This window comes from Callorhinus ursinus, unplaced genomic scaffold, assembly GCF_003265705.2.
Source record: "Callorhinus ursinus isolate GAN/ISIS: 27379988/994484 unplaced genomic scaffold, GSC_fseal_2.0 scaffold2, whole genome shotgun sequence".
NCBI classification, from domain to species: Eukaryota; Metazoa; Chordata; class Mammalia; order Carnivora; family Otariidae; genus Callorhinus; species Callorhinus ursinus.
The window spans coordinates 45345206-45489384 of record NW_027397064.1 but is presented as its reverse complement, the minus strand read 5'-3'; the positions used below and the strand labels follow the sequence as shown (position 1 = coordinate 45489384).

Here is a 144179-nt window from a genome sequence, read left to right as displayed (position 1 = left end):
AATAATCAAAATGCCATCTAATTTCAGTGGAAAACTATCACATTTTGATATTGATCAGCAAGTAGCCCAAGTATTAGAAGACAAAAAGAACTTTGGCTAAAGAGAGAAAAAAAAAAATCATAGTTTGTTTTGTGAGTATTCCCTTTTGTCTTTCTCCCTACCTGACAAAGAGAAAATGTGCCCTGAAGCTGCCTCTCGCTATCCAAGCCCTCCATGAAAGTGCTTCAATAACATGGGCCAGGCACTGTGTTTCAGATGTTCTTTACTTTCCCTGTACATCTTGCTCCCTCCAATAAAAATGAATGGCAGAAACTTGTAACCAGAAAACACAATCAATGTTAATATGTTAATAGATTAATATGTCTGAGCACGATAATATCACCTTTTGCTCAGTTAAAATCCAAGTTCCCAGAAAGTCCCTTGGGAGTGACTCATGGGGGAAATTTTGATGGCATCAGACTCAGGGGTTGAAATACGTTTAAGCAGTTGAGTCTTTCTCTCCTTACCCTTCAAGTAACAATGTGTAGGGAGCTTCCTGGATCGACTTTGGGCAGGGTTGATCCTAAAGGAGAAATAACTAGTTACTGCCAGCAAAACAGCCTACGAACCTAAGAGTGCAAAAAGTTCTGTGCAAATGAAAAGTTGTTTCCTGCCATAGACACCCTCAACAAAGCGAAAAGACAAAAGATAGAAACAGCAATCATGGGTACCTGGGTGGCTCAGCTGGTTAAGCATCCAACTCGATCTCAGTTCAGGTCTTGACCTCGGGGTTGTGAGTTCAAGCGCCATGTTGGGTTCCACATTGGGCTCCATGCTGGGCTCCATGTTGGACTCCACACTGGGCTTCACGCTGGGCATGGAACCTACTTAAAAAAAAAAAAGAAATAGCTATCAAAGGATTTCTATGTAGTATCCAGACTATATAAAGTATTTCTTTTTTTTTTTTAAGATTTTTATTTATTTATTTAACAGAGATAGAGAAAGAGCACAAGTAGGCAGAGTGGCAGGCGGAGGGAGAGGGAGAAGCAGGCTCTCTGCTGAGCAGGGAGCCCAACGTGGGGCTCGACCCCAGGACCCTGGGATCATGACCTGAGCCGAAGGCAGTTGCTTAACCAACTGAGCCACCCAGGCGCCCCTATATAAAGTATTTCTATAAATTGAGAAAACATGAACAACCCAACAGAAAAGCAAGCAAAAGTTATTAACAGGAAATTCATAGAAAATTAAGTGCAAATGACCCAGAAAACATTTGAAAGGATGGTCAACTTCATTAGTAACCAGGAAAATGCACACTGAAAGAACAATGTAATACAATTTCATCTGCCAGATTAGCAAATATCTAAAAGTCTGATTTTATCAAAATTTGGACGAGAAGTATGGAAATTTTTACTTTTCTCTACCACTAATGAGAGTGAAAAGTAAAGCAGTAATGCCGTCTGTGAGATTCAACATTAAAATGTGCCCTCTTTGGGGCTCCTGGGTGGCTCAGTCGGTTAAGCAGCTGCCTTTGGCTCAGGTCATGATTCCAGGGTTCTGGGATCGAGCCCCACATCGGGCTCCCTGCTCAGTGGAGAGTCTGCTTCTCCCTCTCCCTCTGCCTGCCTCTCTGCCTACTTGTGCTCTCTCTCTATCTCTCTGTCAAAGAAATAAATACAATCTTATAAAATAACATAAAATGAAATGAAATAAAATAAAATAAAATAAAATGTGCCCTCTTTGGAATACTGTATCTCCCTAATCATCCTAGGAAATACTTCACACATGTAGAATGAGACATCTACAAGGGTGCTCATTGCAGTATCATTTGCATAACAAAATATGAAATGGTGTTTCTCTGTTGTCTTACTCCCCGACCTGAAATCAATAGGTCCTAACCCCCTCACATCCTAAAGAGATCCACTAATGATCCCTCAAATTCATTTCCTAAAGATACCTGAAACCGAAGCTGCCGATACTGGGTCCATGATGGAAAACAGCCTAAGAAGACTAACAAGAAGAGACAGAATCTAGGTGTTTCAGGATATCATTAAGCCAGTGGCACTAAACTTTGGAGCAGTTCTACCTGGGAATTTCTTGTTTTGGGGTAGTCAATCTCTCTTGTAGAAGGCATTTTTAGTTGGGCTTTCTAACCTTCCTTACCCAATTATCCACTTATCTCTAATACCTGATATTTTCTTCATTGACTTTAGTGCTCAATTCATAGTCTTCCTCGTCACCTTAAGCCATGTCATCCTCCCAAGGATAGACACTGATGTATGCTTCATGACAGTGTAGGAAGGCAACACTAAATATTAATAAAAACTATACTTTGAACCCTTATTAGGTGTCAGATGTGAGACACTTCATATATATTATCCCATTTAGTCCTCACAACAATTCTAAAAGTTGGACACTAATATGACCCCCGTTTTCCAATGAGAAAACAGATGTGGAAAGGCTTATGACTTCCATGGGGTCACCTAACTAGAGAGTAGGTCAGGCTGGGGCCTGGAGCCAGGCCGCTCTCACTGACCTACTGGATCATATTCTTACACTGCCTTTCCTCACTGCTTTCTGGACTTCCTAAAGCAGAGTCCCACTCCACAGGGCCTCCCTGGACTTCATTTTACTTGTTGTTGCTCTGCTTCTAAGATCTTAAACCCTGAAAATCCACATTCTAACCTTAACTTCAGGTCCTTCCATTTCTTCATGTTCTTAACTTGTTTTTAATCCTAATGGTATCCATGTGTGTCCTGAACTCTCTCTTTTCTTCAATTTATCCTCTCTTTTCTGTGTTCACTTGTTGTGTCAATAATATACCAAGCCGTGTCAGGAATATACTGTTAGCCTCCACATGGTGTCCTTGCCATTTTTATCTTCTCATTCCTGCCTCAGCCTTATCACAATTAACATCATGCAAAACAAGCTTTCTCTGCTCAAACTCCCTGGACACGAAACATTTCTAGGGAAAGTCAGTAGGTTGGGTCTACAGCAATTTAATGTATCTAATTTCAACTAAGCTCTCATTGCTGCCCAGAAATTATTACATTCAGCTACAGTCAACTCTCCACAGCAGCTCTTCCATATGGTTCCCCTTGTCCCTCAGCTCCCACCTCATTCTTGGCAATCTCTCAGAATATACTAGTCACTTTCTCATTTACCAGTAAAATCCAGGATATCTGGTGTAGACCTCATGCAATTCCATTTGCTATATCTCAGTATTACTTGGCAATTTTAATCTGCCCACTCCTTTCTTTACTCTTGCCTCCAAGAAAGATGTATCTGCCTTTATAAAGCTCTGTTCCCATTCTTCCCTGTTTCCTTTAGGATCTTATTTCGTCAAGGACCTCTCTTGTTGGTGTTTTCAGTTACTTTCCCTGTTTGAATTCCCACATATATTCTCCCTTCTTATAAAGATCTTTCCCTTGACTTTACTACTGCCTAGGTTGCTACCCTGTTTTTTTCCTTCTCTTCTTTCCCAAACATCTTTCAAAAGAGGCTACCATTATAGCTTCCATCTTTCCTACTACCCACTCACTCTTCAGTCCCTTGGAATTTGGATTCCACCCTTGATTCTCTTTCTAAAACTGTTCTCTCAACATCGCCAATTACCCCATAATTAGCAAATCCTACAGTTTTTCTCAAGCTTTTATGAACCATTTAGCAGTCTTGGACACCCCTCTCTTTGTGTAATTTTCTCCTTCCTTGGGATTGTAACTAGTAGCATTCTACTTTTGGATCATTACTCTTTCCTTATATGTCTTTTTCTGGCTTTTCTTCTTCCTCCTATGTGCTATAAGCACACACCTAGTGAGGATTAACAGCCCTCCATTCTTCCTGTATTCCCTCTGGATTCTCCCTATATTCCCTCTGGGTATTACCTCTATGCATATTATTCTAAAATTCACACCTTAAGCTCAAACACCCCTGAATTCCTAGTGCACAGAGTAAATTGTCCTCTAGATATATTCAATATATATATTTAAAATATCTATCTACCTAATTTTGTAAGTAAGATAGGTATTGAGAAAATTCTTTAAAGAACCCACATTTAAAGGAGAGATGATACTCAGGTATCTATCTAATGCAATTATAGTAGTAGTAGTAGTAGTAGTAGTAGTAGTAGTAGTAGTAGTAGAATTATAATAATGATAGCTAATACGTAGAGTCTTGACTGTATGACAGCTATTGTGCTGAATGCTTTACATTCAAGAACTTATTAAATCTTCACAACAATTCTGGGAGCTACTAGTACTGTCATCTTGAGAAGTTCTAGGTATAGATCATTAAATTTTTACAAATATAGTTGTAGTTACTTATCCCCATTTTGAAGATGATCAAACCAAGGTTTAAAGAGGCTAAATGATCGCACAGCTGGTAAATGACAGGCCCGTATTTGAACCTGACTGTGAGGATGATGACGATAGTGAGACCTATCATTTCTTAGCAACCTTCCCATTCCAGGACCTGTGCAAGGTAAATCCATGTGTTATTGTCTCTTACTTCCAGAAGTCTATGAGGTTTTCCTTTTGACATATTAAGAGACTAAGGCTGAGAAAGTTTTAAAAGCCCTAGGTTACAGAGCTAATAAATTGCAGAATTGGTGCAATTGATTAAAAGTGGCAACAAATCCTTTGTACTTCCTGCCATAAAGAGGTGATGTCTATTTTCCTACCACTTGAAGGGTAGAATGGAGCCAGAAGTGACCAGAGTAATTCACTTGAATGTTCCTGTGGCATCTCAAACTCAATATCCAAGTCTGAACTAATTGTTTTATCCCTCTAATATAAATCTTTGTTATATGCTTGATTTTGATAAACCAAGGCTTAGAGTCAAATAGGGAATAATCTCCACCCCAATTACTCCCATTCTTCAACCTTGGAATTTAATCTGCCTTGTGTATCATTGCCTGATTAACCTTCATTAAATGCACCTCTAAAGTTAGTGTCCCATTGAAAAACTGTCCATGGGTTTCCACTATATGGCCCGTACATGCCCAGCCTCTTCTCCTATTTCCTTACTTATGCTCTAAATTTCAGCCAGAATAAACTATTTGTTGTTTCTCCACAGATATCTCCTCACCACCCTCCCTCTCCTGACACACACACTCATGATTTTCTGCCTTCATGGCATTGCTGTTTGCTTAAAATTCTCTACTCTTCCCCAATGCAGTCTGGCAAAGTAATAACCACACTAAATACTATCTCTTCCTTTTTCTTTTTTGATGTCTCCAGATGGAAGTGATTTCTCCCTCCTTTGAATTGCCCATAAAATTTGTTTTTATTATTTTAAGTATTAATCTTGTGTTACAGTTATTTAAAAAAAGTTGTCATTCCTTTTACTAGATTCCAAGTTCCCTAAGGAAGAGAAAGTATCTTAATCATCAATGTATCATCTACAGTAAGCTCCTAGAACCTTACACATGATAGGTTTTGAGAATTTGGGGATCCAGTAAATAATGTTTTATTCTCTCTCTGAGTCAAAACCACCTGAGAAAAAGACATTAAAGTCATATTGGTGGAGAAATATCAGCTTCATTATTGATAAAAACTAGATTAGAAAATATGACCAAATGACATGATATTGTATCTCTAAAATAGTAGGCTTATCATGGAAGAGCTAGATAAGTTCAAATCTTCCCCATAAGACCAAGCCTGAGTGGTGGAGAGCCAGACCAGAATGTACCAATTCAGCACATGACAGATGCATGGACCACACAGCCTAGGTCCTTCTCCCAAACCCTCCTGGGAGAGAAATGAATGACAAGGCAGAGACTTGAGATATTTGAGAATTCCCTCCACTTAGTAACTTGAGGATTGGCCTTGATGAAGATGACGAAATCTAAAAGGATAGTCTATCTTCAACTAATACCCAATCAGATTCATGAAACAAGGAATAGAAGAAAAGTGATCTACACAGAGGAGTTTAGAGATGTATGTGAATGTAATAATAATGATAGTACTCGTGGCAATATACACTGAATTTTACAATGAGTTAGGGCATTGTTCCAAGATTTTTCATTGTATTAATTCAATTATCATCCCAATAACTCTGTGAAACATGAACTAATATTATCTCCACTTTATTTTTTTTAAAGATTTTCATTTATTTATTTGACAGAGACACAGCGAGAGAGGGAACACAAGTAGGGGGAGTGGGAGAGGGAGAGGCAGGCTTCCCGCTGAGCAGGGAGCCTGATGTGGGGCTCGATCCCAGGACCCTGGGATCATGACCTGAGCTGATGGCAGACGCTTAATGACTGAGCCACCCAGACGCTCCTTATCTCCACTTTATAAAGAAACTGGGATACAGAGAATTTTAAAAATTCATCCAAACTCACACAACTAGTATGTAGTAGAGCTAGAATTCACACACAGCCTCCCTCTAGTACCCAACTGTTCATAAGCTGAAAAATATTAATGGTCCTTTTCATATTGCTTTGCTATTGAAACCCTCCCAACTCATACTCTACTCTCCCATCCCTAGCAATTTCAACAACTCAGGGTTTCTCTTTGTCACAAATAGGTTATTATCGGTTTGGTAGCCTGCAAATGAAAACTATCTTATTTATTGTGTGATCAAACCATTATATGGTTGCATCAATAATGAAATCCCAGATTACTTTCCAGAATCTAGATGGCCTTCCGGAAGTGGCAAAGAGCATCCTTCAGTTGTTTTATTTTTCATTGACTTGATTTCCATTGTAAAATATGTATTTAAGTGATAGTCTCTTGTCTAGAGATGCCTCTTTTCCCTCACTCCTATTTCCCCAACCCAGGAATGTGTTGTATTTTCTTTCAAAATTTCAGTTTACTACTAAGACACTTTGCTTAGCTAAGGAAACATGATAGAGGCTGTGTGACATGCAGGCATTCGTGTGGAAATAAAAAATTCCTTGCTGCTTAAATGCAGGCCTGGCAGAATAAACTGATGGTCTCTTGGGACATGCTGAGTTAACATGAATCAAGAGCAATGCAATATGAGAAGAAGTAGGTATATACAACACTCAGTTATTGAGGACAGTTGCCTCCATTGCTGCTACCCGTACGAAGCTCCAGAAGTACACCCCCACACAAGCCTAATACCAGGCAACAAACTCCACCCAGCATTACTGCAAGCAGAGATGTAGTGCACCCACTTTAGAATTCCCAGAATACCCTGGGATGCATGACTAGGTTAGGGGAGATTAGTGAGGGGAAGCAAGATACGGTAAAGAAAGCAACACGGGGACTGATTTTTATAATGTCACGTTCAGTTAGTTGCTTTTTGATGGCTGCTTTAATGAAAATCAAGGTTTAAATTATCTTTGGAACATGGACAAAATCTGGGTGGATTGTGATATGCTCTAACGCACTTGAACAGTCCCTCCTCAGCCACAACCAAGCCCGGGACACCCCTTAGGAAGAGTCAGCAATTTCAGTTAGATGCTCCATGAATGTCGCTGTATCTGTCCCTGATCCTCCATGCCTTATCCCACTTGTTTTGTTTTGGCAAATCCAGTCTCATTTTATTCAATAATATTTACTGAGCAAAGGGCCCTACAAAAAATAAACACATTCTGTACCCTCATTAAACCTGTACCCTAGAATAGAGAATATACATTCTTGTGTGAAGCACTTAGATAGTTCTTAATTTATAATTATATAGAATCATACAGCTACTATTATTAATATATTATGTATGATATTATTAGTAGTAGTGGTAGTATTCATCTTACTTCCTATTGCCCCTTGCTTGGATTCATCCTCTCTGTTTATTTCTTTTAGAGATTCTTATTTTGGTCAGACTTTGATTTTGCTTCTTAGCACTTTCTTATCTCACCCTGAACTCCACGTTCCCCAGATAATTGATCAATTTTGATCATTCTCTGTCCCTGTCTCTCTGTCTCTATCTTTCTATCTCTCAAACACCCCCAGCCCCGGACACCCCATAGCCAGGATCAGAGCTCAGGTTCAAATGCCCCAGATTTAAGTAAGTGTTTCAACCTTTAAATTGACTAATTGACCTTTAAATTGACTGACACCTTAGTTACAATTGAAAGGGAAAAAAGTTCATTTTCCTGCTCTAGAAAAATTGTCCATGTTCGGAAGAAAAGTAGCATGGGCCTAATTGCTAAAAATCCAATTGGTAAATGATCCAAATTAATTACTTGAAGTTTTGTTTCCATTTTAAATTGTAACTGTTGAATGAGCAATTGCTCTGTGGAGGGATTGTATACATCTTTCCAGTCAGCAGGATTTTGTTCAAAATGTGTTTCCAAGGAACATGAGTTACGATGATTTCACACTTGCCAAAAATAATTATAATTCCTGTTTTGAAGCCAACAGAAGCTCAAATGCTTCTGACTGTGTCAGATCTGACTGGAAAGAGAACCCTTAAGTCAACGAATCATTGAACAAAATCATGTATTGATACTGACATTACCTAGGGCACTGGGTAGACCCCAGCCTTCTAGAAGCTTGCAGTGAGAGAGGGAGACAAAGCTGTTGGTGAGAAACAGTGGCATCACCATGAAAAAATGGCCTGAATTACATGCCAGTGAGTAGGACAACCCTGCTAAGCATCTCTAAACTCGAGTGTTAAACAATTACTGGTACCCTTTAACTCTTAAGGGAATTTCATACCTAATGCGAAAACAAGGGTATGTTTTCTCAGGATTCCCACTATATACAATACAGTAGCACTTAACCAATGCCTATGACACATGGCAATGGGTAGTATGGGAAACATTTTTTCTGGCTGCCCAGCAAGCATCTATTTACCCTACTTCTGGTGACCACCCACAAATTATGTTTAGTTAGGGATTGACCCCCTCCCCGTTCTCAGTGCATGTGGTTACCATGCAGTTAATTCCACTTTCAGCTCTGGAGTGTGTCATGTGACCCAGACTTGGCCAGAGCATTATTTTATATGGTGCCCATTACTAATTCACAAGCATGTCAGTCATGCTGAGACTCCCAGACTTGTTGGAGCTGTCAAGTTGGCAGTCTTATTTCATGCTGGACTCTAACCAGAAATGTTGTGAGGCTGGGGCTACTGCAACTCTCTTGTCACCACTAGGAGCCTTAGAATGAAGCATGAGTATGTCACATATGGATCTTCATATGCAGATTAGAGAGAGAGAAATCAAGAGCTTCTGGGGCACCTCGGTGGCTTAGTCAGTTAAGTGTCTGCCTCTGGTTCATGCCATGATCCCGGGGTCCATGGATGGAGCTCCATGTCAGGCTCCCTGTTCAGCAGGGAGTCTGCTTCTCCCTCTCCCACTGCCCCTCCCCCCAGCTCGTGTTCTCTCCCTCTCTCTCTCTCAAATAAATAAATAAAACCTTAACAACAACAACAACAACAAAGAATTTCTTACCCCTGGATTTTTCAGTTATGTGCACCAGTGAATTCCTTTCTTCAACTAGTTTGTGTTTGAAAGTTTTATGTGTTTTTTTTTGCCTACCACAACTTGCAAGTGCAGTATATTTTATCTTAGCCAAACAATGGCTGATTCAGGAGCCAGTCCTTAAGGAAATTCCCTTTCTCTTCAATCCATTGAGTCAGTGCCGTTTTTTCTCCGGAACCCATGACTCACGTGGTTACAGCCAGGGTTTTTGCTCCCTCTATGAGGAAATTTTTAAGTCAGATTTTCTCTACCTTCCACTTAACCCTGGAAGTTCCCCAAGAGCCATTAGGCGTGGGACTCCATCACCCTCTCCGTCCTTCCCACCTCATAGTACTGCCACTTCCTGGCTGTGGGACTTGGGGAAACCCTCTCCTGCCTTCTCACTGTCCCCTCCGCTACTGTCCTTTCTCTCAGCAGTTCTCTTGTGCAGCCACTGTTGAGAAGGGTCTTGCCTACCCATGGAAAGTGTGAGCGTCATCTCCTACCATTCTGTTTCTTGACCAAGTAAGAATTGTTAACATATGCTGAATGCAAGTGAGGAGACAATTACTGCTAAGAGCTTTACCTGGATTACCTCCTATAATTCCTTCAACAATCTGATATGTGGGTTTATTATTCCCACTCTACAGATCAGGAAACAGAGGCATAGATCAGTTAAAATAAATTTTCCAAGATCATACAGCCAGTAAGTAGCACTAATGGAAGATGGGAAGGAATATTACATCCTCCCGTGAATCTTGGCAGTGCTGCTTTGGACTCCAGTCAGGTAATGTTAATTTATCTATGTCACAAGACTGGGGCTGGGTAGGAGAGAATAGCCCGGGGTCTGGCAGAGACTAGGTGATTCAAATAGAGATAAAGTAAAAGAATACACGTAAGATCTATCTTTTGGTAGAAAAGAACAGAATAATGTATAATTACAAGGAAACTGGCATCTTCCAATTTGCAATTGCTTATAGCAAAGATTATTCTGGAACAATGTGATGCCTTGCAAATTCATGTATCTTTGATCTTCGAAAGGCACTGTTCCAGACCTTGTCATTATGCGTTCTATCAGCATTCTTTTCCTATCACTCTGTCTTCTACGTATTCATTTCATTAATTCAGCAGATGCCTTTTTTTGGATTTGTGTGTGTGTGTTTGTTTGTTTGTTTGTTTGTTTGCTTTTTTATTATGTACCAAGCACTACTCTCGGCATGGGGACATTATCACTGGCAAAAAAGTTCAGTGTGCCCGCTTTAATGAAGCTTATGCCATCGATCTACACGTTACACAAATAAGTGCTAACTCAGGGTTGAGATAACTATTTCAAAAGAGAGATGATGGTCGCCCCCTCGAGAGTCTACAATGAGACAAGTGGCCGGTGAGGGAGGCTAAGCAAAAGAGAAAGAAAAAGAAAGGATATATTTTTGGAGCACATTCGTTCAGACCCTCAATCTCAGCATTTGTTCCAGTTGAGACCCTTCCCTTTATTCCTTCCTTTCTCATTCTTAACTCCTCAACACTTTTACGAACGCCCATACCCTGCCCAACATACTGCCTAAGCCGGCCTGCCCTCCCTTGCCCTTTTCCCAAGCTCTGGCTCATTCTCCAATCCTAGGTTCTAATCAACATGTATATGCCTTTATGTCTCTGTCTCATTCCACAAGCTGTTTCTGTTTTAGAATCATATAGTTGTGGGGCGCCTGGGTGGCTCAGTCGTTAAGCGTCTGTCTTCGGCTCAGGTCATGATCGTAGGGTCCTGGGTCGAGTCCCACATCGGGCTCCCTGCTCCGCGGGAAGCCTGCTTCTCCCTCTCCCACTCCCCCTGCTTGTGTTCCCTCTCTCTATAAAAATAAATAAATAAAATCTTTAAAAAATAAATAAAATAAAATCATATAGTTGTGATCATACTGTGTAGATGCGGCAAAGACAGCCAACTGCCTAGCTGATATCTATGGTCCTTTCTTCCACAGCAACAGAATCTTGATTTTATTTGATTTATTAATGCACTTGGCTGAAAATACTGTGTTTCTCCATCTCCTTTGAAGCTAGGTGTGGCCGTATGACTAAGCTCTAACAAATGAGAGATAAGCAGAAAGGTTATATGGGAGTTCCAGAAAACTTCCTGAAAAGGCATGTCGTGTGAGCTGTTTGCCTCTTATTCTTTCATATCTCTTTGTCTTTTCCGCTGGCTAGATTATAGATACGGTATGTAAAGAAAGAAACACTCCTGTCACTCTTTCTGTGTCTGCTCTCAGTACTCTACCCCCGCTCAGAACACTCCACCTCAAAACACTTCTGACACCAGACGTGTGGGTTTCCCAAATACCAAGCGATTCTGCAACACCGGCTGGGTGTCCTATAATTTAACTCAACTCCGAGACTATCTACCTAGAGATAGTGCCAGACCCCACAGGTTAAGGGCTCAGTCCCCCAAGACTGCCCCCCAGCCCACCCACTTTAGATGGCAGTTGAAAGCTCAGGTTGTCACCTGTGCTTCTGACAGATGGCTATAAATCAGAGGTTCACAAAACACACTCCTTGGGCTTGATTAACTTGCTAGAGTGGCTCAAAGAACTCAGGAAAATAGTGTACTTACTAGATTAGCAGTTTATTATAAAAGGATATAACTCAGGAACAGCCAAATGGAAGAGATGCATAGGGCAAGGTATGGGGGAAGGGGTGTAGACCTTCCATGTTTTCTCTCGGCAGCTACTCTTCCAGCACCTAATTATGGTTGGTTCCTCTGCCAATAAGCCCCTATCTTTATGAGTTTTCAAAAAGTACCTCATTACGTAAACTCTGGTGTAGTTGAAAAGTGTTTGTTAAGAATAACAAAAGACACTTATATGGATCACCTGATCACTTAGGTACTTCCAAGGGTTTTAGGAGTTCTGTCCTAGAAACCATGAAGACCAAATATATATTTCTTAATACAAGTCACAATATCACATGGTGGCTGGAGCTAGAGCAGCTATTTTGATCCATGAGGTGATCCTGGAATGGCAGTCACCAAGAGATATCCAACAAGACAGAAGGAGCCTGAGTTCCTTAGGGTGTTTTGGAGCAGAGGTGCCATATCGACCCTAGGCTGCCAAACTCCTCAAGGAAATAAACTTTGACTATACTTAAGCCACTGTTGTTCTGAGCATCTGTTACTTTCTGCCCAATTTCATTCTAACTAAAACAGTGAGACTTCTGGGAACACCCATTCAAAAGAGGACATGCCATTAGCATGAACTTTTTTTGCTCTTCTTTTTTTCTGCTTTCTGCCTGTAGCATGGATACAAGGGCCAGAGCATGGGCAACTATTTTAGCCAACTTTGAAGATTATAGAAAGAGATGGGGTGCCTGATGACTACGGAACTGCTTTGCCATAGATTTATTTTGTGTGAGAGAATTGCAACTTCTCTCTTGCTTAAGGACTGGCATTTTAGTTCTTTAGTATTAGCAGCTGAACACAATTTCTAACAGATAAAATCTATAATTCTGTAAAGAATCTCCTTATTTGGGGCGCCTGGGTGGCTCAGTCGGTTAAGCGTCTGCCTTTGGCTCAGGTCATGATCTCAGGGTCCTGGGATCGAGTCCCACATCAGGCTCCTTGCACAGCAGGAAGCCTGCTTCTCCCTCTGCCTGCTGTATCCCCTGCGTGTGCTCTGTCTCTCGCTCTCTCTGTCAAATAAATAAATAAAATCTTAAAAAAAAACTTAAAAAAAAGAATCTCCTTTATCCATTTGACATAGCAAAGCTTATTCTATGCCAGTCTTAGAACTTTAATTGACAATCAGCTGTTGGCTCTCATCTACATTAACTGTCAGTAGATTTTTGACAGTGGTGAGAGGTACATAGGTATCCAGCTATATAGCTTTCTGTGTGCACCTTCATCGTCATTACACGTCTGGAAAACTGCATTTGGACATGGCATGCAACAGTCTTTATTCCTCTAGCCCAGATAGCTTTGATGAGCCTTGGTGTCAAAGGGTACCTCTGAAGATGGGTACCCCATCTTCATGGCAAATTTCTGGATCTTTTTGAGTGCCCACGGGGCACGCCTCTCTCTCTCTCTCTCTTTTTAAGATTTTATTTATTTATTTGACACAGAGAGAGAGAAATAGGGAGAGAGGGAACCCAAGCAGGGGGAGTGGGAGAGGGAGAAGCAGGCTTCCCGCCGAGCAGGGAGCCCGATGCGGGGCTCGATCCTGGCACTCCGGGATCACGACCCGAGCCGAAGGAAGACACTTGACCGACTGAGCCACCCAGGCGCCCCGGGGCACATCTCCTGAAACCCACTTCTTGATGTGCTTGTGGGTGTTGATGGTAGATTCTCCAGTCACTACCTCCTTGATGGCAGAATGGTCTTCTTTTCTCTCCACGCTTCTTTTTCTGAGCCGTTCATCAGGGCTCCGGTTGGAAAGGAAGAACTTGAGCTATTGTGGGAGACGGAAAGCAGCATCGACCAAGAGCATTTTTAGGTTATTAAAACTCTTTGTGATTATATTGTTAATGCCACCATTGTATTCTATTGCCTAGGTGAGCGGTTTTCAGATGTTTACAACCTTGATTTCATTTAATTGCCATTCTAAGTCATACTTAGAAAGTATTCCACACTCAAGTATGATTATGATACATTTCGTTTTCTACCAAGACTCACACTTTTCAGGTTTCTGTTTTCCTCATATCAGGCTATTTTATGAAGAATGTTCAATGGGGTCCGAATAAACTCAATGCTCTTCGAGGTGCCCCCTGTTCTCCCCAAGAGGAGGGCCTAGGTAGCCTTCTCTTCTAATAGCAGTGCAACCTAGCCCTTCATGATCCACCGCCTGTGTGCAATTTCAAACCCTCCGCGCTGACATTCTGGATTTCAGGCTTTCACCGGATGCCTGCATTTTGTCTATGTGTTAACTTTCTCCTGAATGACACCTCAGCGGTACTCTCGGCCTGGATTCTCGTTTTCTTTAGACCCCGTATCTCTGCTGCATTTCCTGTAGCCTGCGTGCCAGACCCAGCCCACTCCTGTGTCCAACCTGGGTCATTCCAGGTATAACGTAGAGTAATCTCCCTGAGGGCTTATGTGGTATGTTTTACTTATTTGGATGAATTTTGCTTGGGTATCTCAGGTGCTTGAAGTTTCCTTGCCCCCAGGCCTCTAACTCTGGTTATGATCTTCTGTGGGGCGTTTCACTGCTTTCCTATTGGCTGGCGATCCATATTTCACTTGTCCTGGTTGATCAGAACTACTTTTCAGAGGCTGGCCAATTTTCACATTCTACTTTGCCTTGTTTCTAGATGAAATTCCTGGAATATTGGGGCTATAGGACACTAATTTATGCTACACTTTGAAAGCTTCTTCCCATGCCTCCGTAATATGACCCTACTTTGATTTTGGATTTTCGATAACGAGCCTTCAGTGGACTAAATTTGCAATATCCAAATTTAGCTTCTGGTACTTGGCCCTTTATCCTGGCCACTGAAAAACTGTCCTAGTTTACCACTAATCTTACTAGCCTTTTACTAATCCCCCTCCCTCCGTTAGTGTTAGTTTTCTTACTCTCAACTCTCCACCTTTACGGGGAGAGATACACTGGTAGATCCCAACCCGTCTGGTCTCTCTCGTTGGCTCGGAGCCAACCATGACAACCAAAGATGCTACTGCATCTAGCAGAGAGAGAACCACCAAGGTAATCCGGTGGATGGCAGTAGACCTATCAAAGTGTTGATCTCATCAGGTGTCAACAGTCATGCCAGAGATCAGTCCCAGGTAAGACCTGATGATACCAGCAACAGCATTCAGCCACTAAAGGCTTATATTTATTATGCAGTTACCTATGTACCTGGCACATCCCTAAGCACTTTAATCCTCATCTCATTTAATTTTTACCGAAACCATGCAGGGTACGTGCCATCATTATCCCTATATCTCATACACAGATATCCGGGTTTCAAGAGGTGAGAACACCGTTCTGGTGTTATGGAGGACTAAATAAGAAGAGCCCTCTCTACCAACACCGTAAGACAAAGTAAAATAAATTATTTTTTAAATACTCAGGTAACCTTGTAAAAAAGAATGGGAAACCACCAGGCATTAAGACGAAACTAAAACTTGGTGTGGTAAAGTGAGCTGACACTATGTCTGCACTGAGGTTCTAAGTTTTCAAATGGGTCTTACAGGCTAGAGATTTGGACCTCACCATTCAACAGAAACAAGAGACAAGGTAGAGATTTGAAACGCAGATTTCTATATGCACCAAGACCCACCAAGGTTTCCATCCTTGATGAAAGGAGAACGAGAAAAATTATGTCAGTAGCCCTCAAAAGGAAACTTATCTCGGCCTAACGATTTGGTTCTGGACCAATGATGGTCAGTGATGTCTGGTAGAAACAAATGAAACAGCATTTTGAGGAGCACTTCCAGAAATAAAGCCACGGGGATTTCCCTAGCAAAAGCCACCCCTGATGAATTCTAGTATATGTGGGAAAATAATTTGTCATGAGTGCGGGTGAGCAGATACTTTAATTGGGGAGGTGAGCACCTCCACGAACCTGAGAAAACAGAATAATAAGCAATAGGCTATGAAATAAGTTTCTGGGAAAACAGTAAACAGATGGAGGAGAAACATAAGGAAAAAAATTACAAGGAAAAAAGGATAGGTGGATTTGAAAAATGACCAGATAGAACAACTAGAAAAGAAAAATAGTCGTGGAGAGGTTAAATAACTTGCCTGAGGTCACTCAGCTAGAAAGTGACAAAACTGGACCTTAAAACCCAGCTTTATGTGTCCCACACTGTGCTCTAAACATCAGACCGCCCTAGCTTCCTACAGGTCAAAATCTAAGCTGTTGAATTCCATAGAAAAACCTCACTCTGATGGCAAAACCTCTTTAGAGTAAGCTTATTACTAAAAATCACATGCAGGAGCTTGAGGTAAAACAAAACTAAACCCTTGCCTTTCTACAGGGATTTAACAAGTTACAACAAAAAAGGTTTTGAACTTAGTAAGGTCCACGGGAAGATTTTTATAAATCACTAAGTGACGAGATTCATCAGTGGCTTTAACCATGAATGACACAACCCATTCACTTTAGGTTTCTGAACTGCTTGTCATTTGTCCTATGTGGTTGTTTCAGTGAGTGGGAGAGGAGTCTGGGGGAGACTGCTGCGTGGAAGTGATACATAGCCAAGCTTGAGGCTATTTACTGTTTTGAAAAATACAGATTCTGCTCCAGTGAGCTCTCTTCTCCTCCCTAACTATTCCACTAATCCGGACAAACAGGCAATTTACAGACGTTTACTCCAAACTGAACAACAATGGCAACTGAGGGTTTGCTGAGGTTGATTGCTCTAGAGGCCTGGCAATAACCCAGTTACTTCGGAAACACTGTTACTGTGTCATATCCAGGTCACGGAGCTACAGTTCTTAGAGCCAACTTTTCTTAGGAGGTTTGTTGCATAGGACATTTAACAAATCCTTCACTGTTTTCAAGTAAGATAGTTTCCAGTGCCAGGACCCATAAAGGTTATGTTTAATGAAAAAGTCATTGCTTTGCCCTTCTTGTCAGATTAGCATTATTTTACAGGTATTTATCTCTGTGTTCCCAGGATCTCAATGTAGTTAAGTCTCATTCTGTTCTTTCCACATTTTCCATGATGTCTGGTGAAAGCCATCTCACACATAAAGTGCTCAAAATATTAGTGAACACAAAGAACAATAGAATGGGAGAATTATGTGGTTGATGCCAAGTGGCAAACTGTAATGACATAAATGTAATGTGTCCCTTTTTCTAACTAATGCCTGATTATAGGGTAGAGTGTGTCTCTTCTCCTCCAAGTATGCTACGACTTTCAAAAAGGTGTGTATTGAAAGTTGAATCGTACAACTAGGGGGTTATGATCTCATACAGCTAACAAGGACTGGTCTTGTGTTTTCTGCCTTTTTGCATTTTCAGGTTGTAATTTGATTTTAGCTTTTGTCAGGCAACCAGAATCCGGCAGATTTAAGGGCACTGACTAAAATTAGGCCATCGAATCCAGAACATGGTCAGCAACTCGCTGAGCTGATCATGCACATAAGCAGCTCTGGAAAAGTGTCTCTCTGCAGTTAGTCATTCAAAAAGAGAAGGCAGTTTGGTCATCCTTTCAGGCGATAATTACATTCTGTCCCGGTGACCAGTGGTAATTAATTGTACTTTGTGCCCAACGTAAAAATAAACAAACACAGGGAAAAGGGCAGTGTCTGGTAAACGCGGCTGGCATTCTCGGAATTTAGGCGAGTTTCTCTGAACGGTGTAAAAAGAGAAAGCCTCACTTCCTCTCAGAATAATACCGGGTTGTAACAGGCAGCCAACCTGTAAGAGCACCCTCCTCTCATCTCCAAATGAGCCTTGAAATCTAGTCATTTTTGATAAAAATGGAGGCTTGACAAAATTAAGCATCAACGTTGTCTATATCCTCTCAAAAAACGTAAGTTATTTATAGAGATCTACACAGAGATCCATTAGATAAGCACTTTGGAAGGGTTAACCTTAAAAAGAAAACAGTTATTTTACCAGCAAAAATGGTCTTATTTGGGAATAGCATGGAATTGCAATTTGGGACATAAAAGCTATGGCAAAACCATAAGGAAGTCCCACAAACAAAGGAGAGGACTGTCAGGGAGAAGGAAGAAGTTGGGAGGGGTTGTTTTGAATGAAAGTCCGTTGGCGGCTTCTCATTAGCTGAGTTGCTGAAGTAGTGGATTTCTTGTAGAAGATTCAATGTACATCTTTGCCTGTTTGCCTGTAACTGGTGATTCTTTCCTGTCAATGACTCTTTCCTTAGAGTCTGTAACTTGACAATTCTTCCTGTAATTGACCGTGGAGTGGAAGAGTTCCCCCTTTCTCCTCTCCCTTTAGTGAGGTTTCCCTTTATTACTTTTTACAGAATAGGGGTGCGTGGGTGGCTCAGTCGGTTAAGCGTCTGCCTTCAGCTCAGTCATGATCCCGGGGTCCTGGGATCAAGTCCTGCATCGGCATCCGGCTCCAGGCTCAGCAGGGAGCTTGCTTCTCCCTCTCCCTCCGCCTGCCTGTCTGCCTACTTTGTGATCTCTCTGTGTCAAATAAATAAATAAAATCTTAAAAAAAAATTTTTTTCACAGAATAAAGGCAAGTATCTCTGCAGATTACTGAAACTACATTGACTGCAGCATCACAGATTAAAAAGCTGGAAGACAATTTTACCATATGTGTTAACTAACTGAAATTTAAATAAAAACTTAATTTTTAAAAAAAAAAGTCTAGAAGAAATAATTTAATTTGGGCCTTTATTTCTCGATGGAGAAACTGAATTCAAGGAGGTATTAGGACCTGCCTAAGTTTAGTGGCAGAGCTTAGACCCAACCTGTAGCCTCTGAACATGAGTCAAAAGCTCTTTCTACAATACAATACAGCCTTAGAGCACAGAATGAGAGAGGAATAATGAATTTTTCCATGGCTTAGAACCCTAAGGTCTAGCGACTAGGGGAATTCAAAAGCAGTTAACATTCTGTCTTCTTTAGGGCTAGGAATTAACAAACATTTTCATGCAGCTAGCGGAAATAAGACTGCAGAATCTATTTGTTTTTGTTTTTGTTCTTTTCTTATTTTGTTTAAGTATTCCAGACTTCAGCAGTTGAAGGACGAATGATGTGATTTTTAACAGATCTACATATCCACTCTATTATGTACTTTAAGAAAAAAGGTATTTAAGTTTTATTATAAGAGCATATACAGTCCTGCCATAAATGGAAAACAAAACAAAAGAAAAACATAATCACTTGTCATAAATGGAAGGTAGCCTTAGAATGACTATAAAATAATGTTACTAAATTTTCAATAGATACTATCACCTACTAAGTATCCCTACTCCAAGGCCCCACCCTTCTTGGTTAAAAAGGAAGAATAGCGGGGCCCCTGGTGGCTCAGTGGACTAAGCATCTGACTTTGGCTCAGGTCTTCATCTTGGAGTCCTGAGATGGAGTCCCTGCCTGGGGTTCTGTGCTCAGCGGGGAGTCTGCTTCCCCCTCACCCTCGCTCTCTGCCCCTCCCCCTGCTTGTGTTCTCTCTCACTCTCTCAAATAAATAAAGTCTTAAAAAAGAAAAAAAGGAAGATTAGCAAATGTGAGTGGGGATGTTAATACAAATTAGCACCAATCGGAGACTTGATTTTTGTTATACTCAGAAAAACTGAAAGAAAATCAAAAAGGAAATAAAATTATTACTGTGATTCACTTATATAACACTTCTAATAACCTCTTTAACTACTGGTTCAGTTTGGAGAAAACTACTACAGTTACTGCATTTATTAGCATCAGTACTTAAAGTCCTTGAGGACCCTGTTATTCCCTGAAAGAACTGTAAGAGGTAGTATGACATAGCAGAGGCCCTGGATATATTCAAATATATGGTAGCTAAACTACTCAGGGTTTCTCCTCTAACTTGATTTTTTTTTTTTTTTTTTTTTGGATTCATATCCTGGCTTTACTGCCAATCATCTGTGTGACTTTGAGCAAGTAACCATTCTCTTAGTTTCGGTTTCTTCATTATCTATCTATCTATCTATTTATTTGTCCCCTCCCCATAGGCTTATGGTTTTTCCCCCTCCTTTTTATTTAATTTCCAGCTATAGTTAACACACAGTGCAATATTAGTTTCAGGTATAGAAATTAGTGATTCATCAATTACATACAGTACCCCATGCTCATCCTTAATACCCAGCACCTATTGAACCCATCCCCTCACCTCCCCTCCAGTAACCATCAGTTTGTTCTCTATAGTTGAGTCTGTTTTATGGTTTGCCTCTTTCCCCCTCTGTTCATTTGTTTCTTAAATTCCACATATGAGTGAAATCTTATGGTATTTGTCTTTCTCTGACTGATTTACACCCTGTAGTTCCATCCACGTCATTGCAAATGGCAAGATTTCACTCTTTTTTAAGGTTGAGTAATATTGCATTGTGTATATATACCCCCTCTTTATCCATTCATCAGTTGATGGACATTTGGGCTCTTTCCATAATTTGGCTATTGGTGATAATGCTGCTATAAACATCAGGTTGCATGTATTCCTGCAAATCAGTATTTTTGTATCCTTTGGGTAAACACCTAGTAGCACAATTGCTGGATCATAGGGTAGTTCTACTTTTAACTTTTTGAGGAACCTCCATACTGTTTTCCACGGTGGCTGCACTAGTTTGCATTCCCAACAACAGTGCAAGTGGAGGGTTCCCCTTTCTCCACATCCTTGCCAACCCCTGTTGTTTCCTGTGTTGTTCATTTTCGCCATTCTGACAGGTGTGAGGTGATATCTCACTGTAGTTTTGATTTGTATTTCCCTGATGATGAGTGATGTTGAGCATCTTTTCATGTGTCTGTTGGCCATCTGTTTGTCTTCTTTGGAAAAATATCTATTCATGTCTTCTGCTCATTTTTTAACTGGATTATTTGTTTTTTGGGTGTTTAGTTTTACCAGTTATTTATATATTTGTGGATACTAACCCTTTATCAGATGTGGCATTTGCAAATATCTTCTTCTATCCCATAGGTTGCCTTTGAGTTTTGTTGATTTTTTTCCCCCACTGTGCAGAAGCCTTTTATTTTGATGAAGTCCCAATAGTTCGTTTTTGCTTTTGTTTCCTTTGCCTCAGGAGACATATCTAGAAAGAAGTTGCTACAGCCAATGTCAAAGAGGTTACTGCCTATGTTCTCCTCTAGGATTTTGATGGTTTCCTGTCTCACAGTTAGGTCACTCATCCATTTCGAATTTATTTTTGTGTGTGGCATAAGAAAGTGGTCCAGTTTCATTCTTTTGCATGTTGTCCAGTTTTCCCCACAGCATTTGTTGGAGAGATATTTTTTTCCCCCACTGGATATTCTTTCCTGTTTTGTCAAAGATTAATTGCCTATACAGTTGTGTGTTCATTTCTGGGCTCTCTATTCTGTTCTATTGATCTATGTTTCTGTTTTTGTGCCAGTACCATATTGTCTTGATGACTACAGCTTTGTAATATAACTTGAAGTCCAGAGTTGTGATACCTTCAGGTTTGTGTTTCTTTTTCAAGATTTCTTTGGATATTTGGGGTCTTTTGTGGTTCCATATCTATTTATTTATTTAAAGTAGGCTCCATGCCCAACATGGGGCTTAAACTCACAACCCTGAGATCAAAAGTCAGTCCCTGGCTGAGCCATCAAGGCGCCTCTTCAATTTCTTCATCTTTAAAATCATAGTAGCAACAGTACTTGGGGTTGTTACAAAGATTTAAAGACCCAATGCAGGGGCTCAGTCAGTTAAGTGTCCGACTTTTGATTTTGGTCATGATCTCAGGGTTGTGAAATGGAGTAGGCTCTGCACTGGGAATGGAGCCTGCTTAAGATTCTCTCTCCCTCTCCCTCTGCAATCTCCACCTCCCCCTCTCAAAAAAAAAAAGGCCTAATTCATATAAAAACACAATGTGCTTCATATATATTAGCTCAGTTACTATTTTGTTGTATTGTACACTGCTATACTATAGGCCAAGTTTTAAGAAAATGTGTATAAGTCTCTCATGACAGGAAGAATAAACTACCATTATTCAGAACAAAAATATTTTTAGGTGGCTACTTTGTATGAGGACAGATCAGATTAACTTCTTCCTCATGGGAGACTTCTGTTGCCTAAGAGCTGCTCTCCTAGGTTCTCTGAAAGGGCACATTAAGAAGAAAACCCACAGTTAACTGTTTGCAGAACAATTTGCCACCCACCCCCTAATGGTCTTGTTGTGCCTCTTCTGAGCCAACAGTTCATGTTGGCAGCCTTTCAACCGGCTGCTCGGGCCACCCAGGGTCAGGGACATGTGTGAGCCTCTCAAGGTTGTTTCCCAGGGCATGATAACTTCCGGGGCTGGTGAGGGAGGCTGGTAAAGTGAAAAGTCTAGTCACAGACTCTAGAATGTTCAGACACAAGGTAGGAAATTGAGTAGAGAAGTGATGGAGGGTGTAGGTTAGGCATGAACACAAGAAAAAAATAATGCATGAGGAATGACATGGACAAAAATCCTCAAACAGGATAAAGTAAAAAAAACCCAAAAACCAAAAAACAAAAACCTGTGGGATAAGACTCCAGTGTAAAGTACAGGAAACCCCAAAAGCATTCCTCAAGCTAGCAATACTGCAGAAAAGATTGTCATTTAAGGGAAGATGGGATAAAAAATGGATGACACTAACATGACAAAACTAGAAGATAAAAGAGGGAGGTATTTGGCTAAGAAGCCTTTTATAATAATTTCCCACAGCTAACTTTATGTTAGCACCTAGTTTGTGTAAATATGTGTTATATACATGCTACATTATTTTTTAAGATTTTATTTATTCATTCAAGACACAGAGATACAGAGAGAGAGAGAGAGAGAGCATGAGCAGGGGGAGAGGGAGAAGCAGGCTCCCTGCTGAGCCAGGAGCCAGATGTGGGGCTCTATCCCAGGACCCTGGGATCATGACCTGAGCAGAAGGCAGACGCTTAACCATCTGAGCCATCCAGGCACCCCTACATGCTACATTTTTATCAGCAACTTTGAAGGCACATTTTTATTTTTGTTGCCATGTCTTTATGTAAAAAACAACAAGAATGTAAAGATTTGATTTTCTTCCTTAAGTCACATTCCTTGATTCTAGCCAAGCCTCACGAAGAGTAACAGATGATAAATTCCAGTGTTTTCCAAGCCAGCCTGACTCTGAGGTGGTGGCTGTTTGGTTTTTATTAGAAATATTAAGAGAAATAAATTATTTTAGACTCACAGAAAAATGTGTGTTACAGACATAAAATTTCCAAATTTGGAAGATATTTAGTGATCTAACAGTTAATAAAATCTATTGCTTTTCTTAATGGCTTAGAAAGCACAACTCTAAGTGGACGCATTGAAAAGACAGTGGTGGCAATTCTTCGCATTTCAGTTTCTCAAGATTACAGTTAATGGGTAATAACCACCATGCCGATTTTTTTTTGAAAGGCTTCGCTTCCCAGGCAAGTGATAGTAAACATTAACCTGCGCAAAGTGGATTCATCAAAGACAGTGGTTCTCAACTTTAACTGGATGCTGGAGGAAACTGAGGAGCTTTTAAAAATACGGACTCCTGGCTCCCACCTCTAGCAATTTGGATTTAACTTGGATGTGATGCAGTTTGGGCATCAGGTCATGATCTCAGGGTCCTGGGGTCAAGCCCCGCATCAGGTTCTCTGCTCAGCGGGAAGCCTGCTTCACCCTCTCCCACTCCCCCTGCTTGTCTTCCCTCTCTCGCTGTGTATCTCTCTGTCAAATAAATAAATAAAATCTTTAAAGAAAAAAAAAAGAGTTTTCAAAGCTCCCCTGGGGGATTTGAATATGCAGCCAAATTTGAGAAACACTGAAAACCTTGCTACTGAAAAGGGTGGTCCATGGACCAGCATCATTACTATCAGCTGGGAGCCTGTTAGGAAAGCAGAATCTCAGGCCCCACCTCCGGATGCTGAATTAGAATCTCAATTTTGCCAAGATCCCAATGTGTGTTATATGCACATTCAAGTCTGAGAATCACTCCTCTACAGCATTCTTGTCTTTGATAACTTTTTCTTTCTTGATGTTAGGCAGTAATTACATGAAAGAAAAAATAGCTCAACTTTTGTTCTCTAAAACTTAGGAAACAGACTTTCATTTCTATGACATTCTGCAAAGTAATAAATGGTGAGATTCATATATTCAGGGTGAGATTCATATATTCAGGGTTGCCAGATAAAATATAGGATGCCTAGTTAAATGTGAATTTGAGGTAGGTGATGTTTTTGGTGTGTGTGTGTGTGTGTGTGTGTGTGTGTGTGTGTGTGTGTGTTTAAGTAAAAGTGGGTCAGAAATATTGCATGGAACGTATGTATATTAAAAGTAGTATTCATTGTCTGAAATCCAAATTTAACAGGCATTCTGTATTTTTATTTGCGAAATCTGGTAACCCTGTTTATATTCCCAGGAGTGTCTCTTTGCTCTCTGGGCTGTTCCAGAAAAAAGAGGAAATGATACCATAAATGGCCAAGTGGCTGCCCCCTAAGCTGTCTAGACTGATTGATTGACTGTAATGTTTCTCATCCCACCCAGACAGCCAGGCCTCTGTGACTTTCCTAAACTGGGCTGGTGACTCACCCAACTGGGAGCGTAATGGGAAATTTACTTGCTGACTCAGGAAGACATAAACCTTGGCAAACTGTTCCTTCAGTCTAAACCAAAAGAAAAAAAATTCCAAAGCAAATGTTAGATACAGGACAATATATAAAACACTTCAACTTGAGGCTGCAGGCAAAGGCAAGTGCTTGTAATCACATGTTTTCTATTAGTTGATTAAAAGACATTTTCATGGTTTGTTCCACTATTGCGCTCAGAGGCTAGTATTTTTCTTAAGAATCACTTGCTATTTAAGCCCCTCAGAGGCCACTTTCCAAGAATACATTTTAGATCTGTTTTCTCAATACTGCATATAATTGGCAAATAAAGTAGCACATTTTTGAGCAGAGATGCGGGTGTGGATTTGATGTCCACCCTCCCTTTGTCACTGACTCACAACAGGCTTGGTAACTACAGACAATCTGGTATCGCAGTCCTTTCTCCTAGAATGATTTAATTTTAAATTCTTGCACCTAACTTGTCAGGTTGGCTTCGATCCTTCACTCTGTCCTACAATTTTTCCATTTTTAAATAAGACCTCTTGCTGTTATCAAAAGCACTAAAGCATAAAGCTATATAGTAAAAGAAGAAACTAACTATATTAGCCAGTTCTGAAATTTTTAATTTAGAAAATTTTTATCAGAAAAACCTGAATAAAATAGTTATGAAAATTTTGCAATTCTGTATATTAATGACTTTCCTTAAATAATTCCATAGTTGATTTTGAATAGCTTGAAATTGGAAATCTACATACCAACTCTTTTTCTGAGCTGCTACATTTTTTCTGCCGAGGTTGGACCCTTACATTTAATGAGTCATGATACTGGCAATCCTGGTTTCCGGACCTGAAAACAAACCAACTTGTTTCTAGCAAATACAGGCTGAAACTTCCTTTTTTTATTTTTTACATTTCCTTTTTTCAAAAAATTTATTTTATTTAAATTCAACTAATTAACATATAGTATACTATTAGTTTCAGAGGTAGAGTTCAGGGATTCATCAGTTGCATATAACACCCAGTGCTCATTATGTCACGTGCCCTCCTTAATGCCTATCACCCAGTTAGCTCATCCCCCACCTCCCTTTCCTCCAGCCACCCTCAGTTTGTTTCCTATGGCTAAGGGTCTCTTACGGTTTGTCTCCCTCTCTGATTTCATCTTGTTTTATTTTTCTCTCCCTTCCTCTATGCTCATCTGTTTTGCTTCTTAAATTCCACATATGAGTGAGGTCATATGATAATTGTCTTTCTCTGATTGACTTACTTCACTTAGCATAATACCCTCTAGTTCCATTCACAACGTTGCAAATGGCAAGATTTCATTTTTTTGAGGGCTGAGTAATATTCCATTGTATATATATACCACATCTTCTTTATCCATTCATCTGTCAGTGGACATCTGGGCTCTTTCCAGAGTTTGGCTATTGTGGACATTGCTGCTATAAACATTGGGGTGCAAATGCCCCTTCGGATCACTACATTTTATCTTTGGAGTAAATACCTACTAGTGCAATTGCTGGGTTAGGCTAGCTCTATTTTTAACTTTTTGAGGAACCTCCATACTGTTTTCCAGAAAATTCCATTTAAAAGCAAAGCCCACAAGGGGCATTTGCCTGGCTCAGTTGGTAGAGCATGTGAGTCTTGATCTTGGGGTCATGAGTTCAAGCCCCATGTTGAGCATAAAAAAAAAAAAGCAAAGTCCACAAATCCCATATTCTGGGAGTTTCAGAACCACTTCAATCCCTGCAGCCATGAAGGCTAAAAGTATTAAGTACCTAATACAAACTTAGTAATATTTTACGGTGTGTTGAGGACTACAGCCACAAATGCTTCATCACTATCAAGAAGTGGAGTCTGTTTCCCATACTTTGAACCTCGTCTGGCCTTGTAACTTGCTACTGACCAATAGAACGTGGGAGAAATGATGTTTTATACAGGGCAGATTTCCTTCAGCACAGAGCCCGCCTAAGTCAGGTGGCCACATAATTGTGCGTTGCACCTACCAGCAGGTTGCTCCTGGTTTTGTGCACTGCACGTTTGCATCACCATATTCAGTGTCCAGGTACAGACAGAATTTTTTTTTAAATGTTGTATGAGAAGAGAGAGCCATATATAGATGATTAGTTTTATTCCTCTTCATTTGCCTAATATGGATTCATTGGTGTGGGGTAGTAGTAACAGTCCTCCTCGGGGAACAAAGATTTAGTGGGAGATTTTCAGTGAAAGTGATATGGGCTAGAGTCTTGAAGTAAGAGGTCAGGTATAAGAAATGCAGCAAAGTTGAGATAGAAGCAGGAAAAGGGTGTGCAGATTTTCTTGAACATCATGAAAGGAGGAGACAGGACAATGGGGAAGGCCGACGCCTGGGGAAGTTTATTGGAGTGGAGAGCAGTATGAACTGTAGGTGAATCTTCTGTAGTCATGACAGAAAGGTGAAGGTGAATCTGCTTGAGAGAAACAACTCAGGCTTTTACTCTTGTGTCCACCTTCCTCATATCCACACGGTAGGGGCGTCATAAAACTAACCTGGTTTGAGGGCGTCATGGCACGGCTCTCAGTTGTGCCGTGTCATGATCCTTGAAGTGTCTGGGTCCTGCTTTTATCTGTCCTGTTTCTGTGAATTAACATGCCATTGGGAGAGAAGGTTCCATTGCCAAGAAACATTTGAATAAGAGGAAGTTAAAGCTTGAAGGAGATGTTACTTAGTTTCAGATTGTGGGACTTTATTTGGGGAAGTAAAGAATACGGAAAACAATCATAGGTATGTCCAGAGAGTTGCTATAGAAGACCCTATAAGCTGGCGTTTATGGGTTTGAAGACTCTCTGACACCCACGGAGTTAGGAATTTTTTCTCTTCTCTGAGGGAAAAAAAAAGTGGAATTAACTCACTGTTAGGGAAATCATGCAAATGTATGTGTGTTTATGCCTAGAATATAAATCATGCATATTGTAATAAGAGAAAAGTTACAACATTTACAGAATTATTGTGAGAATCTTTTTGCTTACAAATTATGATTACTTGCAGTCACATCGGTATTTGTCAGGATTACCTAGGATATATGACAGTATCAAATTAACTCAAAAACCTCAGTATCTTAACCCAACAAAAGCTTGTATTTCACTTTCTTGCATGTGAGACACATTTAGTAAAAATATGTGATGCAAACAACAGGTTTTTTTTCTTTCTTTCTATATACCGTGACAGCATGAGTAGAAAAATAACACAAATTATGCTTTCTAGCCAGTAAAATTCCTATAAAAATAGTAAGTTTTTCTGTCAAGGCTAAAATAAGTTGTCTCTAAATATAGTAGCAACCAAAGTATGGCTAAACCAAGAAACAATTTTCAAACCATGGCAGCTACAAAACCAGAGTTAACTGAGGAAATGGCTTGTTATATTTGACATAGTTTCCACAATATCTAAAGATAAATTTATCATGTATCATCCAGAGAAAAAGTGTTAAGCCAACATTGCATTTTGACCACAAAAATATTATGCTAATGATCAGATAATTTTCACACTTAGTTTATAACTAACAAAAACAGATTTACATAATAGTAACAAGGACTGAGGGGAGATTTAAATGTTTTATAATCTAGATAACTGATTAATATTGGAATTAAAAGTTTTGGGCACAGGGGTGCCTGGGTGGCTCAGTCACTTAAGTGTCAAACTCCTGATTTCAGGTTGGGTCATGATCTCTGGTCGTGAGATCAAGCCCCGGGGGGCGGGGGGGGCTCCATGCTGTGTGTGGAGACTGCTTGGGATTCTCTCTAACCCTCTCCCTTTGCCCATCCCCCCCAACCTCCCACTCCCACTCGCATATGCTCTCTCTTGCTTTCTCTAAAAAGAAAAAACCAAACGTGTGCCTTCATCCCTTTCTTTGCAGAACCACCCTTGCTCCATCCTGAATAGTTAAGAACATCCTATTTGCCACAGTGCTGTGCCACACCCTTGCCACAGGAGTGATCACCTGACCACGGCATAGCCAACCATAATATCTTACTCCTCTGAACACAGTAATTGGTTCAATGGTGAGTAAGTATTATAAAGAGAGCCAGCAATTACTCTAAAGAGAGCCTGGAGTCAATACACTTACTTGAGAGGAAGACAGCTTTTCCAGCTAGGATGGGATTGCTCAGCTGTGACACAGAACCTAAGATTGCAGGTAACCATCTGCAATCTAGCCTAAAGCACTAAGAGAGGATAAGACTGAAACAAAGAAAGAAACAGAGCTGGAAAAGAGGGGAAGATGAGGCAGGGCATGGGGACTGCATTCCTTGGGAATTATGCTGTGTTTGAAGCCAGAAGCAACCCGGAGTTTCCTGGTTATGTGAACCAACCGATTCTCTTTTTGCTTTAGCTAATGTGAGTTGGGTTATGGGCACTTGCAACTGAAAGAATCTTAACAGTCACTTCATTCTTGAAAGCCCTGAAGGATCTGCCACAGTGCCATGGTATCTTACCGGTAGTACCGTCTCAGGAAAGGTGTACACTCAGTGAAAGCATATGTGAATCTATTTTACGGAATCATTGAAAGGTAGCGTAGGTGACATGGCATAATGGTGTCAAAATTATTATTAATCCCTAGTTGCTTGTGTAAGTCAACTTGAAGAAAAAAAATAATTTCCTTTCCTTTTAAAGCTCCATTTTCTCTATTTAACATTGCATCCTCACAGTATGGCTGAATTCTTATGTTATTTATTTTTTAAAAATTTATGTATGTATGTATGTATGTATGTATGTATGTATTTATGTAGGGTCTATGCCCTGTGTGGAGCCCAATACGGGGCTTGAACTCACGAGCCTGAGATCAAGACCTACGCTGAGATCAAGAATCAGACACTTAACTGACTGAGCCACCTGGCACCCCTCGAACACGTTTTAAATTCATACAGTTTTCATTTTTATATGATTTGTTTTCCAAATATTTGTCATGCTATTTTCAAATGCTCATGAAATATTTCCTGTTGAAGACAATATTGAAGTAGTTTGTAAAATTCTCAGACATGTCCACGAAATCTTACGTAGCCCACATTGGTTATGGCTATGATATAATGGAAACATAAATGCTCTTGAAGAGCCCTGCCTTACAGTCCCCATAACACCTTTTATTAATTTTATGACAAGTCTTCTCTGAAACTACTTTAGAGTAATATATAGTTATATGAAAGAGAGAAAAATTTATTTTAAAATCTGAAACCAGAATATTTTTTCGGGTAAGAAGATATTTTTTACTTGAAAAATTAAGTCTGACAATATAAAGTCCCAAACATGGTTTGAAAAATTGGGCAAAACAAAGAAGCCTGAATTGCTGAGAATATAAAAATGAGAAAGATTTAGACACAGCCTTGGCCCAGAGGGAAGTAATCGGGGCCTGAGAGTGAGGAGAAAAGAGTGTCTGGTAGAGGTGGGTGCAAACAACATGGTGGGAGGTCAGGAGTCTGAGAAGGAGACACACGCAGGAGGGGTTCCCATGGAGGGAATGCTGAGGGCTTTAAAGGACAGGTCTATCTAATATTCACCTGCAACATACCCTATCCACCATCACCCTCAAACTTTCTACAGAATTCTGTTGCATGTGACCAACTTGCTTTTAGGTTGCTTTGTGGAATCAGTGTGAAAGGGACCATGTTCCATGTTTCGGTTGAGCAAGGGTATGTGCAGGTTGAGGGAACAGACCAGACGCAGAAACGAGGTGCAAGTAAGACTGAGAACTCCATGTCAGCTGAAGCTCCTTCGAGAATCCTGGGAAACGTTGCAAAGGATGATGGCAAGAGTGGGAATTCCAGCCCACCAGGAGCATATCTCAGATGTGCAAATCATATCACCTTATTTACTTTAAAATCAACTTGAATCTGAGTCAGAACCCTTAGTGCTCTGCCATGAACCCATCAATTCCTGTGGCTTTGCTCTATCTGAGCACAGATATCTCTGGTGAATCTGGAAATTCCAGCATTTAGGTACGGTCTCCACGGCCTGCCAGCTAGTCATCATATTTGAAGATGAGAAAGGTGTCCCAGAAAGGCAGGGTGAATGAAGGCGGTAAGAAGGAAAATCAGGAAGGTTAGAAATGTTAATGCCAGAGCAGATTTTGTTTTTTTCCACCACACTTGGCACACTGTAGTTCTGTGATGACTAAATTAATGAATTATTTAATTCCAGATATTAGAAACAGGGAAAATTTGGTGCAGAATAAAGACATGGGGAAGAAATAAAATTTAACCACTCGTTTTTGTAGCTGTGGTAGTATAAAGTTGAAAGAGACTTGAGAATCCAACAGACCCCATTCTTTCACCTCTGTGTGAATACACCTAGCCAGATAGAATTTGAAATTTAGTTTCTCAGTCATGCTAGCCACTTTTCAAGTGCTCCATAGCTACATATAGGCTAATATAGATACAGAATATTTCCATCACTGCAGAAAGTTCTATTAGATAAGACAGATCTATTACATCTCTATCAAGTCATCTCTATCATTCAACTTTAGTTTAAATTATTTTTAATGAATGTCATTCACCACTGCATTTTGGTTCAGACATAATTGTTAGGTTGTCCTTGAAGCTTTCTTCTATATCCTTAACCTGGATTTTTTTAGATGTATGAAAAGATTTATTCTCTATAGGGAGCATATTATTACAGTAACATTTTTTTAAGATATATATATATATATTTTAAAAATTTTATTTATTTGTTTGCCAGAGAGAGAGAGGGAGAGTACAAGCAGGGGGAGCGGCAGGCAGAGGGAGAAGGAGGCTCCTTGCTAAGCAAGGAGCCCAATGGGGGACTTGATCCCAGGACCCTGAGATCATGACCTGAGCCGAAGGCAGACGCTTAACCATCTGAGCCACACAGGTGCCCCTTATATATACATATATATATTATTATTATTTATTTGACAGAGAGAGACACAGTGAGAGAGGGAACACAAGCAGGGGGAGTGGGAGAGGGAGAGGCAGGCTTCCCGCTGAGCAGGAAGCCTGATGGGGGCTCGATCCCAGGACCCTGGGATCATGACCTGAGCCGAAGGCAGACGCTTAACGACTGAGCCACCCAGGTGCCCTAAGATATATTTTTAAAGATTTATTTTTAGAGAAAGAGATAGAGCAGCGGGGAGGGTCAGAGAGGGAAGGAGAGTCTTAAGCAGGCTCCGAGCTGAGCACAGAGCCCGACATGGGGCTTGATCCCAGGATCCCGAGATCAGGGCCTGGGCCAAAACCAAGGGTTGTATGCTTAACCAACTGTGCCTCCCAGGCACCCCTACAGTAACTGTTTAAAAATTTTGTTAATAATAAAGGAATTCTAAACTGAAATAGATCAACTGACCTCAAATAGAATAAAAAACTTAGCCCAGTTTCTTAAAGAATCTCATTTATGCCTAGAGTAGCATTAATGTAACCATCCCCATAATAGTAATTATTTTTTCTAAAACTCAAAAGGAAAAAAAAAAAACTAACTGTAGAAATACCTTTAGGCTTCACAACAGTGCTGAACATGCACCAAGCCTTTTATTTAATTCTTTTATGTTTCTATGAGCTAGACCTAATGCAATTATGTGATTACGAGTTCTGTATCTAACTTCTTAGTGAATGTAATCATTTCCTATTAAATCAAAATATTTAACATTTCATGAAAATCCCCTGGCACATTTCCATAATGACTGAAAAGTGGAAATCCTTAATTAGTGTTCAAGTTTTCAGAGGAAGTAAGAGTGGAGAGTTTAGAAAACCCCCCAAATGAATCATTTAGAAGGAACAAAATTGGTGAAGGTACCAGCTGATCTAGGAGTATTGCTCATAAGAACTTAACTCATATTTGTTTTATTAAAAGCAACAACTGAAAGAGCTTTCATAGAGCATATAAACCTCTATTAGGCACTAAAAAGTGAACTGATTTGTATCATCAAGAAAACTGTTGGGGCACCTGGGTGGCTCAGTGGGTTGAGCATCCAACTCTGGATTTTGGCTCAGGTCATGATCTCAGGGTCATGAGATCGAGGCCCATCATGTGGGGCTCCACACTGATCGTGGAGGCTGCTTAGGATTCTCTCTCTCCCTCTTCCTCTGTCCCTCTATATCTCCCACCCCCATACCCCCACCCCCACCCCCACTCATTCATGCGCACTCTCTCTAAAAAAGAAAAGAAAACTGACAATGATTCTGTTTTAGCTACTTGAAAAAGGAGGAAGAGTGGTCAATGTATCTAGAATCATTAGGGTAAAAATACAGATATTTGGTCCTCAAAATTTAAATCTATTCTTTGAGGAATTAAGGTGGATATATCAGTTAGGAATAGGTTAGTCAAGGTGTAACTGAAAACACCAGAAATATCTGCTTAAACAAAGATAGAGGTATATTTTTCTCTCATAGAATATAATCCTCACGTTTATTATCCAAGACACGAATGATGGGTTCATGGCTCTCAGAAACCCAGACTTTCTGCTCTGTAATTCTTACACCATGACCTCTTTTGCCATGTATGCCTTCTTATGTTGTCATAGAGGCTACTGCAGCTCCAGCCATCACATCCATGTCCCAGGCATCAACTGTAAAGAAATTGCAGAGGAAAAAGGGCTTCTGATAGTTAAGCTAGCCCTCTTCTAAGAGGCTAGTAGCTCTACTGAACAACTTTTTTTTTTAAGATTTATTTATGTATTCTAAAGAGTGGGGGAGGGGCAGAGGGAGAGAATCTCCAAGCAGACTCCCTGCTGAGCGCAGAGCCCAATGACGACATGGGGCTCCATCCCACAACCCATGAGATCATGACCGGAGCCAAACCAAGAGTTGGACACTCAACCAACTGAGCCACCGAGGTGCCCCTCTACCTAATGACTTCTACTGACATCTTCTGGTCATCTAGAAGGGTGCTGGGAAATGCAGGGGTTTGGGGGTTTGTTTTTTGTTTTTTCCAGCTAGACACATTATTGCCACCACACAATATAAGAATTTTATTACCAAACAAGAAGTGAATCTTGGATAGGTAGCTAGCAGTCTCTGCAGGGCAGATGGATCATCCTTTCCCTGTACTTTACTTCTGGTGTTGGACTGGTCACATTGTATATACTTAATAGTAAAGAGCATAGGCTTTAATAAGTGTGATCCAAGGGCGCCTGGGTGGCTCAGATGGTTGGGTGTCTGCCTTCGGCTGGGGTCGTGATCCTGGGGTTCTGGGATGGAGTCCCACGTCAGGTTCCCTGCTCCTTGGGAGCCTGCTTCAATCTCTCTCTCTGTCTCTCTCTGTCTCTCATGAATAAATAAATAAAATCTTAAAAAAAAAAAGAGTGATCCAACCCCCCAGTTTCCCCTGGATAGTTCCAGGACATAGCTGTTTCACCATATAATTATAATCAGTATCCTTGTTACTCTCTACAGTGTCCCTGTTGGACAATAAATTATATGGTCACTTTAGCTATATAGACTATCTGGGACATCTTTAACACATTCTAATTCTGTGACCCTAACGACAAATGGCATAATTTCTCTAAACTCATTGTGTTAGTTATCTGTTACCCAGTAACAAATTATCCCCAAAATATATTGGCTCAAAGCAACAAATATTGATTATTTCACAGTTTCTGTGCATCATTAATTAAAGAACAGTTTAGATGGATAATGTCTAGCTCAGGATCTCTCTTGAGTTTAAACGTTGTCAGGGGATGCCATCATTTGAAGGCCAGACAGGGAAGAAGAATCTACTTTGAAGTTAAGTCACTCAAGTGGCTGTTGCGAGGAGGCCTCAGGTTCTCACCATGTCGGCCCCTCCCTAGGTAGCTTGTATGTTCTTACCAGATGGCATCTAGCTTCCCAACTGAGAGAGAGGGCCGAAGGAAGTCATGTGCCTTTTACGACCTAGTCAACAAAAATGCAGCCACTCCTTTATCCTAGTCATTAAAAGCAATTCATGAAATCCAGCCCACACTCAAGAGGTGGGGAGTTCTGTTCCACATCTTGAAGGGAGCATATTTTATTTTATTTTAGTTTAGTTTTAAGATTTTATTTATTTATTTATTTATTTATTTATTTATTTATTTATTTACTTACTTACTTACTTACTTACTTATTTGAGAGAGAGAGAGAGAGAAAGAGTACAGAGGAAGTGTGGGCGCAGAGGGAGAGAGAGAATCCCAAGCAGGCTCCATACCAGTGCACGACCCTGAGATCATGACCTGAGCTCAAATTAAGAGTTAGATGCTTAACCGACTGAGCCACCCAGACACCCTGAAGGGAGCATATTTTAAATATTTTTTTTAAAAGTAGGCTCCATACCCAAAGTGGGGTTTGAACTCATGATCCTGAGATCTACAGTTGTATGCTCTACCAACTGAGCCAGCCAGGTACTCCCAAAGGGAGCATATTTTAACATCACCACACTTAACTGTTCTCATCTGTAAAATGGGATAAAATTACCCACATGCAGTAATTATATTTTATGAAGAGGCATAATCCATATACAGAATTTTAATAGAGCACTTGGCTCATAGTAAAATATGTCCCTTAATAAATTGAAGCTAGTATTATTTACTTGAGTATTTGTCTAATTAAACTGTAAGTTCCTGGCAGGTGTCATATCTAATTTGTCTTCGTAATTCAAGCTCTAATTGCAGTGTTGAGGTTATAGGGGACACTTAATAATAAATATCCAATGAATAAATGAATGAGTAACATATTATTTAATAAGACCAGTATAAACGGAGTGAGTCAAAAGAAAAATAATGCAATAGTCATGTGAATAAATTTACGTTGTGTGTTAAAAATCAGATTTACATAGCTCTTTATATAATAGGGCATGAAAAAGTGAATACCAATGTAATGGAACTAAGTTACATAACATCAATAATATTCACTCGTATATGATACCACAATAGTATTACATAGTATCATACTTTAATAGTATTATACAGATATAAAAATATCACCTTGTTATGTTCTTTTTTTTTAAAGATTTTATTTATTTATTTGACAGAGAGAGACACAGCGAGAGAGGGAACACAAGCTGGGGGAGTGGGAGAGGGAGAAGCAGGCTTCCCGCGGAGCAGGGAGCCGGATGTGGGGCTTGATCCCAGGACCCCGGGATCATGACCTGAGCTGAAGGCAGACGCTTAACGACTGAGCCACCCAGGCACCCCTGTTACGTTCTTGATATTAAAATTTCTCCTGAAAAATCTGTTTTGTAGACATGTGTCTAGCTATGTCTTTTTGAGATATGGAGTTTATTTTTACTTACTAAAAAAAATTTCAATGATCATTTAGATGACATACTACCAAACAATAGTAGGATTAAAGCATGTATCTGAGGAAAAGAATTTCAGGATCTATGTACATATAATAGACATACATACATATACAGTAGAAAAATGTTGTGTTTTGTCATTAATGACGTTTTCTTGCCATTTTTTTCCCAAGGAAAAAAGAAATATATGTAAAACTTTGTAGACTATGGTTCTTAAAGATCTTCTGATTATGGCTGTTTATATTTATCATTCATCTGAAGGAAAAAAGAATTAAAAGTTTGGGGTTATAATCTCTCGTAACAGCAAGGCTACATTTATACAAAATGATTAGTAGGAGGAAGGTATTAGCAATCATTTATCAAGTGCCAGAGATATTTTAAATTATACCATGATTCCTTTTATGACTCATAATATAAATAAAACATAGTGTTCTTTTGAAACTGTTTTCTCAATGTATTATTTTTAAAAATGTGTTTGCTAATTCTGGACATACCACAAACACTTTGTTTCTATATCTAAGCCGGTATCTGAGCCTCTTGAATTTTCAGTGATAGAAGAGTAATTTAGACAGCATTACCCTTTTTCAAACATGGATTTTTTTGTATTACAAGTGCTGTACTGAGAAATGTGGTTGATGCCTTAGCACACATCAACACTGCAAGCCTTTAAAACAAATTAAATCTGGGTGCCTGGGTGGCTCAGTTGGTTAAGCGACTGCCTTCGGCTCAGGTCATGATCCTAGAGTCCTGGGATCGAGTCCCGCATCGGGCTCCCTGCTCGGCAGGAAGTCTGCTTCTCCCTCTGACCCTCCCCCCTCTCATGTGTCCTCTCTCTCTCATTCTTTCTCTCAAATAAATAAATAAATAAATCTTAAAAAAAATAAAACAAATTAAATCCTTTTAAGTAGTTATAATATAAATGGATGCTATAATCTTTAATTAGTTTAAATAAAATAATATACACAATTTTCCATTTACATTTTTACATCATGTTGATTATTTGAAGGGAAATTCGGAAAACCACCAAACATGTCCTTGAAGTAAAGAATGCCTAGGGGTACTTGGTTGGCTCAGTTGGAAGAGCATGAGACTCTTAATCTTGGGGTTGTGAGTTTGAACCCCACATTGGGTGTAGAGATTACTTAAATAAATAAACTTAAAAAAAGTGCCTATCTTGAGAGCACAGTGGTTTTTTACAAGGAGATGCAGAGAACTCCAGGAATGCAGAGGACATTTCTTGCCATTTGTGATTAATTTTTATCTCCTTCATAAGCCCCAAGCCCTAATCCCAAAATGCAACCAGGAATGAAAAACAGCTACAAATTTTGAAACACTATTCTAGATAAAGTTAGTAGTTTAATCCCATTTCTTGGCTTGTTATAAAAGGAACTTACTATATATTCTTGGACTTTGCTACTTCTTGAAAAAATATATTCATTCATTCATTCATATAAGAATATTTATTTAGTTATTGCCTTCCTGTGTTCAATTTATAAAGTTGAAATTGCTATTTTATTCTTACATTTGTTTATTTATCCTTCAGCAAGTACTTCTTCGTTTCTTGCAATTCAGTAGGAACTGTGCTGGGCACTGAACATTTAATGATAGGTAAGATCAACATGTTTAATACTATTTTATTTGTCAGTCATGCCTCAGTAAAGCTGTGGGGGAGATCAACATGTTTGCTTCTCTCATGGAATTTTACAGACAATTCTTCAACAAGTTCTTTGTGATTTTTTGAAATATAAATTCAGCACTGTATTCAATGTTATGGAAGAATATATAAACTAAGAAAACAGCTTAAAAAAAGATTTTAAGGAACTGATAATTTTACGAGGAAAAAAATACTAGATGCCTGATTACATCAAGAATTAATTAAATAGAATTTTATTCAAATACTGTCAAAAACACCAGGAAATAAGTACAAGAATAATTAAATGCTAAGTTGTGAGTGGGTGAGATTTGGAAATACAAGTCATTTTATTTTTTTTAAAGATTTTTAAATTTATTTATTTGAGAGAGAGAGAGAGCGTGAGAGGGAGCACAAGACAGGGTAGGGTCAGGGGGAGAAGCAGACTCCCGCCTGAGCCGGGAGCTTAATGCGGGACTCCAGGATCATGAACCAAGCCAAAGGCAGTTGCTTAACCAACTGAGCCACCCAGGCGCCCTTGGAAATAAAAGTCATTTTTAAAGAGAAGGGAAAGCTTCTCAGGAACAGAGGAAGTGGTGAATATGGCATATTTGGAAGACTTGAGGAGACCTGCACAGGTACTTACCCTTACCAAAGCTTCCTGCCCACCATGCTCGGTTCCCTTCCGGCACAGAATTCCAAGTGCTTGTTTTCCTGTTTACAGGTATTATAGTTACTTTGTGTTGTGACTTCTGATTCTGTGCTTTGAATCTCAGTTTTCTACTATCTTCTATCATAGGTTATTCAAACCCTGAAAGATTGTTTGAAAAAGGACTTTAATGCATGAACAGATCTCACTCATATGTGGAATTTAAGAAACAAAACAGAGGATCCTCGAGGAAGGGAGAGAAAAATAAAACAAGATGAAATCAGAGAGGGAGACAAACCATAAGAGACTTTTAATCATGGGAAGCAAACTGAGGGTTGCTGGAGGGGATAAAGGGTAGGGAGATGGGGTAACTGGGTGATGGGCATTAAGGAAGGCACGAGTTGTAATGAGCCCTGATATTATATAAGACTGATGAATCACTGACCTCTACCTCTGAAACTAATAATACACTATATGTTAATTAATTGAATTTAAATTGAAAAAAAAAAAGGACTCTTATGGCAATAGGACCACAAGAAAGGTGCTCAATAATTGTACCTCCCCAGGAGGAAATATGGCTGGATATTTAAAATGTAAGTTTGACTCTAGTGGAAACAATATGTTTTATGTATAATTTCTTAATCCACTCACTAACTTTCTCTTTGCACTTGAGCTTATTTAGTGATATCATTATTAATTTTTAATATTTGCACTTATACATGTTACCTTCTTAGGATTTTTATTTTTTATTTATTTTTTTTAAAGATTTTATTTATTTATTTGAGAGAGAGAATGAGAGACAGAGAGAGAGCATGAGGGGGGGAGGGTCAGAGGGAGAAGCAGACGCCCCGCTGAGCAGGGAGCCCGATGCGGGACTCGATCCCGGGACTCCAGGATCATGACCTGAGCCGAAGGCAGTCGCTTGACCAACTGAGCCACCCAGGCGCCCTTCTTAGGATTTTTATACAAAAGTTATTTTTGTCTCCCTCTTTCAACAGGAGAACTAAGATTTTTCCACATTTTCCTCAGCATTTATCTGACCTTATGTTTGTAACTTTTGCTAGTATATGGAAGGAGTGTCTAATCTAAAGGCAACAAATGACTGATTTCTCGCTGTTATGAACATGTTATGATGAGGATTAGATCTATAAATGAGGGTGAGAATGATTTCCCCTTTTCATTTCTAACTGTGAGCCAGTTTATCCTCAGTGGGCATCTTTATTCTGTTTCCTGTAGGGGAAAGATACATGAATGAGCTCAAATGACTTCATTTCATGGGGGTTATGAACAACCACCCTAGTTGGCCTGGGAGGTCACTGAAGGTCCAGGTTCTCAGGCATGGGGAAGACCTTGGAGATCATCACTAACTCCCTTCCTTGCCCACAAGGATATGTGATGTTGGAAAAATTATTCAAATCCTAGAGAATCAGTTTCTTCATCTTTATATTTGGGCTACTAATAGAACCTATCTGATAGGATTTTATGACTAATAAGTGATTTAATATATATCAAAATGCTTAGCACAGTGCCCAGCACATAATGAGAAAACTTAATAGAATTGTTAGTTATTATTAAGTCTTTCGACAGTAGAATTAATTCCATTGTTGGGCTCAGTGTTGAATGCAAGGGATACAAAAACAGTTAAGTCATGGTTCTTTCTAGGCTTCCTAGAGAACATGATGTGGCCTGATACACATCTTGAAAGAAGAGGAGGAAATAGCTAGATAGAGGACCTTGTGTAAATCTGTATGTGGCAGAAGGAAGAAGGTTGGGGGAAGTAGTTGAAGAGGAGGGTCAATTTTTTCTGGGAAGAAAGAGCCCTGTGAACCAAGATGTCACTCTGGGGAAACTGGCAGTAATTAATTTAATATGGCTAAGGCTACTTTGTGAGGTGGGGTGTGGTAAGAGTGGGTGATGAATAAGATCCTGCAGGGAATGCGTAGAACAAGAAATGCAGTGAACCAAGACAAAGACTTGGATAATCCTAACATGGTGGGGGTAGATTAGGAAGCAAAAACTCAAAAGGAAACAAGTTTTCTGCTTTCCTTCCCTTCCCTTCCCAACCACCCAAGGAGCACCCAGTGCTGGCTGAGAATCTTTTCTTATCTTTTCAGATAGGAAAAGGCTGCACTGGGGGTGGGAGTGGAGATGAAGCCCGCAAGGCCAAGTAAATCTCCCTCATTAATAGCTGAAAGAGGAGAGGCAGGAGAGAGTCAGACAAAAAAAGCAATGGCAACACTGTAGGGTTTAGTGGATTAAAGCCCAAAGAGTAACAGAGAGTAGGAAAAAGGGGTTTGCAGAAGGGTTTGCATGAGTTATGACCAGAATCCACCTTGATGTTGAGAGATAAAAGTTTGAAATTTCTCTTACATTATTTTGGAGTAACAAGACTGTGCTTCTGTGTGAGCAGAGACAAAGCCAAGTAGAGTCCTAGTTGGATAATGGTTATTGAAGGAACTGTAGGATAGGTACTAGGAGAACTAAGAGAGTGTCACACATTAGTGTCACACAAATGTACTATTACTACTGTACTAAACTAATAGTAGTAAAAGTATTGATGGCAACAAGTACTGTTCAGTTCTATGGGTAGGTGCTATTGTCCTTCCCATTTTATAGATAAGAAAACAGAGGCACACAATATGCCCAGGGTCACAGAACTAGTACTGAATGAATTCAGGAATTGAACTCAGGCATTTGAATTTACAGAAACCAATGGAATCAAGCTTCTAATGAAAGGACAGCACTGGTAGAGGATAAAATTCAAAGTCAAAATTCTTTTATACTGTCTAATATTTCATTTCGTCTATAAGAAAGTGATTATATTTAATGCAGTTCTTTTAAGTTGGGGAATTGTTATGTCGTTAAAGAGCAGTGTCATTGGACTGGGTAGGGGAGGGAGAGCTTTTCTTCCATAGAATAAAATATGCTTCTCCCTCTCCCATGCACGCAGTACCTTGGCACATTGTTGATCGGGCATAAGTGCTGGCTGAATTGATATACACTGTAATAAATTCCCTCACTTTGCAAGGTGCTAGGTAGCTGACTGCTCAAGCATGACTACTCTGGTAAAAAAAAAAAAAAGCTTGCATTTATTTATTTATTTATTTATTCATTTTTTTACTTTTATTTATTTATTTGAGAGAGAGCGCGTGCAGGGGTGCATGCTTTCGAGAGGGAGGAAGGGGTAAAGGGAGAGGGAGAAGCAGACTCCCTGCTGAGCAGGGAGCCCAATGAGGGGCTCTATCCCAGGACTCTGAGAACATGACCTGAGCTGAAGACAGTCACCCAACTGACTGAGCCACCCAGGTGTCCCAAGATGCCTGCATTTATAACCCAGAGTACTTTTTTAAAAGTATTTTTAAAAGATTTTATTTATTTGACAGAGCGCTAGAGAGCACAGGTAGGCAGGGGGAGAGGGAGAAGCCGACTCTCTGCTGAGCAGGGAGATCAATCCCAGGACCCTGAAATCATGACCTGAGCCGAAGGCAGACGCTTAATGACTGAGCCACCCAGGCGCCCCTGTAACCCAGAGTGCCTTAAGCACTGAGTTAGTCTGGTTCATTGTCTCCTAATAGAAATGAGGTCCAGAGTTCACTCAATTTCGGTGTTGCCGAAATACACATAGATGTTGCTATTGCTTTGGATTCTTCCTTTTCCTGTTTTTCTTCCTCCCTTCTTCTGGTCTGTTGGATCTCTGTCCTGAATCAGAAGTTGGGGATTGGAGTGGGCCCCTGGGTGGCTCAGTCGTTAAGCGTCTGCCTTCCGCTCAGGTCATGATCCCAGGGTCCTGGGATAGAGTCCACATTGGGCTCTCTGCTGGGCAGGAAGCCCGCTTCTCCCTCTCCCACTCCCCCCTGCTTGTGTTCCTGCTCTCCCTATCTCTGTCAAATAAATAAATAAAATCTTAAAAAAAAAAAAAAAGGAGTTGGGGAGTGGGAGGGCTTACTAAAACTAAACTTTCTGCCAAGTTTAAACCTCCACACTCTTCTGCCCTTCTTGTCTGGATGGATTTCCAAGGGGATTGGTTATCAGGCTTTTAAGAAATAAAAGCCCCTTTGAGCTTATGCCTCTTAGGTGCATCTGGAACACAGTGAGGGGAAAGGTACATTAGTATTTTTGTGTTTTTGTGTAGGATCATCTGTCTCACATGGTAATTTCCTTTTAGACAAGTGCTAGTCCATGGTTTGTGAAACATGGGCAAGGTTTTGCTGCATATTTTTTTAGACAAATTTAAGAATCAAAATATATAATGCAATTAAGTACTATAAATTCAAAGTAGACATTTCATTTCTCCTTATATACATATTCCTTCACAGGATTAATTAAAAGCTATGAGATGAATGTGCATTGTGATTGATTTTTAATAGCTACTTTGGGAAAATAATCCAAAATTACTGTTCTAGTACTTGTAAGTTGTTAAGGTCTATGCAATGCATTTATACTCTCAGTCTTGTTCACCAAATTCTTCAGCACATGATACATAATATAGGATAGTCACGTCCCTGGGCAAAGTTTACTCATCATTTCAACTCCTTTCAACATTTTATTGATGGCTCACTCTGCCTGGCAAGGTGGTAGGACTACAGAATATAAAGAAAGAGGTCAGGGATCCTGCTCTCGAGTCTCTCAGTTGAACTGTCAGGAGCCTGGACGCCATGAAACACACCAAAAGCAACATGTCCAGAGCGGCCTTACTTCACTGGTGCACATTCCTTCTTCCAACTCTAAAATGATACTTCTACCCAAATGTCTTTAATCAGTGATAGTTATTCGAAATCACACAACGTCAGCTAATAAACTATAATAAGGTTCGACTAGTTTGCCTTGATTTAAAACTATTACTGCCAATTCTTTGCTTTGCCGATCCTTCAAGTTCAGCTTTAACACAACTCGCCTCGAAGAGGCTGTGCTAACATTCTTGAAGTTTATAATTAAGTTCAGTGTGTGTGGGAGAGTGGGGGAGGCAAACGACCATTAATTATAGAGTTTCGTTTGTGAGAGCCTGCCAGGGTTTTAAGGAGCAGAAACCGAGAGGCGAATAAAGCTTTCCTCACTTCTAAACAAAAGTCGCACGCGAGTTCCCGGCGGGACCGGGGAGCGTGGGGTGCCCTTGGACGTGAGCGGGTTGGGATGCTCGGCCACCCCTTCGTCCATCACTAGCCCTCCGGAGCTGGGTCTGAGGCCCTCGTCCGACAGCGCGGCCGCTGCCGGGGACTCTGAGGGACGGCGGCCTTGGCACAGGCACCTCGCTCCCGGGACAGGAGGCGACACCGCGCACGGAAGTGCGCTCAGCTCTCCCCAGTCGCAGGGCGACTCTCCTCCTTCACTTCCTCCTGCGCGGCGGCCCGGCCTCCCGGGCCGGCCCCTCCCCCTTCACCGCCTCCTCCCGCCGCCAGCCGCCGCACTCAGGCGGGGGCGGGGGGGGGGGTGCGGCGCTCACCCGCGCAGTCCCCAGCCGGAGCCCAGGCGCTGAGCGGCCGAGCTGGAGCGAGGCAAGGGGCCGCCAGCGCTGCTGTCCCCGCCCCGCGCGCCCTGCGCCCCACTTCCCGGGCGGCCGCTCGGCAGCTCAGCCCTCCTGCCTCCTCCGGCGCTGTCCGGGACTCGCCGTGAAGCGAGTGACGGGCAAGTTTCGGCGTGCGAAGACGGCGGCGGCGGGCCGCGGACACCGTGCGCTCCGGGAGGGGTGGCCGCGGCTCCGGCCTCGGCGCGCCGCGCGCACTTCGGCGATGTCTTCTCCGCCGCGGCGGCGGCTACGCCTTCGCCCTCGCCGCCTCCTGTTCCTTCTTCCCGGATTCCTGCTGCCTCTTTGCGGCGCCTTCAACCTCGACGTGGACAGTCCTGCCGAATACTCCGGCCCCGAAGGAAGTTACTTCGGCTTCGCGGTGGATTTCTTCGTGCCCAGCGCGTCTTCGTAAGTGGCCGCACTTGGAAGGGGAATCAGCCCCCTCCCCCACCGCGCGCACCCACCCTCCGTTTCCCGAGGGAGAGTCTCCGGGAGGAATCCCGGCGTTTGTCTGTCTGTGCCCTCCCACCCCCACCGGGGGGTTTAGGTTCTGGGTGGATGAAATATCTGGGGAAGTGAACCCCCGCGGCCCCCACCACCTCCCCTCAGTTCCCCCTCTCTCCTATCCTCAAGAGAAACAGCTTTGAGGCAGACTTGTGCTTAAAATTCGGGGGAAGTGGGAAAGCAACAAAGGCGGGTCCCGCCGGACTCCGCGCCGTCCCCGCTGGTGTCCCGGACTTGGACCGTCTCATTTCCGAACTTCTTTTTCTCGGGTACCAGTTCGCCTTCCCCGTAGCCTGTCTGCTTCACAGACTTAGACACCAGTCCCTTTCGCTCTCCCTGCACGAGCCCTCCCCCACACTTTCCGCCTCTCTGATTCTGTTTCTCATTTACTCCTTTTACAGACTTTCTGATGACTAAAGTGACCAGACGGTCGTAGTGAATTCATTGTGTCTTATCTCTGGTACTGACAGACCTTTGCACATGTGAGGGTGAACAGATGAATTGAGTGTGTCATGTGTTCTTTTTATAGTGATTCATTATTTAGGTCATTGTTCAGAAAGAACAAGGGTGTTTGCTGAGTTTTCATTCACTCCAGGTCATTTGAATACTGCACTATTTAAGAATTCAGTTACGTTTTCAAATTGCCAGCGTTTCACGTTGCAAAAGGCCGTCAGGATTTGTAACAGAGTTAATGTCATTATTGGATTCAAAGTTGTCTCTGACTTTAACGAACGCTGACCTCATTGTCACCACCTCACCCCCATATTAGCGTTAGAAATACTGATTTAATAAATGTTCACTAGATGTCTTCTGATGTTTAAATCTTGTTTTCAAGAGGCAAAACTTTTCTTAGGGCTCTTTACAAGCTCTTAGAAATTGTAACTTTTTTCCCCCTTCTACATTTCTCTATATTGAGGGGGGAAAGGGAGGCCAATTTTGATGGCCAGTACTTGGATAAGACCATTCTTTCAACTCATTCGTTCCTAATTTGAGGATGATCTAAATATTATTTCATGACTGTTAGAAGGTTCAGCAGGATTTATTCTTATTGTGCAAGTATTGATTACCATTCATTTTGGTGACAACCTTTGCAACAGTAAATTGGTTGGAAGCAGTTAGTGAAAACTAGACAATTGTCTTATGTAGTGAACTCAGTTTTGTTGTCTCCAGTTTCAGTGCTTTCTGTTGAGCATAAATTTTCCAGAATGATAAAAAAATAATTGTTCAGCCATCAAAAGGAATGAGATCTGACGTGGCTGGAACTGGAGGGTGTTATGCTGAGTGAAATAAGTCAATCAGAGAAAGACATGTATCATATGATCTCACTGATATGAGGAATTCTTAATCTCAGGAAACAGTGTTGCTGGAGTGGTGGGGGTTGGGGGGGATGGGGTGGCTGGGTGATAGACATTGGGTAGGGTATGTGCTATGGTGAGCGCTGTGAATTGTGCAAGACTGTTGAATCACAGATCTGTACTTCTGAAACAAATAATGCAACATACGTTAAGAAAAAAGAAAAAGAAGAAGATAGCAGGAGGGGAAGAATGAAGTGGAGTAAGTCAGAGGGGGAGAAGAACTATGAGAGACCATGGACTCTGAAAAACAAACTGAGGGTTCTAGAGGGGAGGAGGGTGGGGGGATGGGTTAGCCTGGTGATGGGTATTAAAGAGGGCACATTCTGCGCGGAGCACTGGGTGTTATGCACAAACAATGAATCATGGAACACTACATCAAGAACTAATGATGTAATGTATGGTGATTAACATAACAATAAAAAATTAAAAAGATATTAGGGAATCAAAACTGAATATTAGAGAATTGAGCTCAGACCCTTGAGTTCCACTGTAGGATGAGCAGTAACTGTTACCAGAGCAGACAGTACAATGAAAGCAACTTTCTGGTAATTAGTGGAGCTTGCAATAGAGTCTATTGTTCCTTTACCTTGTGCCCACCGGGTCAAAAGCAAAAAAAAAAAAAAATGTTAACTTGGGCAACATTTTCTACCTTGTCTTTTGACTTAATCATTTTGTCAGCCTTATCTGTTATTTAAAATGTTTTTTGTTTCCAGATTTTTTTTTTTTTTAGATTTTATTTATTTATTTGACAGAGAGAGACACAGCGGGAGAGGGAACACAAGCAGGGGGAGTGGGAGAGGGAGAAGCAGGCTCCCTGCTAACCTAAGCTGGATCCCAGGACCCTGGGGTCATGACCTGAGCCAAAGGCAGATGCTTAACGATTGAGCCACCCAGGTGCCCCTGTTTCCAGATATTTTGAAGTGTGTGCCTTTATGGTACAGATTTTAGTTCTCAGGGGTGCTCTTTTAGATTTAATTAATTTAAGAAATTCTAATAGTTTTAAAAATATGTATTGTCCTTTGTCAAGAGTTGGTACTTAAATTAGCAAGAGTTAACACTTAAATACTTCATAGTTGATGGAATGTTTTGCAAATGGTGGGAGTAATTTTGTGGCAGTCCTCTGAGTTTAGTAGTATAAAGATAACGACAAGATGATAAACTGTAAGTGTTGTTACTGTGGAAAATGCAGTAATATCGAACGGTTGGCATGAGATGTTGACTAGTTTTGATTACAAGGCTGGATGGCTAATCTTTGACTAATCATTACAGTCATTGAATATATTATGAACCCACAGGTTACATGACCTCTCATGTGGGCCTTCCATGGTAAGGTAAAATTGAGTTGGGTCTGGTTCCATATAGTATTTTGAAATGTTCATCGGTGACTTTGTTACTGATGGACAAGTGAGCTCTAGATGTAGCCTACCTTAAAAATATACATCAATTTTGAGACTTTAAAAAAAAAACAAAATACATAGAAACAGATTTCTAGTTACTGAACTTTTCAGATTTAACAAAGATTAATGTAAAATTATGCTTAATTTTGTAAAGGATGCCTTTAAATTTAACAAGCATTGGAATCCAAGGTATATAAGGATGCCATTTATATTAGCAGCTGCATTTATTGTTGTTGTTATTTGGTGTGATTATAAACTTCTAAAAGAAAAAGAAGAAAATGTTTGCTAATTAAAGATTCCTTTCTCCTGAAGGAAGAATGCCTGGATTAATGAGGAAGCAACAGTAATGAAGTCTTCTCCTGTCTCTTCTGGTTTCTTTTGGTGTCGAAATACCCACAGCAGGGGGGCGCCTGGGTGGCTCAGTCAGTTGAGCGCCCAAACTGATCCCAGGGTCCTGAGATTGAGCTGCGTTGGGCTCTGAGCTCAGCATAGGAGTCTGCTTGGGATTCGGTCTCTCCCTCTCCCCCTGCTCCTTTGCATGCTCTTTCTCTCTCTCTCTCTAAAATAAATAAAAATCAAATTAAATTAAAAAATAAATAAGTACCCAGAACAATTATTTTAGATCTCACTTTGTTGTTATTAAAAATTGGTATTGAATTATTTCCATATTGTTGTGAAAAGTAATGAATCACTGTTTATTAAAGAAAAAGAGAAATAAATTAACTAAGGAAAAATATTAAGGTGAGTCCTCAAGAAAATCCCTCCAGTAATGAGTCCTAGGTTTAAAGTGAAAAGTCACAAAAATTGTGATTTAAAATATGGAAAAAAAAGTTAGCATTCCATAACTTTTTGTCTTGTATGTGTTAATTTACAGTGACTATATTGCCAAACTTACATAAAATTTAAAGATCATATATAGGCCATGAAGTAGAGTCACATTTGTCTTATGGGGAATAATTGGAAAAATTAAAAATTGTACCCCGGGTTTAATTATAATAATGATATCTTATGTTGGTTAGCCTGTTTTATAAATTACAAAGCACTTTTACTTATGTACTTATGATATCTCACTTCACTCTATAGCACAAACCACCAGGGGAAGTAGGGAAGCGGATAAACTCATTCTTATGGATGAGGACACTGAGGCCGGAAGGGTTTTCAGTCTTTTTTTTTTTTTTTAAGATTTTTAAAATTTACTTGAGAGAGAGTGTGGCAGAGGGAGAAGAAAACTCCCTGCTCAGCATGTGGGGCTCGATTTCAGGACCCTGGGATCATGACCTGAGCCGAATGCAGATGCTTAACTGGCTGAGTGACCCAGGCGCCTTGGGTTTTCAATCTCTGTTTGTTTGGGTGGATTGATGTGGGATAGGGGGCAAGGTGGGATCAAAAGACAGGCTATGAAATTTAAATTCCATTTAATTTTCCTGTTCAAATTTTAATTTTTAAGAAGAAAGTAATTGGATGATTTTCTTAACTTATTCTTCAAATATAAGTTATACGGTTCTCATTTTACCTCTGTGTTTATTTTTAAATAATGCTATAATGAGCAACACTGGATTAGAATTCTCGCCTTTTTCCCTGTTAAACACTAATGAATCCTGGGGCCCTTGGGTGGCTCAGTTAAGCATCAGCCTCTTGATTCCAGGTCATGATCTCAGAGTGGAGAGATCGAGGCCCCAGTTGGGCTTCCAGCTCAGAGGGGAGTCTGCTTCTCACCTCCCTCTCCCTCTGCCCCTCCGTGCACTCGCTCTGTCTCTCTCAAATAAATTAAAAAAATCTTTTAAAAAAATAAACACTAATGAAGACTTATTTACAGTTCATGTTCCTATGACCCCAAGGACAAAGTGAGGGTGAGTGTGCCCTTGTCACAGAAGGTCTTGCAGAACATTCGGTAGTTCTCCATCCTAACTTCCTGTTTGCAGCACCTGGAGAGCTTTTAAAATAAAACTGCTTCCCTGGCAGCATCTTGGATTTAAAAATAGAGCTCCAACTTCATATTCCAGCAGCTTATGGGTCATTTCTCCTTGACTAGCCCATCTTACCTCAACGAAAAATGAGATCTTTTTCACCAAGTGGGGTCAGTTGCACCTTTGTTTCTATTAATGGTGCCATCATTTTCTCTCTTGCCCTGGAAATAATTTCATATTCCTCCCTCTCATTTTCTATTTTTCTTTGTCTCTCCTCCTGTACTCCGCTAATATTAGTCAGTGATTAGTCACCAGACAGAAGGTCCTAGAAATTCTTGGTTGTTAATGTTTCTTGCATTCATCTCTGCTTTCCATTTCGACTTCAGCCTCCTTATTTCAGCACGGTCCTGAGAGTGGTCTGTGGCACTCAGATCCTCATCACTTTGCCCATCATTTGGCTCTTAGATCTTAAGTGTTCCTAATAGTTTTATCTTTCTGAAGCATCTTTTTGATCTGGTATTCTACTAAAATTTCCTCAGCAGTGCTCCCGTGGCTAGAGAGAAACTCCAGACTGCTTTCCTTGAATGAAGACCATTTCAATCTGTCACAATCCACATGTCCTTTTCAATGTTCATGCACCATTTCTCCCCCTCACCATTGTTAACCATCTTCATAACCCTTTATAAAGGTGATGCCAGCTCATTTTTGTGAACTTAGTGTGGATCTGGCTATATTGGTTCTTTATTCTTATCATAAATAATATACATATATAGACTACAGGCTTATTATTTAAAAAGCAAACTCTGTTGATTTCTCCTGATTAAGACCCAGGGTTTATAAGATCTTATAAAAGAAAACAGAAAATGTATAGAATTTACAGTTACTGTGCCTGTTTTACATCATATATATGTTGACTCTAACATTTTTTTTTTTTTTTATGAAAAGTAAATCTGAGCCTGGAATTACAGCTCTGAAAAAACATTCATGCCGTGCTATTTTATACTCATTTTTCATATATGTATGATAATTTTTCAAAAGTTGCTTTTGATGAAGTCTCATTCATTGGTCCACCCAGAGTCAGCCAACTATATTAAACATGCTCTATCTTGGAGAAGTCCGTGCTGAAAGCAGCCAAGTAACTTAGTTCATCTGGAGGGTTTAAAAAAAGGACTTGTCATTGTTTGGCTGGTTGCCTCTCCGTGGTACTGAAGGTCACATTCCCTGAAGCAACTGCTCTTAAAGTACACTTTGGGTAGGAAGTGCATCCGAAGGGCATCCTCCTGGTTGGTTTCTCTGATCTCTTGTCTCTCTCACTTCCTCTTCCTTCTCCCTTCTCATCTCCCCTTTATCTTTTCCCACTTCTCCTCTGCCTCGCTTCCCTCTTCTTCTTTTCCATCCTCTGCCCCCCAGCCTTCTCCCTGACTTTCTCCCCACGCCCTCTGCCTCTTTCTTCTACTCCTCCTTCCTCCCCCAGCACACACTCTGCCCTTTATCTTTTAGAATTTATTGGCATAATGTTAATTAATAGTGTGCTCATGTATGTAAACCTTGATGTTGAAATCACATAATGGAAATTTCTCAAGTCATTTGAGAAGAATGGTGAGGATGAGCATCCTGATACTGTTCGTGGGTAGACTTTTTGGAGGGAGATGGAGTCTAGCAGGAGAAGGCTGTAGGCATATGAAACTCAGCTTCAGATTTTTGCGGCCAAGCAGTGAAGTCTCTTGTCAGCCTCAAGTAACCCTGTGTATGTTCCCTAGTTCTTCACTGTTGTCAGGAAATATTGCAAGTACCCTGTTTGGTACTCTTCTTCCTTTTTTTCCTCTTGAGATCTTGCATTTAAGTTAATTAATGGTCCTTTGAGGAAACGGGGAAAAAAAGCCCTTTGAAAACAGATTTTGGCTATTAAATTTCCTACTTTTTAATTCCAGTGCCGTCATCTTGTATTTTTATGATGCTTTCAGATTTTTCTGTTGTCTACTATCCACATTCAGAAATTTTTGAAAGTAATTATAGTGGACATTGTTATATAGAAGAGGAAAGCGAGGCTCAGAGATTCAGAAGTGACTTTCTGAATTAATTTATATCGCGTGATTGTAACCTATAGTATCAGACTGTCTGTTAGTGTTGCTTATATTGCAGAATTTCTTCAGCGCTGTAACTTGTCTTATCCTAACTAAGCTGTTGTAGACATTAATTCTTAGATGAACTTAGAGTAATAATTACTTAATTTTTATAAAACATTTCATTAACAGACCATTCTATTATTGTGGCAGAAAGAAACATGACATAGAATTCACCTTCCAAATACACATCAACAGGCTTTTGTTTTCTGTAATATGTGTTGCTTTTATATTCATTAATTTTCTCAAATATCCTCTTTTATCATCCTATACCCTATTCTCTACAAATATTTAATTTTTCCTCTATACAACTCCCTCTTAGGACTTAACATTTATCTAAGGTAGTTTACCTTTTCCGTCTTTCCATTTTTCTCTTTTATAAACTTTCTGTAATACTGTAAGTAACTTAATATCATGTTGACACTTCGGACAAAGCGCTTTTATTCCTCAGCTTCCCCCCCCCCCATTAACCTAGCATTTACAAATTGACAATGCTCACACATTCCTTTTATATTATTCGACCTTTTCTGTGGCATTTCACCAATGTGCAAGACTGTACATGAAGGTACGCTTAGGAAAACATGATGAACACCCATATTAGTACATCTAATTACTATCATTTCATGCCTACAATGTGAAAATGGTCTGATGAAAAGCAGCAGCCTTGTTCCTGGTCTCGTCCAAGGAAGGTGAGCTTTGTGTTGCCAGTGGAGTGCAGTTTTCATTCAGAACCCTTCTCCTGTGTCCTTTTTCTGTCTTTGCCTAAGTCCACATCCACTAGTAACTTCCCAGCCCTCGCTCTGTCTTATAGTGCCCAAGTAAAGAAGGTATCTGAAATCCAAGATTAAGAGGAGATGTTACATAAATTATTTTAAGGGTAATTTAAATAAGTGGATGTTTAATAGAGGATGATTTCTGCATTCTCAAGGGGTTGGTGATAGTGGAAATGGCCTATTTATACATGGCTGTTTTAAGATTGAGACCTGTAACTATCCAGTTTACTTACTACTTACCTGTCAATTTAAAAAACTTTTCTTGGGGTGCCATGGTGGCTCAGTCAGTGAAGCATCTGCCTTTGGCACAGGTCATGATCTCAGGATCCTGGATTGAGCCTTGCATCAGGCTCCCTGCTCAGCGGGGAGTCTGCTTCTCCCTCTCCCTCTCCCTCCACCTCCTGCCCCTCCACCCCCACCTCGTGCTCTCACTCTCTCTCTCTCAAATAAATAAAATCTTAAAAAAAAAAGAAAAAAACTTTTCTTGAGTGTTGGTTATGTGGCAAACACAAAGATAAATTAGAGTCCCCCACTTTCAAGGAAGCAATTTATTATTAGATAGGAAGAATAAGCTTTGAAAAAAAAATTATGAAAGATTCTGTAACATGCGCTGTGATGACAGTCCAGAAATGAGTTTTGCTTGTAGATTTCTAGGCACATCCTGAGAACCACCTTTTCTGTCCTCATCTGGAACCTGGCTGTTATCCATAGCACTGAAACCATATGCATACCTGTGCTTGTATTATGCTTATTAGGACTATTGCAGGAATTGATCCCATGTCTTTTCAGGTAAAGACCTTGAAAAGTACACTTGTCTGAAATACTCTTTTTCCCTGTCATGTACTCAAAAATCATTTTATCCAGATGAATGGGGGAAGTCTTATGATTTTTGTGGCCAAATTTTTTGACCTGTTGAAATGGAAAATTTCATACATATATATGTAATTTAGCTGTTACCCAGCTCTACTGCAGTAAGGAGAGTATGACAACGCTTAGTGCTCTCTTATTCATGGGGGGTAAGGGCTCTCTTACTCATGACCTTATTTTATTTTTCCTGCCGAATGAAAACTCAGTTGGCTATGATGAGAAAGAGCCAGCATTGATGTTTTACTGATGCCAAATATGACTGCATAAAGCTTTATTAAACAGGGTGTGGTTCGGTTGGGAGTTTTGCCTTTATTTTGAGTATGGAAATATCAGAAAGCAGGATTCCTGTAACCCAGCCATTCATGCAGCCAGCTCTTGACTAGTTTAAGTATGATTTAGCAAATACCACCCAGAAGAAATGAAATTGAAATTGATAAATAAAGGTTAAAATGAGTACATCCCATATTAAAATGTATGTTCATAACTTTACAAAAAAGTGAAAAGCAATTAAGTATTTTCTTTGCTAGAATTTAAGTGACTGTTAATAAGGAAATGAAATAGTGGTGATAGCATTTATTTAGGGCCTTTTGTATATAACTATATCCTGTTTTCTTTTATACTTCAATCAATTTCTTCTCATTCTGTTTTACTCTTTGCTCTTTCTCTGCCTGACTCCTAAATGCCATTGCTCCTCAGAGCTCGCTCTTTGGCCGTCTTCCTTCTGAAGCTTCTCTCTGTGTGAACCCATCTATTCTAAGTTGACATTCTCAGTACATTATCTCTAAGGCAAAACTCTCTTCAGAGCTCCTGACTAGCAATTAGGTGTCTCACAGATGTTTCTGACTAACATTGAGAACTGAATTCTTGGTTTTCCTGTAAATACTTAATCTGCCTTCTGCTTCCCGATTCTTGAAGTTTTTTTTGTTCAGGAAATGGTTCTCCTATTCATGCACTCCTGAAGGAAACCCAGGTGACATTTTTTAATCTTCCCTTTCCCCCTTATGCAAGCCACCAGCGATGCCTGTTCATTCTGCCCTCAGATATTTCCCAAGTCTGCGCACCTCTCTCTTTCTTCATCTGCCCTCCCAATCTAGGTCACTGTCATCTCTCAGCTGCTAAATCTCTTGCTTTCCTTGTTCCATTTTGCTCCCTTCCCTCCTTAATCCTATTCCCAGAAGGCTCCAAATTTAGTTTTCTTTATTAGATTGTATCATCCTTTTGCTTAAAAAAAAATTCCAAGGCTTCACATGGACCTTATGATAAAATCCAAAGTTTTACCCTATCTGAATTGCCCTGCTTAATTTAGCTCTTGCCAAGCTTCCCACCTTTATCTTCTGTCACTCTCAGCTTGCTCTCCTGCCTCAGCCACACCTCTTTTCTTGAAACTCTTGGAGACTAAGCTCTTTCTTGCCTAGGGTCTTTGTCCCACTGCCTGGGGTGCTCCCATCTACCACTTCATGCCACTCCCTGATCCCACCTTTCTCTGCTGGCCCCTGACCGCTGACACACAAACACTACTTGGTGACTTTCTAATCCTTTACATCTCGGTTTATTTAGAAATAAATGTCCTTGCTACTTTATCTAAATGAGGTCTCTCTTCATTCTTTACAGGAAACTTCCTTAGACTTTTCTTTATCTAAAGGAGGTCTTTCCCTTCCATTCCTTAAAGATAACTTTCCTTTATCTAAAGAAGGTTTCCTCTCCCTATTTCCAAATAATCTCTCTCAGTCAATTGTTGGTTTCCTTCAGAACACTTGTAACCATGACTAATTTCCTTGGTTATATTCTCCCCAAATGGAATGTAAACTCCACCAAGAGCAGAAACCAAGGTTGTGTTATTCATCGTGGTGCCTCCAGCACCCAGCACTGTGCTTTATGTAGAGCAGACACTCAATCCATTTCTTTTTCTGAATGAATAGGAAAAAAACTAAAGAAAAAGTCTCTTTTGATTAAAAACTCAACTCCTGATTATTCTGTCTTCTGCTCATTTTATCCTGATAAGAAATTGAATACTGATCCTATTCTTTGGCCAGGGATTGATTAATCCTCGGAAGAGAGAAATCTGATAGTCACTTAAAATGAAATAGAACAGTTCTGAAACAAGTTTTCCAAAAGGAAAAATATTAATATTTAGAATTGCCATACTTTATTTTTTTTAAGATTTTATTTATTTGACAGCACAAGCAAGGGGAGTGGGAGGCAGAGAGAGAAGCAGGCTCTCTACTGAGCAGGGAGCCCTACGTGGGGCTCAATCCCAGGACCCCAGGATCATGACCTGAGCAAAAGACAGACGCTTAACCTACTAAGCCACACAGGCATCCCATAGAATTGCCATACTTTAGAATCATTTATATATATATATTTTTTTTGTTTAGCATTCAAGATATAGAAAGTCTATAGCTGACCACAAAAACAGACAAAAACGCCCAAAACACAAAATATAAAAACCAAAAATCAAAACAAAATGTTCCAGACTCCAGCCAGCATGCATTTTTCACAGCTTTTTTGACATGTAATTGACATACGATAAACTGTATATATTTAAAGTGTACAGTTTGACCAGCACACATTTTTAAATGAGATGTAACCCTGAAGTTTGCCTTATGTTTTTAGGATGAGTAACGATGTTAAACAATGTATGTATGTAAGAACACCAGATGAATCTAGAAGATTGGTTATGCTCTCCGTGAATGGTTTTAAACAATGTTGTGAATAATAGCAAGAGAATGATTACTCTTCCTAAATTAGAAGTTATTGTTTATGCTTTCTGCCAGTTAAAATCTTATCTTCCCCATTCGTGTTTTAGCAGGATGTTTCTTCTGGTAGGAGCACCCAAAGCAAACACGACCCAGCCTGGGATTGTGGAAGGAGGACAAGTCCTCAAGTGTGACTGGGCTTCTCAGCGCGGGTGCCAGCCAATCGAATTTGATGCAACAGGTAAAGGTTGAAGCAGGGGTCCCTTTTCTTAATTTATACTATTTGATATTTCTCCCCCTTTTCCCTTCCCTCCTATTGGGGAGCAAGAATGCTTGTCTCCTTTAAAGGTCCTTCTAGCTGGACTAAGAATCAAATTGATAGGAGACAGATTAACAGGAAAGAATCAGATTTAATAGGTGTAAGTACCAGGAGACCACGGAGACATGGAAATTCCAAAGATAGGCAAAATGAGGTATATACGTCATTCTGAACTAAGAAAAGGGGGTAGGGGCCTGGAATTTCAGAGGAAAGGAATGCATTTCATGGAGTGATAAGAAAACCAGATGTTTGGGGTGCCTGACTGGCTCAGTCGGTTAAGCTCTGCCTTTGGCTCAGGTCATGATCCCAGGGTCCTGGGATGGAGCCCCAAGTAGGGCTCCTTGCTCCATGGGGAGCCTGCTTCTCCCTCTCCTTCTGCCCCTCTCCCTTGCTCATACTCATGCTCTCTCCCTCTCTCAAATAAATAAATAAAATCTTAAAAAAAAACAAAACAAAACAGAAGAGCAGATGTTTGATAATTAGATGTTTCCTCTACCATACATATGGGTCACTCAGCTAAAATTTATCTCTGTTAATAACTGTTATTCTGGGAAAGACCTTCAATTTAGCTTCTTTTGTGTGGTTAAGGGAAGGACAAAAGTTTCTTTTGAACCTGCAGGATCTCAAGTGCCTTCAGCTCAAAATAATCCATATGCCAGAGTGGTACATTCGGCAGTGGGGGGACAGCTGTCCTGAATCCTTTCATTCCACCCATCTGATATTTTTTAATATCATTTAATTTTTGAAAGAACTTACTTTAACTGAAATGTAACTACTTAACAAAACAATGTATATAAGCAACTCACATCCCCAGAGAAAGTTACATGAAGACAAAAGACTTAAATTATTTTCTCTTACAGTTTTGTGGTATATAAAAGCCTTAAAAATACATTGTATTTTCACTGTTTTGGGTGTCTTCAATTTCAAACTAATAGTGTTAGTCCATAGAAATCTGGGGAAAATCTATTAAAATGTTTTTGTACCTCTTCTAAGAAGAGGGAGCAAGGCTTTCTGTCCTTTTCTCTGTCAGAAAATTAAAGAATGACTCTCTGACAATTGTAGATCAACTCCCTAATCATGCCTTGAGTGGTACTACCAAAACCAGTTGAGTCTTTTATATTCAAGGAGATTTGGTTGACTTAAAAAAAAAACTTACCCCACATTTATTGGGTAAATTATGCATTATGGTTTGGATAACATTAAAATTTTATCTACAGAGATAGATTTCTGTGTCAGTCAGGATTATGGTAGAGAGGAGAAAAATTGCACAAGGAAGATGAGAAGAAATAAGTTGAGTTTTAATTTATATCTGTGAAATAAAATGTATATAATCCTGTACACATTTGTATTGGTATATTTATCTACATTTGTGAAAACTTAGAGAATCTTCGAAGAAATAATGTGACATTGATCTGGTAAAATAGTTTTACAAAATTTTTTTAGCAATTTGGATTTGCTGGGCTTTGATAGAATATTTTAAGGTAAGCCTGAAGATAACTAATTTTTTTTTCCATATCATTTCCTGCTAGTTCTAAAATATATTAGTTCTGGGAATTATATTAGTGAAACAGGAATCATGATGTAGACTGTTCCATTTGACATCCTGATCAGTGCCAAAATGAGTGTCAGTCATTAACTAACTCTTAATAGAAATCAGGTCATGTTTGTTTTTTTCCATTTGAAATCATCTACATTAAACCCTGTTGTTTTTTCCATACATGACTGACATTTGGAAAACCCCAAGAGTATGTAAATAGGCTTAACTTTACCACAAATGGAGAAATACCAGTGATTCAAAATATTAATGGTCAGGGCATTTATATTTTCTAACAAAATGGAAATAATAAAATGAAACTATAGTTCAGTTGTTATAGGTTGTACTGTTCAGATATAATTCTGTATTTAGCACCATAGGTTTTTATGCAGTATAAGATAATTTATTACTTTTTTGAAATCCAGCTTTATATACTATTTTGTTTATTGAAAAAATAATATATGTACTTGGTCAAAAAATTTCAAATAGTCCAAAAGGGTATACAGTGAAATATAGGAGTCTCTAACATCAGCCTGCTTAGAGGCAATTGCTCTCCACAGTTTTTTTGTAGAATTTTCTTATTCTTACATATGTGTATATCCTTCAAAAAAAGAACCCCTCGCAAATAATAATATACTAAATATTTCTGGTTGGCACCTGACTCTTTCCCACCCCCTCCAGCAATATAAATCTTTTGTAGATATTTCCTTTCCATATTGATATATATATAGATTTACCTCGTTCTTTGCAAATCACTGATAGTATTTTATACTTTAGTATATATAACCTAATTTATTTAACTCATATTTCCCATTGCTGGACATTTAGGTTGTTTCTAGTCTTTTGTAAATATAAACACTGTAGTAGTGAAAAATCTTGTACTCGTGTATTTGTGCAAATGTGTATGTTTGTCAGATAAAGTCCTAGCGGGGGATTTTAAATATGTATATTTAAAGTTTTGATAGATACTGCAAATTACTCTTCACAGAGGTTTATGCTCTTTCAGTTATGTTTTCTGATATCCACGACAGCACCATTTATCACCATATTTGGCTTTGATCAGTTTATCTTTGTCAATTTTATATTGTATGTTCTTTTATATATTATGTATCTATATCATATATTACATTTGTTATATTGTTTTATATGGTTATGTTAGTGTGCATTTCTTTAACAGAAAGAGAAGCATCTTTGCATTTGTTTGTAAGCCCTAGTGTTCTTTGTCCTGCATGCCAATTTTAATATATTTGCACATATTTTCTATTGATTTGTGATTTTAAGAAATGAATCTCAGTTGATGGCATTCCATCCTTTTGGTTGCTCAGGCCAAAAACTGGAGTTATGCTTGACATTTTATGTGTCGGCAAATCAAAATCTAACTGCTTCTTGACATTCTGTTGCTAACATCCTGGTCTAAGCTACCATTGTCTCCCACCTGGACTGTTGTCCTGGACTCCTGAATTAGTAGGGGTGCTGCCAGGAAAGAGATGGTATACTTAAATTGGGATAGTTTGAGGAGCTTTTAAGTAAAAGGACTATTTACAAAAAGTACTGTGCAAGGTCTCATTAAAATTGGGCCTTTAGGCCTGAGGGAGATAGGAAAGGGAGCAGTTAAGGAAAGGGAGCAATTAACCCAGAATCCAGATGATTAGGTGGAGAGAGCCACAAGACAGGAGCTGTGGCTTTTGTCAGAGGGCAGTGGCCAGCCCAGAGGCACTGGAAGGGAGGAGCAGGGGACTAAAACCCTGACCTCACCCTTCCTCCCTGTGATCCTGTGTGTGCTCCCCACTGTGATCCCTCTGGGAGCCAGCAGGTGGGGCAGCCCGTAAGTTCACACTGGCCAGCATCCTGGGCCAAGAGCAGGGTGCATAGGGAACCTGGAGGGGCAGTTGGAAGAGAGCTGGCACATCTCACCGTTCTCCCCACTTCTGCCCTGGATACCCCCGGACTGTTCTCTACAGCAGCCAGAGTGATTCTTTTAACAAAAACATTCAGATTATAATACTCCTGCTCATATTCCACTAGTGTCTTCCTATTTGTCTCATAGTAGCTGAGAGGTCCCTGAGTATTCCAGCCCACTATTTGTATCTTTACCTTCATCTTCTATTCTCCCCTCCATTTTCTTCCAGCCTCACTTCGCAGGGGCTCATAAACAAGACACATTCCCACCTCACCCTTGCGTGGGCTCTTTCCTCTGCCTGGAGCATTGTTTTCTCAAATGTCCATTGGGTGCCCGCTCCACCTTTAGCTTCAAAAATTGCTCAAATACCATCTTCTCAGTAATTCCCTGACCATCTTATTTAAAATTGCAATTGCCCCTTTCCCACTTTGTACTCTGTCCTTTTTTTTTGCTTTATTTTTCCCTGGAATGCTCACATTGCTATATAAGGTATTTATTTTTAGTTAATGTCTCATTCTCTCAATTAGTTTGTATGTTCCATGAGGACAGTTTTTTTTGTTTTTTGTTTTTTTAATCTGTTTTATTCACTGCTGAAACCCCAAGGCCTAGCACAATGCCTGTTGCCTAGCACAAGTTGGGGCTCAGTAAATTGGATGGGTGAATGAATGAATGAATCATAAGAACTTTTATTATAGTTAAATAAAGTTCTTTAGCTATATGTGTACAGATATGTATTTTTGCTCTGTTTTCTTCTTTCCTTATATTTCTGTAATCATTTTATATAGAGACTTCCCTCATGAAAAGAATATACAAATTAAGACTTCATTTTTTACATTCGAATACATTCATTTTTAACATTAGAATTTTTGTCCACATAGTGTTCATTTCAATTTAAGAAAAGAGGACACTATAGTTTGCAGTAATCTAGTCAAGATAATGTGTATCTAGAAACAGACTGTGTCTTGACTGTGGAAGAAATGCTTATAATTTAAGCGTCTCCTAAACTTGCCTTACACCTCCCTCCTGAGGAGCTCTCACTCCATCCAAGCCCAGACACATAAGCATCTCTGCACCACAAATGTCTTTTATCTTTTCCAGCGTCTCAAAGAAGATAGTGACTTTTCGGTCTGTCTTTTGTCATCTCAGTCACATGTCAAGGGAAACAGTAGCTGAGGGGATGAGTGTGGTTTCTTGAGGTGGCCGGCCTGGGCTCAAACACTGGTCCTGCCGTTTGTAGCTGTTTAGCTTGCACGGGTTACTGTCTTCTGGTGCAGTGTCCTCCTCAGGCCTTCTCCTGGGTATGCGCTAAACTGAATGAGTTAAAAATGTGTGAGTTCAGACGTGTAAGGTGCTTGGTACAGGGACTGGCACATCACAGCGGCTCGGTAAATGCAAGCTGCTTTGTCTTGTTATCACCTGCTCCCTCAGCCCTTCTCATGGACCCTGCCTGTTCCTTCGTTTATCGCTCTGTCCCTGCTTTACGTTTGCCCTTTTTCTTTTCTCTTTTAACTTTCAAACATGTTTAAACTGTTTCTACCTGAAAAACTAATCAAAACAGCTTCTCCTTGAACATTATCTCCTCTTATTTTCCTTTCTCCTTTTCGTCACATGCAGGATATTGAATCCTCTTCATCACTTCCCATGTCCAGCCACTTTAGTCTGGCAAACCACCTGTGACTCCAACTGAACTCGTTAGTGGCTGCCTACTCAGTGGGCCCTTGGGACCCCTCATTCTATTGCACCTTCCACAGTTTGCCCCACTGACCATTCCTTCCTTGTTTTAAAGTCTCTGCTCTCTGTCTGGGACTATTGTGTCCCCTTATTGTTCCAAACCTTCTTGATGCTATAGTTGAGTTTGCCCCGTGACTCTTTTCTCTTCACTTACTTTATATTTGCTGTGTGTTGTAGTGTCTTGAAAAGAGAACAGGCCTTTCCAGTGTTGGTTGGAAAAATTACCTCCCTTTCTGACATTCTGTAATACATTCCTGGGGTGATCCTGAAGAATTTAAATTAGGTAGTTTATCTGCTACTTTGTTGTGTTTCTGGGTGCAAAAGAGACCTTAATGCTTAAAACGGCTCCATCTTCGTGTTTTTAATATTTTGAAAATAAAATTCCTAAAATCATTTTATTTAAATTAGCTCTGGTTTATATGATGTGGTACACATTAACAACTGTTCATCAGTATCATGTTTCTAAAACTCTGGGGAAAACCTTTGAATTTGGGTACACTCATGTGACTTTTTCTAGCCAGTAAAACATGAATAGAAGTGTATCATTTGTGGGTAGAAGGGTGTAGGAGTTGGGGTGTTTTTCTGCCTCTCCCCTTACCAGATGCTATAGTGAGTAGTGATAGTTTAAATGCTAGAGCCTCTATCAGCCTGGGTCCCCTGAGTGAGGAAGCACAGATGCTTACTAACCTACAATAAACATGTACAAAATAATTCTTTGTTATTTTCGACTTATAGATTTTAGGGATGCTTGTTACTACAGCATAATGCAGCCTAACTGAATAATACATAGAGGGACAGTAAAATTGCATATTTTAAATAGTCAGCTATTGAAAAATGGTTGTTGAAACCCTTTCCTACTCTACATGTCAATTTGATCTTACTAAGTTTTTTGTTCTGTTTTACTGCATCCTGAGTGGTTAAGTGCCTAGATACAATTGCTTATGCTAAAAATGGTCCCTGGTTGGTAAATTGCATTTAGACTAGTTGAAATTATCAGTAGACTGAAAGTACATGATGGGGATGCCGTACGTAGCTTTGGGGTTCCCTGAGTACGGTTAACTCATAAATGGCATGTCCTCTGTGGGCATTCTGAAACCTTTGGCTGTGGAGTCATTACAAGAGATACCATTCCTTTGGGGCATGAAGCTTTGACCCAGGGTGGCTCCTCTACCCACCAGATCTTGTTTCTTCATATCTGAACTGTCATTTGGTGAGGCCAAGAGAAGAGCTCTGGACAGCTGTATGTATGTACTTCTGCACGGGCAAATTCATGTAAGCACTCTCATTCGGGAGGTATGTCTGATTCTGTCCTATGTCCTCTAAATAGACTGCTGGTATGTGTGGCCTTCAGTAGTTTTGTGAGTCTGAAAGTTTAGTTGAACCTTGGAAAGCCCCCCTGATGATTTTTGCTGCAACATTTGATGTTTGTAACTACGTGAAGTACTTTAGGCTCCTTTGTTTCCTGGCTGTTTATCCTTAAAAGAAGCAGAATAGTGACTTTATCCCTTCCTGTAAAAAGAACAAACCTCAGCTAGCTCCAGAATCACTATAAAAATTTTTACAGAAGGGTGCTTTTTGGGGATGTATAAATGCTTGCTGTTAAATAGTATATTTTGAACAGCCTTTGCCATTTTCCCTCCTCTTCCTTTTGGTCAAGTTCTGCTATACAAGCAGTCTTAGTGCACCAAACACAGCTCTTTTTTTTTCATTAAGCTAAAATTTACATTGATTTTTCTTTTCTTTTCTTTCTTTCTTTCTTTTTTTTTTTCCTGGTTATGTTATGATGTTTTCCTGGCCAGACTAAGTTCTCCAAACCGGGAAACAAACTTATTTTTGCTCCCTGTTGCATGGAGAGATACCTGGCATTAGGGTAGAATGCATTAAGTGTGTATTTTGCATATAGGTGTTGGGTTCTTTGTGAAAAGCAATAAAAATTGACTGGCTAAATTTAGCTGAACAGAAATTTATTAGAAGGATATTGGTAACTCACTAGTTTTCTGAAAATGAGCAAGAGAAGCTAGCAGAGGAACTATTGGTACTGTTTTATTGCTGCTGGAATTGCTATTGTTGACCATGGGACACCATGAGAATAATTTCTTATCCATCCCTGCCTCTTTGCATCACTTGCTAGAGATTCAAAGCTTTTGTGGTAGTATTTGATCAAGGGCTGAGTCTAAGTCTCATGCCTATGAAAGTCAGGAAAAGCCTGGCTTCTCTCACATAACTAAGAAATGATAGGTTATCAGCTTGTATAGAGAAATAAAAGTGTCTTTCAAAAGAAGAAAAAGCACAGAAGCAAAAAGGTGCATTTTTCTCTTTTTGGCTGGAAAACAAGGTAATAGAAAGCATTCTTTACAAATACAAGATGTCTATATTACTGATCAATAAATAATTTGGGGGCTAATTTTCCTTTTAGTGTTTACCAAAGATGTCCCTGGATATTTAGGCAGTGTATAATCTATTAGAAGTCAGTTTTGCTGTAGCTGGTCACATGCATTAAGACATGTAGTAGTAGCTAAAGGAAGGAAGTCTGGGTTTTGATTTTAAGATGGCATGATACTTAAAGAAACTAAAGAAACTCTTACAGAAGAAAGATAAATATGTTTAGTGTGCTTTTCTTCCTACTTGAGGGCATGATTTTGGGTAGTGAGGGAAGGAGGGAAAATTTCAAAAATATGGGTGGAAGACCAATCTACATTTATTTCACTTTAACTTTGAGTAGTAGACACGAATACATTTATACCGAAATAAAGAAGGCATAACTGGGAAGTATCGAACTCTGCTGGCACCTTTGAAGAAGGCTTCTCAGCAGTTGGTGACATTTGAGCTAGCTAATGAAAAAGGAGATGGAATTCACCAGATGTAGAAGAGGGTTCCACGTAGAGGAAACAGTACGTGCATAGATTGGTAAAAGATGTTTATAAATGAAGAGTAATTCTGTGTGGGGACGCCTGGGTGGCTCAGTCAGTGAAGCTTCTGCCTTCGGCTCAGGCCATGATCCCAGGGTCCTGGGATCCAGTCCCACTTCAGGCTCCCTGCTCACTGGGGAGTCTCCTTCTCCCTCTTCCTCTGCCTCTCCCCCTGCTTGTGTGCACGCACACACACACACTCTCTGACAAATAAATAAATAAAATCTTAAAAAAAAATAAATAATTCTGTGTGACCCACATACGTGGTATCTGTGTGAGTATCAAGTTTCTATGTATAGTGTGAGGGCAATAAGGCATTGAGGACATGGTGAGAAATGAAGTTGAAAGTAAGCTGAAGAAACATCTAAGTGAATTTTAAAGAGGTACTCTAAACTAGCAGCCTAACCAAATCCAGTGACCATAAAGCCTAACACATTATAGAGCACTGTATTAAAAATAAAAGGATCAAGAGCTCAGTGGATAGATCTTGTTCTTTGCCATAGTACATAGGTTTGGTATGAACATTACAGAGAAAATAACACTTTTCAGTACCCGATTTATTTAATTTTATTAGTCATTTTTTTAGTAGAATTATATATGTTATATGAAATAATGGATATTATCATGGATATCTTCAAAATATGTACATAATGCCTTTTAAACAGTAAGGGAAAACATAGGGTTCTGTGATTGAAAGTTTAATTTAGTAGAAAATTCAGTGTAAGATGGCAAGCTTAATTGCTACTTTGATTTTTGAATGATATTTATGTATGACTAAGCCTGCAGAAACAAAAGGAAACCTCAGTCTAAAATTTCTTATCTCTTGGATTTGTGAAATTTAGCTCTCAAACGTGTTATTTTTTCTTTCAAGCTATTGACTTTTGCTTGCCATTTTTTATTGCTGTTGTTAACTTCTAAGCATAACCTTTATTGCATTTCTAGTTGTGTCCTTTTGTGTGACTTCTTTATTTTTCTTTTTCTTACTGATTTTCTTGACGTTATATGTAAACAGAGTCATGACTAGGATGTAAAAAGAAAAACCTAGTGTCTTATTTTACATACTTGGATAATGATTGAAATAGTACAATTTGCTTTGAAATAGTTGCCCTCTTGGATTTTTAAACCAATTGATGTAATGACTGCGCACCATTCGTAGGCTTTAACCAATGTCTGCATAATGGCTGAAACGGATTTTTCCCTAAATTGGCAGAAAAATATGAACTTTGAACCATTGTAGAATTAGTGAAAATGAAAACATAACTTTGGGGTGTGATTTGTTTGTCTTACATGAAGATGATTGATATGTAGAAAACATGGTTAATTTATCTGAATGTGGATGTGGAAAAGTAGGACTTAAGGAAAGCTTAACATGCTTTAATTTAAGATTAATATATTTTAGGAAATAAAAATATTCTAAAATATACTGGGATGCAAAACAATATCTAGAATATTCATGTAGCCCACTAGATATAGTCTGTTGCCTCAGTTTTGTCTTCGTGCCCGAATTAGTTTTTTATTGTTATTGTAACACATTACTTTAAACTTGGTGGCTTAAAAATAGCACAAATTTATTATCTTCAGTTTTGGAGGTCACATGTCCAAAATGCGAATTGGGCTAAAAACAGGGTTTTGGCAGTACTGCCTTCCTCCTGGAGGCTCAAGGGAAGAATCTGTTTTCATACCTTTTCCAGCTTCTAGAAGCTACCCACATTCCTTGGCTTGTGGTTCCTTCCTCCATCTTAAAAGCCAGCAATGGCTAATCTGATCTTTCTTAGGCTACGTCATCTGACACTAACTCTTCTGCCCCCTCTTGTGATTACGTTGGGTCTACTAAAATAATCCAGAATAATCTTCCACTTCAAGATCCTTAATTTAATCACATCTGGAAAGTTCCTTTTGCCATGTGAAGACACATTCACATGTAAAGTTCTGGAGATTAGGACGAGGAGATCTTTGGGCATAGGGGCATTTTTCTGTTACCCTTTTATATATTTTGTTGTTGGATACTGGTTATACTGCAAGTTACTTTAGGGCAAGAGCCATGCTTGTATAAGTTGGTCTTACTCCCCCTCTTGTTCTTTTTGCTTTGGCTCTGTGAATATGAGGAATGCAAATTTGACTTAGAAGGGGTAGGCTCACACACCTTAGATGTGACCTTGAGCAAGTGACTTATTTGCCAGCCTCAGTTTTTCCCATTTGTTAAATAAACATATTACCTTTCCCTAAGGGTTATCCTGGGTATCAAAGGAGATGATGTCTGTGAAGGTATTTTGTTTTGTTTTGTTTTGTTTTTTAAGATTTTATTTATTTATTTGAGAGAGAGAGAATGAGAGATAGAAAGCACGAAGGGAAGAGGGTCAGAGGGAGAAGCAGACTCCCTGCCGAGCAGGGAGCCCGATGCGGGACTCGATCCCGGGACTCCAGGATCATGACCCGAGCCGAAGGCAGTCGCTTAACCCACTGAGCCACCCGGGCGCCCCTGTGAAGGTATTTTGTAAACAATGAAGAGGTATACAAATGAAGAAAGGGTTGTTATGTCATGCCCATACAACAGCTGTGGGGAAGTGAGTAATTACAGAAAATGAAAGAAATAAAGATAATTGTAGATATTCTTAAATGGATTATACTTTGGTTTGCATTTTGACCCGTTATGGTGACATTTGGGAAAATCCTCTCCTTGCAACATGCTTCTTCTATAAAGCAGATGTTGTGAACAGACTGACTACTGCCTCATTTTTCTCAGTTCTTCCAAAAAGATTAGACTGGGGATTTGCACTGAAGGAGGAGAACATGTAGCACCTGGCTAAAGTCTCTGTTTAGAAATATGGACTTTCCTTCATGATTTTTAAATATGTCCCTTAAAAGAAGGAGAAGCTCCTATGTTTATATTCCAAATTCAGTGAATGAATGTCACCCCTCACTAACAATATCTGACTTAGAGAAGGTCAGAAGTCAGCTTACTCCCTTGCCTACCCAAAACAGCTTGCTGGAACACTTAACCACTTATTCCCAGAAGGGCTTGGCTGTAGGCTGTGGGCAAACCCACAAACTGGCTTTGCCAGTTCTCTGGTCAAGAAGAACGCTGTGGAGTATTTTCTGGATATTACTACACTTTGTATTTAATAGAAAATAGAAAACTTTTAGCTGCTCTCTGGCCTCTGTGCCATTAAGTTTGTAATTCATTGCAATTAAAATAATCAGGCAATCTCAAAACAGCCTGTTTGACATTGTTCTCTTTGTGCATTTTCTTTCAAAGTTCTGTCTAGGTATCTCTACAGTTGTGACAAGACTGCAGATTAGAAAGTTAAAAACACAAAAAAATAGTCTTCCTTCCCTGGTTAATACAAAATACATTTACTTTAAGGCTTTATTTTATTTTATTATTTTTTAAGGAAGCCCAAAGCCTAAGGTGGGGATTGAACTCATGATCCTGAGATTAAGAGTTGCATGCTCTGCCTACTAAGCTAGCGAGATGCCTCCCAGGAATTTTTTTTATTTTTAAAATTTATTTTATTTTATTATTTTTTTGAGAGAGAGAAAGAGTGTATGCGTGGGAGGCAGAAGGAGAGGGAATCTTAAGCAGGCTCCATGCCCAGTGCAGAGCCCAAAGCAGGGCTTGATCTCACGACCCTGAGATCATGACCTGAGCTAAAAACCAAGAGTTGGTTGTTGGATGCTTTACCAACTGAGCCACCCAGGCGCCCCAGAAATTTTGGTTTTTTAAATGAAATTGTTTCTTCTTATATCACCTGTCACTCCTTGGTGCATTCGTTTCTGCAGTTGGACAGCTGGGAGGCAACCTAGAAATCATTTAATCTAATTAATCCATTTCCTTTATTACTAGTCAATTAATACACATGCAGTTAGTTGTTATTTTAACACTTTAAATGTTTCACCAAAACTAAATTCATGTGAACCTTTAAAACCCATTTTATTCCTGACTCATACCCATTATTTTAAGACTTAACATTGATTTGGCTGCTCTTTTTTTTTTTTTTTTTTAAATTTTCCATAAAGAAGTTTTTTTTTTAAACTTTTAGATGCTTTTAGGATCATTTCCTTCTCATTGCTAGGAGGAAACAAACCAGCATTGATAAAGCAATAGATGTTTTCAAAGGGCCTGTATTCTTTGTGCTGGCTCCAACAGAACCATCAGAATTGCTCATGGAAGAAGGAGATTTCGATTCTCTGTTCCCTGTGGTAGTCATAACTCAGTAAATAAATAAATACAAATCCCAGTGAAACAAGCCTTATCATGTTTTCTTCTGGCTCTGCTTTTGACTCTTGTTTACTTTTGGAAAACAGTCTAATTTTATATAAGATGTTTCTTGACACCTCTGTGTGAATTAGTAACACTTTCTCGTGTTCATAGATTGTGATTTCAGAACTTACTTTTATATTCACAAATAATTATTTTTCAGTTGTCTGCAACTCCAAACACTTTGAGCTTAGAGATTTTTATCTTGTGTCATTTTAAGTGAATACAAATTGCTTCTAAAGACTTTTAAAGACATTTTGAAGTTTATAAAGCAAATCACCCTTTAATACTAATATCTAACTGCTACATATTATCTATAAGAGTTTCTTTTTTTTTTAAAGATTTTATTTATTTATTTAAGAGAGAGAGAATGAGGGACAGAGAGCACGAGAGGGAAGAGGGTCAGAGGGAGAAGCAGACTCCCTGCTGAGCAGGGAGCCCGATGTGGGACTCGATCCCGGGACTCCAGGATCATGACCTGAGCCGAAGGCAGTCGCTTAACCGACTGAGCCACCCAGGCGCCCTATCTATCAGAGTTTCTTAAATTAAGAAACTTTTGTTACTAAATCAGAGAAATCATTAACCTCCATTTTGGTTTTCAGTACTATCTAGAATTTTGATTTTTTTAATGAATTATTTTTTACTATATTCTGCTCTATAGTTTGACTCTAAAACAGAATTTAAACATAGAATAGAGGAATAGGAATAGGAATGCTTAACTCAATTTACTAAATGTTCTTGAATTTTTTGAACTAAAACTGCTTTATGTGTGGGAGATGAAAATGTAAACATAAAGTTGATTGAGAGGGGTTGTAAGGGGGCACCTGGGTGGCTCAGTTGGTTAAGCATCCAACTCTTGATTTCAGCACGGGTCATGATCTCAGGGTGGTGAGATCAAGCCCTGAGTCAAGCTCCATGCTGGGTGTGGAGCTTGCTTGGGACTCTCTTGCTCCCTTCTCTCTCTTTGCCCCTCCCCAGCCTATGTTCTCTCTCTCAAAAAAAAGCAGGGGTGGGGGCTTGTAGAAGCTCCTGACTAAAGCTTTTATATGTGAAGATTAATACATATCCACACTACTTTTTTCTCCACCTTTTAAAACATATAAATAATTCATATTCATTGGTTGAACAAATGAGAAAACACCAAGAGGCAAAAAGAAAACAAAATCTCTGAAATCCCAACCACCTGGGAAACTAGTGGCCGTAGGATATACTTGTATGTGTGTGTATAGTATGTTTTTGTATGTACCTGTGGCCTGTGTATATACTTGTGTGTGTGCGTACACATAAAATTATAATTTGCTCAATCTCCTATTCTGTGGGGCATTTTGTTGCTTTTATAAAGCTATTATAACAAAGCTTTGAACATGCTTATTAAGTCTTTGTTCGTATTTTTATTTATTTAGGATTTCTAAAAATGAAACTTAGAAGCCAGTGAGATGTTTTTTAACATACTTCTATACATAATTTGCTAAATAGGAAAAAATGATACAACCTATCCCTGAACCAAGCTTTCTTAGTCTTGCTTAGTCCCACAGGTGAAACATTTATGTTTTAATTTGTATTTCTGATTTCTAGGGAGGTTAAGTCTTTTCTCATATGTTTATTAGCTCTTCCTATTTTTTTTTGTATTTTCTATTCTTGTTCTTGATCTGTTACCCTACTAATGCATCTTTTTATTTCTGTTAATTTTGAAAAGCAGTCTTTATTATATACATATATTTTTGCTCAGTATTGCAGTTATCTTTGCACTTGACAAGTTTGTCATTTGTTTTTTAAAACAGCTTTATTGAGATATAATTTACCGTAAAATTCACCGGTGTGCAATTTTTAAGTGTACAATTCAGTGAATTTTACCATATTTATAGAGTTATACAGATATTATTATAATCTAATTCCAGAGTATTTCCCTCACCTAAAAAAAAAACAAACCTCATGTTCATTGTTAGCCACTCTCCCATTTGCACCCCTAACCCCCAGCAGTCACAAATCCACTTTCTAGGTCTATGTGTTTCCCTTCTCTGGATATTTCATATAAATAGAATTATACACTATGTGGTCTTTTGTGTCTGGCATCTCATCCATGTGGTCACATGGGTCAGTTCTCCTTTCCTCCTCTATTGCCCAGTAGCATTCCCTGAACCCTTGTTTATTCATTTACTAGTAAATGTACATTTGGGTTGTTTCTACGTTTTGGTTACTGTAAACAATGTTGCTGTGAACATTCATGTGCAAGTTTTTATCTGGACATATGTTTTAATTTCTCCCGGTTGGATATCTAGGAGTGGAATTACTGGGTCATATAGTAACTCTTTTTAACTTTTTTAAGAAACTGCCAAACTATTTTAAAAATTGGCCACACCACACCGTTTTACATTCCCACTAGCAATATGTGAGGATTCCAGTTTCTCCACATCCTTATGGACATATGTTATTTTATCTTATTCGAGCCATTCTAGTGAATGTGAAATGATATTTCATTGTGGTTTTGATTTGTGTAGACCTGATGGCTAGTGATGTTGAGCATCTTTTCACGTACTTACTGGCCATCTGTGTATCCCCTTTGGAGAAACATCTATTCAAGTTTTTTGCCTATTTTTAACTGGGCTGTTTTTTTTTATTCTTGAATTGCAAGGAGGAGGTGTGTGTGTATGTGTATGTGTGCGTGTGTTAATTATGGATACAGGTCTCCTATTGAATATAAGCTTTGCAAACATTTTCTCCCATGCTGTGGGTTGTCTTTTCACTTTTCTTTGTGATGTTTTTTGAAGCTAAAAGTTACAAATTTTGATTAAGTCCAATTTATCAACCTTTTATCTCTTGGACTTTGGTTTCCTAAATCTTGTCTAATCTAAGATTTGAAGGTTTATTCCTATTTTCTTTTTTTTTAATTCCTGTTTTCTTATAAGTATTTTATAGTTTTGGCTCCTACATTTAAGTGTGTGATCTATTTTTTTTTTTCTTTGTTTGGTTTGAGATAAGGTTCCTCATTAATCTTTTTGCCTATGTAAGGATATGCAATTGTCCCGGCACCATTTGTTGAAAACACTATTTCTTTCCCATTGAATTTTCTTGGCACCTTTTTAAAAAATCAGTTGACTGTAAATGTAATAGTGCCATTGATGTTAAAATGTACTATATGTATTTCTAAAACATGCTAATTTTAAGTCACCACTGACTGTATATAATACTTAGATTTCAAAGATGTTAATAGTGTCTTAATATTTGCAACTCCAAATCAGTGAAATACATTATTTCACAATAGCATTAGGTTACAAATACCAGCACTGTCTGACCACCTCTTCATTGTTTTCTCTCAAATATCTTTTATAGCATTTGTGACTCCCTGAATATATATATTATATACCTTATATAATTATTTGCTTATTATTTCTCTAGAAAGCAGGGGACTTATCTTTCTCATTTACCGCTATATACTCCTTGCATTTTAGATGTAGGAGGTACCCATGATTTATTTAACTGAATGATCAAAGAGATTACTTCCTCTGGCCTGTTAATTTTCAAAATAAGTAAGCAATATTGGGAGATTTTTCTTTGAGGCAAATTTGTGTGAAGTGCAGCTGAGCAAAAGTTATGTTTGAGGTAAAAAGCTGCTTAAAAAAGCTTGTAAATTGTTTATTTTACAAAAGGATGACTGTGGGGTAGCATTGTTTCATTTTCTTTTGTTTTTATTGAGGTACGATTGATACATGATACTCATTTCAGCTATACAACATAATGATTTGATATTTGTATATATTGCAAAATGATCACCACAGTTAATTAACATCTGTCACCATACATAGTTACAAATTTTTTTTGTTATGAGAACTTTTAAGATCCACTGTCTTAGCAACTTTAAAATACACAATACAGTATTATTAACTATAGTCACCATGATGCTATATATTAACATTGTTATAGTAGTCACTTATTTGAGCAAAGAATAAGCTCTCTGAGGACCTAAATAATTTCTTTATCCATAGAGTCATATAGTTATGAATAGGAACCAAATGAGTAAAAACACCAGGTAACTTCCAAATAGAAGTTTATTGCCTTGGGTCATTCTTTCTGACTTTAGCCTTTTCAAAAAAGATGATATAATCTTGTTGCTCCAAAGGATATTCTTTAGGTATGAAAAGAAGAAACAACAACAAAAATTAGCTTTAGGGTGATAAAGTAACTTTGTCTTAAAAAAAAAAAAATCCCCTTTAGAGCAAGTTGAATTTTCAACAGTGTCTTTTGAGACATTCTGAGGAAATGAGAAGAAATGAGAAGAGCTGGCTACTAATCAGGGGGTAGAGTCTAAAGCTGTGACACTCTGCTCTGCTCAGTATGCTTCTGTCCTGAAGTATTAAATCACGGGAGTCTGACAAAATGCAATTGACAGTTTAAAAGCAGGCAAAAAAAGACATTACCTTTTCAACCCTCTAGTGACTTACTTGCTAATTAACATCAAGTTTCTCTAGCAGTATTTTCCTCTCTGTATTTTTGAAAGTGATAGTACAATTTTATGTTAATTTATGTAACACGGGGCAGTTTCTTCTCATTTTTACCATTGTGAGATACTCTTTTCCCCTTTAATTTATTTGGAAGATCAGAGCTAGTCTTCCAAGGTGTTTTCTAGAACTATGGATAGAAATCTTTGTTCTTGGGGCACCTGGGTGGCTCAGTCGGTTAAGCGTCTGACTCTTGGTTTTGGCTCAGGTCGTGATCTCAGGGTCCTGGGGTAGAGCCCTGTGGTCAGCGGGGAGTCTGCTTCAGGATTTTCTCTCTCCCTCTGTCCCTCCCCCTCCTCTAAAATAACTCAATCTTAAAAAAGAAGAAAAGAAATTTTTGTTCTTTTTTGACTTTTGCCTGAGGAGGCATTTCATCTAGCACTGCGATTTCTGCAGTTGTCTGTGTGTAATTCCCCTTTCAAGGTTGGTGGTGTGGTCCAAGCAGCCTGTGGAGTTCCAGCGTCACTTGAAAGGGTGACTTTCAGGGCTGTGACTCAAAATATTTACTTCACTCAGGCTCCAGAATCGCTGCCAATTTCAGCCAGGTTATGAATGAACTTCTTGTCAGTTTGTTCAGAAAGTACACTTTCCTTTTCTTTCTTCCCACCCTCCCCTCTATTCACGCTTCCTCTGAATGAAACTTCTGCCTGAATCAAGTATTTTAAGGCTTGATCTCTGGGAATAAAGTTCTGATTGGTAAAGGAAAACTTCCTGTTGAGTAAACTTCTTGAAAATTTGTTAATCTGAGGTTGTGACCTTGTTGAAACTGAAAGCAGTTAAAGCAATGGGTAATACATATTTTCTTGAAGACTCTTGCCTAAGTTTTTTTTTTTTTAAAGATTTTATTCATTTATTTGAGAGAGAGAAAGAGAGAGAATGAGCAGGGGAGAGGGACAGAAGGAGAAGCAAGGAGCCCAATGTGGAACTCGATCCCAGGACCCTGGAATCATGACCTGGGCCGAAGGCAGATGCTTAACAGTTGACCAAGCCACCCAGACGCCCCGACACAAGATTCAAAGATCGTATCTTCCATCGGGTTACTGTGTCTCATTCTCTTTTAATCTTGAATCTTTCTTACTTTTTTGTTTTCCTTAACATTGACATTTTTGAAGAGTCTGGATCAGGTCTTGTAGGCAGGAATAATTGTATTGGCAAGAATATAGTGATTTTGGATAGTCCAAGATGACAGAGGCATAGGAGACCTTAATTTCGTCTGGTCCCAGTAATTCAGCTAGATAGCTATCAAATCATTCTGAATACCTGTGAACTCAACCAGAGATCTAAGAAAAGAATAGCTGCAACTCTACAAATAGAAAAGCAACCACTTTCTGCAAGGTAGGAGGTATGGAGAACTAAATCCGAGGCGATATATGGGAAGATAAACTGCAGGGGGAAGGAGCCTCTGTAAGCCAGCATCAGAAAGTAATACAGCAGCAGAGTGTAAAATCAAAACTTTCAAAAGTCTGCTCCAGTGAGGGACTTCCCTGCCTAAAAGGTGCTCAGGTGGCAAAGTGGGACAGAATCCTAGGTGGTACAGTGTGGTCTCAGGATCCCTGGGGTCACCGGAAAACCAGGGGTGCCTGAGTGCAGCAGAGTTCCCAGGCATTGGAGCAGGGAAGCTGGCTGTGATCAATGACCCTAGAAGTGGGCTCTCAGCTCGGGGTTGCTATAAACCTGGAACCATGGCTCGGTTGGGCGACTGCTCTCTGAGCAGGGGCCCAACAAATGGCAGAACCCCAGCAAGACCCCCCCTCCCTCCCCTGGGAGGAGCTGTGCGAGTGCACGCCACAGGAGTTTGCAGGGTTTGGAGATTCAAAAGGGGGTCCCATGCCTGAGATAGAAACACTTGGTCGCAGGCTGGGTGAGCATGGTGTGTGGTTGGAGACCAGGGAGACCAGAGTGATTGCCTGCTTTTCCCTGAGGGCTCACTGAGGAATGGGGGCCCTTTCAGCTCTGGGGCTGGCGATTGGGAGGCCGCCATTCTCATTCTTGTCCTCTATAGTGGCATGGAAAGCTTTCAAGGAACAAAAGCCACATAGAGCTGCTTACTTAGCCTGGTCCCCTGGCAAGGGCAGTGCAGTTCTGCCTAGGGCAAAGACACCTGAGAATTCAGTGCAACATGTACCTCCCCGCAGAAGATCAGCAAGAACATCCAGCTAAGATCTAGTTTCTGATCATAGAGAGCTGCAAAACTCCAGTGCTAGGGGAAAAGAGTATATAGAATTTATGGGTTTTTTTCTCACAATCCTTTAGTATTTTAATTTCCTCTTTCTTTTTTCAACCAATTTCTTATATTATCAACCCTTTTTTTTAATTTTTTTAAAAGATTTTATTTATTTGAGAGAGAGAATGAGAGAGAGAGAGCACATGAGGGGGGGAGGGTCAGAGGGAGGAGCAGACTCCTTGCCAAGCAAGGAGCCCGATGTGGGACTCGATCCTGGGACTCCAGGATCATGACCTGAGCTGAAGGCAGTCGCTTAACCAACTGAGCCACCCAGGCGCCCTCAACCCTTTTTTAAAAATCTTTTTTAATTTTCATTTTTACACTTACATTCTGTCCTTTCTTTGTATTTAATTTTATTTTTGTATTTATATAAATTTTTCTTTTTTTACACTTTTGGGATACAGTTTCTTTTAACAAACAGACCAAAATACACCCAGCATCTAGTGTATTGCTCTGTTGTCTTCACCTGACTGATCATATTCTCTCTTTCTTTTCTTTTTCTTCTTCTTTTTTTTTTATTTAAGTCTTTTTAAATTTTCATCTTTACAGGTACATTCTATCCTTTCATTGAATTTAATTTTATTTTTATATGTATATGTTTTTCTTTCTTTACAATTTTTTGATGTAATTTTTTCTAACAGACCAAAATACACACAGGATCCAGTGTATTCCTCTGTTCTGTTCACCTATCTGATAATATTCACTCTCTTTTTTTAATTAATTTTTTTTTTCTTTTGGGTTTTGGGTCTCTTCTGATTTGTTTAGTGTATATTTCTCTGGCGTTGTTGTTGCCATTTTAGTTTTTTGTTCTTTCATTCATCTGTTCTCTGGACAGAATGACAAGATAGAAGAACTCATTGCAAAAAAGAGAATGAGAGACAGTACTGTCAGGGACATAATCAGTATGGATATAAGTAAGATGTCAGACTTAGAGTTAAGAATAAAGATTATAAAGATATTAGCTGGGCTTGAAGAAAGCATAGAAGACACTAGAGAATCCCTTTCTGGAGAAATAAAATAACTAAAATCTAATCAAGTCAAAATAAAGGCTATTGAGATGCAATAAAAAATGGAGGCTCGAACTACTAGAGTAAATGAGGCAGAAGAGAGAATTAGTGATAGAGAAGACAAAATGATGGAGAATAAAGAAGCTGAGAAAAAGAGATAAACAACTACTGGATCACGAGGGAAGAATTCGAGAGATAAGTGATACCATAAAGTGAGACAATATTAGAATAATTGGGATCCCAGAAGAAGAGGAAAGAGAGGGGGCAGAGGTATTTTGGAGCAAATTCTAGCTGAGAACTTGCCTAATCTGGGGAAGGAAGCAGGCATTCAAGTCCAGGAGGCACAGAACTGACCTCAGAATCAATACAAATCAACACCCCAACATCTAATAGTAAAACTTACGAGTCTCAGAGACAGAAAATCCTGAAAGCAGCTTGGGACAACCTTTACCTTAACCCACAAGAGTAGAAACATTACACCAGCAGCAGACCTATCCACAGAGACCTTGGCAGGCCAGAAAGGACTGGCATGATATAGTCACAGTGCTAAATGAGAAAAAGATGCAGCCAAGAACACTTTATCCAGGAAGGATGTCATTCAAAATAGGAGAGAGAAAAAGCTTCCAGGACAAAGAGAAACTAAAAGAATTTGTGATCACTAAACCAGTCCTGCAAGAAATATTAAAGGGGATCCTCTAAGTAAAGAGAGAGCCCAAAAGTAACATAGACCAGAAAGGAACAGAGACAATATACAGAAACAGTACAGGGAATACAGTGGCAGTAAATTCATATCTTTTAGTAGTTACTCTGAATGTAGATGGGCTAAATGCTCCAATCAAAAGCCACAGGGTATCAGATTGGATAAAAAAGCAAGACCCATCAATACGCTGTCTGCAAGAGACCCACTTTAGACTTAAAGACACCTCCACATTGAAAGTGAGGGGGTGGAGAACCATTTATCATGCTAATGGACATCAAAAGAAAGCTGGAGTAGCAATCGTTATATCAGACAAATTAGATTTTAAACCAAAGACTATAATAAGAGATGAGGAAAAAACACTATATCATAATTAAAGGGTCTATCCAACAAGAAGATTTAACAATAGTAAATATTTATGCCCCTAACATGGGAGCAGCCAGTTATATAAACCAATTAATAACAAAATTAAAGAAACATTGATAAAATTACAGTAATAATAGGGGACTTTGACACCCCACTCACTGCAGTGGACAAATTATCTAAGCAGAAGATCTACAAGGAAACAAGGGCTTTGAGTGACATACTGAACCAGGTGGACTTCACAGATATATTCAGAGCATTCCATCCTAAAGCAACAGAATTCACATTCTCCCCGAGTGCACATAGAACATTCTCTAGAATAAATCACATACTGGCTCACAACTGGTACCAAAGATTGGGATCATTCCCTGCGTATTTTCAAACCACAGTGCTTGAAACTTGAACTCAATCATAGGAAATTTGGAGAGAACTGAAATACATGGAGCCTAAAGAGCGTCCTACCAAAGAATGAATGGGTCAACTAGAAAGTTAAAGAAGAATTAAAAAAAAATCATGGAAATAAATGAAAATGAAAACACAACTGTTCAAAACCTTTGGGATGCAGCAAAGGCAGTCCAAGTATATAGCAATATAAGCCTTTCTCAAGAAACAAGAAGGTCTCAAATACACAACCTAACTTTCTATCTAAAGGAGCTAGAGAAAGAACAGCAGATAAAACCTAAACCTAGCAGAAGAGAATTAATAAAGGTTAGAGCAGAAATCAATGAAATAGAAACCAGAAGAACAGTAGAACAGATCAGTGAAACTAGGCTGGTTCTTTGAAGGAATTAATAAGATTGCTTAACCCCTAGCCAGACTTATCAAAATGAAAAGAGAAAGGACCCAAATTAATAAAATCATGAGTGAAAGAGATCACCAGCCAACACCAAAGAAATACAAACAATTTTAAGAACATATTATGAGCAACGATATGCCAACAAATTAAGCAATCTGGAAGAAATGGATACATTCTTAGAGATGTATTAACTACCAAAACTGAAACAAGAAGAAAGAGAAAACCTGAATAGACCCATAACCTGCAAGGAAATTGAAGCAGTGATCAAAAATCTCCCAACAAGCTAGAGTCCAGGACCAGATGGCTTCCCAGGGGAATTCTACCAAACATTTAAAGAAGAATTAATACCTGTTCTTCTGAAGCTGTTTCAACAAATATAAATGGAAGGAAAACTTCCAGACTCTTTCTGTGAGGCCAGCATTTCCTTGATCCCAAAACCAGACCAAGACCCCACCAAAAAGGAGAATTACAGACTAATATCCCTGATGAATAGGGATGCAAAAATTATCACCAAGATACTAGCCAATAGGATCCAACAGTACATTAAAAGGATTATTCACCATGACCAAGTGGGATTTATTCCTGGGCTGCGAGGGTGGCTCAACATCTGCTAATCAATCATTGTGATACACTACATAAGCTAAAGAACACTACATAAATAAAAGAAAGGACAAGAACTATATGATCCTCTCAATAGATGCAGAAAAAGCATTTGACAAAGTACAGCATCATTCCTGATTAAATCTCTTCACAGTGTAGGGATAGAGGGAAGATACCTCAATATCATAAAAGCCATATACAAAAAGCCCACAGCAAATATCATTCTCAACGGGGAAAAAAACAGAGCTTTTCCCCTAACGTTAGGAAATGACAGGGATGTCCATTCTCAGTACTGTTGTTCAGCATAGTACTGGAAGTCCTAGCCTCAACAATTAGACAACAAAAAGAAGTAAAAGGACCCAGATCGCAAGGAAGTAGTAGTCAAACTCTCAGTCTTCAGAAAACATGATACTCTATGTGGAAAAGCTAAAAGACTCCACCCCAAAATTGCTAGAACTCGTACAGGAATTCAGCAAAGTGGCAGGATATAAAATCATTGCACAGAAATCAGTTGTATTTCTATACACTAACAATGAGCTAGAAGAAACAATTTAAGGAGTCAATCCCATTCACAGTTGCACCAAAAACCATAAGATACCTAGGAATGAACTTCCCAAAGAGGCAAAGGATCTGTACTCAAAAAACTATAGAACACTCATGAAAGAAATTGAGGGAGACACAGAATTGGAGAAATGTTCTGTGCTCATGGATTGGAAGAACAAATACTGTTAAAATGTCTATGCTACCTAGTGCAATCTATACATTCAATACAATCCCTATCAAAGTACCATCAAATTTTTTAAAGAGCTGGAACAAATAATCCTAAAATTTGTATGGAACCAGAAGAGACCCTGAATAGCCAAAGGAATGTTGAAAAAAAAAAAAAAAACCAAAGCTGGTGGCATCACAATCCTGGATTTCTATTACAAAGCTGTCATCATCAAGACAGTATGGTCCTGGCACAAAAACAGGCACATAGATCAACAGAACAGAATAGAGAACCCAGAAATGGACCCTCAACTCTATGGTCAACTAATCTTCAACAAAACAGGAAAGAACAGCCAATGGAAAAAAGACAGTCTCTTCAACAAATGGTGTTGGGCAAATTGGACAGCCACATGCAGAATGAAACTGGACCATTTCCTTACACCATACACAAAAATAGACTCAAAATGGATGCACGACCTCAGTGTGAGACAGGAGTCCATCAAAATCCTGGAGGAGAACACAAGCAGCAACTTTTGTGACCTCAGCTGCAGTAACGTCTTGCTAGTCACATCTCCAAAGGCAAGGGAAACAAAAGCAAAAATGAACTATTGGGACTTCCTCAAGATAAAAAGCTTTTGCACAACAAAGGAAACAGTTGACAAAACCAAAAGACAACTGACAGAATTGGAGGAGATATTTGCAAATGTCTTATCAGATAAAGTTTTAGTATCCAAAATCTATAAAGAACTTATCACACTCAACCCAAAGAACAAATAATCTGATCCAGAAATGGGCGGGCAGAAGACAAGATCAGACACTTGTCCAAAGAAGACATCCAAGTGGCCAACAGACACATGAAAAAATGCTCCACATCACTTGGCATCTGGGAAATACAAATCAAAACCACAGTGAGATACCACCTCACACCTGTCAGAATGGCTAAAATTAACACGTCAGGAAATGACAGATGTTGGTGAGGATGCAGGGAAAGGGGAACCCTCCTACACTGTTAGTGGGAATGCAAGCTGGTGCAGCCACTCTGGAAAACAGCATGGAGATTCCTCAAAAAGTTGAAAATAGAGCTATCCTATGATCCAGCAATAGCAATAGTAGGTATATATCCCAAAGATAACAAATATTGTGATCTGAAGGGGCACCTGTACTCTAATATTTATAGCAGCAATGTCCATAGTAGGCAGACTATGGAAAGAGCTCTGATGCCAGTGGACAGATGAATGGATAAAGAAGATGTGGCATATGTATACAATGGAATACTACTCAGCCATCAAAAAAATGAAATCTTGCCATTTGCAACGACGTGGATGGAACTAGAGGGTATTATGCTAAGTGAAATAAGTCAGAGAAACAATTACATTATCTCACTCATATGTGCAATTTAAGAAACAAAGCAGAAAATCATAGGGGAAGAGAGGAAAAAATAAAACAAGACAAAATCAGGGAGACAAACCATAAGAGATTCTTAATCATAGAAAGCAAGCTGAGGGTTGCTTGAGGGGAGACGGTGGGGGGATGGGGTAACTGGGTGATGGACATTAAGGAGGGCATGTAATGTAATGATCACTGTGTATTATATAAGACTAATGATGGGGCGCCCGGGTGACTCAGTCAGTTAAGCATCTGCCTTCAGCTCAGGTCACGTTCCCAGCGTCCTGGGATCGAGCCCTGCATTGGGCTCCCTGCTCAGCGGGGAGCCTGTTTCTCCCTCCTCCTCTCCCTCTGCTGGCTGTTCCGCCTGCTTGTGCTCTCTGTCGAATAAATAAAATTTTAAAAACGATGAATCCCTGACCTCTACCTCTGAAACTAATAATACATATGTTAATTGAATTTAAATAAAAAAATAAAATTTAGAAAAACAAAAAAATAAAGACCCCCCTCCCCCAACAAAGAATATAGTGATATTGGTTCTGTATCCTTTTGTTTTTGAAATTGGCAGTTGTAGAGCTTATGAGGAAATACATGGAGCCTTAATTTGAACCTTTCTGATGTGGTATAGACAAAGATTTCTTCTAATAAAGAAAAGCTTTGTTTCTGCTTGGACATTATTTAGGGTCTTGCTGAAAAGGCTTTGTTTTAAATGAAAGCAGAAGCAGGAAGTAGCAATTCTGAGAATGTTACACTTTTTGTTCACATGCATTATTAGCTCATAAACTCAGTTCCCTCAGGCTAAGATTACCTGAATTTGTCTATGGTCTCTGGACAATGAGTGGAGGTGAATCTTTCCAAGCACCCCTGTTTCTCAGTCATGCTGCATTTTACCTCCTTCATTAATGTAAGGGGGTGAGGTAAATGCCTACATTTCCTTTGTAGTTAGGAATAGAGTAGAAAGTCTGTAGCACAGTAAGAGAACAGTTAGGTTGCAGTGGAATAAAAAAATCATATTTGTAACCATAAATTTTATGGTTTAAAACATTGAAAATTATCAGTTGAATCCCATTTCGTCCAGAGGCTAAGCTTCTTTGTAATTGTTGGTCAGGCACTTTTGGAAATAGCAGAATGTATATTACTCAAGCTGCACTAGGCTATACTTCAGTCATGCTTTATTTCCAAACAAAACCTCAAATTTCACTTAAAAAAAAAAGGACTATTTCTTGCTCATATCGTCATCTAGTGTGGGTCATTTGGCTGTTCTTACAGTTTCAAAGCTTGGGCCAAAGCTGCTTGTATCATGTGATTCTACCGTCTTATTCTAGCCTATGGATGGGTAAGAGAAAACATGGAGATTTCATATCGACTTTTTTTTGTTTTATTTGTTTTTTAATGAGTTGATTATTTCAGATTCCACATATAAGTGATAGAATGGAGTATTTGTCTGTGTCTAACTTATTTCTCTTAGCATAATATTCTCTAGATCCATCAGTGCCTCAACTGGCAGGATTTTCTTCTTTTTTTATGGCTAACTAATATTCTCTATACTCTCTGTTCACGCGTCAGTAGATATTTAGGTTGCCATCATATCTTGGCTATTACGAGTAATGCTGCAGTGAACATGGGAATACAGATACCCCTTTGAGGATAGTGATTTGATTCCTTTGGATATATACCCAGAAGTTGGATTCCTGGATCGTACAGCAGTCCCATACATAATTTCTTGAGTAACCTCCATACTGTTTTCCATAACGGATGTATCAGTTTACATTTCCACTTGCAGTGTGCAGGGGTTCCCTCTTCTCCACGTGCTCTCCAACACTTGTTAGCTTTTGTTTTCTTGTTTCGTTTTATTTTGTTTGTTTTTGGATAATGTCCGTCCTAACTGGTGTGAGATGTTATCTTATTGTTGTTTTGATTTGCATTTCTTTGATGATTAGTGAGCTCATATCCACTTTTAACTTACTTGAACTGTTGGAAGCGACATCTGCCGCTTCTGCTCTTAGCTTATTGGCAAGCACTAGTTATGTGGCTTTAACCTAACTGTAGGAGGATGGGAAATACAAAGGAGTCCGTTGACAGATGGATTAGTGATCTATGGGTCATTGACATGTATTGTTCCCAGTGGTGATGGCAAGGTGAACATAGGCTTCAGAGGCAAGCCAACTACTGTTGCGAAACCTTGGTTTTCACGGTGAAGGGCATATACTAGCTAAGTTCCCTTTCTCCTTCCTTCTACTTAAAAAATGTGTCTTTGTGACCACTGACAAGGAACAGCTATATTTAGACTACAGATAGAGGCCTTTGGAGATTGACACATTAAAGAAAATTTTTTCTTTTTTTTTTTTTTTAAAGATTTTATTTATTTATTTGAGAGAGAGAGAATGAGAGATAGAGAGCACGAGAGGGAAGAGGGTCAGAGGGAGAAGCAGACTCCCCGCCGAGCAGGGAGCCCGATATGGGACTCGATCCCGGGATTCCGGGATCATGACCTGAGCCGCAGGCAGTCGCTTAACCAACTGAGCCACCCAGGTGCCCCGAAAATTTTTTCAAAATAATGAAAAGGGGGGCTCCTGGGTGGCTCAGTCAGTTAAGCATCTGCTTTTGGCCCAGGTCATGATCCCAGGGTGCTGGGGTTGAGTCCCACATTGGGCTCCCCGCTCAATGGGGAGTCTGCTTCTCCCTCTCCCTCTGCCCCTCCCCCCTGCTCATGTGCTCTCTTTCTCCCATGCTTTCTCTCTCTCCCTCAAATAAATAAATAAATAAATAAATAAATAAATCTAAAAAAAAAATGAAAAGGTAAAAGAATAGTATAGTGAACAGTATTATGCCCTTTACCTTGTCTGTAAGACACCTGGCATAATTGAAATTCTCATTAATTATTTATAACTTCAGTTGGTCTTAAGTCTTCAGAATGGAGCTAAATAACCATAAGCACTACCTTAGATGAATGAAATTTAGGGAATGGATTTAACACAAACCTTTTGATGATTTTTACACATTGGCTGGCAGTCTTAAAATTGATCCTTGTCTGCTGCCTTTGTCCAGTATAGTTCTTGAAATATATATTGTTTTTTTTTTTAAATATTTATTTTAGATTGAGAGAGTTGCATGCGAGTGGGATAGGGACAGGGGGGAGGGAGAGAAAACTCTCAGTCAGACTCCAGGCTGAGTGCAGAACCTGACGTGGGGCTCCATCCCAGGACCCTGAGGTCGCCACCTGAGCTGAAACCAGGAGTCAGACGCTCAGCCCACTGTGCCATCCAGGTGCCCCTCGGAATATATGTCTATAAAGAATGATTATTATAAGTAGATTTTAAGGAACAGACTAGACTTTAAAAATAATTAGTATCTTTCTCAAAAAAAAAAGTCTCTCCCCAAATGCTTTATACATATGTTTCCATATTTTTTTTCCTTGACCAATTTAACAGCTTTTCAGTGAAAGGATTTTCTTTCCTTTTCCTTTTCCTTTCCTTTTTCCAGTGCTTTACACGAGTGGCTGATACATTGGGAATAATTTTCTCACTAATGTAAACTGAAAATAAATGCTTGCATGCAGTATGCCACATCTAAATCTTTTTCCCGCCAGCCAAATCATGTCTTCTAGATTCTAACTCCTGTGTTACAGTATCATTCGCAGTCTCTTAGTCTTTTACTTTAGTCTTTTGCTACTGGTGTTTTTTAAAGGCAGTAGCTTTTTTTTTTTTTTTTAGATTTTATTTATTTATTTGTCAGAGAGAGGGAGAGCACAGGTAGGGGGAGCGGCGGGCAGAGGCAGAGGGAGAAGCAGGCTCCGTGCTGAGCAGTTGAGTCAGATGCGGGGCTCGATCCCAGGACCCTGGGACCACGACCTGAGCTGAAGGCAGACGCTCAACTGACTGAGCCACCCAGGCGCCTGGCAGTAGCTTTTTGTTTTCATAACATCTTTAAATCACAGAACTTGCGGGAGTACAGTAGGTAATTATAAGTATTTGTTTAATAATTATCCTACAACTTAGCAGCTGGGAAACTTAGTATTATTTTTTCACATCTGCATTGTAATAGTTAATACAACCCTGACACACCTCTAGTCATCCTGTGTTTTATTTTTTGAGTAGTTGAAAGTTCCTGACATTCATAAAGTACATGAGATAAATAGCTAATGTGGTATTTGATTAATCAAAGGCTATTTGATTACACTATTTGTACACCTGGCTGATTTGAAATAAACTCTGTTATACTAAGAATATATATTTTGTTTCTCCCCCCTCACATTATTTTTCTTAGGCAATAGAGATTATGCCAAGGATGATCCATTGGAGTTTAAGTCTCACCAGTGGTTTGGAGCATCTGTGAGATCAAAACAGGATAAAATTCTGGTAAGTCTTTTGGTTACTTCCTTGTAGGTGAGTTTAGTCACTTGGGTTCTGCTACTTTCTACCTTCATTCGTACGTTGTTCCTTTCTCCTGCCCCTGTTGATACTTCCTGTCAGTATGTTTCTATCCAGCCAGGTTTAGGACTAGTGGGCCTATGATTAATCAAACACACTAGTACCTCCTCTCTTTAAAAATACAGCAACCTTCCCTTTGCCTCTTCCCCACTGCTATGCCTCATTACTTGGCTCCTCTTTTCAGAAACGTTTTGAAAGTGTTTTCTACAGTGACCATCTCTACTTTCTTCACATTGTCTTCCCAGCCACTGCAGTCAGGCTCAGGTAGGCATGGCCAAAGTCATCCTTGGCTATCAGGTCACTGAAATCATTGGTACTTGTTCTTATGTTTCTTGTCGTCTCAGCACCATTCAGCAAGGTCAGTTAGCCCATTGTTTTTGAAATGCTTTTCTTCCCTTGGCTTCTGGAACACTGTATTTTCCTGGTTTTCTCCCATTTCTTTGCCTGCTCCTTGCAGTCTCCTCTTCTGCTCAGTCTCTAAATATTGGGTTGTTCCTAGGCTGTGTTCTGGACCCCCATCTTCTCTAAGTACACCTTTTACCTGGCTGTTCCTATTCTGTCTCATTGCTGTAAATAAAATCCAAATGTCATAATTCCCAAATCTATCACTCTAGCTCTTAGTTCTCCTTGGATTTTCAAAGTCATATTTCCAAACAAGCTATGTGGCATTTCCATTTGGATATCTCCTATATTATTACTCAAAATGAACATGGCTAAAATAGAACTTTTGTTACCCGCTATCAAAAAGGAAAGAACACAGGGGCACCTGGGTGGCTCAGTTGATTGGGCATTTGCCTTCGGCTCAGGTCATGGTCTCAGGGTCCTGGGATCGGGCCCCCTATTGGGCTTCCTGCTCAGTGGGGAACCTGCTTTTCCCTCTCCCTCTGCAGCTTCCCCTGCTTGTGCTCTCTCTCTCTCTCTCTCTGTCTCAAATAAAATACATACATACATACATAAATACGTAAATAAAAATTAAAAAAAGGAAAAAAACACAAAGATAACTGTTTCCATATAAAACTTCCCCAACTTGTTTAGAGGCATGACTTCCTACCCCATCCACCAGTAAGCTGTATCAATTTTGCTTCCAGAATATATCCCACATCCATCAGTAAATAATCATCATCTGCACTGTTTCCACCCTGTTTCAAGCCACCATCATTACCCGCCTGGGTTCCTGTAGTGCTGTCTTCCTCTTTCTGCTTCCTCTCCTGCCCCAACTACAATCCATTCTCCAGAGGAGGACCAGAGTGAATCAGAGCATTTCTTCTTGATTAAAACAGTCAAGTGGTTTTCCATCACGCTCAGAGGACAAATCGCTGCTTCTTCTGGCTTGTGAGCATCTCCATAATCAGGTCACTGGCTCTTGTCTCTGGCATCATCTTACTCCACCTCACATGCTTTAGCTACACTGGTCTTTATTCCTTCCACATGACAAGTCACTGCAGTTAGTATCTTAGTGTTTTTGTTCCCTCTGTGTTATGCTCATTTTGTTGATTTTCACTTGGCTAGCTCCTCATTATTCTGATTTCAGCTTTAATTTCATTTCCTTAGAAAGTCCTTCCCTGTTTTAATTATCTGCATTGTGTTTATTACTGTTTTTAAAAATCTGATTGTGGGGCATTAGGAAAGAATTTGTTTAGGAGCTGAAATTTCAAAGGAGCTTTAAAGGATGTGTCCAGCTGGAAATAAAGGATGGGGTTGAGAGTGGGGGCACTCTAGGCAGAAAGCAAAGAAGCAGAAACAAGCAGAAGGAGAAAATAATCCTTGTATGTGAAACATCAAGTACATGTAGAAAAGTAGCAATAATCATCTCCTTTCACTTTTTTCAGGATAAATATAAAATAACCTACTATTAATGTCTGCAGTGTTTGTGTTAATGTTTTGCTTCAAAAAAGTATTACAGAAAGTTAATTGAACCTTTTTCCAGAATTAAATTGTCACATTTTGGTAAATTACTATGTTATTGTTCCACTTCTTGTACATGGTGTTGAAATCTGTAACTCTGAAAACAAAAAAGTCATAATTTATTTGGAAAGTACGTAAAGTAAGCACTGCAAAGTCCTTTATTTTTTTCTTAATAAATCATTTGCTTTATAATTTAGGGGTATATTCTACATGCATGAGAATGTTATTTAGTTCAAATGTTGATTTAATCTGTGACCATCAGCTTAGTGCAAAACATCAAGAAAAGTGCTACATGAAATAGTTTTGCTGACTATTTTGAAAAAAAATATGTGAGGAAAGTACTTTTTAAATCTGTATCCACTGTTGTGATAAGGAATTCTTGGTATAAGACAGGCTTGATTAATTTTTATTAATGCTTAGAAAGTGTTTTTGAAATCTGAAGTTGTACAGATTGTCTGAAACACTAATATTTTCAGGGAATTTTTATGCCATGGACCATCCCCTTTGATTTCAGGCCTGTGCCCCGCTGTACCACTGGAGGACTGAAATGAAACAGGAGAGAGAGCCTGTTGGAACATGCTTTCTTCAGGATGGAACAAAGACTGTGGAGTATGCTCCATGCAGATCAAGTATGTATAGGAAGTTGTACCAGCTTTTAAAGAGGGTTGGGAAGCCTAGTTTGTTAAAAATGTGTGTGTGTGTGTCTTAAAAATTGTAGACATATTGTGTGTGAGTCAAAAGATGCTCCATTGAGCTTCTCTAACACAGATGTGGGACTTCCTAGAACAAAACGTTCTGATGCAGTACGTTTTTGTCAGGCCTGGGTACCTTCCTTTTTAGGAAACTCTACAAGGGAATTTAATGGATACCAAAGTTTAAGAACTAGAGCTTTATATTAATAATGATGTTAAATGTAAAAAAAATATGTCTTAAAGAGCTAGAGTTTATATAGGAAGGTGAAACATTGAGCTCAGGACTTTGAGTCAGAATTTTCTTCCTTTAATTTTATTTTTAATTAAAAATATTTTTTTAAAGGTTTACTTTTTAAGTAATCTTTGCACCCAACCTGGGGCTCAAACTCAAAACCGACTGAGCCAGCCAAGCACTCCTGAATTTTTCTTCTTTTAAATCAGTTTCTCTGTCAATCTGTTATCAAGCTTACTCCTCTTCTGATGATCCAAAAGATCTCACTCTGTTGTCTAATATTATTTGAAATTTCAGATGAAATTCGTATTGTGACTAAAGATGATTTTGAGCGCTTAAAATTTTGATAATGCTTTTCCAAAGGAGATTCCAGTTCCTTTTTTTTTTTTTAAGATTTTATTTATTTATTAGAGAAAGAGCACGAGCAGGGGAGAGGGGCAGAGGGAGAAGCAGGCTCCCCGCTGAGCAAGGAGCCCGATGCGGAACTCGATCCCAGGACCCTGAGATCATGACCTGAGCCGAAGGCAGACACTTAATTGACTGAGCCACCCAGGTGCCCCTTTCTTTGTTCCATTGGTCACCAGATAGTTCAGTAGAGAGAATTAGTAATAGAGGTATAACATATAGGACTGTTACTGCTAAATTCTTTTTTTCCATGTTAGGTGACTTAAGACACCAGGCCAGAGGAACTGTTCAGTCTTCAAAATTCTAAGCACTTGAACCTCTAAGCAATTGCAAATGATTATTATTAATACTTATTTTTTAACCTACCAACTTGACCGTATCTCCTGTACATGAGAGGTACACATCAGAAGAATGATACCTCCCCAGAACTGCATTATTTATTAGGATAGTTCAGAAAGCACACCTTACGCAGGACAGAGGAGGTTGGCAGCCCTATACTCAGTGTTTGATACCATCTGTATCATCACCTTTATGTTGCTGTTTTGGTCACAGTACTATTGTCTTTGTGGTATGTGGAAAATGGGAGAACTAAATTATGTTTTTAATTGTATTGTAAAAACGATCTTACTGTGAAAAGATAATTTTATAGCTGTGAGGAATGAGCTAACTCTTTCATGCCAGGTTTGTAACTTACCACTTACATGATGGACATGCATGTAAAAATCACCCTTATTCTCACATGATAGATGTGGGAGCTGAGATTCAGACAGTTGCAAGTAATTTTTTTCCTACATCTTATAGCAGTGAGTGGTCTAATGAGGATTTGAACCCAGGTCTTACTCCAGATGAATCCTTTCCTTGTAATACTAACAACGGGAATTGTTTTCCATTTCAATGGCCTCAGTGTTAACCACAGCTTATCCATAAAAAATACACCCAGCTTTCATAAATACAGGTTTGGATTATTCTGGATGTGTAAGAGTACTTGGTACCCTTCTGAAAGCAAGCATTCTAATGATGATCCATCGTGGATATACTGCCAGGTTAGGCTAATAGTTTTTGTCATTTTGCCTCTTCAGTGATGACCAGTTACTCAACATGTGTTTAAAGGATGAAGGCAGTATTTACATGATGTATTTGTCTTTTGTTTATTTGATTTAGGCACAGAAATTTTACATATAGGCACAGAAATTGTAAAATCATTTTAAACCTTATTTTTTAAAGTATTTAACAACCAAATCAGGTCAGCGAACTGTCTTGTGAGCCTCTTTTTGTAAATAAAATTTTATTGGAATATAGCCCCACCCATTTGTTTACATGTTATTTATAAAGGGAGAGCTGAGTAATTGCCACAGTGACCATATATCCCCTAAGTCTAAAATATTTAGTATCTGGTCTTTTACAAAAAAAGTTTGCTGATCCCTGATCAGATAATAAAACCTCAAATCTTAGAAAAAGCAAAAGAATAACTTCAAAAATCAAAGTGAACGCCTTTCTTCCTAATAAATCTGGCTTTCAGTATCCCTTGATTATTGTACATGCTTTTTGGCTCAACCTTTGCAATATGAAGCTACCTACAGGCCCAAATTACAAGGGGCAACGTGACCAGAGGGGGGAAAAATGCTCAGGAGCGGGAATCTGAGAACCTGGGTTATATTCTCGAATTTTGTCAACAACCTGCTGTCGCTATGCGTGATTACTTAATCACTCTGGGCCTTTGTTTCACTCTTGGTGTAAAACATTGATTCGGATAAAAGACTTTAGAGGTACAAATTTTGTGTTTTGTATTTTCTTCGTGCTTCAATAAATTATGCAACCAATGATTGATTTTGCATGGGAATGCCAATTTTGAAGGGCTACATTGCTAACTTGATAATTTTGCTTGTTTTGGTAGTGGTAGTTTGTGGGGCATTTTGTTTGTTTGCTTGCTTTTGTTTTCAACATGACCTGTGTGGACACCCTGGGCATGAAACTTCACTGTCTGTAAAAAAATTTCTTTATTCCTGATTATGTTAGCTTTTGGCTTTTCATAACTATCTATGACCTAATGGCTTTACACAATAGGCCAGGTGTCTTTCTTAAAGTTCCAGAGCCACAAATCATGTAACTTAAATACTTTCAATTCCTTGCTCAGGCTGCGTTCTTCGTTCCTTCTACTTTCTGGTGACGTTATTTGTACATAGATTTTTCTCGGTTATGAAAACTAATTACCTTTTCTTTCCCCTTGATAGTTACTCAGGAAATTATAAGTACACTGTTGATTTGAGATAGTGCAGGTTAGTGGTGTGGACACACTGGGCTCAGATCCATGCTCTCTTATTTACCAGCTGGCTGACTATGGTCAAGGTACTTCATTTCTGTAAGCCTTTATTTCCTTATCTGTACATTGTGAATGATAATAGTATCTCTCACAGGACTGCATAAGATTTTAAAAGATAATGTCTTGGAAAATGCTTTAGTACAATACGTGGCTCATGGAAGGGGCTTAATAAACATAAGCTGCTCTTACTATCAAAATCAGTAATATTATAATGCTGTCAGGCTTGACAAGTAGGAGAAATATTCATCTATAGGAATAAAAACATCTATAGGAATAAAAATAAATTCTTCACTGAAATAGCTTGTAGTTACCATAAAATTCTTAAACACTCAGTTTAATACGTACCTGTTAAGAAAATTTTAAAGGACAGTCCTGTTTTCTAGCTGGACATTCTGGGAAACCAAATAAAGCAGATAAGTATGCAGTATGATAATCAAAAAGAGATGTCTTTATAAATGGCCTGAAATAGTTCTCCTGAATACAAGTTGAATAAAGGAAATAAACGGCTGACTTGAGGTCAGAGCAGAATTCCTCAGTATGATTCACTAGATGCTGGAAACCCCAGCCCACATTTTCCCATTCCCTCTTGGTTAGAAAAATTTACATTGGGGTAGCATTACACTCTTGAGGCTATTTTCTAAAACAAATTCTAAATTTAGTTATTAAGTGTGTAATCTTGGGACAGTTCCCAGGTTTTTAAAATGTGTTCAAAATTTTTGATGGGAGTATTTGACAAAAATTTTTGGAAATTGTCCTTTCAGTTGTACTCAAAAATAGATATTTTTGGTTCCTGTGTTTGAGTGGGAAATATAGTAATACTATTGCATAATTATTTATGTATTGTAACATTGGCTACAAGAATTCCTTGATAACTAAAGAGTAGTGTTTTCGTTGTTCCTTGTTATCCTCAAAATAAAACAAGGGAGAGTCTTCAGGTTCATCCTTACCTGTATTCTAGGTACAGTATTACTCATGATTAGAGTTAATTTAAATTAATTGGCTAATTGTCCAGAAATTGTCCCCTTCTGTGAGAACTACCAAATAAAAGGTAACTATCAACGAGTCTAACTACTGAGTCTGTTACCATTTGGAAAATAGTTGAAAGTGTCATGTTTAAAGGTGTTCACATTCATTAGACTGCAGTTTTAAGTATGTTGTGAAGATAGTTTCATATTTTGCTTTTTGCTGAACATTAAGTTAGGGTCTGGCTCTCTCCCAAAATTCTGAACTACGTTTTCAATAGATTTTTTATGGTTGTTGGCTATAAAATATGTGTAGTAAATATGTATTAGGAATGTATGTATCTCTTTACTAGTATTCGTAATAAATTTGTGAAGACTGTAGGCTAGCAACTGTAGGGTAATAATAGGAATTTAGGATTGGAATTTTTCTTTTTTTAAAGATTTTTTTATTTGTTTGACAGAGAGAGACACAGTGAGAGAGGGAACATAAGCAGGGGGAGTGGGAGAGGGAGAAGCAGGCTTCCCACTGAGCAGAGAGCCCGACATGGGCCTCGATCCCAGGACCCTGGGATCATGACCTGAGCGGAAGGCAGACACTTAACAACTGAGCCACCCAGGTGTCCCTAGGATTGTAATTTTTAACTCGTAGATCACAGCTCATCTTTGTTTTATGAAATCAAAATAGTGGTTCATAACCAGTAATTTTTTAAAAATGGAATGAAATAAAATAGAAAATGTCAGAATATATTGTACATGGTAATACTGATACTGTTTTGTGAAATTTTGTCTTATTTATATATCTATTATATACACACTTAATATGTATATGTTGGGTTGTCTGGGTTACAGGATATAATCTTGCTGTGGGTTGTGGTTAAAAATAAGTTTTAAATCTACCATTTTAGGTGATGTTTCTGTTTCCTGGTGACCATTCCAGGTACTTTGATCTCTCTTGCCATATCTAAGAAAATGGTGCTGATAAAAATGCATACTAACTTTTTCAGAATGTGAGAATAACTCAGTAAGTGCTTGAGTGAATGAACATTCCCAATTCATGGTACATTATCTTATGATTATAGTGATACAGATTTTTCTCATGTTTTGTTTTATGTTATTTGTTTGTTTTTGGGTTTGTGTATATTTCCAATCTTTTTATTTTAGAAAATATTGATGCTGATGGACAGGGATTTTGTCAAGGAGGATTCAGCATTGATTTTACCAAAGTAAGTTCTCATTTAAGACTGAATGAGATTCAGATCTATCTCATTATCTAAACCATTGTTAAAAATTAATTGCTCAATAATACTTCAGCTTCTTTATAACTATTACCTGTTTTATGAAAACAGCTAATAAAAATGACCCATGCATTTTGATAATCTTTGCCTTATATTATTTTCTCCCTAGCAGACGTTGGCTATTTGAAATAGACATCAGAATGGGAATGGAGGACAATAGAAAGTCTCCTCAGTAGATACAGATAACCATTATGACTTAATATTAAAATTTCCAGTTAGATAAATTTATATAATATTAAAGTTTTTCCTGTTTGACTGAAATTGATTTTTCATAAAATCTTGTCAGTGGGAGCTTTGTTACAAAATTGTAGTTTCGTTACATAAAAATTGAGAAACATGCATGTTTGCCATCTATTATGTGCCTACAGGCACCAAGTAAAGCTGGAGCAACTTAATTATTTCTAAAAAAATTCATATGTGTGACTCTGTGTATTTTTCACTAAGCTAGTATGCTCTCCAGAGTTGATAGTTTTTAAATCTGTTTTCCTAAAATAACAATTCAGTGTATGTTTTCAAAGGAAATTTTTCTTAGGTATTTTTCTTTCTATAATTTTCTTTTGTATATGTGTTTTTTTTTGGGTGGGATATATGAACATTTTGAATATCAAATTGAGAATATTAATTATTCCTAGAGAAATCTTACATATATTGATTAAAAGTAGAGCTTCCTTAGAAAGCTTAACATGGCTTTCTTAGAAAATACCTTAAATTTATTAAAACAGTAGAAACTATGTAATTATGTGATTCAGAAAATTAATAAAGCCTTTTCTTATTTTTTAAAATTTGTATTTTATCTTTACTAAAAATTTTTTTTTCTAGACTAGGACTATAATTATAGTTGACTTTCTTTATTGCATAATTGATTTAAATCACTCAATTCGAGATTCATAATTCAATATTTATTCACAATTACTAATAATTCAAAATTTGAGGAAGCAAAACAAAGAGAAGTATATTAATAAATATTAGCTTTAAACTTTCATGAAATATTTTCAAATAGGTGTTGTTTCAAAAAAAGTATCCATGTTTTCTGTACCTATGCCCATGCAACTATAACCCCAGAAATATTCTCGTACATGAATATTCATTGCTAAATTAACTGTTTACTTTCTTCAACTCATTTCTAAAATAAAAGGTATCCTTTTAAAGTAGACAATTTAGAAGTATCTTTTTCATAGCCAGTGCAGGAAAATTGTCTGTTGAAATCTTCCTAAGGCTATATGTATGTTTGGAGGGGGAAAACTTTTTTTTTTTCTCTCCAGCCGGAAGAAATTTCCAATATATGCTAAAACCCTAAATACAGTTTCCTTAAATTAGATACTTACAGTTTGTTACAGATATAAGAAATACTAGTCAAGTGTAATTTGTATATGTAATACACCCTGAAAAATTTACCCTCTAACTTCATTTCTGTTTAGATCTGCAGGACATGAAAAATAATTTTTTATCAGCTAAAGAATTTTTAATGATTATTAGAAAGGAAATTTGCCTATGTAGTCACAAATAGACAAAATCAATGACTTTTTGTCTTTATTGTAACTTAAAAGTATTTTGTAGTAGTACTTCATAACAAGTATGTGAAGCAGCCAGATTTATAGAATCAATGTCTGTATGTATTTGTGTATTTTTGTATATTTCATATATTAAATGCATTATAACTCTTTTTGATTTGTATTGTATTTTGTATTTTAGATAAGGTGCAATGAAAATTTATTGAGAATGAGTTAGAGAAGTTTGAGAGTTATGATTTTGTTGTATGGGTATATATGTGTATATATAACTTTTATGTATATTAGATGTGTATGTATATATAGTTTTTATGTGTATTACATTGCTTTCAGTTTTCAAACTACCTGTTTTTAAATATGTATTTTTTGTTGTTTGATTTAATCTAGGCTGACAGAGTACTTCTTGGTGGTCCTGGTAGCTTTTATTGGCAAGGTAGGTTAATATTTTTTTAAATTACTTGGTAATGATTGTGTTTAATGCTCCCTTGGCTTAGATGCCTATGAGATTTTTCAAATTATTTTAAAGAAAGAAATTAAAAAATGCAATTTAAATATGTAATCACTATCTGTTACACAGTATTCTTTTTTTAAAAGGACTGTAGTATCCTATATATATTTTGATGTATAGAAAATAAAATATATGGCATATTGTAATATATAGAGATATATATTCCTAGGAGAAAATAAACAATATTTTTAAAGTAAATTATAAAGTAAATCTATAAAGTAATTTAAAACAATTTATTTTTATTGCTTGTGGCATGTGCTTCTTCATCTCTATACTCCAGAGACTATGCTATAACCATTAGGAAGTGTGGAACTGATTTATGACAGGCAAATTGTGGCATTCTGAGAGCTCATGGTTTTAAAGTATTTCGAATTTGCTCATTAGAATATTTAAATGGTTATTTTCTCATTAATTACTGACATCAAGAATGATTACTTTGTGTTTGGGGAGTTTTTAAAATAGAGGATCTTATTAAGTTCCAAAAGAATGTAATTAAACTGGCATCAATATAAAGATAAAACACATTCTTCAGTCATTCTGGGAGGCCCAACAAAATTACCATTTGTAAAAATGCATAACAGATCATTATTTGCTGACAGTTTGAAAATAGGTAACTAAATTTGCTTACTTGCTTTACTTTATGTTTCCTGTATCAGGTACACATGGTTATTTATTTAGCTAATATATTCACATGTTTGTTTTCTGCTAAAAAGTGGTGTTTACAAGGTCAGAACTTTTGTTTTTTGGTAATCTGATATTTAAGCGTTACCAGTATTTGGAAGAACTGGAAAAATCTATGACTATATTAATGTGCAAGTACTTTCTAATTACGAATTTTACTTCTGTACTCTAACCCACGCTTATTACTTTTGCTTCATAGAAAAGGAAACTAAAGAAAGAGATTTACTGGAGAAAAATAGTAAAGAAAGAAAATAAGAAGGGATGAGAAATGGGAATAAGTGAAAAGTTGAAAGGGATGGCAAAGGAGAAATGAAGAAGAGAAAAATCAGGGAAAGATGGGTCAGCATACTAACTGAAACAGAAGAATTGAATTTCTATTAATTATACATCTATTGGAAAATGAAATGATTTAGGAAAATTGTATTGGGTTTTACAGTTTTAAAATGAAAACAAAAATAGCAGTTTAATTGCATACAAGATTAAAGTAGGAGATATTAATGCTTTCTAGTAAGATAAAAAACATGGATTTGTTTTTTTGTTTTTTTTTTCTTCTGTGCTAGTTATGTCATTCAGTGGAGGGGAGGGAGGTGTCTGTTGGAAATGCCTGGGAACCAAAGATTGATTCTGTGATTCTCAGTCAGGACCGCTTCTTACCTCTGCCTTTTTAAGAGACACAGCTGTGAACAAGTTTAGATGACTAGTTCTTTTTTTTTTTCTTAAAGATTTTTATTTGAGAGAGAGTGTGAGAGAGAGCACAAATGGGAAGTGGCGAGGGAGAGGGAGAAGCAGGCTCCCTGCTCAGGCAGGGAGGTTGAGGCATGGAGTAGAGTTCGATCCTAGGACCTCAGGATCTTGACCTGAGCCGAAGGTAGACGCTTAACCAACTGAGCCACCCAAGTGCCCCTAGATGACTAGTTCTTTTAATACCTTGAGTATTATACCTATTTAAAAACTAGGACTGGTATAGATAATTGATACTGTGTTGATTGAAATTTTATTATAAATGGTGTAGGATATGTAACTGAAAGACTCAGTGGCTGGGTAGAGAATATTTTGTTCTAGTAAGATTAAAATCAGCAGGTTTTATTCTGAATTAATAAGTATGTCAGAATGAATTTTTCCATAGATCTCAGAATTATCCCTGTACAAATAGATAAAATTATAATGTTTTATTCAAAAGAGATGATGAGATTTTCTTGTGTTCTTTGATTCAAGAAATAGTTATTGAGTTCTTGCCATGTGTTAGGTACTGTTTAGGTACAGAGGATAAAGTAGTGACCCAAAGTGTTCCTACCCTATAGACTCAACCTTTGTGACTGGACAGATTGGAACAGACTGATAATCGTTAGCTATGAATTTTTATCCGAAACAGCAGAAATGAAGAGATTATTTTCTTCATGTATGGAGATGACTTTTAATAAATTACCCAACCTTTCTTGGGGTAGGGAACAATCTGATTTTTGTGTAGTGCTTTAGATTTCTTGTCGACCTGATAACTTAAGGTTGTGAAGAAAAGTGAACTCACCCATTCAGGCCTCTTCATAAAGGTGTATCCAAATAATTTGTAGGGGGGGATAAAAAGTTGAACCAAAAGTAAAAGTATTTAATTATTTCAGTAGACTTTTTAAATTCTGATGGATTTGTTTGGGACACAGCCCTTGATTTTATTATTCCAGTTATTCAACATCATTTTATGAATTAAGACAAATCCTGTATTCATAATTTTTGTTTACTAGCAGTGACTAATTTTAAAGAACTAGCTTGACTAGAAGTAATTGTGACTTTAAAAATTTTAAATTTCAGATTTAATATTATGGAGAGTTATTTAATAAGGCTAATAATTGGAAATTTTCATCTCTAATGCTGTTTTTGTGTGTGCAGGTGCCATTTATCATCTGCATTATAAATTCCCATTAGAAACCTATTTTATATATATTTTTCAGGTCAGCTCATTTCGGATCAAGTGGCAGAAATCGTATCTAAATATGACCCCAAAGTTTACAGCATCAAGTATAATAACCAGTTAGCAACTCGGACTGCTCAAGCTATTTTTGATGACAGTTATTTGGGTGAGTAAAACCAAAATACGGATTCATTTTATGGAGTTGCAGTGTTATTTTTCCTGTATTTGCATATGCTACTTTAAGCAGGAAAATCTTTTATGTTGAAATAGATTAAGATTTTTTTTTAAATATAAAGAACAGGAACATAACAATTTCAAATTGTTATTGAGTACTTAGGTTATGTTATATTTCAGTAGTTGAAATTTAAGAGCAGTTATTTATACAATGATTAATAATAGAAAGCTCTTATTTTTAAAAATTTATTATTTTTTATTTTTTAATTTAATTTTTTTTTGAGAGAGAGAGTGCTCAAATGGGGGGTGGGCAAGGCAGAGAGAGAGAGCGATTGAGAGAGCCTTAAACAGGCTCCAAGCCTAGCACAGAGCCTAACATGGGGCTCAATCTTAAGACCTTGAGATCATGACCTGAGCCAAAATCCAGACTCGGATGCTCAACCAACTGAGCCACCTAGGCATGCCAATAATAATAGATAAGTTTTAAAGTATGCTTACATATTCTAGGCATTGTTCTAAGTGCTTCACCTGTAATAATTTACTTAATCATTGTAACAAGTCTGTGAAAGTATACTGCTATTATTCCCGTTTTGTAGGTAAAGAAACTGAGGCACAAAGAGGCAAAATAACTTACCTAAAGTCACTCACTTAATAACTTGCTGTTCTAAGGTTCAAACCCAGGCAGTCTGACTCCTAGGCTTCTGTTAACTATATTACTCATGGTGTTAAACTATGGTCTTTAAGATTTATTAAGTTTTGTTACCTCCCTTTAAATTTCTCTTATTAAACCAAGTACATATGACAGAAGTAGTATTTTGCTGATTGAGGAAATCTGTTATTTGTTGCTCCGTTAAGATGAATTACAGATTTACCATTTTTTAAAAATTGAGATATAATTGACTTGTAATATTATATTACTTTTAGGTGTACAACATAATGATTTGGTATTTTTATATATTGTGAAATAATGATCACAGTTCGTCTAGTTAACATTTATCACCACACATAGTTAAAAATTTTTTTTTTCTTCTAATGAGAACTTTTAAATTCTACTCTGTTACAACTTCCAGTATACAATGCATTATTATTAATTATAGTCACCATGTTCTCATTACATCTCATGACTTATTTATAAGGGGGTGTTTGTACCGTTTGACCACCTTCATGCATTTTGCCCATCCCATCACCCCCTGCCTCTGGCAGTCTCTGATCTCTTCTCTATAAGAAATTTACTGTTTTTAACTGACTTCTTTGTAAAATTGATAAAACAGTCTTATTTTTCTAATAGAGATATACTATTTGAGTGTTTATTTCCTTTAGATTCACTTACTGTATACATGTGAATCTGTTACCCCTAGAGAACAAAATATTACATTACTAAGGGAATTATTTTGACCCTTGAACAATGCAGGGCTTAGGTGCATCAACCCCTTGCACAGTTGAAAATCTGCATTAACTTTTTTTTTTAAGATTTTATTTATTTGAGAGAGAGAGAGAATGAGAGACAGAGAGCACAAGAGGGAAGAGGGTCAGAGGGAGAAGCAGACCCCCCGCTGAGCTGGGAGCCCGATATGGGACTCGATCCCGGGACTCCAGGATCATGACCTGAGCTGAAGGCATTCGCTTAACCAACTGAGCCACCCAGGCGCCCCTGCATTAACTTTTGACTCCTCCAAAACCCAAGTGCCTATTGTTGACCAGAAGTCTTAGCAATAACATAAAGTCAGTTAACACATATTTTGTATGTCATCTATATTATATACTGTATTCCTCCAATAAAGTAAGCTAGAAAAATGAAAATGTTAAGAAAACCATAAGGAAGAGAACATACATTTACAGAACTGCACTACATTTATTGAAAAAAAAATCCATGAATAAGTAGGTCTGTGTAGTTCAAACCTCTTGTTCAAGAGTCAGTCCTACTTGAAAATATTTTCAAGGAAAGCCTACTCAGCAAGTATGCTGTAGGTAACTGTTCGTGCCCTGATGGTGTTTCACATTTTGTTCCCCCTTTAGGTTATTCTGTGGCTGTCGGAGATTTTAATGGTGATGGCATAGATGGTATGATGCACTTAAACTATATTTAATCCTTCTTTAAAAATATAGACTAAGCATTTGAAACAGGTGGCATTGAAAAACCTCAGCAGTTAAAGTTTGAAACCATTGCTATATAATGTAACAAGAGAAATGTGTGAGATATTAGTACATTGACTTGAGCTTGGTCTATGTTAAACTTTCTCTAGCAGCTGCTGAAGGTTGAGCCCGCTGGTTGCTGGGGACCCCTGTGTCTTCCCCGTCCGTTCCTTTCCAGCCCCAGGCATCGTAGTTTTTCTTCAGCTTCTTCCTTCTTGCTTTCAATAGTTTAAATCCTCGTGGAAGGGCTTTAGTTTCTTCTTCCTGTAGACATAATTTCTAACTTTCTGGGCTCTGCCTTTAAGATTGTTACCCCATTCTCTGCCCATCCATCTTCCTTCAGAGCTCAATTTAGAAATCAGAGACCTCACCTGATTTTGATCACATTCCTGTGTCACTGCCACCTCTACCCTATTTCACTTTGCTCCGAGATTACAAATGCCTGAGGGCATACATGCATTTATTTGAGGGTTCTCAAGAATCTTTCTGTATTTTGTAAAGATTTGATTTTTTATTAGTTTTTTTCTCTTTAAATTTTTTTATTGTTATGTTAATCACCATACATTACATCATTAGTTTTTGATGTAGTAAAGATTTGATTTTTGTAGTTAAAAAATGTTATGGTCATTTATTCTGGAGTACCAATTTTTAAGATTTTTAAATGTTTTCTACTGAAATAATAAAACAGAACTTAAAGCTTTCTGATATACCCATTTCCTCCTGCAGTTTTCGGTATTGGTCTTGAAAATGAGTAATTATGTTTTTCTTTTCAGACTTTGTTTCAGGTGTTCCAAGAGCAGCGAGGACTTTGGGAATGGTAGGAAAATTAAAAGGAATCTAAAAAAAAGAATCTCTGGCTTATCTCATATTTTACTGTGTTCCATATGCTTTTGTTTTTCCTCCACAGGTTTATATTTATGATGGGAAAAACATGTCCTCCTTACACAATTTTACTGGTGAGCAGGTATGCTTTTAAAATGTTTTTGTTTATTTAACATTTTAACATCAGCATTTTAAAACTTATCTTGATAATATCATAATGGTTTACATTGATAGATAGTAAATATTGGTTTAATATTCAGTATTGTAAATATAAAATAAGCTTTAAAGAATTGACCTTTAACCAAAGTAATTTATGTAAGCAGAGCCTTTTGTAATTGCACATTATGGCTTGTTTTTTAAGGAAATACAGAAATTGCACACATACATGTCATACACACAAAACCATAACACTTCCTTTTTCTTTGCTGATGACATTAAATTCTCCTTTAAGAAATGATCTATGCTTTTTAATTTTATTAGCTGCAAAACGAAGCATGGCACAGATGTGTAAATTATAGATATTATAAGTAAACTTCATATGTAGTAGATGAAATAAAACATTTCAGTTAAAAATTAATACTTTAATTATAAGACTGATGAATCACTGACCTCTACCTCTGAAACTAGTTAACTGAATTTAAATAAAAAATACATATATTTTTTTAAGAAAAAGCAGTACTTTTAGGTAATAGACATTCTCTGCAGGTACAGGCATTTTATAGCATTTTGTATTGTATATCTCAGAGAATTAAATGACAGGTTAGGAATGACAAAGGGAAAATTAGCGGGTACAGGAAAAAGAAATGACTCCCAGTTTGCAGATCTGGGTGGGATTAAAGCCCCCTTCCTGTTCAGTAGAGATTATTGGGCTTTGCAAGAGGATCGATAGGATAAGGAAGTAGACTCATGGTCCCCAGAAACCTCTTCCCATGTGTGGTTGTCAGGGCTGCTGCACAGCACAGAATGGCCTGCAGCTGACGGGCCAGTTGTGGCAGGGGTGGTTGTCCCTTTGTGAGGCTGTGACTTCTTGACCTCCAGCAGCTTCTCCTGTCAGATGCCCATGTGTGTCTCTGGATCATGTTGTACACAGTCCATGATGCTTTCTTTATTACTCCTCAGCTGTTTTGTGGTGGGGGGGAATACGGGCTTTGCTTTAAGACAGAGCTAGGCTCTAAATTCTCAGTCTTACTGCATCCAACAAAGGTGTATGCCACTGTAAATCCGGTGGATCATTTGTAAAAATAGGGAAACTGGTAACTTCCATATGGGGTTGTAGTAACAATCAAATGAAAACCTTTCAGTCCTGGTGCCCAGGATAAAATTTGTCACAGTAAATGCCCTGCTTTCTTTACAGTTTCAAGTAGAGCACCCTACAAGACTAGGACCTGACTGTAGTATTCTGTTAAATTGCAGTGCAAATACAATACACTTTATACACATGCTCTGATCTTGTAATTGAATGCAGACTGCCTCTTTCATTGTCTTAGTTAACTGAATCAACCCAAAATAGATAATGTAGGAATCTCCTGTATCATTCCCTCCTAATAGCTCCACTAATCAAATTTTGGAAGCTTTGCTAACTTTCCTTTTTTTGGTTTGTTGACTCATTCCTCACCTTAGTTCATCTTTAAACTGTCATCTCTTTTAGTTTTGCTTTGCATGTTGGGCTATCTTTAGAACTTTTCTTTTCACATTTATTTCCAGCCAGGCTGCTCTGTCTGTGATGGTGATGGCCAGTAGTAGTCTCCTGTAGTGGGGGAAAGGACGTTCCTTCTCTCTACACATAATCCTGTAATAAATCCAAAAACATTTGTACTGTGTATAATTCAAAAGCAAAGCCACTGGCAAGTAATCAGTTGAGACGTGAGACAAGAACAAAGTCATTCCAATGTCTTTCTAAAGAGTGATTTCTTGAGAGTAGCAGTGTTTTCACATAGGAAGAGCCAGTTATGATCTATTAATAACTATTATCTATTATGTTTACTGCATAAACTCCCACTGATAACTTCTTGGGCTCATTTAAAACTTCTGTCCATGACTGTATGTCTTTCTGGTAGTGTGTCTATGTCTGGCACATGTTGGGTAGTAGAGAGAAAGGGAGATAGTAGATTAGGCCTGGGAAGGAGGACTGGTTATGCGTGGACTTAAGTGGGATGTGTTGAAGACACTGCAATGATATACATGGGATATGTTTTGCCCATAAATCTAGGAACATAAAAAAGCCTCATTAACTTGATAGTGTTGGTAGAATAAACAAAAGAAAAGAAATTAAGATTGAAGCACTTTGTGCAGAGAAAAAAAAAAACCTTTCTGTTTGATAAATATACCACATATATTAACTGTCCAAACTAGTTGGATGAAATGTAAACATTTCATTTTCTTTTTGTTATCCAGATGGCTGCATATTTTGGATTTTCTGTCGCTGCCACTGACATTAATGGGGATGAGTAAGTTTAAAAAGATGTTTCCAGGAACAGTTTTCCTCTCATGTTTATGAATGCTTTACTAAAACTAAACATTTTTTTTTCTTTTGTTTCTTTGTTCCCTTCCTGCTAATCTTTCTGTTTAAGGAAACAATTTGAAGCAATCTTATCACGAATATGAGAAAACCTCTATGTTGTTCATAATTTCTTTCAGTAGCTTTTATGATGTGAAGGAATAAAATAATTTTTTATGAGTTACTCACGGTTTCTTAAAGGAGTTGGAAGAAGGTTTGAATTTGAAATGATTTTATGCTTCAGTTTGGTTATGAGAGATATGGAAAGAGGGAGACTGAGTTTTAATAAGAAAAAAATTGTTATTAATAGTTGGAATTTGATCTTGCTTTGGTGACAAAGATTCTGTTCTTTTAGTTACGCAGATGTATTTATTGGAGCACCTCTTTTCATGGATCGTGGTTCTGACGGCAAACTCCAAGAAGTGGGGCAGGTGTCTGTGTCTCTGCAAAGAGCTTCAGGAGACTTCCAGATGACCAAGCTGAATGGGTTTGAGGTCTTTGCGAGGTTCGGCAGTGCCATAGCACCTTTGGGAGATCTGGACCAGGATGGCTTCAATGGTAAGATCAAAGTTCAGCAATGGTGTGTTCCTAATTTTGTGTCTACCCTCATCTACTGAAGTTCATACTAGCAAATCTTCCTGGAAAGAAGCATGTGATTTACAGTGACACACCAGGTTAAACAACAGTTGCTCTCTTTCGTTAAAAAGCAGAGAAAACTTAAAAAATGGATTCTCATGAGTTATTATTCATATAGCCTCAAATTAGAATTTTGCAATAGTTAATTTCTGAGAGGAAATCTGCCTTCCCAGGGAGCCCAGTGTAAGGTGGATGATTTTCTCTCTGTCCTGCTTAGCAGCAGCGCCCTCTACCGTCCTGTTTGGTTACAAATGTAAAAAAGGCACCCAGGTACGTTGTCAAGGCCATGTTGACTATAATTGTATCCCTCAAAGGTACGATTTGCCATTCATATTTTTAAAGGCATAACTTTGTTGTGGCTGTCTAAGAAACTCTGGAGGAGGTTATAACTCCCCTCGTGGGGGCAAGTAAAAAATATAAGTTCATTGTTTTATTATAGTCCCATTTAATAATTTAATTAATATCTGTAAGTATCTTTAAAAATCAAAGTTGACTTTTATTTTAGAATAAAAGCTAGATTACAAATTATCAAGACTTTTTAAAAAAGAAATACAAAACTCTCTAGAGATCACAGAATAGTGTTGAACTCTTGGTTTTTTGAATAATTGGTAATATATAGGAATATGCCCTTTAAAATTTAAAGAAAGTTATAAATTAAAGAGAAAACTTCAAAAATACAGTTGACTCATATCTTCCAAATAGTAATGGAAAAGTAAAACATTTTTTAGGCTTCAAGACCACTCCACTCCTTCCTCTCAGGTAGTTTTATATCATGCACTGGAAGTGTCATTTCTGAGATTAACCCTTAGATGTTTTCACTGTTAGTGAGAACTACTCACAGAGATGTCTTGCTTCCTAAAATAGAGTCCTAAAGATTTTTACGACCAAGAGAACATAAACCAAATGGAACTGGTGTGAAGTTTAAAATAGAACTTGAAAAGAATAGCATAGAACAGATTAAGCTATTACTTATTGATAACAAAACTACCTAGAAAACATAGGGCCAAATTTAAGGTTCTATCTTGAATAAATGTAATGAGTTCCTTTCTGTAGTAGGACCTTTGTCTCTGGGTTTTCTGGGAGATCCTGGGCATGTTTGCTGTCACTTTGTCTTAAGGGTATTCCAGCCACTTTAAAGCAAATTTCCTCAATATCATGATCTGGCCAACATCTCATTCTGCTTTCTGTATTTTTATCAAATGTGTGATCTGTGACTACAACAATTAAAACAACAGATACAAAATACTGAAGTTTTACAATGATTTTACAAACAGATTTTACTTCTAGAGATGGATACCGTAGAGGAGGATTTTGTTCTCCCCAAGTTTCTCCTGGAATCTTATTACCCCAAATAGTAGATTGTGAATGATCTGAGCTGTGTTTATGTAACTATATATACTTACAGATTACATATATATATAGTTTATATATATATAATGAACTATTAGTTATAACCTGGATCTTTTCTTTGTTCAAACCTGATGACATTTGCCCTTTGTTATGCCCTTCATCTTATATTCCTCCCTTTCTACCGATACCCACTAGGAAACCCTAGGTAGCATCAAGAGGGATACTGAAAACAAAACAGTAAAGTTATGTTCTACGATAATGTGCAGTTTTTTCAATACCCCTCCAGAAAGAGGGAAAAAACAAAATAAAAACTGAAATGATCAAAGGAAGAAATCAGTTGAGTGAAAAAGTAGGACTTTCCAGACTGAACAGATGTCATCCAAGAGAGAAGATGATTAGAATAAATAAAATAATGAGAAGTTTAGAAAAGTTAAAGATAATTTTTATTAAATGATTTCTCAACACTGGAGTTGTCTTCTGTTGGGAAATTATATTTTGATAAATACATTTTTTTAAAGATTTTATTTATTTATTTGGCAGAGAGAGACACAGCGAGAGAGGGAACACAAGCAGGGGGAGTGGGAGAGGGAGAAGCAGGCTTCCCGCAGAGCAGAGAGCCCGATGCGGGGCTCTATCCCAGGACCCTGGGATCATGACCTGAGCCGAAGGCAGACGCTTAATGACTGAGCCACCCAGGCGCCCCTGATAAATACATTCTTAATGCTTATGTCAAGTTAGAAGTTATGCTTACCTTTGAAACTTAAGAAAGATAAAAGGACTCTTACATAATTTAAATACTACTTTTCTTTTTTTTTTAAGAATAACAAATTCTTGGCGCTTACTGCAGGCCATGCACTGTTCTAAGGGCTGAAAAGGAGAGGATAAATTAGAGCTCATTCATGTCCTTAAGGAATTTAGCATCACCAAGGGCAATTTTTATGTAAACAAGTAAACATTAGAATGCGGCTGTGGCAGTGTTTGAGATATTCCTGGGCATAATGTTCTTACATAAAAGACGAGCGATCACGGTGTCTTTGGTGTCTCAGGGGATGCAGCATCGAGGAGGCTGAAAGCAGTTTGTGTATGTTAAGGTATAATTAAGGCAGTTTGGAATGGCTGGCACCTAGGGGCTGTCACAGGCAAGGTGGACACATCCTTGCTCTTATGAAGGTTATGTTTTGTAGGGGAGCCATTAGAGTAAACACATAATGGGGAAATTCAGACAGTGATAAAGGCTGTGGGTTAAAACAAACAACAAAAAAAGGCAGGTTAATGTGATAGTACCTAGACAGTGTGAGAGGGAAGAGTGCATGGGTTCATTGTCAGGGAAAAACCTCTCTGATAAGATGATATTTCATCTATGATTTGGATAAACAGAAGGAGCAAAGCTTGAAAAGCTTTGGAGCAAGAGCTGTTAAGGCAGAGGGAGCAACAAGTATAAATCCGGAGATGGGGACTAGCTTGGTAGGTTTAAGGAGCAGAGGAAAAGACCAGGATTGATAGGAAGGGCGAGTGAGGGCTAGAACTGGGCGGTGGGGTTGTGGGGAGTGGTGGTGGGATGAACAGAGCAATCAGGTTGTGTTTAAATGCTCTGGGAAACAATTGAAGGGTTTTCAGAAGGAAGGTGACATGATATTAACCTTTGGCAGCTTTGAGGAGAGTGGGTCTTAGGGGCAAGAACAGAAGTGGGAGCCACGCAGGTTGCTTTAGGGATCCAGGGAAAGGATGAGAATGGCTTGTCTAGGATGGTACCAGCAGACACAGGGAAGTGGACATAATTATAATATATTTCAGAGTTAGAAAAGGTCATGGTGACCATTTTTTTTTAATAAGAATTTCAAACTTCTTAATTTGTGTTATCTTAATACAAGTTGAGCAAGATTGAAATGAAGTCATAACTTTCAAATTTCCAAGCCAGACTGACTTCTACTTCAAAAACAAAACCATGTACATAACTAGAATTTTGAGAGCTGGAATGAACCTTAGATGAACCTTTTGACATGTCCCCTTCTTTCCATTTTAAGAATGAGGTATTTTGAGGTCCAGAAAGGTTAAGTGATTTATCCAAGGTAAGACCCAGAATATCTGACTCCAAGTTAATGTCATTTCTACACAGCTTTGCTTGAATCTCCTTAAATTAGGTTGTTGCTTTTGAATAAAGAATATGCTACTAAACTTTAAATCAGTATTTATTGTGATAAATGGGTTGTATGAATACAGGTTCCCCCACCACCACCACTATCCTGAAGTGTAGAACCTTCCCACGAAAACCTTTTATAAGCAGAGGGGCGCCTGGGTGGCTCAGATGGTTAAGCGTCTGCCTTTGGCTCAGGTCATGATCCCAGGGTGCTGGGATCGAGCCCTGCATCGGGCTCCTTGCTCAGCGGGGAGTCTGCTTCTCCCTCTGCCTCTGTCCCTCCCTCCGCCTTGCTCATGTGTGCTCTGTCTCTCTCAAATAAATAAATAAAATCTTAAAAAAAAAAACTTCCATAAGCAGAAATGGTGTAAAGTGAAGAAGCAACTATCATTAATTTATATGGAAAATTTTTCCAGACCCAAAAAATTTCCCAGACCCGGAAAGGAACCTGTCCCAGGCTTTTGTGATACCTTAGGACACATCTTGCTAATGGATGCAAAGAAAAGTTGAGATCAAGTACAGATGCTCACACAGTTCAGTGCTATGGTGGTTTGAGGCTGAGATGCTGGATGTAATTCCCCGGGAAAGAGCTTAAGGGTGCTACTCTTGTTGCTTAGGGTGCACTCAGCCTCTAGACAGGTTCATTGCAAAACAAACGCTGAATGCTATTTTGGCTTTTCTTTGTAAAAGCGAATCCTCTTCAGATTTCTTTCAATTAGCAAAACAGGTACTAATGTAGGTCCTACCTAAAAGCAAAGTGGTGTTAGGGGAATGTTTGGAAAGCACAATATGTCTGTATTAAGATCTTCACCATGTAAATACCACTCTCCGTCTTCTTTCCTTCTCCTTCCCCTTCTCCTTGTTTTTACTCGTCCCAAATCCCCTCTCCCCTCTTTTTTTCCCCTACAGATATTGCAATTGCTGCACCATATGGGGGTGAAGATAAAAAAGGAATTGTTTATATTTTCAATGGAAGATTAACAGGGTTGAATGCGGTACCATCTCAAATCCTTGAAGGGAAGTGGGCTGCTCGGAGCATGCCACCAAGCTTTGGCTATTCAATGAAAGGAGCCACAGATATAGACAGAAATGGATATCCAGGTGCTTTCCTAGAAATATATAGAGTTTCTTAGGTTTTTCAGTCCTAATAGAAATAGTTTTAGTTATTGCTCTCTTGATTTATGTTATGAGTCATTTCAATTAAATACGTCAAGTATTGTTCATACCCCTGCTATACCGAAGGTACTGTTCTCATCACTGAAGGGGGTTTGAAGCAAAGATAGCTCTATTTCCTGGGAGCTTCCAATATAAAACTCATACTCTGTTTCGTCTTTTGTTGTTCCTAAAATCTGTAATGAAATGTCAGAGAAAAATGGTGTAGAAGCTAGAAACAAAAACAATGTTCATTCTAACTTTTTAAATGTCTTTTTTTGTTTGTTTTTAATGGTCTAGCATTTTTATGGACTTGACTAATCATTGTCATTTAAAAAAAATACATTATCTCATTTAATTCTCCCAGTAAGGCTGGTGAGGAATATAAGCCAGCTCATCTCTTTATTACACCATTTTATGGATGAGAAAAGAAACTGGAAAAAGTGATTTGCCTGAGGTTTGCCTGTGGGTTTGAACCAGAACAGGAAGGGAGGCCTTTTTCTTTTCTTTTTTTTTTTTTAAAGATTTTATTTATTTATTTGAGAGAGACAGAAAGAGAGATAGAGAGCATGAGAGGGAAGAGGGTCAGAGGGAGAAGCAGACTCCCCGCTGAGCAGGGAGCCCGATGCGGGACTCGATCCCGGGACTCGATCCCGGGACTCAATCCCGGGACTCCAGGATCATGCTTGGAGCCGAAGGCAGCTGCTTAACCAACTGAGCCACCCAGGCGCCCAGGGAGGCCTTTTTCTAGCTCTTACATACTTAGGAGTATTATAATGGATCTGGATCATTTTGGGTCCATTTTTTAAGTGAAATATAATGCAGAAGAATTGGTTACCTTTATTGTTGAAACAGTTCATATGAGCCCAATATACAAGTGTGTTGAAGTACTTTTAGAAATAGGACAGGAAGTTCATTTTTACTTGTTAGTGTTATTTCGAGAGATTTTTTTGGTTATTTATGTAATATATTTGTTATGGAACATTTAGGAAATACAGCAAAGCATATCTTTCAATAATTTTTTCCAGTGCATTCATACAGTTTTTTAAAAGAATAGAAGTATGCCTTAGGCACTGTTAATAGCATATTTTATTCACTTAAAATCAGGACTATTTCCCCGTACTATTAATTATTCTTCTGAAGATGAATTTTATGTTTCCCATTCTATTAAATGTCTGTATCATATCTTATTTAACTTTATGTTTGGACATTTATATCCATGCATGCAATTCCAGGGCATATCTCTGATTATTTCCTTAGGACAAAATTCTAGAATTGCTGTCAAAGATATGCACTTTTTAAAAAAAGTCTCTTGAAACATATTGTCAAATTACAATCCCACTCCCTCCAAAAGAAGGTTTCACAACTTTTTTAAGCACTCACCAGAGTGATCATTTCCCCATATTTGTGCCTACACTGAGGGTCATCTGTTGTTTCTTTTAAAATAACTTTAAACTACATGATAGGTGGAAAATGTTACTTTGTTCTACTTTATAATTTTTAATTATTAGGGAGGGTAAGCTTTTTTATTTATTTGTATATATATTTACTTCCGTGAATTTCTTTTTTTCCTTTTTTTTTTTTTTTTGCTTTGTTTCTGTTGGGATGTTTTTTTCTTTCCTTTTTTTTTAACTTGTGGCAGTACCTTCTAACTCCTTAACATGTATATATTTTTCAGTTTGTCACATTTGGTTTTTGTGCATAAAAAAGTTCTTAATTTTTATGTAATCCAGTCTACCGATCTTTATGGTTTCTCATGTATTTTTTGCTTAGAAAGGGTTTCTTCAGATTTACCTTGGGTATACTATGAGATAGAGCTCTTATTTCATTTTTTCGTAATCGTGAACCTGTTGTTACCAGCTGCATGTAAAAATCAATGTATTCTGTTCTTGTTAATTTGAATGCTACTGCTATTATTCTGGTATTCTACATATATGTAATGTGCTTTTTTTGGGTTTTTTGGAACAGTGAAAAAACTTATAATGAAATTTAAATTTATAATGAATTTTATAATGAAATTGTAAAATCCATAGGCACCTATAAAACTTTTTCCTCTGAGGGGTATATATATTTGGTTGACATGCACTTCCTTATTGTTGCTAATGTTTACAAAGTATCTATTAAAAAAATACTCATCTACCCAGATGAAAGATTAGTTTTATGATGAGTGTTTGCCATTCAGTGATCGCTTATTTAGTTTTCATATGTTTTCACCTTTTAGATATTATCTTACAACCACTTAATGAAGAATAGTTTTGAAACTATATCTAAATCTTTATTTTATGCACTGAAAGTTTTATAGAGTGGTATGTGAATTAAAAAACATTATTATTATTATTATTTACATGTTTTTCTACTCTCTTTTAAGACTTAATTGTAGGAGCTTTTGGTGTAGATAGAGCTGTATTATACAGGTGAGCATGTTTCCATCTCCTGTAATATAGGAATATTCTGAATTATTTGGCAGTTTTATAGTTAAGTCCAGTGTTTGAATTTAAATTTAATTTTCTTGAAGTAATGATGAAATTTGTTTATTCTTTCAAGTCTTGCTGCAGGCAAGTAGCATTTATACAAGGAAATCCCAAAGTAGAGAAAGTTGTAGATTTTTTTAATTTAGAAAAGCATTCAGATTTTTCCCACTTTGTTCTTTAAATTGTGTTAAAAAATATTCTCCTGCATTTTAAATCTCTTTAACATTTATATGAGTTTACATTTTCTTCTAAAGGGGCAAGAAATTAACTTGATGTTATGCCACAGCATTCTGTGACCACAAGGGCAGTGTGTAATGACTCCCCAAAACAGTATTTTTATTATTAGAGCAATATGTATAAATCCACATACCTGTATTTCTCAGCTTCATCTATGTTCCCAGTTATTCTCTATATTTAATCAGTTCCCCATGGTTTAGGCTACCATCTGGCATCACAAGTAGATTAAGGTGTTTACACTTCCATGGGATGTGTTTAGACATGCCAGGATAACTAACATTAGTTCTGGGTAATGGAATTTATGTTGGCCAACTTGGCGCCACCTGTGCGTTCATATCAATTCCAGGATTTATCATGATTGAGATAGGCACCCTGACCTGAGCCTACTCGAGTTTTATACAGTGTTTAAATCTGTGCATCTGAACTTTGGAAAACTATTTTATCATTTCAGTTTTTTAAATTGTTATCAAAGAATTAATAATGCATGTAGTAAAAGCTCAAGTAGTACAGAAAGGGCATAAACAAAAAAACAAACTTTATCTCATGTCAGTTACTAGTTTATGAGTATACCCTACCAGAAACATTCTGTGCATTAAAAAATTGTGTGTGTGTGTGTGTATGCATCCTTTGTACATCGTGGGTTTTTTCTCTCTCGTATAAAAATGATATCTTGCATATATCTTAAAGATTATCTCATATCCATCCACACAGATGGATTTATGTTACTCATTTCCTCTCCTGTATTGCATTGCATTAGGTAGACGCCCCACAACGTGTTTAACCATTCTGCTGTGGTGGACTGAGTTCAGATAGGTTGGCCAGTTGTCCCGCTTTGCCTGGAACTGAGGGATTTACCAGGTCATAGGACTTTCAGTGCTAAAATCAGCACAGTCCCTGGCAAACAGGAATAGTTTGTCATTCTGTGTTTAGGTTGTTTTTATTCTTTTTGCTATGCTTTAGGAAACATTGCGCTTATATATGCAGTGAATGTAAACCTAATAAAATGCTTAGGTCAGTCTAACATTTCAAATAATTTTTTTTCTTTTCTTTAACCAGGGCCAGACCAGTTATAACTGTAAATGCTGGCCTTGAAGTATACCCTAGCATTTTAAATCAAGACAATAAAACCTGCCCACTGCCTGGGACAGACCTCAAAGTTTCCTGGTAAGGACATTAGTTTAATAATAGTTATTATTGTGATTATTGGTGTGGTCATTATGAAAACAATTGAAAATGAGGTGGGGAGCTGAAATGTTGGTACAACAGTTTCTGTGAGTATACTCTTTTCATAAATTGGATTATGGAAATACTGTTCTAAAGTAGATATGTAGAAGGCTCTAGAAATATGCTAAAAACTAGTATGAATTTCATTTTAAAAAAATGATGCATGCTCAAAGGAGAAAAAGCTAATAAGATCTCCAAACTCATTTATATTTAATTCTAAACAGGCCCATGAACATTTTAATTTTTAAAAGATATCTTTTCTAGATTTAATATCTGAATAGCTGCATGAAAGTATTATATATATTTAATCTATTGTATAAGTAATATCTCATCAGTATAATATGCTTGTTCTTTTACTTGTTCCCTTACCAGTTTCTAAAGGAAACTATAATTTTTTTTGTAAGTTTCATGTCAGAATTCTTCTCTAGTCCAGTGTTTTGCAAGTCTCCATTATTTATATGCTATTTTTTGCTACATTATATGATTTTTGCTGTATTTTCATTCTACCTGTATTTATAATTTTAAGTTTTTTTTCTTTTCTTTCTTTCTTTCTTTTTTTTTTTTTTAAGTAGCCTCCACGCCCAGCATGGAGTGCAACATGGGGCTTGAACTCATGACCCTCAGATCAAGAACTGAGCTGAGATCAAGAGTTGGACTCTTAACTGACTAAGCCACCCAGGCGTCCCTAAAGTTTTTTTTTTTTCTCTAAATTGATTCATGTTTTACTTAAAAACATTTAAAAATAAGATAAACCCAGTACCTTTCTCATACATATCAAAATAAGTATTAAATTAAAAATCCTGACCCATTTACTAGTAAAATTACCATGAGTACTCTACTTTTGGAGAACACTGTTCTTTATGTTCCTTGGTTACACAGGAAAATCAGAGAACTTCTGACAAATGCAGGGTGGAATGATTGGAAGCTGGGAAAATTTTACTTCAGAACTAATGAAAAAATATTTTTCCTGATTTTGTTTTTGAATTATTATAGTTTTTAAAGACATTTTTCAAAATTTTATTTATTTCATTGGATTGCATTAAAAATTTAATAATATTTTTCTTAATTTATATTGATTGGCAATGAAGTTGTTTTCAGATTTTGGCTTTAAGTTTTACTGTCTTTCTTCCCCTCACTCTGCATGCCCCTGTGAAGTTGCTAATAATATATTTTAAATTATGCAAATAATTCAAAGGCTTTGAATACACTAAGCAGTAGCTTTCATATGTTTTTGATTATGGCACATAGTATGAAATACATTTTGCATCATAATCCACTAAAGACATGTATAGAATTAAAACAAAAGTTCCATGAAATCTTATCCTTCAGTCAATTTTATTTATTTGATTTATTTCTTTAAGATGGTGGCTAACCCAACCCATTAAACTAATTTCATAACCCATTAATAAACCCACTCACAACCCATTAATAAATCATGACAGACACTGTTCTAGAGGAGCTCTCTAATTAAAGGAAGCTTTGGTGGAGATTTTTAGTAAGTGAGATGTTATTTTAAATCTGGTTGGTCATTTCCCTCATTGAGATTTATCAATAGGTTCTCTAAATGTGAGAGGAAGTTAGGAGATTCTTTTCTTTTTCTTCCTTTTTTTTTTCATCAAGGTACCATGAAAGTAAATGTGCCTAAAATACCGAAGCATGAGTTGTTATTCTATATAGTTTCATGTTTCAAGAATAATGTTAAGACATGAGAAAAGATATAAAAGGCTTCACTATATAAACTGTCTTAGAAATGGGAGATTTGGGGGTGATTTATTCAAAAATATGTCTAAACTGGATTATAGGATTTGTATATATTTTTATTTTTCTGCAGTTTTAATGTCAAGTTCTGCTTAAAGGCAGATGGCAAAGGAGCACTTCCCACGAAACTTAGTAAGTGTTCTATGGAAAAATTATATAATGATTCTGTATCTGTAGCTCAGAAAGTATTTTAAGATATTTGAATAGTTAACACAAGTAGTTGTTATTGTTGTTCTTTGACTATTATGTTTAAAGACACTTAACATTGCCACATAATTAACTTATTGACTTTTAAGTTAATTCAGATAGAATACATATTTATTTATTGACATTGTGAACAAAGTAGCCCACTGAATGGTAAATATGGCCTTCAGAAAGTTAAACAGTTACCAGTGAGAGATAAATGAACTCTAGGGGAAATGGTATTACTGTTTATAAATAGATGATCTACAGAAGAGTTGGTATTTTATGTCTTAAAGAAGACCCCAGCAATCTCAGGAGTAGAGGTGCTTTAGAAATGATGGAAGAAGAAGTCTGGGCCACTAAATTTAACCCACATGGCAAACTTCTAACTTGACTCTTGCTTTCCAAAAAATGGTTTATGTGGTCCAGAGAGGAAGGTAGGAGAGCTAGGTGATAGTTGCCAAAATTTGTCATTATGTTAGTGACAGTGCTGAGAAGTAATGATAAAGCAGGGGAAGAAGACTGAATCTTTTGGGTTTGTGTCTGTGCATGAAAATTCACATAGAGGAGCAAGGTAAGGCGTCACTGGAAGATGACTTTTCAGTAGTACAGACCCGAAGGAAGTGAAGGACCTAGGGGATGTCCAGAGGAGTATTTTGCAGAGGAAATGGCAATTTCAAGAGGCCTGAGACAGGAGTCGGCTTACTGTGTTTGAGAAACACAAGAGGGCAGTGTGGGTGGGTGGAACAGAACTGGAAGCAAAATAACCCTGCGTTCTCACCCAATTTTGGTCTGCACTCTTACCCACTTTGAAGAAACTATTTAAAGAAGGACTGAATCTTAGAAGGAAGTCCCCCTAACAGCTGTGCTTCAGACTATTGGTTGTACATTCGTTTTAAGATAATTCTTGATCCAGTCAACTTTGGTCACCCACTTCATGAGGGACATATTTGATAATCTGATATGGCAGCTTCGATAGAAGTAGTAGTTGCAGGTGATGCAAACTGTTTATTCATCATAATGTCTAATAAAATGGTATGGGTACATATTAGTAAATATTTCTTAATTTCAATCAGCAAGAAATTGCTGCTACTTGCATTAATGGTGGAAGTCTTAGTTCACATACATTTCATGCTCTGAACTTCTTCCTCGCAGCTTAAAGTAAAAGAAGAACTTTCCTTTTCATCTGATAGTTATTTTACTACTATCATTATCTATTGTCTGGATTAATATATGACATTACTTTGGGGATTATTGGATTGATTATTTACTCTTAAATATTTATTCAGAATTAATGTTATAGTCTCACTACATTGTATAGACATTTTTAGTGAATTACAAGGAAATTACTTCTTAAGTAATAAATATCTCTGTTTACATGAAAACTCTTAGGTATCTAGGAGAGATAGGTGTCCATAAAGATTACGTTAGTTATAAATCCTTTGGTTTGTATAGACTTCCAGGTGGAGCTTCTTTTGGATAAGCTCAAGCAAAAAGGAGCAATTCGACGAGCACTGTTTCTCCATAACCGGTCACCAGGTCACTCTAAGAACATGACCATTTCAAGGGGGGGACAAATGCAGTGTGAGGAACTAATAGCATATCTGCGGGTAAGAGATACTTTTCTGTTTCATTATCTTTTACATTTTACTATTTTTTTAATCTAAATGAGTTTCACTGTGTATAAAGTTTTTGGTATTAAATCAAAAAGAAAACACTGAAGAACACACTTGAGAAAATTTGACTTTTTAAAGTATCAAACCTGAGTAATGGATTTTTGCTCATGGCAAACTGGATATTCCAAATGGCTGTTCTACAACAATGCTACTGAATAAATTATAACAAACATGTTTCTTAAATATCACTAGATTTTCAAAACAGAAAAAAAATCTCCAGGGTCCAAAAAAAGAAGCAGTCAGTTAAAAAAACTACATTGGCAAAATTTGACTTGTGAGTTGTATGCGAATATGTGAGCCAGAGTGGCTGGGGAAAGAATGAGCAGTAATTGCCCCAGAAGAAACAATTTTAAACCTGCAGAGGCTTGAGGTGTTGGAATTATCAGTTACAAAATACGAATTTTTATAAAATGTTTAAAGAAAGAATAAAACTTTTAAAAAGAATACAAAAACTAACGATGTAGGGTGATTAACATAACATAATAATAATAAAGAATACAAAAACATCAGTGGAGATTTGGAAGACAACATAATTAATAGACTTACATAGAATTTAACAGACTTATATAGAATACAAAAATTGACCATATATGGGTCACAAAGGAAGTTTAAACAAATTTCAAAAAGTTGGAATCATAGAAAATACACTGTTTGATCATGGTGCAATTTTTAGAAAGCAATAACAATAAAGATAAATTGGGAATTAGGAATTGTGATTTTAAATAACTTATGGATCAAAAAAGATCATAATGGAAATTTACTTTGAATCATAATGAAAATTTTGCTTATCAAAATGTGTGGGATGTCACAGAGGCAGAAAATAAAGTAAATGTATAGCCTTAAATGCTGTTTAATTTAAATGAAAGATTGATCAAGAAAAAATTGAAGGAAAACAAAAAAAATTTAACTCCACAAAATAAGGAATTAAAAAGGGACATAGCTACAGGTGAAGAAGGGATAACAGTAATAGAATATTATAATAACCTTGTGCTAAGACATAGAAAAACTTAGACAAAACAAAGATATTCTTAGAAAATTATAACACAACTGCCATAAGAAGAAATAGAAAACCTGAAAAAGCCATTTAACCATATAAACCATTCTAAAAATTGAGTTGCCAGTTAAAAAACTTTACACCAAAGGAAACACTAGTCCCAGATGGTTTTATAGGCGATATCTACCAAACCATGAAGAACGAGACATTCCAATATTAAGCTCTTTGAAGGGATAGAAGAATAGAAAATATGTCCACCTTAATTCTATGAAGCCAGTGTAATGATACCCAGAAAGATGGGGGATAGTCAAGCAAGAATTTCATGCCAGTCTTTCAGAAAGACATAGATGTAAAATTACTAAATCAAATATAAGCAAACTAAATCCTAGCAGTTTATTAAAAAAGATAAAATAAGTAGAAAATTTTGATTTATTCTAGGGTGGGTTAACTCAAAAATATAGAAGTATAGCTTAACACATGAATAAGACTGAAGAAAAAACACGAACGTCTTAAATATAGGAACAACTTTTGATTAAATTAAATAGCTCTTCATGATTTAAACAAGCTTCAAGCTGGAGGTTTTCCAAGATGGCAGAGGAGTAGGAGACCTGAGTTTTGTCTGGTCCCAGGAATCCAGCTAGATAGCTATCAAATCATTCTGAACACCTGTGAACTCAACCGGAGATCTAAGAAAATAGCTACAACTCTACAAATAGAAAAGCAACCACTTTCTGCAAGGTAGGAGGTGCGGAGAAGTGAATCCAAGGCGATATATGGGAAGATAAATGGGGTGGGGGTGGGAAGGGGCCTCCGTAAGCCAGCACAGGAAAGTGATATAGGAGCGGAGTGCAAAATCAGAACTTTTAGAAGTCTTCTCTGGTGAGGGATGTCCCTGCCTGAAAGGTGTTCAGGTAGCAAATCAGGGTAGAACCCTAGGCAGGGCAGTGTGGTCTCAGGATCCTCGGAATCACAGGAAGACCAGGGGTGCTGAGTGTGGCAGAGCTCCCAGGCATCGGAGTGGGGAAGCCAGCTGCAACCAGTGAGCCCAGGAGTGGGCTCTCAGCTCGGGGTTGCCATAAACCACAACCACAGCACGGTCTGGCAACCACTCTCTAAGCAGGGGCCCAGCAAGCAGAAGAACCCCAACAAAAGTCCCCTCCCTCCCCAGGAGGAGTGGAGGGGAATGGTGCAGGTGCATGCTGCAGGAGTCTGCAGGGTTTGGACACTCCAAACAGGGTCGTGTGCCTGAGATAGAAATGCTCAATCACAGGCTGGGTGAGCACAGAGGGTGGACAGAGACCAGGAAGACAAGGGTGGTTGTCTGTTTTTCCCTGAGGGTGCACTGAGGAGTTCGGGGTGCGAGCTTTTGGCTCAAGGGCTGGAGATTGGGAGGCGGTGTTTTCATTCTCATCCTCTAAAGCAGCGCAAAAAGCCTTTAGGGAACAAAAGCCACATAGAGAAGTCGGGAGCCACTTACTCATTCTGGCCCCCTGGCAAGGGTGATGTAATTCCGCCCCAGGGAAAGACACCTGAAAATCAGCACAACAGGTCCCTCCCCCAGAAGATCTGCAAGAACATTGAGCTAAAACCAAGTTTATGCAGATCACACAAACTGCAAAACTCCAGCGCTAGGGGAAAAGAGTATATAGAATTCATGTTTTTTTCTCATGATTCTGTAGTCTTTCAATTTCAATTATTTTCTTTTTCTTTGCAACCAGTTTCTTATTTTATCAAGTCTTTTTTTAAGTCTTCTAATTTTCATTTTTACAGTTACATTCTATCCTTTCACTGTATTTAATTTTACTTTTGTATATATATATATATATATATAAGTTTTTCTCTCTTTACAATGTTGGGGTGCTGTTTCTTCTAACAAACAGACCAAAATACACCCAGGATATAGTGTATTGCTCTGTTCTGTTTACCTGTTTATATTCTTTCTTGTTTTCTTTCCTTTTCTTTTGTCTTTTAATTTTCATTTTTAGTTACACTCTATCCTTTCAATGTATTTAATTTTATTTTTGTACATATATAAGTTTTTCTTTACAATTTTGGGATCTAGTTCTCTAGCAAACAGACCAAAATACATAAGGATCCAGTGTATTGCTCTGTTCTCTTCACCTGTCTGTTTATATTTCCTCTCTCACTCTATTTTTTTTATTTTTTTTTCAATTTCAGGTCTCTTCTGATTTGTTTAGTGTATATTGCTCTGGGGTCGTTATTGCCATTTTAGTATTTTGTTCTTTCATTCATCTATTCGTCTCTGGACAAGATGACAAGAAGGAAAAACTCAACTCAAAAAAGAGAACAAGAGGCAATACTAACTGTCCGGGACCTAATCAGTCAGGGACCTAAAAAGTATCATCTTACAATAAGTAAGATGTCTGACCTAGAGTTCAGAATAATGATTATAAAGATACTAGCTGGGCTTGAAAAAAGCATAGAAGACACTAGAGAATCCCTTTCTGGAGAAATAAAATAACTTAAACCTAATCAAGTCAAAATAAAAAAGGCTATTGAGATGCAATAAAAAATGGAGGCTCTAACTACTAGGATAAATGAGGCAGAAGAGAGAATTAGTGATAGAGAAGACAAAATGTTGGAGAATAAAGAAGCTGAGAAAAAGAGAGAGAAACAACTACTGGATAACAAGGGAAGAATTAGAGAGATAAGTGATAGCATAAAGTGAGACAATATTAGAATAACTGGGATCCCAGAAGAAGAGGAAAGAAAGAGGGGCAGAACGTATTTTGGAGCAAATTCTAGCTGAGAACTTGCCTAATCTGGGGAAGAAAGCAGGCATTCAAGTGCAGGAAACACAGAGAACCGACCTCAAAATCAATACAAATAGGTCAGCACCTTGACATATAATAGTGAAGCTTGCAAATCTCAGAGACGAAGAGCAAAAACAACCTTAACCTTAACCTACAAGGGTAGAAACATTAGACTGGCAGCAGACTTATCCACAGAGACCTGGCAGGCCAGAAAGGACTGGCATGATATATTCAGGAGCTAAATGAGAAGAGCATGCAGCCAAGAATACTTTATCTGGCAAGGCTGTCATTCCAAATAGAATGAGAGATAAAAACCTTCCAGGACAAACAGACACTAAAAGAATTTGTGATCACCAAACCAGCTCTGCAAGAAATCTTAAAGGGGATCCTTTAAGCGAAGAGAGAGCCCAAAAGTAACAGACCAGAAAGGAACAGAAATTTGAACTCAATCACAAGAGAAAATTTGGAGAGAACTGAAATAAATGGAGGCTAAGGAGCATCCTACCAAAGAATGAATGGGTCAACCAGGAAATTAAAGAAGAATTAAAAGAAATATGGAAACAAATGAAAATGAAAACATAACTGTTTAAAATTCTTGGGATGCTAAGAGGCAAGTATATAGCAATACAAGCCTTTCTCAAGAAACAACAAAGGTCTCAAATATACAACCTAACCTTACACCTAAAGGAGCTGGAGAAAATACAGCAAATAAAGCCTAAACCCAGCAGAAGAGAATTAGTAAGTATTAGAGCAGAAATTAATGAAATAGAAACCAAAAGAGCAGTAGAACAGATCAATGAAGCTAGGGGTTGATTCTTTGAAAGAATTAATAAGATTGATCAAGCCCTAGCCAGACTTATCAAAACGAAAAAAGACCCAAATATAATCATGAATGAAGGAGGAGAGATCACAACCAACACCAAAGAAATACAATTTTAAGAACATATTATGAGCAACTATATGCCAACAAATTAAGCAATCTGGAAAAATAGAATGCATTCCTAGAGATGTATTAACTATCAAAACTGAAACAGAAAGAAATAGAAAACCTGAACAGACCTGTACCTGCAAGGAAATTGAAGCAGTGATCAGAAATCTCCCAACAAGCAGGAGTCCAGGACCAGATGGCTTCCCAGGAGGATTCTACCAAACATTTAAAGAAGAATTAATACATATTCTTCTGAAGCTGTTTCAGAAAATAGAAATGGAAGGAAAAATTCCAAACTCACTCTGTGAAGCCGGCATTACCTTGATCCCAAAACCAGACCAAGACCCCACCAAAAAGGAGAATTACAGACCAATATCCCTTATGAACATGGATGCAGAAATTGTCACCAAGATACTAGCCAATAGGATCCAACAGTACATTAAAAGGATTATTCACCACAACCAAGTGGGACTTATTCCTGGGCTACAAGGGTGGTTCAGCATCCACAAACCAATCAATGTAAATAAATAAATAAATAAATTCACTACATAAATAAAAGAAAGGACAAGAACCATATAATCTCAATAGATGCAGAAAAAGCATTTGACAAAGTATAGCATCCTTTCCTGATTAACTCTTTTCACAGTGTAGGGATAGAGGGAAGATACCTCAATATCATAAAAGCCATATACAAAAAGCCCACAGTGAATATCATTCCCAATGGGGAAAAACTGATAGCTTTTCCCCCAAGGTCAGGAACATGACAGGGATGTCCACTATCACCACTGCTGTTCAACATAGTACTAGAAGTCCTAGCCTCAACAAAAAGAAATAAAAGGCATCCAAATTGGCAAAGAAGAAGTCAAACTCTCCCTCTTTGCAGATGACATGATATTCTATGTGGAAAACCCAAAAGACTCTATCCCAAAATTACTAGAACTCATATAGGAATTCAGCAAAGTGACAGGATATAAAATCAATGCACAGAAATCAGTTGCATTTCTATACACTAACAATGAGCAAAAGAAAGAGAATTTAAGGAGTTGATCCCATTTACAATTGCACCCAAAACCATAAGATATCTAAGACTAAGCCTACCCAAAGAGGCAAAGTATCTGTATTCAGTAAACTATAGAACACTCATGAAAGAAATTGAAGAAGACACAAAGAAATGGAAAAACATTCCATGATCATGAATTGGATCATGAATTTCTGCAAAGAAGACACACAAATGGCCAATAGACACATTAAAAGAAGCTCAATAACATTCGGCATAAGGGAAAAACAAATCAAAACTACAATGAGATACCATCTCACGCTGGTCAGAATGGCTAAATTTAACCACTCAGGAAATGACAGATTTTGGCGAGGATGCAGAGAAAGGGGAACCCTCTTACATTGTTGGTGGGAATGCAAGCTGGTGCAGCCACTCTGGAAAACAGTGTGGAGATTCCTCAAAAAGTTGAAAATAGAGCTGCCGTATGACCCAGCGATAACACTACTAGGTATATACTCCAAAGATATAAATGTAGTGATCTGAAGGGCACCTGCACCCCAACGTTTATAGCAGCAATGTCCATGATAGCCAAACTATGGAAAGAGCCCCAATGCCAGTTGACTGATGAACAGATAAAGAAGATGAAGTATATGTATATATCAGAATACTACTCAGGCATCAAAAAAAAAAAAAATCTTGTGCCATTTGCAATGATGTGGATGGAACTAGAAGGTATTATGCTAAGTGAAATAAGTCAGAGAAAGACAGTTATCATATGATCTCATTCATGTGGGATTTAAGAAACAAAACAGAATCATAGGAGAAGGGAGGGAAAAATAAAAGAAGATGAATTTCAGAGAGGGAGACAAACCATAAGAGAATATTGATCAGGGTGGGGGGATGGGTTAGCCTGGTGATGGGTATTAAAGAGGGCACATTCTGCGCGGAGCACTGGGTGTTATGCACAAACAATGAATCATGGAACACTACATCAAAAACTAATGTAACGTATGGTGATTAACATAATAAAAAATTATAAAAAAAAGTATTGATCATAGAAACAAACTGAGGGTTGCTGGAGGGGAGATGGTGGGGGATGGGGTAACTGGGTGATGGACATTAGGGAGGGCATGTGATGTAATTAGTTCTGGGTATTATATAAGCCTGATGAATAACTGAACTTACCTCTGAAACTAGTAATACACTATATGTTAATTAATTGAATTTAAATTAAAAAATATAAAACAAAAAATAAAATTTAAAAAAATAAATAAGCTTCAAGATGTAACTATGAACAAATACCATCATCTTATATTCAAACAAAGTCTGCCAATACCTATTTATTGGTGAAGATGTGAATTAATGGAATTTTTACACATTGCTGATGGCAGTGTAAATTGTGAAGACTTAGGAAAATAATACGGTATGATTTTCTAGAGCTCAGAAATCTACTTGCCATTATGTAGAATTGTTTGTTTGTTTTTTTGTAATAGCAAAAACAAAAAGCCCAAAACAATCCAAATAACCTTTGACAGGAGAATGGATAAATATATTGTGGATTTAATATATGATGAGATACTACTCAACAGTAAAAATTAACTTCAGCTCTTTCTAACACCATGGATGAATCTTGTGTTGAACAGAAAGCAAATCACAGAATACATATGACCTCACTTTGAAGTAAACAAAAAAGGAAAAGCAAACTGAAAAATATATGTTTAAGGACAAATATACAATATAGTGAAATACTGAAAACAAGGGAACATTGTACTTAAAATTTAGGATATGGTTACCTGTGAGAAGGAAGGCCGAGGGAAGAAACCAGACGGGAACATATAACCTTAAGCATTATTGGTAATGTTCTAGTTATTTTAGGTGTGGAGTGACTGTTTTATTAACATGCCTTGCATATTTTTGTATGAATCAAGTATTCTGTTATAAACAAAAATTGATTAACGGTTCTCACTGAATAACAAATCTTTTTAGATACTCATATAAGTCTAGTTTTTCAGAGTTTTGGTAGAATTGGATCAGGGTTGAATACGGCTGGCTTTGTGTTGTACACTTACAGATTTCTCTAGATAGTTGGATGTCAATAGATTGATGTTATTATTGATTGGAAGCTTTTCTGTTTCTAGGATGAATCCGAATTTAGAGACAAACTCACTCCGATTACTGTTTTTATGGAGTATCGGTTGGATTACAGAACAGCTGCTGATGCAACAGGCTTGCAACCCATTCTTAACCAGTTCACTCCTGCCAACATTAGTCGACAGGTATTGGACTATCTCCATTTATCACTAATTTTATACATTAATTTTTTAAAGTCTTACAGTTCATCTTTTTAAATATCCTAAGGGATTGCTTTTAAAATGTTGGGTTTCTAGTCAAAGAAGTAGAGGAAGGAATCTGAATTTTCAGGTCAGAGATATTTGAAGCCACTCAGAACTTAGTTATATGCAGAGAAAGACAGGGTCATATTTCATACACATAGAACAGTAAAATAGTTCAAGGAAAACAAAGTGCCAGTGTATTTTCATACTATTTTACTATTTTGGTAAACAAGTTCTATATCTGTGTTTTCTTTGATTTACATTTTAGTTGTAAAAAATAGTATATGTGTACACATGTGCAAGTGCTTATTTATTACATCTATGTCATTTAAGTAATTCATGTATATTGTTGTTTCATTCCGGTTAAATTGACAGTTAAGATCTGTATCGTGTAATTTTATTCTGTGTAGCTGCATATCCCTTGTGACTTGGAAGAGGAAGTCTTTCAGTATTTTTCCCCTTTAAATTTTCTCTCTTCTTTTTGTCTGCCCCTGGGCTTGAAGCTTTTTGAATATTAACAATAGACAAACCAAGAATGGCTTCCTCTTTTTCTTCTTTCTTATTTAAAAAATTTTTAGATTCCTTCTTTCACATTCTGCCCAACCTCCTCTTCTACTTCCCACTATTTCTCTCTTTTGGATTTTCCATTCTGCTCTAGCCTCCAGATCTAAGGGGAGAAAATTCAAGTTTTTGCTTATTTCATCCATCCTGGATTGGGTAACTTCAGTGCTTCTAGTCCCTTTTCCTTCATCTCCTTCTAAATGGCTATGTATATGCTGGATTCATTTTGTCCAGTTTCCGTTCCCTTTGGTGTGCCTGTCAGAATTGCTTCTGTGTACCCATAGCTATTTATTCTTTTACACTCTGTGGCCATATTTCCATGATGTTGGCAGAGGCATAGTCTGCAACAAGAAATTCTAAAAGGGCAATTTGTTTTGCCCAAGATCACACAACTTAGCTAGCAGCAGCAGGTTCATGCTGAATCCTCATTTCTTTTCTTCTTCTTTTTTAAAATCTTCATTTCTTGACTGTACTTTCTCTTCTATATGACACTTCATTCCAGAATCATAACAACTTAATTTGAGATAGAACTAAAAGGTTCCAACTAATTGTATTATATCCTATGAATGTTTTTCTTGTTTTTCATTCTTGACTAGCTATACTGACCTATTTAAAAATAAGCAGCCATGGGGCTCCTGGGTGGTTCAGTCGGTTGAGCATCTGCCTCTTGATTTCGGCTCAGGTCATGATCTCAGGGTCCTGGGATCGAGTTTTGTGTTGGGCTCTGCGCTCGGTGGGGAGTCTGCTTGAGGATTCTTTCTCTCCCTCTCCCTCTGCCCCTTGCATGTGTGTGTGCATGCCCTCTCTCTCTCTCTAAAATAAATAAATCTTTAAAAAAAAAAAGCAACCATGATACTTTTTACATTCGGGTATGCAAACAAATTGATAAGTGTATATAAATATATGTGTGTTTATGTATATTCACATACATCCACGTACACATTGATTTATATTGATTTACACTGCATATGTGTCCTATATTGGTATTTTTTCATGTAGAAAAAATAAAATGCTTTTTTCTAGGCCCATATTCTGCTTGACTGTGGTGAAGACAACGTCTGCAAACCCAAATTGGAAGTTTCTGTAGATAGGTAAGTTTTGCTCCAAACAATAAACAGTATAACAAGAAATTTAAATGGAAGAACACACTTTTCTATTGAAAGCAGTAGTATATTTTAATGTGAACTGGTTATACTGGAGGATATTTCATGATTTTCGGTAGTAGTAAAACTATCAGTATTGAACTTTAGAAAAATATGCACTGTTTTCACTACTTGCCTGGGTTGACAGATCTATTTCCATGCAGGATGAGTAGTGTTACAAAGTAACATTATATCCTCTTAAAGATATATTTCATTGTAGATACCCTGTTAACTAAAGGAATATGATTAGTATTTTATGATACATAAATTTTAAAGAATATTTTGAGAATCATGACAGTGATTAATTCAGCTTTTAGAATCAGGGAATTAATAAGTACCTACAAACAGATATAAAATTACTTCAGTAATAGATATGACTGGTAGTGATATATTAGTGGCATTAATGCTTTTTTTTACTGAGAGAAGCATTGGATTTGCACCCAGTGTGCTATTTCCAGCTTTCTGTTGAGCTGTGAAATAGGCTTAAAATATCTTGAGACACTGTTGAACATGTCAGTGCTATGTACTTCTCTTGTTTCTTTGAACAACCATGCTCTTCCTGTGCAGTTTTTTTTCATTGTCTAGATTTGTATTAACTTATAGTGATCAAAAGAAGATCCATATTGGGGACGACAATCCTCTGACATTGATTGTTAAGGCTCAGAATCAAGGAGAAGGTGCCTATGAAGCTGAGCTCATCGTTTCCATCCCGCCGCAGGCTGATTTCATCGGGGTTGTCCGCAATAGTGAAGTAAGCAAGCTGCCTCTTTAAAAATCAAAATGCACTCACAGGTCTCATTAACATTAATGAGTTACTCCCCTATTTAGTGTAGTACAAGCTTACCCATTCTACTTAAGGCTAAATTGCTAGGCCGTAGAGTGCCTGTCTTACATAATTCCTTTCAAGCCTAATACTTTGCATAATGCATTGATAGTACATTTTTAGAATTGCTAGCTAAGTGCCTGAAACAAGGTCAGATAGATAAAGTGTCTTAGCCTGTCCATCAAATAATTTGTTAGGGGTAATAAGGTTATGTATCTAGATCCTCAGGGATCTTTCAGAAATACCTTTACATTTATATGTGGCAATTGTACACAATTCTGGCTTCTCCCATACTCACCCCCCATTTGCTCAAATGGATGGATATATTTTTAAAACAAGAAACTTAACTATCCAACTGCATGATATTGTCTGGGAATTTTATAGTGTATTTTTTTTTTGGTCATTAATTTATTTTCCTTTCAATCTTTTTTTTTTTTTTGGTCTATCAAAGGCCTTAGCAAGACTTTCCTGTGCATTTAAGACAGAAAACCAAACCCGCCAGGTGGTATGTGATCTTGGAAACCCAATGAAGGCTGGAACTCAAGTAAGATATTTTAACTAAGTGGAATTTTTTTTTAAGAAAACAATTTTTTTGTGGATTTTTCCATAGAAATTTTTTTAAAAAGATACTTCAGAATAGTGTCTTTAAGTTGGTTTTGATTTAGAATGTAATGATTAGCAGAGTTTGATTTTGACTAAGGTAATAAAATAATGGATTGTGCTGTTACGCTGTATTCAATAAGCGGTATTTACACTGCCTTCAGCTTGCTAAATGGATTGAGAACATGGGTTAAACTAAGAACTAAAATTGTAACTCTGATATTTTTACCTAATGCTTTAATGAATCCTTAAAACTATTCTGACAAATACCAAGACTGTCATTATTAAGTGTGGTAGAATTATCTCATGAATTTAGAACTCTATATTGTTGTCCCAGATAGAATCAAAGAGCATCTTAGTTGGATCAGGTTCCCCATGAGGTGGAGAAGGGAGCCCAGGAGCTTGAGAAGATGCACTCAATGGGTCGCTTCTGAAATGCTCTAAAAGTAAACAAACATGTATCTGGAGAATTTTTAGTGTCAAGGAAAAATGGGAGTATATTTCATCTTATGTTTTTTTTTCTTGTTACTTTTTCTATAAAATTTAATTATAGCACAAAGACTTTGGTAATTTGAAGATCTGTGGTAATATGGGCTTTACATAGTCCATATTTATCTTTCCTGTTAGATATTGTTTAAAGGAACAGACTTGCAACTAATAGTAAAATAAGTCTTAGAGATCTAATGCACAGCATAGTGAATATAAACAATATTCTATTGTAATCGTCAGCCTTGTGGGGGCGCCTGGGTGGCTCAGTCAGTTAAGTGTCTGACTCTTGTGGTTTTGGCTCAGGTCATGATCTCAGGGTCATGAGATCGGGCTCTGTGTTGGGCTTTGCACTCAGTGTAGGGTCTGCTTGTCCCTCTCTCTCTGCTCCCACGCCCATGCTCTCTCTCCCTCAGATAAATAAGTAAATAAAAATCTAAAAAAAAGTCTTTAACCTTGCTAAGAGACCAGATTTTTATTCCCACCATAAAATAGAAATGATAATTATGTGACATGATAGAGATGCTAACTATAGCTACAATGGCAATCATATTATAATTTATAAATGTATCAAATCAACATGTTTTATGCCTTAAGTTTACACAGTGTTATATGTCAAATATGTTTCAGTAAAAGTTGCGTATATTTCTTCAGGTATATTTTCCATTAAATGTCATTATTATTTCTAAATGCATGGTCTTTTAGGAGGGAGGACTTGAACAAAGTACCCTGAATTGAGTTTTTCCACATGTATTTAACGATGTCTCATTAACAAGTGGACCTATTTTTCTATGTTCTCATTCTCTCTAGCCTTCTCACTCACAGCGCATCCAGTGTAGATAATTTCAAGTTATTTCAGGTGGCCCCCTCCAGGCTTTATAAAGTGAGAGGCAGTTTGATGAAGTCCCCCGGAAGTTTCATTTTTGTGTATCATAAATGATCCCCAAAAAGCCTGCTTTCTCTTACCTTGTTAGCTCAGTTATTTTCTTTAAGAACAATTTTCCCCTGCAGGAATTAGGATGATTGTTGCCAGTGGAGTTGTGATACACGTAGAGAAGTTCTGGTTCTAGCCCTACCTCTCATGCCTTGTGTAGCCAGGTTCTCTCTCTCTTTAAACCCATTCATTCTTCCTTCCTGCTCCATTAACACAAGTTCAGTTGTTAATTTCCTGTCACCAAATCAGTGTGCAGAATTGCTGTACCTTCATTCAATCAACAGATACTCACTTTTGCATTTTTTTATAGTTAATATTAGGTATTATTATGAGGAGATAAAATTATGTTAATAATTGTTAAGTAGTCTCCTTTATGGTTGGCCCATGTATCTTAAATAAAAGAGATTCAATAGAAGATCAGATTTAATTATCTTTGTTAGAGTGTTTTCAGTTTTATAAGCTCAGAAAAAAAACCTGTTTTGGAATGAGTTTTTTTTAAAGATCTTGTTTATTATTTATTTGAAAGAGAGAGACATAGCAAGAGAGGGAACACAAGCAGCAGGAGTGGGAGAGGGAGAAGCAGGCTTCCCGCTGAGCAGGGAGCCCGACGCGGGGCTCGAACCCAGGACCCTGGGATCATGACCTGAGCCGAAGGCAGATGCTTAACAACTGAGCCACCCAGGCACCCCTTGGAACAGCTCTTTTTTATTTGGACATTGGAATTTAAATTTCACTGATTATACATTGTTTTAATTAACATTACTATCCTTTCCTCCCCTTCTAGCTCCTAGCTGGTCTTCGTTTCAGTGTGCACCAGCAATCAGAGATGGATACTTCTGTGAAATTCGATTTACAGATCCAAAGGTATAGAAACAACTTTTTTCAGTTCGTAGTAACTATTGAGGAAATGTTATTTGTCATAAATATATTATGTAACATATTCTAAATGTTATGGAATAGAATAGGCTAAAATTTCAGTACTTGATTATATCATTTTTTATTATTTTATTATTTTTTATTTTTTAAATTTTATTTTTAAAATTTCACTTACAATGTTTTAAAGGTTGATTGTACTGTTTTTAAAAATAAAATAATATTCATTGTTTTGTATAAATATTAATGTAGTAAGACCTAAAAATATGGAAATCTAGAAACATATAGAAAGAAAATAATAATTAACCCATAGATACTCTTGTGAACATTTTGTTATATGTTGTATCAGTTTCTTTTACAGAATAAGATTCTTTTTTTACCTGAACACATCTCTATATGTTTAACCATTTCCTTATTGGTGGACATTTAAGTTGCCTCTCATTTTTTTTTAAGATTTTATTTATTTTGAGAGAGAGAGCGCCAAGCAGGGGGAGGGGCAAAGAGAGAGAGAGAGAGAATCTCAAGCAGACTCTGCACTGAGCATGGAGCCCAATGTGGGGCTCTATCTCATTACCATGAGAACATGACCTGAGCTGAAATCAAGAGTTGGACACTTAAGCCACCCAGGCATCCCTGCCTCTAATTTTTTTTCAAATTGTATTGAACATCTTTGTAGAAAATACGTTTTTCATTTTTTATTATACCATTTTTAAAATCAATATTTCTAGCATAAGAATAATTTATTGTTAGTTTTGAGTTTATAAAACAAAAGTAAAAGAAGTAAAATTTGGTCTTTGTGGAATTAAATGCTAATGAAAATTATTTTAGTAAGTTTTTCCTTTCTTTGTTGCATTTAATTTGTTCATTTTTAGTTTCACTGCATTTGCCTCTGTATGTCTTTGTTGGTGATCATGCTCAGTTCAGGCCTAAATAATTTTTTTCTTTTTCAGCTCCAATCTCTTTGACAAAGTAAGCCCAGTTGTATCTTACAGAGTTGACCTTGCTGTCTTAGCTGCTGTCGAGATAAGAGGGTCAGTATGATAACTGAGTTGTGTGTCTCATTCTTGTGAGTTTTAAACTGCTTTAAAATGCAATTACTTTTTAAAAGCAACTAGGAGGCTCAGTATCTTCTTTTGGGAAGTATCCCTCCAAGTATCATGGTAGTTTTACTAGAGCTATAGCTTCTGTAGAGATAAGGTCCTAGGTGTATTCCAAAGCCCCAAATATTTATTTGGTAACTCTCTGGAAATAAACCAGATGTGGCAACAGCAGGCACAAAATAAGTGTGTTGAACTTTTATGCAAATTCATTTACCAATTCACCTGTTACATTAGATTCAATAAAGAGTAGTTTCTGTGCAGGTATATGTGCATGTCCACATGTACATATGGCTTTTTTTCTTTTAAATATATATATTTTTAATTAGTCTGATTTGATTCATTTGGTTACAGGGTACTTTTGAAAATGAACTGACCATATCATTTTTGGTATTCATGGTAGGTTTTCTTTGCTCATTGTTTAGAGTCTCAAGTCCTGATCATATCTTTCTTCCAATTCCAAACTGGGAGCATAAGGAGAACCCCGAGACTGAAGAAGATGTCGGGCCAGTTGTCCAGCACATCTATGAGGTTTGCAGTTGTTAGCTTTAACTGATACATGGTAGAGAGACTTTACAGAGAAGAACAGATAGGCTACTTATAAAAAACAAGTCTCTTTAATGATTATGTAAACTCTGCATTGTTTAAGGATGTATCAGAGATTTCTTTGAATTTTTTTCCCTATTCATAATTTCCTTTCTTTAAGACAAGTAGGTTCAAGGGGTTAAAGAATGCACTTTATACAAATTGTTGTCTAATACCAATTAGTTCTACTTGAACAAAAGCAATAGGTCATCGTTGAGTATTTTCATATGGACGTTTTGCAGTTCTAACTAAAAATTGAAAGTGCCTGTAGCAGATCATCAAAATTTTAAGAAAATTTTCTAAGCCATCTTTCATCAAAAACTTTTTTGTATTTTCCTCTTGTTTATATTTTTATCCTGACACATACTGACTGCCCTATACTAGAGACGAATGTGATCATATTATAATATCAGAGTAACTATGGAACCTCTGCTGTTATTCAGATCCTTTGCTTATGATTCCTAAAGTTGATGTAGGAGGAGGATTCTGGAATAGAGTTTTGCTCAAATTATTTACATTTTCTTTTCCCCGTTAGCTGAGAAACAACGGTCCAAGTTCATTCAGCAAGGCAATGTTAAATCTTCAGTGGCCTTACAAATATAACAATAACACTTTGTTATACATCCTTCAATATGATATTGATGGGCCAATGAACTGCACTTCAGATATGGAGATCAACCCTTTGAGAATTAAGGTAATGTGCTTAATAGCAACTCTTTATTATGATGTTATTTAATGCTTTTCTTTCTAAATCTATGAGAGAAATGCATGAAATAAAACATTTATTTATTTTTAAAGATTTTATTTATTTATTTGACAGAGAGAGACACAGCGGGAGAGGGAACACAAGCAGCGTGAGTGGGAGAGGGAGAAGCAGGCTTCCCGCTGAGCAGGGAGCCCGATGGGGGGGCTCGATCCCAGGACCCTGGGATCATGACCTGAGCCGAAGGCAGATGCTTAACGACTGAGCCACCCAGACTTCCCCGAGAGAGAGAGAGAGAGAGAGAGAGAGAGAGAGAGATATCTTGAGTAGAGGGTGGGGTAGAAGGAGAAGCAGTCTCTCCGCTGAGCAGGGATCCTGATGCGGGACTCGATGCCAGGACCCTGGGTTCATGACCTGAGCTGAAGGCAGACGCTTAACCAACTAAGCCACCCAGGTGCCCAAAATAAAACAATTATTTTAATACACAAACCCACTCTACAAAAATATTTTTCTTCATAACCAGTACACTAAGGATTACATTGTTTATTTGTATAACAAGTAAGGATTAATTCCTTACTCAGAGAAGTCCTAAGGAATCATATATTTATGGAGTGACCCAGTTTGACTTTGGTTCCATTGCATTGTGCTTTATCCACATATGATATTGTGTCAGGGGTGTTTTGCTGTTGAAATTTTTGTCTTTGGAAAAAGATCTGACAAAAGAACCTTTTGTTCTGTTTTCTTAACTTTCTATACCAAAAGTATAGAATTCCACAAATTCTATGACATTTTTCTAAGTCATGGAAGTCAAAAGACTTCTGGCTCTTTTGACTTCCATGACTTAGAAAAATGTCATTTTGTGGAATTCTATACTTTTGGATATAGTCCTCTCCATCCTAGCACACGTATTTGGATAAGAAGCTATTGCCTAATTTGGACTAAAGAAAGTTAAGAAAACAGAACAAAAGGTTCTTTTGAAACGATATATACTCATGATTGACACTCATCACAGACGTGCACCGTGAAATTTCAGACTGTTTCCTGTGTTTTATCGGTCTCCCCTCTAGCTGTGCAAGAAAATCCTGGCTAGGCAGAGGTAACTTTCCACATATTAAGGACTCTGTGCTTACTTTCCGCCATACATCAAGTGGTAAATTTGTCCTAACACATTTTTAGTCACCATGTTTTAATCACATATAACAGTTTATGCCAAAATGTCAATGCAAAATGTTTCCACTATTATATACCACCAGTCTCTCTGTAACCCTAGATCTCAAATTCACAAACTGAAAAGAATGACACAGTTCCTGGGCAAGGTGACCGGAACCATCTCATCACCAAGCGAGATCTCACCCTTAGTGAAGGAGATGTTCACACTTTGGTAAGCGCCACTTCAACAACAAGCACTTTAAACATTTGAAAATACGTGATTATAGAATTGATGCCAAAGAACATTTCAAAAATAACAACAGCTGTGCTTGGAAGAACTACATATATTTTTATACTATTCACTCCTCTAACTTCCCTTGTTCCTAGTCAAATTAATGCCAGATTTTCTTCAAATGATCTATCTTTGTAGATTATTAATAAAAGTAATTTATATTCCCAATTTATTTTTCTGGCTGTACTCTAACTGACCTCTTTCTTGACCTCATTTTAATCTTGGAGGCTTTAGTGCAATATTGTAAGAAAAACCCTGAAGGCCTCAACAAAAATATATTACAAGAATAATTAGCATTATGATCAACTTTTATTGAGTCAGCCTGTGTAATTACTATAATGTTATAAAGTGGTTTATCATTTAAGGTTTTGAAATTTAACAGATCTGCAAACGATCACCTAGTGGGGAATCCAGCATAGTGTTTATATTCATTAGCGAGCACCCGTTAGATTCACATCACCAGATTCCATAGGTCTTCTTAGTTTTCATCCACCTTAACTCCCAGTGACTTTTGGCACAGTTCATCACTTCTTTCTTTGTGCAACACTCCTCATTCACTTCTAAGACACTACTCTCTTGGTTCTTCATGTATCGCAACTAGCTACCTCTTAATCCTCATTTCCAGACCTTTAAATCTATAGAGTGTTCCAGGGCTCACATCTCAGATTTCTTTGTCTGCCTTCCAGTTACTGATAAAAACACTGAATGTATCAAGGACCATCAGCATGCCACTTGATTCTTACAGGTCTGACATGGACTAGCTATTCAAGATTCATTCTGTTTCTTTTTCTTTTCCATAGGCATATTATGATCTTATTTTTATGTCCTACTATAGTCATCATGCTCTGGGTTTACCTAAGAATAGTAACTTCTAGAAGAATGTTGACTTCTAGAATCTTAGAATGTTCTAGAAGAATGTTGACTTCTGGCCATAAAAATAACATCTTTTAATATTATAGATCTTATCCTTATATAACAAATCACATTTAAACCAATCCCTTTATGCAAGTAACGAATTGTTGAACACTACATCAAAAACTAATGATGTACTATATATTGGCTAACTGAACATAATAATAATAAAAAAAACCCAACCCCTTTATTTTTATTTTATTTATTTTTTTAAGTAGGCTCCATGCCCGGTGTGGAGCCCAACATGGGGCTTGACCTCACAACCCTAAGATCAAGATCTGAGCTGAGATCGAGTCAGACGCCTAACCTACTAAGCCACCCAGGCACCCCTAAAACCAACCCCTTTTAACAAAAAGCATTCATAGACTCCACTATTAGCCTATCATTTTAAACATTATTCATATAAGGCAAAAGAATCTGGATCATCTCTTTAGCCTTCACATAAAATAAAATGTCTAATTTTCATATGTTGAAGAGATGATAGAAAGACCTTTTCTTGTAAGTAAAGAATTTGTTTTGGCAGGGTTGTGGAATTGCTGAGTGCTTGAAGATTGTCTGTCAGGTTGGGCGACTAGACAGAGGAAAGAGTGCCATCCTGTATGTAAAGTCCCTGCTGTGGACTGAGACCTTTATGAATGTAAGTAGATAACAGCATTCACCAGTCTATCCATTTTCTCCAAGGTATGCAAAAGGCCTCACATCTTGGAAATCATTTCATTGTTATTTCCATACAGAAAGAAAACCAGAATCATTCATACTCTTTGAAGTCATCTGCTTCTTTTAATGTCATTGAATTTCCTTATAAGAACCTTCCAATTGAGGATATCTTCAACTCCACAGTAGTAAGTCATTGATTTGGGGAAATGGAATAAATGCACGTAGTTCAATGCCACAGATATTTTTTTATTTTATTTTAAATAATGACACCTTAACTGTTTTGATAATTTAAAAGTTGATAGGCCTTTAACCTAGTTTAATATTATTTTATTCCCTCACCCCAGAATTATTAAATGTAGACCTTTTACTTTAGCATCCCTATGTAAGAGATTTCCTGGGAGGGAATTTAGGGAATTTTTCCCCACGAAGTTAGAAAGTTGGAAATTAACTATAATAGGTGAAAGCTAAAGATTTTAAAGATCTATAATTTGAGGATGAAAAATGGGACCAGTACATCAAAGCTGGATTTGATTATTTAAAAATCACTTCAGAGGTACCTTGAAGTTAACCTGTTGTTGGGAATTTTATGTGCATACATGCATGCTGTCAGTACCAAATATATAATCACAGATTATCATACACAAGAAAAGAAAATGTGAATACCATTAAAACAAAATGTAATAGGCATTCAGACATTTGTTGAGTGATTCAGTGAACTCAAAACCTTTCTTCCTCCAACAGGTTACCACTAATGTCACCTGGGGCATTCAGCCCGCACCCATGCCTGTGCCCGTGTGGGTGATCATTCTAGCAGTGCTAGCCGGATTGCTGTTACTGGCTGTTTTGGTATTTGTAATGTACAGGGTAAGTAATGGACTTAGGAAGAGCAGTGGGGGAGAAGAAGCAGAAGAAAAGGGTAAGGGAGGAAGGGAAAGAAGGAAGAATAGGAAAGAAGGAAGAAAGGAAATTTTAATGATGCATGATGAGCACCGTATATTTGAAGGGAGAAAAGTTGTACCAAGTGCCACTCAAATTTTAAGTGATAATACAGTCGCTTAGTACTTTTAATTTTCTTAACTGATGTGGCAGTAATGTTAGTTTTTCTTCAACTAACAGATGGGCTTTTTTAAACGTGTCCGGCCACCTCAAGAAGAACAAGAAAGGGAACAGCTTCAACCTCATGAAAATGGTGAAGGAAACTCAGAAACTTAACTGTGATTTTTAAGTTATGCTACATCCTGACCCATTAGAATTACCGACTTCATTGCAGGTTTCAGTTTCTTTCGTGAGGAATAAAATTCCAAGACTCTACTGCTGATGGTGCCCATTGGTACTAACCACAAAATGAGAGCAATATTTGTCAACCTTTTTGTAATAATTAAGTTCAAACGTACGTGTAATACACACCCACTGACTTGTGTTTTTAGGTATTTAAATAATAAAATTTCAAGTGATGGTTCTTCAGTGTACATAAGACAGGTAGTGCCTAAGTTACCACTTTATATAAAATAGTACCTCCTAGAATTATTGTTTCTGATTTTGTATGTTGATTTTGTTTGTTGTTGCTTTTGTTGTTTTAAAGCAATCCATATGTGGACCTTAGGATCCACATCTTTTGTACAGGAACTTATTGTTAATATACATTACACTACAGTTGAATTTTTAAGCTACTAACTTTATAACTGCATGAACTTGGATTTTAATATTACCTATGTGGTAGAACTTAAAAAAAAAGCATGATCCATCCAAATTCTTGTAATAACAAAGATACAGTATTTTTAATATGAAAATTGGGTACGTGCTATTATATTTTTATTTTTGTTTAATCCACAGTCCATTTCCTTACATTTTAATTTGTATGTTTAGGTTCTCTTTCAAATCCTTTAAGCCAACCTATACTAAAAATTCTATGATCAAAAATGCCTCTTTTGTGTAATAGATAAATTTCCGCTAATCATCATCATGCTTAAAGCCATATGCATTTGGGAATCATTTCCAAAGTCCATGTATTCCATTGTTTTAGTCTGGCTATTTACAATACAAAAAAAAGCATTTAAGTTAAAAGACTGTAGTTCTTTGATAGAGTTGCTTATTAGTAGTATGCTCTTAGAGCAAGAATTTTTAGTTGGGATTAATTTATTTTCTTCCTATATATGTATTCTTCCTTATATTTCCAAAACTTAACTGAGAATGGGCTAAGATCAATGAAGAATCTTTACAAATTACAAACTCCCAACCCCACGAGAAATGCTTGGAATTGAAATTCTTAAAGTAGCTTGCTAGTCCTTCTAACAATAGCATGATGCTACTCACATGGATATTACCTTAGTTTAAGCAAGGTATCATGTGTAAAACCAGTCTCAGCTATCAAAATAATGTATAAAAGTTCTTTTATAAGCAATTCAAGTTATTGGGAGCCTTTTAAAACTTTTGTAGTTTTATTAACATAAATTACTTTTTTAGGATTTTTATATAAAAACTGCACAGGTGGCACATTGTAGTTTTATATGCCTGTAGGGTGATGATTCTTCTAGAGGAATATGTGATTTATTCACAGTTCCTCAAGGTCTAGGAATGACTTAATTATACCTATTTTTGTGCAATTACATCATGTTATGCTTTAGAAATTGAGAGTTTAGTAGGTTTTTAACTGCTGTCCTCATTAGGCAGTGATAAATATTTCCCTTAAATAATTGAATATTTTTCTATGTTTTAAAAATAATTGAAATTTATCTTGCCATGTCTTGTGTTCTAGTTCCTTACACAAGTGGCTAAGCTAGAATGTATTCATAAAACAGAGGAATGTGAGTTATATACATTAGAACATGACAAGACCCTGTATTTAGCTTTAATGAATCTCAAAATTAATAGGTTTGTAGTATAGATTTTACTAGTAGCTTAAAAGATCTTAGTCATATGCAATAAGTATTTTTATTACCAGTAAGTCTAAAGATTTTTAAGAAAAAATATTTTTATCCTAGGGTCTGCCACCAAACAGTCACTAAGTTGACAACTTTCACTACCTGTTTTCCCACCTAATAGTAGTCATCCCTGAAAGTATATGTTGAATAGAAATTCACTCTTTAAAAAAAAATGTTACTGTTTGCTTTTGCACAGTCTGTTCTAAAACTTTTATGGCCTCTCTCTCAAGGTGTATAATCTTGTATGGGAGACTGAAGGATGTTGGAAGCATGATGTTTTAAGTTCCCTTTTATGAAATGTAGTTTTAAGCAGTAAGTATTTTCTTTTAAAAAATGAAAATGTATATCTCTACAAAAATGTGGTAGAAGAATTATTTGGAAGCTTACTCTTTGAGGAAAATGTTTGGGAAAATGTTGGGATTCTTTTTACCCTAAAGCAGCATGTGAATGTATTTGGTTAAAATGTCAAACAGTAGTTCTATGAAAACTGTTTTAATTTTCAAACATTTTAAATAACTACTGTGTTTATGATTTATGGAGAATTAAAATCCATTTTGAGTGTAAAATTTTAATAATCTGATCAGTTTTTTAAAAATATGAGTGAGATAGTATTTAAAGCATTTAATATTGGTAAGAAATATTGATACTGTTGTCGATTTCTTATGTAGGCATTTATTTCAGAATTGATATTTTGAGAAACATTTGTGCGAGGGATATTCTTTTTTTTCCCCTTTACCTTTCTCTTGTGATGAATTATTATTATTATTATTATTATTATTGTGATATAGGTCTTCATAATTCTGAATTATAAAACAATTAAAACTTCAGTGCCACAATTTTACCTGTTATGAAACTACTACTTCATAGTAAATTCCCATCAATACTTCATATAACAAGAAAATTAAAGTATTAGTAAAAGAGGGCTGTGAAAGACTTTTGATAGTTAATGATGACCCCAAGAGAGATTTAAGTGGCAAAAGTACAGTATATAATAGATCAGCTGCTTTTTATAAGGCAAACAATCTATTAGTTGATAGATACTTCTTTGTTGCAGAACATAGTGCCAAGCTTGGGTAAGAATAAGTCATTTTTGAAATACATGTGTATGACCATTACCTATCTTAATGTCATTTTGTATGTACTCTTGGATAGTTTGTATATGTGGTAGTTTGGTAAATAAAAAAATATAAAATTCAGAAATTGAATATAGGATCAAAAATGGCAAATAAAATAATACACAGTGTTTTGGAGACTAGCCCTTTTAACTTGTTGATAGGCTAATTTGAACAATAAACCCCAGGCATATATGCTTGTATTTCATTATAATTTCTGATATGTAATGAACTTCTTGGGAGAGGTACCAAATCCTTGATTTTTGTTGTCATTGTTCTCAAGTGCAATATAACAATGTAACCAAACCTAGATAATTTTCAGAGTCATTGTTAATTTAGTAAACCTAATCTAAACAGAGTTTTAAATTTATTAGAATTTTGGTTAGTAGGACAGAGGGATTCTGCTGTGGATATACAAATGAAGTTATTTACCCCTAAAAGGTACATTCTGCATTTTGTTTCAGGCTGGACATGACCTATTCCCTACTAGTTTTGAAACATTTTGAAATATCTTAAGCTAACTTGGAAGCTATATATATCAAATTAATTTGCTACCTAATAACACAGTAATTTTCTTTGTTTAGCTTCTCTTATGATCACCCACATTGGGTGAGACATAAAACGTGTGTCTTCTAAAATTTGTCATTTGCTGACTTGATTTGAGTTAGTGAAACTGGTACAGTGTTCTGCTTAGTTTCCAATGTGTAACTTGTGTCTCTTCAATAAACTTGAGCATATGGTGCCACGTTTGTGTATGGACTTTATATTTTCCCTCTGTGACTTTTTGTTTTTTAATCACATGAGCCAGCAATAATGTGATAAAAGGATGACCTCAAAGAGGTGCCTCTCTGAAAGTCTGAATTCCTTAAGAGTGTTAGTTATTTGAGAAAAAGTAACACAAAAAGAGCAAAAGGAACCTAATGTTAAAATACACCAATTACAAATCACAGAATCAGACATTTTAAAATGTAAAAGGGGTTTCCAATTCCAGTAGTGGCAGGAGAGCTTTTATCAGATAATAATGGTAAGTGATGAACAAAATAAGAAGAAAAAAACTTTTTGAAAACACTGAAGTTAGTAAAAGCAGGCAGAAACTGGAGGGGATTTGACTCTTACTAAAGAGGGGAACCACCTTTTTCCTGGAAGTTACTTCCTGTTGTTGGACAGAATGCAAGCAGAAAAGGGCCCTCATTTCCTGGAATGGCGGGACTGCCATTATGGCTAAAAATTGGGGAAAGAAAGGAGCCACATTGTGAGAGGGAGGAATGTTTTCCCCTCAAATCCTTTTCTGACCCTGACCATGACCCTACTCTAGTGAGACTTCAAGGGGCCCAAAAGGAAAACAGCAGATGGAAGTTTGGAAGAGCTGAACAGTTATTTCAGCTACTGTCTACTGTAGAAGAAATGAGATTGGAGTTTGAGTGTTACCCAGCGACAGAGCTTGGAAACACCCAGTCTTTCCATCGAAACCTTGGAAGATCTATGCCTTAGGAATAAGTACTATATACCAAGATTGACTGATTACCCCTAGGATGAAGAACAAAGCCATTGGCCCACCCTAAGAAAGCATAAAACCAAGCTTCCACAAATTTAAGGTGACCCACATGTAACTCCTTTGCTCCTTTAGGCCGTTACTTTGAGAGAAAGATGACACCACCTATAAAGACTGCAATGTTCCATCCACAATGTCATGTGTGTGTGTCTGTGTGTGTGTGTGTGTGTGTGTGTGTGTGTGTGTGTGTGTGTGTGTGAATGGGAAGAAAAGAAAATGCTACCCATAGTTTGAAGGGGAAAAAAAAGAGTCAATAGAAACAGACCCACAAACAATTTAGCAGATGGGACTTTAAGTAACAATGATAAATATGTTAAAAACTAGAAAAACATGAAAATTATGGACATTTCAGAAGAGATTGGAAATTAATAAAAGACTCTGCGGAAATTCTAGGACTAAAAAATGCAGTACCTGGAATCAGAAATTCATTGGAGGGGGATTAAAAGTAGGCAAAGAAGGAAGAATCAGTGAATTTAGAGAGCAATAGAATTCACCTAAACTTTAAGCGACTGCCTTCGGCTCAGGTCATGATCCTGGAGTCCCGGGATCGAGTCCCACATCGGGCTCCCTGCTCAGCAGGAAGTCTGCTTCTCCCTCTGAACCTTTCCCCTCTCGTGCTCTCTCTCTATCTCATTCTCTCTCTCAAATAAATAAATAAAATCTTAAAAAAAAAAAAAAAGAATTCACCTAAACTGAAGCACCACATGGGGGTGAAGCAGGGGTTTGTTAGTGGTGTGGATTACAAAATAAACAGCCTCAGTGACTCTGGGTCAATCTAGGTGTAAAACAAAAGGAGTTAGGAGAAAGAAAATGGGGGAGACTAACTTGAACCCAAAAAGTTGCCAAATATGGTAAAATGTAGCAACTGTACAGTTGTGGAAGCTCAGTGAACCCTAAACAAGACAATCACAAAAAACACCATCTATGTGCATCATGGTCTAACAGCTAAAAACCACAAGTTAGAAAGGGTTTACCTCACCCCTACATACTGGTAATGATGCCCAGAGTTCATTTCTTGTCCAAATTCTTACTGGCAGGATTGGAACTAAAGCTTATATATTCAAATTCCTAGTCCCGTGTGCTTTCTGCTGTGCAAGACTGCCTAGATTACTAGTGACCCTTTATAAAATAGATTTACTATCTAATGGATAGGCTGGGATGCCTGAATATTAGTTGGTGCAACATCAATACGTTTCCAAGTAATATTTTTATTCACTTTCTGAACTGTTTTGAATTGCCTAGAGTTACAAGGTTTGATTTCCTTTTGCACCCTGGTTCACTTTCCTTGTCAGCCCTATTTCCTGAAAAGTAACAAATATATAAATTGGTGGTGTTTTAATAAAAGGAGCATTTAGATTTTGAACTTGAACTTTACACAGTAACTTACCTTCATGTTATTAAAAAGACCTAATTTGTTCAAAGTAATTAATCTCAAAGTTCTTCTATACCATTTTTCAGATATTAGAGTGTCAAAATGGAATCTTTAGGGATTACTTTTTAGCCAATTTTGTATTCAGAATATTAATTAAGACTACAAGTTTATTCACAAAAAGTACTAAATGATATATATTAGTAGTACTTAATTTGGAGAATTATGCTCTCCACCTGAGTAATAGGAATTATTCTTGATCTTGTGTAAGATACATGGTAAATTTCCCATGGAAGAGAAGAAAGTTGGTGTCTTATAAATTTTCTCATCCTTGAACAGTGCAGTGAAAATTGTTTTTGAGATTATAAGTGACATAATCACCGTCAAAATTCAGAGATATTATCACCTAACTGGCAGAGAGTGAATAATTTTGAATTTCTCAGTATAATTTAGTGAGGAAATGAAAGGGAAGACTTTATTAAAGAATAAGTGAATTTCCTACTTCTTAGTAATACCAGCGTTGACTTTGACTTGAACCTTGACTACTAAACCAAAGCCAAGCATTTCACCACCATGTGGTATTAAATTACTAGCACAAATTGAACCTCAAGGGTCTTCCCACAATCATCCCACAGGTACTCAGTGATCCCCAAGGAACAGAGATGACATAGTGGTAACTAATATCACCTTATTCCCATTGGACAGCTCTAGCCTCCCGAGGGAACTCTAAAGCAGCTGTGGTGGAGCAGTGGTTCAATTAACAGACCTGAGAGTGTGGTTTGCCCACCGTGCAGAGATGGTCTCTTCTTCTCACCTCTAATTTTCTAAATCCAGTTCTTCACCTTACCCACTCCACATCCTCTCCTAGATCCATTCAGGTTTGGTCATTGGATGAGCCTCATTGTTTTATCACAGCCTAGATAATAAATTAGTTTTAAATTACTGTGTAGTCCTTTTGCCATGAAGGGTAATATATTTACAGAATCCAGGGATTAGGTCATAGACATCTTTTTTCTGGGGGGTGGGGGTTGCTGCATTATCTCCACCACAGTCCAGCTCTGGCCCTCAAAGATTCACTTCAGTCTCATGTACAAAATACATTAAACCATGCCAAAGTCCCCAAAAGTCAAACCATTACAGCATCAACTCAAAGTCACAAAGCCCTCCTTAATCTCATTATTTTGAATGTCCTGAATCTCATCATCTAAATCATCTAAATTAGATATGAGTAAGGCCTGGGTTATGATGCATACTGGGATACAATTTTTCTCTATATGTGGACCTGTGAAACCAAAGAAACAAGGTTATCTGTTCCCAACATACCATGGTGGGGCAGGCATGTAACAATTATAGACATTCTGGTTCAAAAAAAGGAAAAGAAGTAGAAGGAAAAAAAGAAGTTCCTGGTCCCAAGCAACTTCGAAATCCAGCTGAGAAAACCCCATTTGGTTTCAAAGTCTGTGGATAATTCTCTGTGGCTCACTGCTCCACCATTTGAGTTGTCCTTTACCACCTCCCACACCCCCAGCCCCCACCGTGAAATGTAGCACACGTTTACAGTTGAGTATTATTATCAGCTTATTTCCACTGGGAACACTTTGTGGGCCCAATAGCCTTTTTCATTTTGTACTTTATCCCTTTTAGACAAAGCCGACAGTGCTTCTGCTGATATAAAATTTTCAGGAACCTAGTGGATCTCCTGTGTACGTCAAGAAGATTCATTCCATCACCCAGACGCTACTCCACAGATCTTTCCTAAATAATCCTGTTTCTATTTTTGGCTTCTTTTGAGATGTTTGAGGAGATCGAGTCACACATTTAACCTCTTCAAAGAAAATTTTGAGATATTAGCAAAAGTTTGTGTAGTCTCTGTGTTCTCTGTACAGCAAACTTGACAGTGAATCTCTTAATTTTGGCATCTTTTGCAATCTGGATATATTGAGAATTTTCCAAATCATAAAGTCCTGGTTTCCTGAGTTCTCTTTCTTAATTTATACTTATTTAATGAATTTATATAATTAAGGTCAAGATACACAAGAGTGGGGTTGGAGGGCTTGTACATAGATGGTTACCTGAAATGCCACAGATGAAATTGCCCACTCTTTGACATATGGCAGATAATACAGTATTCTGACTGTAATCTTAATGGCTTACATGTCTGTCACCTGAGAAGCCTTCTGAACCTGAGCATTAGTAACTGTTTAAATCATATGATCCACTTTGGTTAATAATTCTAAACTCTCTTTATCCCCAGGAATGTGGGTAGCCCTACCTGGATAAATGATTCTTGTTCCAAGAAATACAAATGTCAACCTTGTTCAACCCTCTTCAATAATTGGTCCCTTGGTTTTCAAACTCAAATGAAATGGTTCATTATTAATGAAGACAGCAGTATTGCAGGAATAGTCATAATTTAAGGAACAGTTGATTACTGACATCTTAAAAATCATATTTCCAAAAAGGTAAAAGTTCTTCTTGCAATAATTTGTTTCAAAGGATTCTGTCTTCTCCCTCACATCATTTATTCTGGCTAGTCTTTTGTCCTGGCTATGTCATGGTGGGCTCTCTGAAGATACAATGTACAGGGACTACCAGTGACAGTCCATTAGTGCTCATACAGCTCCTCATTCTGCTCCATGAACTCCTTGTTGGCCTCAGCCACACCCAGTTGTGGCCTGGGGTTATTGGGTGCATATCTCCAGCTTCCTCCTATGTCTGTGTCGTGCTCTGGGGACAGCCATTTGGGGAGTAACTATAGCTGTTGTTGCCTGTGTTCTAGTCAGACCTCCACTAGACACAGTTCTGGTACTGCTGGTAACACTGGTAGTAGCTCTAAATGCACATCTGATTATATTCCACTGGCTTCATATGGCTCACTTTAGTGATTGCCATGCTCAGAAGCACTGGTTTAGACCCCAGTCCCACTATTCCCTGGCATGCTGTCAGGGTTTGCTTCTGTTCCAGTTCATCCATGAATTCCATAAAACCAAAACCCTTAGACATACCTGTCTGA

The 144179-nt window shown here is 37.7% G+C and overlaps 1 protein-coding gene and 1 pseudogene across 3 annotated transcripts; one reads left to right on the top strand and one right to left on the bottom strand.

Moving 5' to 3' along the window:
• Positions 1–43426: 43426 nt before the first annotated feature.
• Positions 43427–138990, top strand: ITGAV (integrin subunit alpha V). 3 transcript variants are annotated; one of them, XM_025848912.2, is made up of 30 exons: positions 43427–43939; positions 55264–55394; positions 84348–84439; positions 86931–87045; positions 92189–92250; positions 94218–94263; positions 96963–97088; positions 99113–99157; positions 100003–100046; positions 100137–100193; positions 102446–102498; positions 102904–103106; positions 107581–107772; positions 110192–110237; positions 111588–111695; positions 113587–113645; positions 115152–115306; positions 123204–123341; positions 124983–125050; positions 125705–125852; positions 126376–126468; positions 128729–128808; positions 129768–129848; positions 130340–130445; positions 131035–131193; positions 132473–132583; positions 134079–134192; positions 134290–134397; positions 134954–135076; positions 135329–138990. In XM_025848912.2, exons 1-30 carry the CDS (start codon positions 43755–43757, stop codon positions 135422–135424), a joined length of 3144 nt encoding a protein of 1047 aa, XP_025704697.1. In that variant the 5' UTR covers positions 43427–43754; the 3' UTR covers positions 135425–138990. The 3 variants fall into 3 exon arrangements, with proteins under 3 accessions (XP_025704697.1, XP_025704707.1, XP_073737586.1); XM_025848922.2 differs by having other exon boundaries at positions 43626–43939; positions 55267–55394; XM_073881485.1 differs by lacking the exons at positions 43427–43939; positions 55264–55394; positions 92189–92250.
• Positions 138991–143718: 4728 nt separating this feature from the next.
• Positions 143719–144179, bottom strand: part of LOC112807796 (tRNA selenocysteine 1-associated protein 1 pseudogene) — a 1886-nt pseudogene continuing 1425 nt past the window's right edge.

Coding starts and splice junctions, on each gene's coding strand:
- ITGAV (XM_025848912.2), top strand. CDS start 43,755: ATGTCTTCTCCGCCGCGGCGGCGGCTACGCCTTCGCCCTCGCCGCCTC. Junction 99,158..100,002: donor TAATGGTGATGGCATAGATG/GTATGATGCACT, acceptor TTTTCTTTTCAG/ACTTTGTTTCAGGTGTTCCA. Junction 111,696..113,586: donor ACAGACCTCAAAGTTTCCTG/GTAAGGACATTA, acceptor ATTTTTCTGCAG/TTTTAATGTCAAGTTCTGCT.